Below are 141,521 nucleotides of genomic sequence, written 5' to 3'. Positions count from 1 at the left end.
GAATATTTCAGAGGGCTTCTGTGTCTTGTGAATTTATATGTTACACTACAGGTCGGCAAAGAAAAAAAGTTAAAAAAAAAGCTTTCATGGTTTGCTGACAGGAAAACAACGGAAACATTTTGAAGAAATCCCTTTTGCATTTAAGTGGTGTAAAAGTGAAGTAGAAACACAAAGTCTCCCTAGATTAGGCATTAGCAGAAGACAGCTAGATATGTGACTTCACCATGGTGATGGTGTGGATCAGGAGGGCGTACCAATCAGTGGCTGAGATTTTGTACATGATCTCCTTTAAAACAACACAAATTTAATAACCTTATATATTTGTGTCCTCTTACTTTTTCATTCTTAATTTCTCTTTAACTGCCTATTTCTAACCTATTTAATGTAACTTTTTTTTTACAGTTTAACTGTTGAATTCTTTATTTTTAAAAGCTGCTCTAACATTTTTTTTTCTTTTAATCAGGGAAGTCATTTTTTAGCAGACCCATGTAGTTACTGACGTGTTTGTAATTCTGGAAAGTAAGGTGAGAGGAAGGCATAACAACCCCCCCCTACTGGCAGCACCACTGAACTACAAACCTCAGCCCTAGGAGTAAATAGCCTGGAGAATTCTGGTCTTGCAGCCAGAGAATACGAAGGCCCATAGTCTTGGGGTTGACTCTGGAACAAAGGTTGGAGATAAAAGGGAAAGACTTGACTGTGGCCTAACCAACTGTGAAGACTGTTGTATGTATTGTATAAGAATCTGCCTGCAATGCAGGAGACACGGGTTCAATTCCTGGATCAGGAAGATGCCCTGGAGAAGGAAATGGCTATCCACTCTAGTATTCTTGCCTGGAGCATTCCATGGACAGAGAAGCCTGGTGGGACTGTAGTCCATGGGGTCACAAAGAGTCAGACATGACTGAGCCACTATTATATTGTGTATATGTATATTAGCATCCCTCCATTCCCTTTTTGACTGCAGTCACGCTGTTCAAGCCGGGTTGACATCTCTTACCTTTCATAGCTCCAGTGTGGGCCATGACTGGGCCAGACCAGTGATGCAATTTCAGCCCCTGTGCACAGTGGTTGGACCAATAAGTGATTGCCTTGGCTGGTCTAATCAAAGGTGAGGGGCAGGATACCATTATTTCAAGATTAGGAGAAATAAGCTTTTCTTCTTCCACTGGTTGTGAAAAGAGAAAACATATATTGTCTGGCTCATGTTGACAGCCATCTTGCAACTACCAGGGAAGCCAGACTTAGTTTAAGTTCCTGTCTCAAAAAGTTAGAACAGAAAGATGAAAGGTGGAAACAGAATTAAATGGATTTCAATGATTCTGTTGAACCACTTGGTCAAGGCTTCTTGGAACTCAACCTGTCCCTGATAGGTTGACTTTTAAGCAGATTCCTTTAATTGTTTATACTATTTGACTTAGAATTTCTTTTACTTGAAGTAATATAGAAGCCTCTATAAATCTACTGCCCAAACTTTCCCTGCCCCCAAAAGGGCAAAAGATTGATCCTAGAAGCAGAGGCAGCACTGAATGTCCAGTTGGTGAGTGACGGGGCCCAGCTATAGGACAGATTGCAAGTTGCTGAGCAAGACACTAAACAGCTAAAGAGCAGAGGGGCCATGTCTGGAAACCATGAAAGAGGGAGTCCTCGGTGTTTGGAGGGGGCAGGAAGGAGTTCTCGGAAAGCCTGACTGGCACCAGAGAAGACCTGGCTGTAGTCTTTGGAAAGCAGACAAATGGAGGTTGCCTAGGCTTCCCTCTCCATCCTCCAGAACCCCCAGCCCACTACAGAGACTAGGAAAACTCTGAGTCAGTTTTATGGGGGCAGATATATCAAAGCTCCAGCCCATCAACTCCATCCTGTCCATCCTAGCAGAACGCCAAAGACAGGTGAACTCAAGAATTGATAGGCAGAAAAGGTGGACGAGGGACGTGACATCACTGGGTCACCTTAGGGAGGGGGAGTAACCGTGTGATACTCTTCTCTTCAACCCTCATTGCTACCGCCTCAGGAAGCATCCTTGATCCTGGCTCACGGGGAATGCTGCCGAGGCTTTTTCGTAATGTGGGACTTGGCAAAACAGGGGATGCCCTTCAACTCTTCTTCTGCCTCGCACAGTATTTCTCACCCTGTCTTCATTCTGCTCCAAGCCCTCTCCTTCCAGAATCGCCGTGATTTTGCGCAAACAGAGATGTTCTCAGGGTTAGGTGATCTAGGCTCTGAATCCCAGTTCTGCCCTGTACTAGGTCTGTGACCTTGGTTAGTCACTTGCCCTCTCAGGATGCCAACTTCTTCATTGAAAGAAAAGCTCAGGGCGGGGTGAGGGGGAGAAGAGCACAATCAAAGGCATGTTGTGGGTTTGCATATTCCGGAAGTGAAGAGTTTGGATCTGACTGACCTGCCCAGCTTTTCCTGGAAACATCATCAATAATCCTGAAGTAAATACATCTTTGCTTCCAAATTACTGTCGTGTTTCTGAGTGACATGAATGTTTTCTCGGTGCAAAGTCTGTGTGTGCACAGCGTGCTTCTCCAGATTAGTGTTCACCATGACTTTTTATCATATTTCTGTTTCAGCCATCCTGAAAGATAATTGTTTCTTCCCGCTGTCACTCAGCGACCTTAATAACTGTTATACATACCACACAGTCTCTAATTTAGATCAGACTATGGGAAGATCCCATGGAGAAGGAAATCCATTCCAGTACTCTTGCCTGGAAAATTCCATGGACTGAGGAGCCTGATAGGCTACAGTCCATGGGGTCACAAAGAGTCAGACAAGACTGAGCGACTTCACATTCACATTCATTTCAAATACAGCATTCAAGTTTGGTGAAAATTCGTCCACTTAGATTTGAATTTTGTAGTATCTCTTAAGAGACAGAACGTTAATTGCAATTTTAAAGATAGAAAATATGGCTGGACACGTTATTCCAGGTAAAAAAGCATGTTTAGAGTGTTTCAAACAGGGCTCAGTTTGGAAACCATTGAAAAATCAATAGCTTGGAGCCCTTGAGGAGGCTTCTTAATAACCCAGTTCTAATTTTTTCCCTCCAAGAGTGTTACTGATGCAAAGGGCTAACTCCCACCTCCATAGAGATTTCCCAAAGGGGAAGAGCAGAGAGCCATCCTCAGTCCAGAACTTTTTAGAGAAAACAGAGTGTGAGTGGGTGATAATGTCTACACTGCTTCCTTGGCCTGAGCTCTAGGCATTTCTGAGGGTCACCATCTCACGGAACCGAGAGCTCAGTGGTGCAGTGAAGTGCAGCGGGGGAGGTCAGTACAGCCCCAGGGAAGCTTTCCTGGGTTTGTTTTGAACATGTTGTTGAGGACGGTGCTCTTCACGCACCTCTCAGTGGCTCCTTAATGAAGACCCATAGGAGAGGATTTGCTTAGGACTCAGCATCAGGGCGGGTGCTCTGCCTGAACACCTCGTTTGTTTCTGCTATGTAGACGTGGTGAATCATCTTATTCTGTTGCCCTTTTCACATTGTTGGCTACAGACCTTGAGCCAAGATTATATGGAATGTGTAGGAGTACATGGGATCCATTTGTGCACCAACTCCAGTCCTGTATCCATCTTTCAGTTTGCTCTCTTTACCCTCTCTTTTGTATTTCCTAATTTAAAAAAATGTTTCAGTATGAAATTTCCAAATGTACTCTAGAGTAGAGAGAATAGTATAATAAGCTTCCACATATCTATCCCCCAGACTAAAGTGATCAGCAGCAACAATATCCACCCCCCAGACTAAAGTTATCAAGGTTTTGCCACGTTTGCATTATTGGTTCCTTTTTCTTTCGGTTCATGCTTGGAGAATTTTGAAGCAAGTCCCAAGGACCTTGTCATTTCGAGCTTACGTACTTCAGTACGTATCTCTGAAAATTTTGGACAGGTTCTTAAAAATACACAATGACATATGAAGTGAAGTGAAAGTCGCTCAGTCATGTCTGACTCTTTGTGACCCCATGGACTATACAGTCCATGGAATTCTCCCAGGCCAGAATACTGGAGTGGGTAGCTTTTCCCTTCTTCAGGGGATCCCAAGCCAGAGATTGAACTTAGGTCTCCTACACTGCAGGTGGATTCTTTACCAGCTGAGCCTCCAGGGAAGTCCGCAATAACATATGACACCCAACAAAATTAAGAATTTCTGATTAGAGTAGAGGCCTGATTAGATTCAGATTTAGTTTTCTGACATGAATATTTCATGATTAGTATTGTACAATTCTTCCAGCATTATATCAAGAGGCACATAACACCTGGTTGTATTTCTTTTCATGATTGATTCACCTTATCCTATTTTTTTCCCTGAGGGGGAAGAATTTTATTTGGTTATTTACTATTCCATTTATTTTTACTGTATGCAAATAATTATCTCTCATCTTTAGATCAAAGGTGTGCAGGCTCAGTTGCTCAGCCGTGTCCAACTCTCTGTAACCCCATGGACAGGCTCCTCTGCCCGTGGGATTTTCCAGGTAAGAATACTGGAGCAAGTTGCCATTTCCTACTCCAGGGGATCTTCCCGACCCAGGGATTGAATCTGGTGTCCTGAATTTCCTGCATTGGCAAGCGGATTCTTTACCACTGCACCACCAGATCAAAGCTAGCAATCTCTATATATAGTTCTGCCCCTTGATTTTTTTCTTTTCTTCTCTTTTTAAGTCAAGAGTATATCCTGGAGACTATAATAGTCTATAGAGACAATCCTTATTCTTTTGTTCAGCTCCATAGTTCTCCATTTGGTGAGTGTTGCATATTTATTCATCTAGTGCCCTACTGGTAAGCATTTAGGTTGTTTTTAATCTTTAGATACTAAAAATAACATTGCAACCAATAACTTTTGGTGTATATCATTTTATATTTTTGCCGGTATACATTAGGCCAAGATTTCTAAACTTGGGATTGCTGAATTGAAGGGAAATGCATGTATTATTTTGTTATATATTTTGGGTGTTTTAAGATATAGAAAATATTGTCATATTTTGTGCATATTTGAATGCTGTTTTAAACTTTTTTCTAAGAAACTTGGGGCATGATTTAATTTTTATTTTCATTATTATAATAATGCTTTTTGATGCAACAAATAAATTTATGATTGTATGTATATCTATCATCTATAGGCATAATTTTCTGTTGTGAAAATTAATATTAACCAGGGATTATCCATATACTTCCCTCTCCCCCCAGTCCACCAAAGCCAGCACCTTCATTGCCAGGTCAACCTTTTCTATTTCCCATCCTTTGTACTCTAAACTTCTCATTGCCAGTACAGTTCCCAGATTTTATGACAGAGAGAAATGACCTAGGGAGAAAAATAGAGGACTGGGAGATGAGAAAACTGAGGCTACAGAGGCTGGAGACAGGCAATGTGGTGGAAAGATGGGAACAGTAAATGAGAGGTGCTAGGGGACACAGGAGGTGAAGAAGGGGAGGGGAACATGTGAAATGCTGCTGCTGCTTCTAAGTCACTTCAGTCGTGTCCGACTCTGTGACTGCATAGACGGTAGCCCACCAGGCCCCCCCGTCCCTGGGATTCTCCAGGCAAGAACACTGGAGTGGGTTGCCATCTCCTTCTCCAATGCATGAAACTGAAAAGTGAAAGTGAAGTCGCTCAGTCGTGTCTGACCTTCAGCGACCCCATGGACTGCAGCCCACCAGGCTCCTCCATCCATGGGATTTTCCAGGCAAGAGTACTGGAGTGGGGTGCCATTGCCTTCTCCGAAATGTTGCTAAGTTGGTGAATTTGATCACTTTGTCTCATTTTGGAAAAGCAAGTAAATAAAAGTCTTCTGTAACTACTTCTTTGGTTTTCATAATATGCATCTTGAACACAGTGCCATGAAGACATGAAACTTTATGGACTATAACTTCGTCTTCATAATGTAAGTGCCTAATGTGTTTTCAGATAATACCAGATTGAGATTTAAGTTGGCTGTGAGCATGCAATCAGTTATGTGTGAATTAATATATATGTACCGACTATGTACTAACTGAAACCCATCCACATACTTGGGTGAACCGCATGCAATGTAGGTATGTCTCTTTCTAGTTATGAGCAGACCTAGAAAGCAAGGCTGGGTCCTCCCAGATACCATGCGTCCACTTACATCCTAGTGCTTGAATCCAGGTCTTCTGGAATGAAACTGTGTGAATCCCTGGCAAAGTTTCCAAAAAAGAAGAAAAAATATATCAATAGAAAATAAAGCTTGACTCTAAGCACAGCCAGCATATTAACTAAACAGGATAGGCCAAGTTGTCAAGATGTTGGCAAGTGTGGCTGTCCCATAAGAAACTCCTGCAGTCAGGTTTCCATGATCAGTGCCCGAGGAGCGGCCACATCTGTCCTGCACAGGATTCTTTCATGGGAAACGCACCTTCTGGGCCTGTCCCTGGTGACCTTGAGGGCTGATTGGAACCCATTCCCCAAGGGTAGCATTCTTATAATGCTCTACTTAGTTGATCTCTATCTGTGGAAGACCTGGGGCCTGAATTCTTTTTCCAGAGAGTTTAATTTCTAAACTTCCCTTTGCAGCAACCTGGGGAAGTCACATACCTGTGACTGCTTTAGCCTCTTTCCTTGCCCCAGGCTTCATTTGGGAACCTTGGGTTGATTCTGCCTTCCTTCTGCTCAGAGTTTCTCTCTGGATTATTGTCCTGATACACATTGGTAAATTGACAATGAGGCGCCTCTTTTTCTGCCCACCACTAGTTTAAGCTCGACGTTTTAAAAGTAAATGCAAAGTTTCCATATACTTAACTAATTTACGCTCACGAACATTCTGTGAGGTTATTATCCTGGCCCCTACCATGACCCCCCAAATCAGCCAAATGAGGCTATAGGCTTTAGAGGATATAAATTCTTTCAAAATTACACTCATAGTAAGTGGCAGAGCTGTGGGTTTCAGTCCTGTTTGTTTGACTATAAAGTGCATGCTCGAAACCACCATGATTCCTGCCAACTCCTCCCAGGGTAGACTATGACCTTGGCCTTCAAACGGCCACTCTGCTGTTTTTCTTCATGTCAGTCCACCCTTTGTGCTGCTAGCCAACTGTCCCTTTTCAAACATGGCTGTCTAAGGCAGCACCAGTCTAACCATCCTTAATATGCCATCTCCCTCCTTCCCGCCAAAATCTGCAAAAGCACACAAAGGATACAATTGCAAAAACATTGCAAATTAAGGATGGTGATGGACTATTTGCTAGTGTCTGAGAAATATTCCCACTAAGTGAGATGTGGGGGGGCTTACTTTGACCTGTGACACAGAGCAGCAGGACTGGCCATGATGATGCTACAAAGCAGATCTGACGTCCCCTCCCTGAGGTCCTGTCTCCAGGCCATAGCAACCATTCATCTCTAAGCTGTCACATCTACTGGACAGCAGTTCCCTGGGTGGAGGGAGAATGGATGAAGTGTCTGTGTTAGTTTCTTCCTGGCACAAAATCTAGAGCCTTGGGGGCAGTGCCTTCAGAGGCTTTGTTTCCTGAGACAGCACTGCCCTGCCTCTCCCTCCCTTTCTTGTGCCAAGAGAAGTAATAGATGGGCATAGGGTCGCTTGGGAAGGAGGCCAGGAGATTTCAGTGGGGGCGGTGGGAGGGTGATTTAACATGTTTTGTTGAGGGAGGCACTCAGGAGAGCCAGTAAGGGTTAGGTTTCTATGTTACTTTGAAGAAAGGAAAAGAAAAAGATTTTAGAGGAATATGCTATGGTAAACAAGAGATGGATAAGTGAAAAAAACATTTAGGACATGTTACTTTGTGTTACACAATATAATTCACTACCTGGCAACTCTCTGAGTAATGTCAATAAAAATATAAATTATTTTTCATTGCCTCTTTTCAGTTGTGCTTCTTTTGGTTGTAGCGCTGTGTAATGAATAATTGTATGGTGGTCCAAAGTTACCTTCCCTTCTCAGTCAGACAAATGGACAGTGGAAGAATCAAAAGATTCCTTCTTAGTCAGAATGGGTCACTCCTGATGCCTAATTTTCTACAGGACAATCACCTCCCTCCTGCGTGTGACCTGAATGAGGGGAACTCAGGCAGGCAGTAGGTAAAGAGGGTATCCATACCAACAACTTTCTGGAAAACACTGAGCCTTCATGGACCTCCTTTCAAATCAGAGCAAAGAGAAAAACAAGCCTCAAATAAAGCCAAATAAAAATAAAAACACAGTTCAAGTGGAATCTACAAAACAATTAAGCCACAAAAAAGCATAGTAATACTCTATAGTTGCAAACGAAGTACAAATTTAAAAGAAGTTACTATAGGAAACAAAAGCTTGCTTTAGAGTAATCTGCTTTCCCTTATTTCCTCTCCAACTTCCTTTTCTTTCTTCCTGTGACTCCCTTGATTCTCATAATCTTTCACTGTTCCATATTCTTTTTCTTCCCTTCCTCCCTGTCCATATGACCTCTCTTTCTTCCTCCCTCTCTAATTTTTCCTATTTTCCCATTATCCTTTTAAGTTTCCATAGTCCTTTCTAAGGATGACAAGGTGGACATCTTTAAATCTTCCCCCCATTCTCTATCCTGTGTCATGGGGGTGGGGGAGCATATGGGATTTGAAGTCCCAGGTCGTCTCAGCCCCTGAGACACCTGGGGTTGGAGAGGAATCTCTCTTCTTGTGGTTGCCTCCTTTTCAGAGTTTAAGTTCATGTCTTACATCAGATTCCCTTGGCTCTATGTTCACTTGTTGAGGCTTGTTAGGGAAAGCAAGCTGCACCAGGTGTGTGTGGCAGTAGTGATGCCCTACGTAGAGTCCAAGGGTGCCTTGGATTGAGTTTCCTGGAAACAAGCTCAGAGATGGAGAGTGGTGTGCAGAGTTTATTGGGAACTGCTCTTGGGAGTTGTACCTGTAGGGAGGTGAGGAAGGCAGGATGGGATAGATAAGAAAGGAACATGCAATATGGTTGCAACTGAGCAGTAGTCTATCCTTTGTGGGGCTCTGGCAGTAAGATGGTCCTTTAGAGTTGTCTCGAATTAGGTTGAAGGGGCAGGACTTTGAATCCTTGAATCAGCCAGTCATTGCCCTTTGGAAGCCTACTGTGAAGGGCGATTCCCAATGAGCCATCAGCAGTCCCAGTATTCCTAGGTGAGGGATGCCTGGGGCATCGGCAGAGAGGAAGGCATCTAGGTGGAGAGCTGGAGTGATATCTTGGGGATGGGTATAATATATATTCACCCATCCAATATACTTCTGCAGTCAGAGTGATGAATGAGATGTAGGGTAATCAGACAGATTTGGCCTTTCATACAAGGTACAAAAAGATAATGACCAAACTAATAAAGGAGCAAGAAAAAGCCTACAAAAGGGACATATCATCTTTGGGGGATGATGCAAGAAGGGTCCCGGGGGAGGTAGCATTGAATTGGGCCTGAGAAAAAGGCCAGATTTTGATAGGTAGAGATGAGGGGTAGGTAGCAAGAATGTAGGCAGAGAGTTATCTGGAAGAACTTCAGGTCTTTGCAGGTCTTCAAGTCCCAGATTATTGTGAATAACGAGGATCCAATTTCTCAAAGATAATGTCCTTTAAAGACACTTTGGATAAAGCATAGAATGGATAGAATGGAATAGAAGAGAAGCCTGACAGACCTTGCCCTGGAGGTGTTTTCATATATCAATACTTCAAATATGGCAGGAAGATGCAGATGTTTCCCAAACGCTTCTAGCATCTTTTATTTAATAGAAGTTTATTCACAGAGCCATTTCTGAGGCTTGTGTCTTGAAGTGAGTGTTAGGAAAGTTCCAAGGGTCATAACTGCAGGTGCTTTTAAGTATCTGAACGGTGACTGGAAGTGGGGGGAATGGATATCATTTACTTAATGTGAATTCACAAGGCAAACCTAAGATCACTAATGGATGAAATAGGAAAACAGATGGTTCACTGCATTGAAAGAAAGAGTTTAAAGGAAGACGGTGTTTTTTCAGAATTAGGTAGGTTTTGAAGTAATGAGTTGACTATAGGAGGAGATATTCAAGAAGTTGGAAAAAATATTAGAGAGAAGATTCTTTCTTTGGAATTGGCAGTTGACCTAAATAAACTTTAAAGCCTATTCCAGCTCAGAGGGGCTTCCCAGGTGGTGCAGTGGTAAAGAATCCACCTGCCAGCACAAGAGACATAAGAGATGTGGTGTGGGTTTGAGCCCTGGGTTGGGAAGATTCCCTAGAGAAGGAAATGGCAACCCACTTCACTATTCTTGCCTGGGAAATGTCATGGACAGAGGAGCCTGGTGGGCTGCAGTGCATGGAGTTGCAAAGAGTCAGACACAACTGAGCAACTGATGCCAGACAGAGATGCCAGCTCAGAGATGATATAAGAATGACAAACATTTATTTAACATTTGCTATATATCAAATACTAAGCCATTAAATTAAAAGATGCTTACTCCTTGGAAGAAAAGTTATGACCAACCTAGATAGCATATTCAAAAGCAGACACATTACTTTGCCAACAAAAGTCCATCTAGTCAAGGCTATGGTTTTTCCAGTAGTCATGTATGGATGTGAGAGTTGGACTGTGAAGAAGGCTGAGTGCCGAAGAATTGATGTTTTTGAATAGTGGTGTTGGAGAAGACTCTTGAGAGTCCCTTGGACTGCAAGGAGATCCAACCAGTCCATTCTGAAGGAGATCAGCCCTGGGATTTCTTTGGAAGGAATGATGCTAAAGCTGAAACTCCAGTACTTTGGCCACCTCATGCAGAGTTGACTCATTGGAAAAGACTTTGATGCTGGGAGGGATTGGGGGCAGGAGGAGAAGGGGACGACAGAGGATGAGATGGCTGGATGACATCACTGACTCGATGGACGTGAGTCTGAGTGAACTCCGGGAGTTGGTGATGGACAGGGAGGCCTGGCGTGCTGCGATTCATGGGGTCTCAAAGAGTTGGACATGACTGAGCGACTAAACTGAACTGAACTGAAATACATTCCAAGCACTCTGAATATATTACCTAATTTAATCCTCACAAGTTCATAAAGTGGGCACTATTGTTCATTTTATATATAGGAAATTGAAACTAGAGAGATCTAAACAAGTCATTTAGCCAATTGTCACATAACTAGGAAGAGGTAATGCCAAGATTTGAATGCAGAAGGCTGACTCTAGAATCTACTTTTCAAGTCTGAGCCTGTGGCATCATTGACTACCCCACATCAGTAGGAAAAGCCCAGGAATAACAGTGATAGACTCTGATGAGTTAGTAAATGTCCCCTCCGCTCAGTGAGTTACTTAACTCAGTCATCTATAAAGCGTCCACAAATAATGGTACCTAGGGGACATATCACTGCCACTTCCCTGAGGCAGGAATAAGATAATCAAGCCTTTGACAGTCTCTAAGTGATGGATGTTACTCAGCAAGTGGAGAATAAGTTTGCAGATGCGTTTCTTTGCTTCTCTTGCAAGTTTAGAGGGGGACCGAGAATATATGACCCAGTTGTCCTATCTGAGTGGAGGTCCTTGTGGGCAGGAAGTATAGCCATACTTCTTAAGGCCCAGCGTATTTCTTGGGGCCTCGCCTCTTATGAGTCAGTCTGGGTTCCCAGACAAAGCACTGAGCCTGGGTAGTTCTGGCAGACACAAAGCTACCCTTAAGGGGCTTGTGAACTATTAGAATTGCTGTCACAGTCATAACTCACTCATACTCAAGATAACATCGCAAGTGTAACAGAGGCATCAGAAAAGAGTTTGCAGTGGCTTAGAAGACAAAGGGCGTTTTCTCACAGGGCAGAGTGGGGAAACTTCCCAGCGCAACTCATTCATTGAACTTTCTTTGATGTTATGCCTTGCACATCATTGAGTTAAGCTGGAGGAGGAACTTGTTCTCAGAGAGCTCAGCTTTTCTTGGAGAAGACGGATTATCCTGCCATCACCCAGCACAGTGGTCAAGAGAGTGGGCACTGCCATCAGATTTCAAATCCCTCCTTCACCACCTGCTGACAAGTGACCCATGGCAAGATGCTGAACCATTTCAAGGCTTGAGTCATCCATGAAAAGCAGAAAACCAGGAGCTTACTTTATAGGGTTGATATGACAGTGAAACATGAGCCTTTAGCAGGGTGCCTGCTTGGCATATAGTAAGTGCTCAGTAAATGCTAGCAATCTTTGCAAATATGGCAGTGTGGAATATGTGGGCTGCTTCGGAGAACAAATGCGCTCCCTCCCCTTCCACCGTATAGGGGAAGAAGCATACCAGGCTGGGTAAACTGGTGCTCTATGAAAATGGCAACAAGGCATGTCAGGTAGAAGAAACAGAAAGAACGAGAGAGGAGGTGGATTCCAGGTCCTGTTCTGGAGAAAGAAGCATCGGCAAGGTGGGCTGAGAAGGGCTGATGTGGTGGGAGCTGTGCTTGGGGAATTAGACTGAGAGCAGGTAATGGGAGAACTTGAGTCCCATGGGGACTTATTTCCACACTTGTACATCCATCCTCCTTTGCAGACTCTGCTGAGTTTACGTGGAATCAGAAAAGACCTGGAGGATACACTGATTCAGGTAAAGACAGAATCTTGGATTATCTGGATGTGAGGGTAGTTATTTCATAACTTTGGCCATTTAAAAATCTGAGGAGTTGTCGAAATAATCACCAGTTCTTATTTATTCAGAAAATATTTCATGAAGAAAACTAAGGGCATAGCATCATTCATTGGGAAAATAGAAAGTAGCTCCTTATGTTTCTGAGTATCTAAGTAGCTTTTTTAAAACTATTTTTTTACTGAAGGATAATTGCTTTACAGAATTTTGTTGTTTTTTGTCAAACTTCAACATGAATCAGCCCTAGGTACACATATATCCCCTTCCTTTGAACCTGCCTCCCATCTCCCTCCCCATCCCACCCCTCTAGGTTGATGCAGAGCCTGTGTTTGAGTTTCCTGAGCCATACTGAAAATTCCCATTGGCTATCTATTTTACATACGGTAATGTGTTTCAACCTTACTCTTAACATACATCTCACCCTCTCCTCCCCCTCCCCATGTCCATAAGTCTATTCTCTATGTCTGTTTCTCCATTGCTGCCCTGTAAATAAATTCTTCAGTACCATTCTCTAGATTCTGTACATTTGCATTAGAATACAATATTTATCTTTCTCTTTCTGACTTACTTCACTCTGTATAATAGGTTCTAGGTTCATCCACCTTATTAAAATTGACTCAGGTGAGTTCCTTTTTATGACTGAGTTATAGTCCACTGTGTATATGGACCATGGCTTCGTTGTCCGTTCATCTGTCAATGGACAGCTGGGTTGCTTCCATGTTCTAGCTATTGTAAATAGTGCTGCAATGAACAATGGGATACATGTGTCTTTTCCTATTTTGGTTTCCTCAGGGTATATGCCTGGGCTTCCCTAGTGGCTCAGATGGTAAAGCGTCTGTCTGCAATGCAGGAGACCCAGGTTTGATCCCTGGGTTGGGGAGATCCCCTGGAGAAGGAAATGGCAGCTCACTCCAGTATTCTTGCCTGGAAAATCCCATGGACCGCAGAGCCTGGTAGGTTACAGTCCATGGGGTCGCAAAGAGTCGGACACTACTGAGTGACTTCACTTTCACTTTCACTTTAGGGTATATGCCTAGGAGTGGGATTGCTGGGTCATATGGTGGTTTTATTCCTAGTTTTTAAAGGAATCTCCATACCATCTTCCAAAGTGGCTGCATCAACGTTCCCACCAACAGTGCAAGAGCATTCCCTTTTCTCCACACCCTCTCCAGCATTTATTGTTAGTAGACTTTTTGATGATGGCCATTCTGACTGATGTGAGGTGATATATCATCGTAGTTTTGATTCACATTTCTCTAATAATGAGTGATGTTGAGCATCTTTTCATGTGTTTGTTAGCCATCTGTATGTTTTCTTTGGAAAAATGTCTGTTTAGGTCTTTTTCCCACTTTTTGATTGGATTGTTTGTTTTTCTGGTATTGAGTTGTATGAGCCGCTTGTGTATTTTGGAAATTAATCCTTTGTCAGTTGTTTCATTTGCTATTATTTTCTCCCATTCTGGAGAAGGAAATGGTAACCCACTCCAGTATTCTTGCCTGGAGAATCCCAAGGATGGAGAAGCTTGGTGGGCTACAGTCCACGGGTCACAAAGAGTTGGACACAACTGAGCGACTTCACTTTCACTTTCACTTTCTCCCATTCTGAGGGTTGTCTTTTCACATTGCTTATAGTTTCCTTTGCTGTGCAAAAGCTTCTAAGTTTAATCAGGTCCCACTTGTTTACTTTTGTTTTTATTTCCATTACTCTAGGAGCTGGGTCATAGAGGATCTTGCTTTGATTTATGTCCTCGAGTGTTCTGCCTATGTTTTTCTCTAAGAGTTTTATAGTTTTTGGTCTTATATTTGGTCTTTAATTCATTTTGAGTTTATCTTTGTGTGTGGAAGTGTTCTAATTTCATTCTTTTACATGTAGCTGTCAAGTTTTCCCAGCACTATTTATTGAAGAGGCTGTCTTTGCTCCATTGTATATTCTTGCCTCCTTTGTCAAAAAGAAGGTACCCATGCATGGGTTTATTTCTTGGCTTTCTATGTTGTTCCATTGGTCTATGATTCTGTTTTGGTGCCAGTACCACACTGTCTTGATGGCTGTAGCTTTGTAGTATAATCTGAAGTCAGGAAGGTTCATTTCTCCAGCTCCATTCTTCTTTTTCAAGACTCCTTTGGCTATTCAAGGTCTTTTGTGTTTCCATATGAATTGTGAAATTTCCTGTTCTAGTTCTGAGAAAAATGCCATGGGTAATTTGATAGGGATCGCATTGACTCTGTAGATTGCATTTGGTAGTATAGTCATTTTCACAATATGGATTCTTCCTACCCAGGAACATGGAATATCTCTCCATCTGTTTATGTCATCTTTGATTTCTTTCATTAGGGTCTTATACTTTTCTGTGTACAGTTCTTTTGTCTGCTTAGGTAAGTTTATTCCTAGATATTTAATTCTTTTTGTTGCAATGGTGAATGGGATTGATTCCTTAATTTCTCTTTCTGATTTTTCATTGTTAGTATATAGAAATGCAAGTGATTTCTGTGTATTGATTTTGTATCCTGCAACTTTGCCAAATTCACTGATTAGCTCTAGTAATTTTCTGCTACTATTTTTAGGGTTTTCTATGTACAGTATCATGTCATCTGCAAACAGTGAGAGCTTTACTTCTTCTTTTCCAATCTAGATTCCTTTTCTTTCTTTTTCTTCTCTGACTGCTGTAGCTAGGACTTCCAGAACTATGTTGAATAATAGTGGTGAAAGTGGACACCCTTGTATTGTCCCTGATCTTAGGGGGAATGCTTTTAGTTTTTCACCATTGAGAAAAATGTTTGGTGTAAGCTTATCATATATGGCCTTTACTATGTTGAGGTAGGTTCCTTCTATGCCCATTTTTTGAAGAGTTTTAATCATAAAAACTGAATTTTGGGTGCTGAATTTTGTCAAAGTCTTTTTCTGCATCTATTGAGATTATCATATGGTTTTTATTTTTCAATTTGCTAATATGGTATATCACATTGATTGATTTGCATATATTGAAGAATCCTTGCATCCCTGGAATAAACCCAACTTGGGATCATGGTGTGTGAGCTTTTGTTGAATTCTGTTTGCTAAAATTTTGTTGAGGATTTTTGCATCTATGTTCATCAGTGATATTGGCCTACAGTTTTCTTTTTTTGTGTTGTCTTTGTCTGGTTTTGGTATCAGGGTGATGGTGGCCTCATAGAATGAGTTTGGAAGTGTTCCTTCCTCTGGAATTTTTTGAAAGAGTTTTAGAAGGATAGGCATTAGCTCTTCTCTAATTGTTTGATAGAATTCTCCTGTGAAGCCATCTGGTTCTGGGCTTTTGTTTTTTGGGAGATTTTTGATCACAGCTTCAATTTTAGTGCTTGTAATTGGGTGATTCATAATTTCTATTTCTTCCTGGTTCAGTCTTGGAAGATTGAACTTTTCTAAGAATCTGTTCATTTCTTTGAGGTTATCAATTTTATTGCCATATAGTTGTTCATAATAGTCTCTTATAACCCTTCGTATTTCTGTATTGTCTGTTGCAACCTCTCCTTTTTCATTTCTAATTTTGTTGATTTAATTCTTCTTTTTTCTTTGATGAGTCTGGCTCAAGGTTTGTCAATTTTGTTTATCTTTTCAAAGAACCAGCATTTACTTTTATTAATCTTTACTGTTATTTCTTTCATTTCTTTTTCAATTATTTCTGCTCTGATCTTTATGATTTCTTTCCTTCTACTAATTTTTTTTTTGTTCTTTTTCCAGTTTTTTTTACATTTCCAGTAACCTAAAGTTGTCTATTCGATGTTTTTCTTGTTTCTTGAGGTAGGATTGCATTGTTATAAACTTCCCTCTTAGAACTGCTTTTGCTGCATCCCATAGGTTTTGAGTTGTTGTGTTTTCATTGTCATTTGTTTCTAGAAATTTTTTAATTTCACCTTTTGATTTCTTCAGTAACCTGTTGGCTATTTAAAAACGTATTGTTTAATCTCCATGTGTTTGCGTTTTTTACTTTTTTTTTTTTTTGTAATTGATATCTAGTTTCATAGCATTGTGGTCAGAGAAGACGCTTGATATGATTTCAGTTTTCTTAAATTTACTGAGGTTTGATTTGTGACCCAAGATGTGGTCTATCCTGGGGAATGTTCCATGTGCACTGGAGAAGAAGGTGTATTCTTCTGTATTTGGATAGAATGTCCTGAAGATGTTAATGAGATCCATCTCCTCTAATATATCATTTAAGACTTGTGTTTCCTTCTTAATTTTCTGTTTTAATGATCTTTCCACTGGTGTGAGTGGGGTGTTAAAGTCTCCTACTATTATTGTGCTACTGTCAATTTCCCCTTTTATGTCTGTTAGTGTTTGTCTTACGTATTGAGGTGCTCCTATGTGGGGTGCATCAGTTCAGTTCAGTTACTCAGTCATGTCCAACTCTTTCTGACCCCATGAATTGCAGCACACCAGGCCTCCCTGTCCATCACCAACTCCCGGAGTTCACTCAGACTCACGTCCATCGAGTCGTAATGATGCCATCCAGCCATCTCATCCTCGGTCGTCCCTTTCTCCTCCTGCCCCCAATCCCTCCCAGCATCAGAGTTTTTTCCAATGAGTCAACTCTTCGCATGAGATGGCCAAAGTACTGGAGTTTCAGCTTTAGCATCATTCCCTCCAAAGAAATCCCAGGGCTGATCTCCTGTGATGCTGGCCTGTGGGGAGACAAAGGCTATGGTGATGGCTCCACCCCCTAAGCATGACTCAGCATATCACCTTGCTTCCATGGCTGCCTGGCTTTCCTCCACAGGCATTTCCCACCACAACCTCCTCCCTCACATCCCCTCAATCCATCTCTCCACAGTCAACAGCAGCCCTCACCTTGGGATTGCTCCACAATGCCTAAACTCCAACTCCCAGCCACTGCACCTTCCCGGGGACCTGCATCCCTGTCTGGGGTATGTATGGCTGAGGCAAGGACTATTTGATTCTCATTCCATTTAGGCTGCCACAGATCAGCTCTTTCACCCTCAGCCTTAAATGTTTCTCCTCTGACTCAGACAATTGCCCCGATGTAGGGATCAGACCCCTGCTTCAGTTCCCCCACCTGCCGAGGGCAGGTCCAGTCCTACTAACACTCCTGTTTTTCCCCCTAGCTCCTTCATCCTACTGAGTTTTGCATGGGGCTATATATTCTTTTCCACTCATCAGGTATTCCTGTCCACTCTTGGCTGGTGTTCTGCATGCACTTATGTGTCTGAAGGTGTATTCCTGAAGTATCTGTGGACAGAGATGTACTCCACATTTACCTACTCCTCTGCCATCTTATTCTCCTAGGTGGGGTTCGAAGAGAGAAATCCTATCTTTGCCAGAGCTTTAGGTGTTTCATATAACTGTGGGCCCATAAATTGTTAGGAAAAAGAAGAAACTTACAGCTCTGCATCAAAGGATTAGGAAGTTTGTTCTCTCTGCGTGGCTGAGAAGTTTTTCACCTAGCAGGACGGGGTAGGGGGTGGGGATGGGGACAAATGTCCCCATAAAATAGAGTGCAAGCTGCAATCTGCGTTTGGCTGTAACCCAGGAGTAACATCAGAAACAGGTGAGAATGACCACTTTAACTCACTGGGCCCGTCGTACTAAAGTAGGGAATAATTCTGAAAAGAAGGTAGAAAGTGAGGAAGATATGAATCAAGACCGAAATCAAGACAATGAGGACATTGGAGACTCTAAGGATATCCGCCTCACCCTTATGGAAGAAATATTGCTTCTGGGACTAAAAGATAAAGAGGGTTACACATCTTTCTGGAATGACTACATATCATCTGGGCTGCAAGGCGGCCATCCTGATGGAGTTGGCCATGCGAGGTCGAATCTATCTAGAACCCCCAACCATGTGTAAGAAGCGACTACTAGACAGAAAGGTACTGCTAAAGTCAGACAGCCCAACGGGTGATGTTTTACTGGATGAAACTCTCAAACACATCAAAGCAACTGAACCCACAGAAACTGTCCAAACGTGGATAGAGCTACTCGTCGGTGAGACCTGGAACCCTTTCAAATTACAGTACCAGCTGAGAAATGTAAGAGAGAGAATTGCAAAGAACCTAGTAGAGAAGGGTATTCTAACCACTGAGAAGCAGAATTTCCTCCTATTTGACTTAACTACTCACCCGGTGACCAATACAACAGAGAAGCAACGACTAGTGACAAAACTTCAAGACAGTGTCCTAGAGCGGTGGGTAAATGACCCTCAGCGCATGGACAAGTGAACACTAGCACTGCTGGTGCTAGCCCACTCCTCCGATGTGCTAGAGAGTGTCTTCTCCTCTCTGACAGGTGACAAGTGTATGGCGATGAGTCGAGTCAAGGACCTAGTCGAACTGGACCCTGAGGTATAGGGGACAAAGCACAGTGGCACAGAGATGATCTGGGCTGTGCTGGCAGCCTTCAGTAAATGGTAAGCCAGCTGTTGCATTTCTCCTTTTCCATTGCTGGCCAGTGACTATCAGAGACACCATCACCGAGTTTTGTGTGATGAGATGTTTTCCATCTTTTTTTTTTTTTCCCCTCTTGAATCAAAGTTGTTATTTGGGGAAAGCAACTTCAGGGCTTCTCCATAGACCTTGTCTCTTATAAGCAGGCTTTATATCTCCCTATACTTCCACTCCAGGGGTGAATAAATTGGGTGAACCAGCACTCATCCAGTAAACATTTTCTCTCATTTCTTGGCTCACTTCCATCCAGTGTGCTTTTGGATTATCAGGAATATTTCAGTGAGATTTGGATTTCTCTAGCCATAGAATGTGAATGAGATGTAGAGCAAACCATTTATCTCATTTTTTAAAGTTTGTTTTCTGTCTTAAATATATGTTTTCAGCCTATCTCTCAGGCTCTGCTAAGTAATGTAGCTTATTGAAGTAGCCATCTCTTTGAATAAGGGGCAATGGAAATAAAACTGATTTTTGGAGCAAAAAAAAAAAAAAAAAAGGAAGAAGAAGAAGAAGAAGAAACTTACAGATATGTGGTACAATTCTACAATTCTATTAACCTTAGGGTCACATAAATGTAGGACCAGAGAGGTCAGCTTCTCTGGGTAACACAGCAAGTCAGTGACAGAATGGAGACCACCCCCCCTCAGTTTTTCTTGCTCTCATTCATTCCACAATTCTTTCTCCTTCTCTCTCTCCTTGTAGTTTTTTAGAGTTTATATATGTAGATATGTACTGAATATCATATTATATATAAAATGCAGGGGTATGCGGCACCATATAGTCAGACAAGAGGCCAGTTGCTTCCAGAAGCAGGTGAGGTGTCCCAGATGTTAAAATGCAATTCAGTCAAACAATGGCAAAGAGTCCAAAGAAAATAGTCAAGGCAACACTTAGATTGAAATGGCTATGTATGCCAAAATCCTTCTCAGTCAGGCACAAGTGGTCTGGGCGATGCCTGGGTCATTATAACCCATGAGCTCACTCTGGGGCAGACTTGGCTAGTTCTGGGCGGGTATGTTAATCTGTTTGAGCCTTTTAGACTTGTTCCCCATGGGCATTCAGATAAGGGGCTGAGAGAGGGATAACTTAGGAGTTTTGGATTAACAGATACACACTACTATATATAAAGTGCATAAACAACAAGGACCTATGTATAGCACAGGGAACTATATCGATATCCTGTAATAATCTATGGTGGAAAAGAATCTGAAAAATTACAGCTATATGTGTATAACTGAATCACTTTGCTGTACAGCTGAAACTAACATGACATTGTAAATCAATGGTACTTCAATTTTAAAAAGAGGCGGAGTTCATTTTCTATCTCCTTCACTCTGGCTCTGTGATTGCTTTGACCAACAGAATATGATAGGAATGATATTCTGGGATTTCTGACCCTAGACTTAAGAGCCCTGGCAGCTTCCATTTCCTTCCTCTTGGAATGCTCCTTCCTGGAAACCATCCACCATGCAACGAGGAAGCCTAAGTAGCTGAGGAATGCCATAACAGTGAATAAGGAATTCTGAAAGTCCACAAATGCCAGAGCATTATGAAGAAGGAAGAGAACCTATATCCATAGTACTTGTTTATTTCAGTTAAAAACAAAGCTCTACCTATTTTCATTTCCCTGATGGAAATGGTCAAGTATAATCAAACTGCCACCAGGTGGTTAGCTGGTTCCCCACGAGATTGTGCCCCCAGTGAAGGGTTCAGTGTTGATCTCTGCTCTTGTCATTTGGACACTCAGCAGTGAGCCTAGAGAATACCTTATTTGCCACTATGATATTCTGCATAGCATTGCTTGGGTTCATGCTCACGGAATTAATTTGTCTTACTATATCTCCCGTCACTGTAAAGCAACTGACCTGAATGAACAGTGGCAGGCCTTTGGAAGACTCAGTTATAGAGCCATCTAGGTAACCTTGCAGGGCTTTCCTGTGGCTCAGATGGTAAAGAATCCGGCTGCAACGCAGGAGAGCTGAGCTTGATACCAGGGTGGGGAATATCCCCTGGAGAAGGGAATGACAACCTACTCCAGTATTCTTGCCTGAGAAATTCCAAGGACAGAGGAGCCTGGTGGGCTACAATACATGGGGTCACTAGGACTTGGATACAACTGAGCGACTAACACACAGCTGACCTTGCAGGACTGGGGTATTATTCTCCAGGATGTGGCATATACTCTGAATTAGCAACCAAGGTTTAGTGCCGTTTTCCTCAGCCTCAAGTATTAAGAGGTGGAAAAGCTCTCTCAAAATTACCTCTGATGGTACACTAGTGATTTTAGTTGAGTTCAGTTCAGTTGCTTAGTTGTGTCCGACTCTTTGTGACCCCGTGGACTGCAGCACACGAGGCCTCCCTGTCCATCACCAACTCCTGGAGTTTACTCAAACTCATGTCCATTGAGTCAGTGATGCCATCCAACCATCTCATCCTCTGTCGTCCCCTTCTCCTCCCTCCTTCAATCTTCCCCAGCATCAGGGTCTTTTCCAGTGAGCCAGTTCTTCACATCTGGTGGCCAAAATATTGGAGTTTCAGCTTTGGTGTCAGTCCTTGCAAGAATATTCAGGACTGATTTCATTTAGGATGGAGTGGTTGGATCTCCTTGTAATCCAAGGGACTCTCAAGGGTCTTCTCCAATACCATAGTTCAAAAGCATCAATTCTTTGGTGCTCAGCTTTCTTTATAGTCCAGCTCTCACATCCATACATGACTCCTGGAAAAACCATACCTTTGACCTTTATTGGCAAAGTAATGTCTCTGCTTTTTAATGCGCTCTCTAGGTTGGTCATAACTTTTCTTCCAAGGAGTAAGCATCTTTTAATTTCATGGCTGCAGTCACCATCTACAGTGATTTTGGAGCCCCAAAACTAAGTCTGTCACTGTTTCCCCATCTATTTTCCATGAAGTGATGCAACCAGATGCCATGACCTTAGCTTTCTGAATGTTGAGCTTCAAGCCAACTTTTTCACTCTCTTCTTTCACTTTCATCAAGAGGCTCTTTAGTTCTTCTTCATTTTCTGCCATAAAGGTGGTGTCATCTGCATATCTGAGGTGATTGGTATTTCTCTGGGCAATCTTGATTCCAGCTTGTGCTTCTTCCAGCCCAGCGTTTCTCATGATGTACTCTGCATATAAGTTAAATAAGCATAGGTTAAATATACAGCCTTGACGCACTCCTTTCCCTATTTGGAACCAGTCTATTGTTCCATGTCCAGTTCTAACTGTTGCTCCCTGACCTGCATACAGGTTTCTCAAGAGGCAGGTCAGGTAGTCTGGTATTCCCATTTCTCTCAGAATTTTCCACAGTTTGTCTTGATTCACACAGTCAAAGACTTTGGCATAGTCAATAAAGCAGAAATAAATGTTTTTCTGGAACTCTCTTGCAATTTGATCTCTGGCTTATCTGCCTTTTCTAAAACCAGCCTGAACATCTGGAAGTTCATGGTTCATGTACTGCTGAAGCCTGGCTTGGAGAATTTTAAGCATTACTTTACTAGCACGTGAGATGAGTGCAATTGTGTGGTAGTGTGAGCATTCTTTGGCATTGCCTTTCTTTGGGACTGGAATGAAAACTGACCTTTCCAGTCCTGTGGCCACTCTTGAGTTTCCAAATTTTCTGACATATTGGGTGCAGCACTTTCACAGCATCATCTTTAAGGATTTGAAATAGCTCAGCTGGAATTCCATCACCTCCACTAGCTTTGTTCATAGCGATGCTTCCTAAGGCTCACTTAACTTTGCATTCCAGGATGTTTGGCTCTAGATGAATGACCATACAATCATGATTATCTGGATTGTGAAGATCTTTTTTGTATAGTTCTTCTGTGTATTTTTGCCACCTCTTCTTAATATATTTTGCTTCTGTTAGGTCCATACCATTTCTGTCCTTTATTGTGCCCATCTTTGCATGAAATATTCTGTTGGTATCTCTAATTTTCTTGAAGAGATCTCTAGTCTTTCCCATTCTATTGTTTTCCTCTATTTCTTTGTATTGATGGCTGAGGAAGGCTTTCTTATCTCTCCTTACTAGTCTTTGAAACTCTATATTCAGATGCTTATATCTTTCCTTTTCTCCTTTGCTTTTCACTTCTCTTCTTTTCACAGCTATTTGTAAGGCCTCCTCAGACAACCATTTTACCTTTTTGCATTTCTTTTTCTTGGGAATGGTCTTGATCCCTATCTCCTGTACAATGTCATGAACCTCCGTCCATAATTCATCAGGCACTCTATCAGATCTAGTCCCTTAAATCTATTTCTCACTTCCACTGTATAATTGTAAGGGATTTGATTTAGGTCATACCTGAATGGTCTAGTGGTTTTCCCCACTTTCTTCAATTTAAGTCTGAATTTGGCAATAAGGAGTTCATGATCTGAGCCACCATCAGCTCCCAGTCTTGTTTTTGCTGACTGTATAGACCTTCTCCATCTTTGGCTGCAAAGAATATAATCAATCTGATTTCGGTGTTGGCTATCTGGTGATGTCCATGTGTAGAGTCTTCTCTCGTGTTGTTGGTAGAGGGTGTTTGCTATGACCAGTGCGTTCTTTTGGCAAAAGTCTATTAGCTTTTTCCCTGCTTCATTCTGTACGCCAAGGCCAAATTTGCCTGTTACTCCAGGTATTTGTTGACTTCCTACTTTTGCATTCCAGTTCCCTATAATGAAAAGGGCATCTTTTTTGGGTGTTAGTTCTAGAAGGTCTTGTAGGTTTTCATAGAATCGTTCAACTTCAGCTTCTTTAGCATTACTGGTTGGGGCACAGACTTGGATTGCTGCGATATTGAATGGTTTGCCTTGGAAATGAACAGAGATCATTCGGTTGTTTTTGAGATTTTAGTTATTGATTAGTTAGTGATTTTAGGTAGTTAGAATATTTTTTGTTTATTTTTGGTTTACTCTTTGCTTCCTATCCACCACAACTTTGGACTCTGCTGGTTCAGAGGTCTTGGTTTCCAAGGGAGGAATGTTTCCATCAAGGAAGAAATAAATGGTTTAATTAGGTGGAAGTTGAGATTACCACCTGGGCTCTTTATACCAGCAAATCAACAGATCATGGAGGGGCTTACTATTTGGGTTCAGAAAAGGTAGGTCATTTTAGGAAGGACAGTTCTTTGTTGTGGAAATGTCAGGTGTGTTTAGATCCTTGGTTTCCAGGCACTGTGTGCCAACAGAAACATCTAGTCATTAATCCAACCAGCAAACATACCCTCCTCCTTCCCAAATGCCCTTTAGGGATATGGAATTGTTCATGGCTGAGAATCACTTGTCATTAGTATGTTATTTTAAGAGCAAGGATGTTTATTTTTATAACATTTTGATAAGCAATAATAGAATAATAAACTTCAGGAAGTATTTCTTATTGAGCCAAATACCAAATTAGAGACATGGTTTTCTTCTTTCTTTTTCCCCCACTGCCACACTATTTTCTACTTGGGGATTTAGCTTTAAACTATTTAATGGATTTAAATTGTGATCACAAACTTTAAGAAACTGGTCAAGGTGATGCCATTGGCTTTAAAGACATCTGTATTTGAGACAGGCTGGGACAAGGGCCCCTTTGCTGCAGTGCTTGCAGCTGGACAAACACACCCTCAAGCAAAAAAAAAAAAAAGAAAAAAGAAACTATAAGGGGATAAAAACAACTGCAGGCATGTGCAGTTGGGGCAAATTATGAACATCAGGATATGAAAAGACCAAAAGCCCACTGCCACTTCAGACGGGTTCAAAGCAAAAGCAAGGTACTGTGCATGCCTCTTGCCCTTAGTACAAGGGTGAAACTACCTAAGCTACCTCTCTGGCACAACCCCTGGACCCACCCCTACCCTCACCCCATACAAAGAACTAGCTCACTGTTCCCTTCAGGGAATGAGCAAGAGAACCTGTTACTTGTTTCCATCCCTTCCTGCTGCAGCACAAGTCCCAGCAAAGACTTGCCTGAATTTTCCCTCTGGCCTCTTATCAATTTGTATTGATTAGAGTCCAAGAATCCTGATTGCTAAAAGACTGGCAGTCTCTAAATTGTGGATTTCATGGCATCCGAGTTCATTTGATAGACAGCAAGTTGCAATACCATAGGGTTATTTGTCTTGATAGAAATATTATTATATTAAAGAAAAGATTCTCTTATAGAGAAGGATGTATTACATAGATCTCCACAATAGTAAGCTCAGGTTCTAAATTAAACTTAATTTGTGCCAATGGGAATTGCATCAGCTGGTTACACACACACACGTATGGACATACGCGCATGCACACACACACACACAAACACACACACAACTCTGGTGATTCTTACCTTCTGTGTTCTTGTCTTTCATCATAATGTTTATTGTAGCAACAACTGCAAAATACTTCTAGAGAATTTGTTCCTGGTATCAGGTGATACACTTCGGTTTCACAACGAGTTCACAGAAGCTTCTCTCAGCTTCACATACTTCCTGGAAATATCCTCAGTTTCCACTCTCTCCTTGGCCTGTGGCTGCAATGTAAGACAGTTCCCATCACACCTCTGAGGCTGGTTAGTGAATTTATGTACTTCTCTGGGTATCAACTGCCTTAACTCAGAGACAAAAACACTGACTTAAAGGATAAAAGTTTAATGAGCCTAAAAATCCTTTCCAGCATGAATGTTCAGTGGCTCTGACTTAATTTCTGTCTTTCTTATTATGTCCTGTACAAAGCTAGGGATTGACACCTCCCCAGAGATCTTTAACTATGTAGCAGCCCCCAAAGAGACAGACCCTGGCCCCAGGCACTACCTCCAATGCCTCATGAGAAGCATCTTTCTTCCATCCAATGGCCTCAAGCCTACATCTTGCCCTCCAAGGATTCAGGTTTCTAAGTATAAAGCTCTGTGAATTCATATGTGGCTATAGTCAGAGGGGACCTGAGCCTTGCCCTGTATTCTCATTCTCCACTGAACAGATGAACTAACTGAGGCTAAGAGAAGTGACTTGACCATGGTCACAAAGTAAGCCAGTAAAAGGGCTGAGGATATATGTTGGTATCTCCACCTTCCACTTCAGTGTTCTCTCCACTGAACCTGGGTTGCTGCTGCTGCTGTTGCTAAGTCACTTCAGTCGTGTCTGACTCTGTGTGATCCCATAGATGGCAGCCCACCAGGCTCTGCCATCCCCGGGATTCTCCAGGCAAGAACACTGGAGTGGGTTGCCATTTCCTTCTCCAAAGCATGACAGTGAAAAGTGAAAGTGAAGTCGCTCAATTGTGTCCAACTCTTTGCGACCCCATGGACTGCAGCCTACCAGGCTCTTCCGCCCATTGGATTTTCCAGGCAAGAGTATGGGAGTGGGGTGCCATTGCCTTCTCCGCTGAACCTGGGTGCCTCTCATCAAATGACTATGGCATCACAGGAATGGTGAAGCTGCTGATATTATCTCTGTAAAGAGATTATTATTAAGATGAAATAAATTAATACATATACAGTACTTAGGAAAATGCCTGATACCTCACTTAAGTTCTACATAGTGATTGCTGTTGTTATGCAAGTTAAAAATGTATTCACATAAAATATCCACACACATTTTGAAATGATATATATAAATATATTAGGATACCCAAGAGGATATAAGAGCATTCCAAAAAAAAAAAAAAAACCCAAACACCCAGGCAAGTAATTTCAGAGCTCCTGTTTTTAATCACCAGAGACCCTGCTTCGTTATTATCCCACTGCCTATCTGAATAAACTGAGGCTAAAATAAAGGATGCCAAAGCATCAAGCATTCATGCAAAGGCAGGAGAATCACTTGGAAGACAGTCTCGGGTATCAGATAGGAGATTTAGGTCCTTCTTTTTCATCCCCAAGCTTCAGAATCTGTAGGCTGTCTACAAGTTATACTGTTGAAAGAGCCTGCTCATGTTCTAGCCACATCAAGCTTCTACAGGGAGTAGAGCCACAAGTGTGTTTTCCAACTGTAGGAAGCATCATCTCTCATGCCTGAAATGCAGGCCCATGAGCTTCAGCAATAAGCTTTATTCAAATAGGAAGTGAGTGTAATTGTGAAATGTTGGAAAAAATTAATGCCCCCCAAAAGAGGGTTTCCTAAATAAATTATGCTCAGCCATATAACAGCATATAGGCAGGTTCCGAGATGGAATAATATTAATGATGTGTGTGTGTATATATGCATACACACGCACACACACATCTATATATACTTGTACATGTACAGAAGAATAACAGGCAGGGTGTGCACATCAGAATATTAACAGTGACTATCTTGAGCATGGGTATTAGGAAGAATCTTATCTTTGCCTTGTTTGATCTACATTTTCCATTTTTTCTATAAAAAACCTGTATGACTTTTATAAAGGAAAATGTATTAAAGATTAGCCAAAGAGGCACCAATAGTAAAGGCTGATTTCCCCATGGGTATTATGTTCCTCTTCTATAATCAAGTTGAAGATTATCTTTTCTGCGTCTGCCAGGCTGATGCAACTGTCCCACCTTTGTGCACAGGTGGCTGCTCTTCTACATGGCTGTCACAGAAGCACAACAGATCCTGTTGTGCTCTGGTTACTGAGTACATACCCAGTTATAACTGTCTGGCATACACAGAGCCTGGCACATGGGTATGTTTGACAAACGAATTGATGGGTTGGTACAGACTCAGTAGCTTGGATTTGGCCAGGAGTTCTGCCATTTATATGCTAGGTGAGTCCCAGTCTCCTGATCTGTATAGTGGCAATAATATTTGTGGGTCAAGAGACCTCCAATTGTTTTTGTAAATGGCCAAGTGTTGGTTGCAAGACAGGTGAGGGTGCAGAGAAAGGGTTTATTATTATTGCTGCATCTATTAACAGGTCTGCCTCTTCCCATCCCTTATTTCTCTTCAGCTCCCAAAGGCATCATGGTTACCACAGCAGCCAGATGCTGATGATACCTCCAGGGACAGCAAGGTAAAGCTGAGCCATTTCCCAGGTCCTCGCCTCTGCATGCCCTTGGCAGGCCAGAGTGAGATTGTCTGAAGCTCACTCTCCTTTCAGGCCCCCCACCCTGTCTAAGGTCGCTTAGATTCACAAACTCTGCCTCCGCAGCCTCAGTTTGGGGCCCTGAAACACCCCTTCAGAGACTCCCTCCTTCTCAACCTCTGTCTCTTGGCTCCCTGCCTGGTTGCCGTGGAAACAGGTTCCACTGCGGACAAAGGAGGGAGCTGGATCCCACTTCCTCCCGGTCCTACTGATGAGGATTTTTAGACCGTGGAGACTGCGCTGCCCTACCCTGCACCTGCCCTCACTCCCCGTGTTCTCACTCAAGTGGAGCTTGCCCTCCCTCGCCCCTGACGAGACTATGTGTAAAAGTGTGACCACAGGTGAATGGAAGAAAATCTTCTACGAGAAGATGGAGGAGGCAAAGCCAGCGGATAGCTGGGACCTCATCATAGATCCCAACCTCAAGCACAACGTGCTAGCTCCAGGCTGGAAGCAGTACCTGGAGTTGCATGCTTCGGGCAGGTGAGTAGCCCAGGAAACAGGCTCTGCAGGCAGCCCCGGGGACACCTTTCCAGAAGAGACAGAAACGTGGAGAACCCATGTGCTAAGGGTCAGCTTTGCTGTGAGGCCACTGTAGACTGGGAGGCAGAGGAAGAGGAGCTAACTGGGAGCTGGGGCATGTGGGTTCGACCCCAGTTCTTCCACTGAGCACCTGGTAACGTTCCCTCTCTGAGTCATAGCTCTAAGTGCTTATATTTTATCTATTTTTATATTTAATAACCTCTTTGATAGCTCAGTTTTAAAGAATCCACCTGCAATGCAGGAGACTCCGGTTTGATTCCTGGATTGGGAAGATTCACTGGAGAAGGGATAGGCTACCTACCCCAGTATTCTTGGGCTTCCCTTGTGGCTCAGCTGGTAAAGACTCTGCCTGCAATTCAGGAGACCTGGGTTTGATCCCTGGGTTGGGAAGATCCCCTGGAAAAACAAAAAGCTACCCACTCCAGTATTCTGGCCTAGAGAATTCCATGGACTGTATAGTCCAGGGGGTCACAAAGAGTTGGAGGACATGACTGAGTGACTTTCACTTTAAATCTCCTAAAAAGGTTGAAAGCCAAGAGAAGGGGAGCGTGCTTGTGGGTCAAGAGATCTGTGTTCTGGTCCTGGACCAATTCAGTTTCAGTCTATTTAATTCAGCTTGACTTAATATAAACTACTGAACACATGAAGCATGTTGGAAACTAGCTCTATTCTTCATGGCCTTTGAACAGTCCAGTTGCCTTCTTGGACCTCTTTCCCCACTTGGTGGAAGAAAGGGTTAGCATAGATCCTTGTTCCTCAGGGAACAGTAGTATCAGCACCACTTGGAACTTGTTAAAGATGCAGACTCTTGGGTTCCATTCTAGACCTACTGAATCAGAACCTGCATTTCAACAAGGTTCCTAGGTGATTCGTACTTACAATAATGTCCAAGATGACTTTCCAGCACTCTTGTCCGTGGGTGGATTATGTAAAGACTTGCCTCTGGGACACAAGGTTTGGAGGCTGAGTGGTGCCGCCTGGGGATCAGAAGCAAGGCCTTCCTTTCTATGTTCCCTGGTTCAAGGCACTCAATTTAATTCAAGAAACATCTACTGGGCACCTGTTACGTGTTGGGTACCAGCTCTGCCTCTAACTCACTGTGTGTTCCGCTTTCTTACTCTCTGTGCCTCAGAGTAAAACAAAGGGCTAACTAGGTGACTCCTAAGGTCTCTCTAGTTCTGACATTTTCCATTCCAAGTTTTGTAGTTTTGTTTCAGAGAGGGGAAACAGTCCCCAAAGGATGTGAGTAAAAGAAAATAGATAAATGAAAATGTGGAACCCCTTGCCCAGCTGACAGGACAGATGCAAAAGGACTGGACGCTTGTTGACAGGGCCCAGGAGCTGCTCAGGGCCCAGGGCTTGTGGGGCTGAGGGAGGAGGGCTGGTGTCTCCTCCGGACCCAGCTGATGGCCTGAGAGCCCCAGCTGGCTCCAGTTAGCTCACTCTGGGTGTAGATTGCCTCCATATCCAGGACTTCAGGCACATTAATCTTGGCACTGGCCCAGAGGCTAAGAAGCGATAACGGTGTCCTTTTCTCTTGATTTGGGTCTAGCCACAGTCAGTGTGGACAGGTAAGAGTGTGTGGATGGATTTTGCGTTTTCTAGGTGATGTGGGCCATCCCTGCTATCAGACTCAAAGGATATTTGAACAGGAAGAGCTCCTTTCGTGCAACGTGCACGTTTTACATGTGAGGAAAGCTGCCCAGAGCCACTCTCCTAGAGGCAAGGCCCTTGGGCATTGAGATGGAGGGCACTGAGGCTTCTGCAGGGCACAGAGAAGGGCCCCGAGATGGCTGAGCACTGCTGGATGCCAAGCGCATCCTGAGGCTCGGGCTCTGGTCCTAGCAGAGCACACAAGGGGGCGGGCTGGGCAGCCACCTGGGGAAAGCTAATCAACTCAGGGAGCCATAAACACACCGCCTCCACCTCCCAGCTCTGCCTCCTGCCCCACACCTCCTCCCTGCAGTCTGTTTCCACCGTCTCCACTCTGTCCTCTCCTCTCGCCTCTCCTCGTCCCCGCAGGTTCCACTGTTCCTGGTGCTGGCACACCTGGCAGTCGCCCCACGTGGTCATCCTCTTCCACATGTACCTGGACCGCGCCCAGCGGGCGGGCTCGGTGCGCATGCGCGTCTTCAAGCAGCTGTGCTATGAGTGCGGCACGGCGCGGCTGGACGAGTCGAGCATGCTGGAGGAGAACATAGAGTGCCTGGTGGACAACCTCATCACCAGCCTGCGTGAGCAGTGCTACGGGGAGCGCGGCGGCCAGTACCGCATCCACGTGGCCAGCCGCCAAGACACCCGGAGGCACCGAGGCGAGTTCTGCGAGGCCTGCCAGGAGGGCATCGTGCACTGGAAGCCCAGCGAGAAGCTGCTGGAGGAGGAGGCGACCACCTACACCTTCTCCAGGGCACCCAGCCCCACCAAGCCACAGGCCGAGGAGGGTTCTGGCTGCAATTTCTTCTCCATCCCCTGGTGCTTGTTTTGGGCCACGGTCCTGCTGCTAATCATCTACCTGCAATTCTCCTTCCGCAGCTCCGTCTAAGATTCCCTTGCTGGGCCCAGGGAGAGGCTGGGGCCCCAAGGCCCGAGGGGCCAGCCAGCTGGTGGGAGGGGGTGAGGAGAGGCCTGGGTTGGGAGTGGGGTTAAGTTCTAGCGCTGGTGCCACCACTGACTCCACAGGGACCCTGCACAAATCACCCAGCTTTTCCATCTATAAAATTAAGGGTTTGGGTTTAATCATCGGCTTTTTGAAGTGAGACCCAGGGCCCCAGTGCTCTGCATGGTGCCTTAGGGACTTCTTGCATTTGGAAGGGAGACTGAGGGAGTGGCTTTCCCACCCTGGTCCTACCTCCCATCCCCAACTCCTACCTCCTCCTCTTGCTTTAATCAGAGCAGCTCCATGTTAGATGGGGTTTTATTTAAGAGTTTTGGATGGAAAAAGGTCCAACTGGTTTTAAAAAGTTTGAAAGTTACAGGACTAGGTGATCTTAAAGGGCCTTTCCACAGTGATGCGCTCACCCTTGCCTCCTGGTTCACCCTACCCCTACCCCTCATTATCACCCACATCGGGGAGCGGCGGCCTTAAATTAGCCTCTGCCTATTGTATGGAGAAGGCAGTGGCACCCCACTCCAGTACTCCTGCCTGGAAAATCCCATGGACGGAGGAGCCTGGAAGGCTGCAGTCCATGGGGTCGCTAGGAGTCCGATATGATTGAGTGACTTCACTTTCACTTTTCACTTTCATGCATTGGAGAAGGAAATGGCAACCCACTCCAGTGTTCCTGCCAGGAGAATCCCAGGGACAGGGGAGCCTGGTAGGCTGCTGTCTATGGGGTCGCACAGAGTCGGACACGAGTGAAGTGAAGTAGCAGGAGCAGCAGCAGTGTATGAGTCTCTTCCAGAGCTCTGTCTCCACACACACAGCAGAGGTTCCTCTCAAAGAGACAGAGAGGTGGGGGCACTAAGCTGCCCTTTTCTCCTGGGTATGTCAGGGTCACACTTCCAGTTTCCAGCTTCCCTCCATTCAGGGAAGACATGGTGGTTGGGTGGAGCCCCATAGCACTTGGCTTCCCACCCACTGCATATGAACCATCAGAGAATTTAGCAGGGGTTTAGAAGGTAGAGTGTTAGAAGTAAAGCACAAAATTCCTAGGAAACAAATCAGCATGTCTCCATTATAGTGAAGAGTCTGCAAAGTTCAGGGACCAAGTCCGACTGATTCTCAGTGGTTCTTCTGATGGTCAGAATACAGGAAAAGAGACCTGGCTTCCTGGGCTGTTTGTTGAGGGACTTTCCCATACTGGCCAGGTTTGGTTCCTCTCACCAAAGATCAGCAGTGCACCCAGAACTACAGGGTTGGGGGTTCATTAGTAAGAAAGGGAGCATTAAAGATGCAAAAGGTTTTGCCCATAGAGAAGTGCATGGGTAGGTGCAAGAATCCTGATAGCTTTCAAATGGGATGCAATATGGTTTGGAGAGGGAGGAAAGATGATTTCTGAAAGTAGGGGTATAGAATAAGGTATGGGGGGAGGGAGAAAGCAAGAAGCAGGATGCTACCTTCATTTCTGATGGTCCTCATTCACCTCACTTTTGTTAATAACTGACTCCTTCTTCCCTCACCACTCCCTTTTCTAAGGGAAAGTCGCTACCATCTGTAGTGGTGGAAGGAGGAGGGCCATTTATATATAGGCAGGGTACTTTAATAAACATGAGATTGCTTCAATCAGGCTTCATAGTCATTATTGTGTGCTTGAGATTCACTGGTGTCCTTGATCTGTAATAGGCTTTTGGACACCCTGATCCCCTCTCTCCCCTTTCGGGGGCCCTCACATAAACTTGATCTGGCTCCAGCTTCCAGGTCAGGGCCAATTATGTACATAGTCAGGAGGGGTGCAGGCAGCCCTTGGCCAGTCATTCAGGGGACTCAGCATAAGATCAGTCTTATTCTTGGCCTTGCTCTGATACTAATAACTGTCTGGTGACTTCCTCTGCTTCACGTACACAGTATTCTTTCCTTTATCCAGGAAGCATACCTGAGCACCTTCTGTCTGGCAAGGCCTGATGCAGTGGCCACTAAGGGGTGGGCTCTGTCTCTCAGAGATCTCTGCTTACAGCAGATGTTCTCAACCTTAGCTGTAGTTTAGAAATCCTGGAGAGCTTTTAGAGAAATGTCAGCACTCAGCCACTACCTCAGACCCATAGAATCAGACTTTCTGGGTGGCACTTGAGCATCTGAATTAGAATCAGACCCCCAGGTGACCCACCTGAGTTGCCTGGGGTAATGCCGCCAACCTGAGGAATATGTTTTCTTCTGTACCCAGACTAATGATTATAAGCCCTGAGATCTTCCTTGATGACCTCCCTGGATTCTTTAGGATTTGGGCACAGTTTCCCTACTTACTACCCCTCCCTGCTGGGGACTTGACCCTCCCTCAAACCTCCCTGCTCCTGCCTGTCCACCTGTGACCATGGCTTTATCTTTCTCTGAGACTCTCCATTTTTTAAGCTCTGTCACCCTTGCCAGATACTTGTCAAACTTTGTTGCAGTTATTTAATACTGGTCTATAACTGTGAGCGACTTCACTTTCACTTATCCCTTTCCTGCATTGGAGAAGGAAATGGCGACCCACTCCAGTGTTCTTGCCTGGAGAATCCCAGGGACCGGGGAGCCTGGTGGGCTGCCAGCTATGGGGTCACACAGAGTCAGACACGACTGAAGTGACTTAGCATCAGCAGCAGCATAGCTATACTCCCTGCTAGAGCATGATCAAAGTTACCCCCGATCCCACTGTCAGGGAGTGGCAGAACAAGGAGTCCCTCTCTCACCTGGCTTTAGCCCAGAACTCTTTGCTAAAGCATTAGGCTTCTTACTGCTCTGTATGAATATGTCTGCAATCTATGAACGCCTCCTCTGTCTCCCTTACTGTCCCTTATACTTGCTAGGCTTGCTCACAGCTTAGCCCTTGTCTTAGCAAAGACTTCTCAGGGACAGTTCTTTCTTTGCACACATGGCCACGTGCCACATGATGAACTTGCTAGATGTACCCTAGGCGTTATAAATAAATACCTCAGGGGTGTTTCAGGATCCCAGGCCTCTCCCAGTGGAGGTTCTGTGCATTTGTCTTGATGTTCAAGCCAGGAGGAGACCTGTAGGCACTGAATTGGGATTGGAGAGACTGCAATCCTTGGTTAGGGTCAGCAAGAAGAGCTGCCTTGATCACTTCCTTCAAACTCAGCAGGCCAGGGGATCAGCTCACTCTTCTTGGGGCTCAAGAGTCCTACGGCTCTTGAGGGGGCTCCAGAAGATCACCAACTAAGGAAAACTTCCAACATTAGTAAGTCCATAGGCCATCAGAGCTATAAGACACATTAGAGGTGTTGTGATTAAGTGCCCTTATTTTATGGAGAAGAAACTGAAGCCTAGAGAAAGCACCAAAGTTATAGTGTGGAGTAAGGCAAGATCATGAAATCTGAGGAAGAAACACTTAAGTCCTGGTTCTGCTACTTACTAGCTGTATTGTTGTTCACTTGCTAAGTCTTGTCTGACACCACGGACTGCAGTATTCCAGGCTTCCCTGTCCTTCACTATCTCCTGGAGTTTGCTCAAACTCATGTCATTGAGTCAATGATGCCATCCAACCATCTCATCCTCTGTTGCCCCCTTCTCCTCCTGCATCAGGGTCTTTTCCAGTGAGTCGGCTCTTCACATCAGGTGGTCAAAGTATTGGAGCTTCAGCTTCAGCATCAGTCTTTCCATTGAATATTCAGGGTTGATTTCCTTTAAGATTTACAAATTTGATCCCCTTGTTGTCCTAGGGACTCTCAAGAGTTTTCTCCAGCAGCACAGTTAGAAGGTATCAATTCTTCAGTGCTCAGCCTTTGTACTTGACATAGCCTTGGGCCAATTAGTTAAGCTCCTTGAGCCCCATTTTCCTCCTCATCAAAATGGGAATAATAGATTTGCTGTGGATGTCTATTATAAGGAATAAATAATACATTATCTATGGCATTCCAGATTCAAAGCCCATGTTCATTCTCTTCTTGCTGATGAGACTAAACAGTCATCCTTATTTCTCTTCTTTCCCTTTCAGCTGGCAGCCTCCCCTTTGAGTCTTCAAGGGCTCTTCCTCTCTGTGATTTCGGTTATGTTGCTAAATAATTTAGGAAAACAAGGGTTAACTTCCCAGCCCAAGAGTTAGAAACTGGTTTATTTTAATATATGTAGTGTCATTTCTTTTCTTCTCCTCATATATCTCTCAAAGCAACGACTTCGTTTTTCCAGCAGCATGGTAGACCTCATTCTTCAAAGACAGCTATTAAAACAGTCTCCCCAAACAGAAAACATCAGTGATTTCTGGGCTCCGTTCCCATTGGCTGAAATGCCAAGAAGGAATTTAGTTCTTTTCCAAGTCCCATTCTGGTTCTCCGTAGGACTCCCAGTTAAGAAACTTCCTTTGGGAGCATTTTCGGCATTGCGTGGGTACTGCTGCATGCATCCGGGGAATGAAAGCTGCCTGTTTTATGGCTTTGTTGTGACAGCGCCTTGGAGGGTGGGTGGTGGTATAGAAAGCTCATTGACCTGAGAGCCAGAAGCCTGGGTTTCAGCCCTGGCTTAGCCCTTATCTAGGCATCTAGGCTGCTGACCTTGGGTGACCTAGTCCTTTCTCCTCCCTGGCTCTCAGTTTCCTCACTTATCAAGCGAAGAGGTAAGGTGATCTGAAGAGTCCCTGCTAGCTCTGACATCACTCAAAAACTTCTGCTTGGCCTTGTTTTGTCCTCAGGCATTTGGGATGGTGCCCTGACTCTGATCCCTCTGATAGGTCATCTAGTTGTTACACCAAGATTTCCGTCTGCTTAGGTCAGCTTGGAGTTGGACCTTCTTATCTGAATGCCCATAGCATCTTCCTTTCCTTTCTGGCAGCAAACTGTTATATGTCTTACTCTGACTCAACATCTCTTTAAAGGTATTCACATTTTGAAAGGTAGTTACTTTGAAAGGTGTCACCTTATACAAATACTTGTGTGCTGGTGATGAAATTTCAGCCTGAGTCTTATTCTCTCTCTTCTAAAATAAGCCCCCAAATTTTTCTTCACTTCCATCTTATTAGGCCTATAATTTTATTTTGAGGACATAATAAGATACTCAGTATTTTCAAGATTCATTCACTCAATGAATGTTTGTTGAGTATATATTATGTGCCAGTCCTTCTAGGTGCTGGGATACACAGAAGAGCAAAGTGACTAAACCACTGACTTTATGGGGAGTAGAGGAACGAGACCGAAAACAGTGTAAGCAGGCTGTGTGGAGCACTAGTGTAAGGACTAAGGAGAAGAATAAAGTAGGCAAGGGGGACAGGAAGGGCAGGAGACAGAGTGACAGTTTTAGATTAGGTAGCTAGGGAAGGTCTCACTAAGAGGTGACATTCGGAAAAAAAAAAGATGAAGAAACTGTAAGGGGAAGGGGAAGGGCATATGAAGGCCCAGAGGTAGGAGCAGCCTGGAATGCTGAACCATGAGGAGGCCAATGTGGCTGGAATGCAGTTCAGGCTTAGTAGCCATTACTAGGTGGGAATGGGATGATGGATTCAGAGCACAGAATCCATATAGGTCATTATCAGGACATCTGTTTTTTACTTAAACAAGATAAGATACCACTGGAGGGTTTGAACAGTGGGGTGATGTAATTCAGTTTACTGTCACTGTGTTGAGAATGACCACAGAGGAATAACAATGAAAAAGGAAAGATTAGCCAGGAGGCTGGTGCAACAATCCAGCAAAGAGGGGATAGTGGCCTGTTCCAGGGTGGGGGCCTGTAACAGTGTGGCAGCAACTGCGATTGAGTCTGGCTATATTTTAAGGTAGAGCTGAGAGGGTTTGTTGGTGACTCAGATGGGGGATCTAAGAGAAAGGGGAGTCAAAGACACCCTAAGATTTTGGGCCAGGTCATCTGGATCTGGAAGAGTAGAGTTACTGCTTTCTGAGACGGGGAAGGCTGTGTGAGGAACAGATGTGGGGGCCATATCAAGAGATTGACTGTGGACACATGAAGGTTGAGATGCTAAAGGCATCCTGTTGGATATTGAACACAAGAAACGCCAAGGCAGGTGAATATTCATACCTATGGTTCCGACGCAATGACCAAGCTAGAGATACAAGTAAAGTCATTAGCATTTCCACCATATTAAATGTCATGAGATTAGATGAGATCCCTGAGGGAGTGAGAGCTGAGAGTACAGAAAGGAGGCCCAGAGACTGATTCCCGGGCCTGTCTGAGTATAGCAGCTGGAAAGAAGGAGACACCCTCGGGGACTGTGGAAACTGAACAGTGAGCGTGAACCACTTGAGTTTTCGGAACTATCAGGCGGCAGAGCTGGCTCTAGCCCGAGTCTTCAGGGTCAGGGTCCAGGGCTCTTCCCATGAGTCTAAAGTGCCTTCTTTCCCAATGGCACCAGCTTACTCCTTGGATTGGAATCCTGCCCACGTCCTCTGCGTGGGGTGTGTTGTTTCAGCAGGTTTGAGCTGGACGTGGATTTGTGTCTCTGTTTTTTTCTTTTTATTAAAAGCATTTCATAATGTTGAAATGCACTGAAATAAAAAGACATAATGGGAGGCCTAGATTGCCAACATGGATTTGGGCCTTGGGCATACAAACTCAGACCAAAGGGAGTTGTTGTTGGAAAGATTCCATTGTCTGGGATCCTGTCAACAGGTCTGGGCCACATGTGAGTGTTTAGTGGGCCTGGGTTAAATAAGCCAGATAATCCCAGAAGATGGGCAAGATGGAATAGTGGCATAGGATGAACAGTTCAGGGGGAGGTGAGACTCCGCACAGTAGGTCAGCATTTCTGAGACCCCAGGCCTGCACTGCATCTATGCTGTGCCTTTTGTATCCCTGGGGCTTGTTCTGTTTGGTGCTGGTCCATTGGCATTTTACTTTGCAGAGTCTACCCCTGGGACTGGAGGATATTAGAGGAAGAGCTCTGTTCCCACCCACACTAATCCGTTCATCATTCTGCACGCTCGTCCTGGGCACAGGCCCAGCTTGACACATCTTCCCCTTGTCATAACACTGTTTTGTCCTAACTCCCCTTCCTCACAGGGGCCTCCTGTGGAGCCTTTGCCTAAATATCGGCAGGGTTCTGGCTCTTTTTCCTGTGATCAGAGGCTCATTGCTGAGAACTGAGCCTGTGTTTTTGCATACAGAAAACATTTTCCTTATCTTCTTGAAAAAAGGTCAGCACATACCAGACACAGGAGGGGGTCACAAAGGCCCTGTTTGTCTCTCTCTCTCAAGTTCAGAGAACGCCCTGGCTTTCTTTCTGGAGACCGCACTGATGCTGGAGGGTCACAGAAAGTCCAGGGACCTGAAACAATGACTGCCTTTGGGTTTTGGCCTCTGCTGTTTCCCCTCTGTGCTCTCTGCTTATTCACTCTCACACGTGAACAGAAGTTTGAACCTCTCTAAAGAGGCTCCTCAGGGCCCCTGGAAGCAGGTTCCTCTCCTCCCTCTCCTCGGCCTGCCCTTGTTCAGGATCAGGGGGTCCCTCGCCTGTTGTTCGGAAGCCATATTGAGTCTCTATCTTTAGGTTCTTCTCCCTCAGTTTACTCTTTGCAGTAAAGCTTGATTTTGAAAGATATAGCCGATCATGTCTCTCCTTGGTCTAAAATCCTCAGATTCCCAAAACCACACTGAGCATCCCAGTCAGGACTGCCTGAAGGTGTTCTTTTCTCTCCTGATTTCTCTGGCTCTCCAGGGACAATGGGCCGCTCAGTTTTCCCCGAACATTCACTACCCTTTCATCTCCCTGCTTTTTCACATACTGTTGTCCGGGGCTGGGATGCTTTCTTCTTCAGTTTGCAAAGTAAACGAACACGGTTCTTTCCAGGAAAGCACTAGAGCAGAATGTCTTAGTGATGGTGCTGCTGCTGAGTTAGAGCAGTTCTGGATCTAGGGCCAGAGCAGGAGGGTGTCTGCCTCACCTCTGCTTCCCACCGGATGTGTGACCTGAGTCAAAGACCCAAGCTTGCGAAATACTCCAAAGTGTTATTATCTCCCATAGAACTATTTATATTAATCTAATTAAGTTTCCAATTTTTTTTCCCTGTATGTTAATTCATCTGATCGCACAACCCTCAGACAAGGGTAGGGCAAAGATTTTTCTGCCAGTTTGTAGATGGGTAAATTAAGTGAATAAGGAAGTCAACCAATGCTTGGATTACAACCTAAGTCTTTTGATTTCAAGACTCACTCTAGACCCAGATTGGCTACTGTTTCTGCTGCAAGAGGGGTACAGATTTTCCTTCCCTGATTCTTCCTTACTTTTACTTGAAGGACTTCTTGGTGGTGCTGATTCTTTGATTCTGTCACCTGGTAATGAGTTTAATTCATGGCAGAAGGAAAGTACGTACTCCAATTCAGAATAGGCTACTCATCAACCTGGTGCCATAGTCTCTGAACCAAACAATTGAACACAGGATCCAAAAAAAAAAAAAGTTTTTTCTATTCTAGATGTGGATGAATCAAAAAATGTAACTTGGATATTGAAAGAGTGTCTTCCTGGAATATTTTGATAACTTACAGGAACAAAAGAACAAGGGATTTCATCAGAACTGACCTGAGAAGCCTAAGATGTGCTTTGGTGTCAATGATTTGATTTTCCCATCATAATCTCTCTCTCTCTTCATGGTACACGGATCCTAATTGGATACAGAGAACTGTTGATACATGACAATGCAACTCACCAGAACCACCAGTCCATGAAAAACATACAAGCCAAATAGGATGCTTTGCCTCAATACAGATGTTTATTGGAACAAATGTGCAGTTACAGCTACACATGTTGTAGACCGACAGTTTCTGTTTCTAAAGAAATTGGGCATGATCACTATTGCTAATAACAACATTCCGTGGCACAGAATCATAGCTTTAGATATACTAACTATTCTCTGGGAGGTGAATTGTGGTTGCATAGAAGAGAGACCTCTTTAAGGGACAGTCATTTTGAAGTTGAAATTGGCTATATTTGGAGGTAGCTAGTGTCACATGTTTAGATATGCTCAAGAATGAGGTCATAGAGTTAGACAGCATGGTCCTAACAGACCCTCCAACCCTCTGCTTCTATAACCCTGTGAGACATTTGGGTTTCTTGGACCTTAGCAGCAGTGCAGGGGCTGGTATATCTAGTAAATGGTCATAGATCAAGGGTAAGGTAAAGTCCAGCAGCAATAATCTAGATATCCCTTAGATAAGGATGAAGTTGCAATTGGAATAAACAAGATAAACTGGTCCAGCCAGAAATTGGCATTCGTACACAAATCTTGAGGCTGCTTCAAGTCCCAGAACTGCCTGGATTTAAGGAGAAAAGTTCTTCTGGATACTAACTCTGATTCCAGAGTCCAAGCACTGGTCTGCTGGACATGTCATTTTTATGAGAGAAGAATGGACATGTGCTCTTGTTGTTGTGTCTAGAAGACCTCCTTTTGTCTTACCTGTAGGAATGCCCACCTTCTTCAAGGTGCAGCTCCAACACTGTCTCCTCTGAGATGCTTTCCTGGTGTCCCCTCCTCCAATGCTCGCATACAGGAATGGCCTTTCTTTCACATCTGTGCTGTTCTGACACATAGCACACAGTAGGGTTCATTCTGTCATGGTGGATACTCGCGTAGGTGTCAGTTCTTCGTGCAGGAGCTCCTGGAAAGTATGAATCATGTTCCCTTCATCATGGTGGTGCCCATAGCAGTCGTGACAGCCTGACGCAGGGGGGCACTCAGGCAGTGCTGTGAAATGAGCAGGCCTGATGTTTGGAACGCTTTGGGGTTGTTCCAAAACTTTGCATTGTGATTCTTCTTTGGTGTCTAAAATAGAGCTCCAGTTTTCTTGACAAATGTCTGGTGGGACTGAGTATGAAGGCCGCCTTCTGTGCACAGAACAAACAGCAGGGCACAGAGAGGTAGAACGACCTGCTCAGAGAATCCAAAACAGGCTGCAGGTTGCTGTCCCTGAGTGGTCAGCCTAGGGCTTAGTGTTCGTAAGTTCTCATTCCTCAGTATCTTCTTTCAGCAAGAGACCTTGAATGACTCCGGCAGCTGCAGTGCAGGTCAAGAACTGAAATCTCCCATGAAGACCAACTTTGGAACAGAATTGAAGACAGAACAGAAGACAGGACTTGGAGCTTCTGATCCCTTGAAGGGCTCACATCTCAGAGTTCTGGAGGGGAGGAGGACCCTGGAATCTTCCTGAGAGAGAAGGTGGCTCCTGAAGGGAAGAGGCATTCTGCTTGGGAAGATTTTATGACCCTGCAGGGCTGGGGTGTTCTGGCTGAGGAACAGAGGTGAGGAACCAGGGGAACGGTGCTTGGGGTCAGCTGTGGACACAGGGAGGGAGAGTACAGGGGCCTGAGTCTGGCCTCCCAGGGCCTACCTCACGCCAGTTTCCCAGGAAGAAAAGGAGGTGGGCACCTAGAGCAGAGGCTCTGTTTAGGAATAAGAACAGGCCCCTAGGCTTGCACTCTGCCTGGGCTACCTCCTGGGGAGCCAGAGTGTGGTGCACGGGGTGGGTGTTGCAGCAGCAGCAAGATTTGGTCTGCATCAAAGCTCTACTGGGTTCTGAGGCTCAAGTGGTAAAGAATCCGCCTGCAATGCAAGAGACCCAGGTTCATTTCCTGGGTCAGGAAGATCCCCTGGAGAAGGGAATGGCTACCCACTCCAGTATGCTTGTCTGGAACATCCTATAGACAGAGAAGCCAGGCGGCTACAGCCCATGGGGTCACAACGAGTTGGACATGACTGAGTGACTAACACTTTCACTACAAAGCTCTACGGGCCTTTTTGACCTTTTGGTAATTTTGGCTTTAACTCAGCTCATCAAGGAGAAATGTCTTTGTTGGATCGTTGACTGTCAGAGCTGGGAGGGTCTTTGTTGGGATGAGGGGAAGGGACTTGCATAGAGTCACAGGGAGCTGGGGCAGAGCTGGTTCCCAGTCTCCCGTCTCTCTGTCTCTGCTTCTCTCAGGCACTCTCACAGTTTGGTATCCAGCTCAGTCATAAGTGCATCGTGATGGGACCTGATGAGAGACTCAGATTGTCTCTTTTACCTTTCCATGGAGAGGGGTGCGAGCTGGGGTTGGGGAATGCATGGCAGCAAAGAAGCATAGAGCGTTTGGGGGCAGGCGAAGGCGATGGTCAAGGTTGAGGGGACAGGTACACACTTGATCAACCCTAAGGCCCAGCCAGGATTTATAAGGAAACGCAGTGTGCCTGAACACACTGGCCTTCCACTAAGTCACATTTATTGAGCACTTAGTTTATACCTGCACTGTGCTAAGTGCTATAAAATAAATTTGATCTTCATTATACTTTTCTGAGGAGGTAAGGAAGGCCATTTCCATCACTGGGATGAAGAAACTGAGGCTCAAAGAGGTGAAGTCACCTGTCCAGTGTTGCAAAGCTAGTAGGCGATACAACCTGGGTTCTGATCACTCTGCTACTCTGTTTCTTTAAGGAGAGTGAGAAGATGGCTGAGATGCCCCCTTAATTGGTCAGTAATAGGTGGGCTGAATGGGGTGTGCGTAGGGTCAGGGACGTCTGGCATCAGATAATTATCCTCTGCTGCTGACTGACCATGGGCAGGTGAGGCAGAGGGTGAGGAACTGAACTCAATTGCTCATGCCGGTGACCCTCCGGATCCAGTCCTTGTTGTAGAAGATGTATGAATACACTCCGTAGCGGTCCTTCTTTCCGCAGTCCACGCCCCAGGATACTGTGCCCACCAGGTACCACTGGCCTCTCTTTGTATCCAGCGTCACCATGGGCCCTCCAGAGTCACCCGCACAGGCGTCCCTGCCCCCTAGAGGAAGAAGTGATGCGGATTAAGTGTCCCCTTCCCTAGACCCAAAGCCAGAGGACCCTCCTTCTCCCTACAACTGACGTGTAGTTCAGAGAATTTGACACCAGGGGGCGCAGCAGACCGTTGGACTTAAAACCTGGGCTCAGGGATGTCGGGCCTCCTCCTACCTCCGGGATTTTAGAAAGCGTAGGTTCAGGACTATTGGTTACACAGGGGGAAACCTGGGCTGGGAGAAAGGAAGTATGGAAATCCCTTACGTAGCACACTTTTCTCTGATGTAACTTCTCCAGTGGAATCTTTCCTCTCCTGATCTTCCTCCCCGTCCCCTGCCTCGTTCCTCCCCTTCCTGTTCAACCTGCCAGCTCCAAGGTCTGCAGGGCGCCCTTTGCTGGGCTTGGTGCCCCTCCCTGGCTGGTGGCACCCTGCCGTAGGCAGGCTTCTTGACTCACCTTCCTTCTCCCCAGCACAGATCATGTCTCTGGTGACCTTTTTCTTCAGTGGAGCATAGGCCTCCCGACAGATGTGGTAGTCAACAATTGGGATTTCGATCTGGAACACAAGACCGTTGTCAGTCCCCAACCCTGGCTGAGCCCCGCTCTTCTGACACCCCATCCCCCTCTCTGTCTCCTTCCTGGAGGAGCCTGGGTCTGCCTTGGGCTTCGCCTCAGAAACTGCCCTCTGGTATAGGTGCTGAATGCAGAACCAGGAGGTCTGTGTCCTGGTACAGTCTTAGTCATGAACTTGCTGTGTGACCTTGCACATGCCATTTGCCCCCTCTGGGCCTCAGTTTTCTCATCTGTCAAATGGAGATAATACTGCTTAGCATATGCATTATTTCAAACACATCGGCATATGCAAAACCTATGGGCAGTCTTCTTTTCCCCACCCTTAACATTACTGGTTGTGGGATGTGGGACATGTAGCCTTCACTGTTTTTTCAGGTTTCTGAGACTCTGTTTCCTCATCTGAAAAATGGGAATCGTAATATTTGACATACTAATTACATGGAGTTGTTACGAAAAGAGGGGTTGAACGAGCAGATGCTCTGTAAACTACAAACACTGCTTACGCAGCAGGTGGTGTAGGCTTCCCAGGTGGCGCGGTAGTGAGGAATCTGTCCGCCAACGCAGGAGGCGCAAGAGATGCAGTTTCAATCTCTGGGTTGGGAAGATTCTCTGGAGTAGGAAATGGCAACCAGCTCCAGTGTTCTTGCCTAGAAAATTCCATGGACAGTGGAGCCCGTGGGGATCACAAAAAGTCAGACGGGCACACACTTGCATAGAGGTTCGTGAGACTCACCTTGCAGCAAGCTTCACTTGTGTTCTCCCTCGCCATGGTTTGAGTTTCCGTACACTCAATGTTGCACATATCTATCTTATATAGCTCAGAACATGGTCGCTACTCAGGAAATGTTATTTTGAATTGAGGTGATACATTGATACATAAAGGTAAGGTATTGCATTTATTAGTGCCCTTGATTCAGCTTGGGGGTAAATGTTGGAGTGGGTGTCTAGAATAAAAGAGGAATCGCAAGAGTCTCATTCAGCCAAACCAAGAACTGAATGAGTCACATCTCCCACAAAGCACAAGTCCTGTCGGCCGTGCTGGGAGGGTACCAGAGGTATCCACATCCCTTTGGCGCATGGCCTTCCCAGAGAGGTGGGGGAGGGGAAGCCAGGCAGGGTGGTATAAGCACCCGTCTTCAGCAAACCATCAAGTGTCTGACTAACCTCTACCCACCACTCATACATCGCTTAATTGCACCTCCTCTGCCTTTCTGCACTCCCAAGACAAAGTCAGAGTCCTGGTTATACATTCTGAAGCATGCTGCACCTCTTCCTCATTCCAATGATCACATTGATGAATACTTTCTGTCTGTCCCTATAAGCCAAGAAGACAAGGGGCCAGATCTGTCCTCTTATCCCCCTGCATATTTAGTAGTTAATACAATACAAAGTCGTTAATACAACGTCAGCCGTGTCTGACTCTGCGACCCCATGGACTGCAGCCCGCCAGGCTCTTCTGTCCATGGAATTCTCCAGGGTTGCCATTTCCTTCTTCAGGGGATCATCCCAACCCAGGGATCAAGCCCACGTCTGTTATGTCTCCTGCATTGGCAGGTGAGCTCTTTACCACTAGTGCCCCCTGGGAAGAGGCACTGAATAAACACTCAAGAGTGAATGATTGAAGGGGTAAATGGTTGTTGCAAACCCCAAATTTAAAGCGTGTCAAAATAATGTGCATTGAATGGTTTAGAAACTAGCCGTGGCTCTCGTAGAACCTGGTAATGTCCAAGCCAGACAGCTCTTGGAGGACATCTAGCGTTGCTGGTGACTTTGCAGCTTGAGAAACTACACTGCAGTCTAGAGGCAACATGACTTAAGATCACCCAGTAGGTTACTAGGGGCTGGGACTTGGAAGTGTGGCTCCTTACTCCTGGTTCAGTGTTCTTTTTTGAAATGACGAGAAATGTAAACTTCCAAATGCCGCAGTCAAGTTCATCGCTGCAAGGACTGTGGCTCTCAGGGCCCATCCCTTGACCCATTCTTGGTTACGACTATGTGAGTCTTCCTGATGTATACTGATGGATCACCTTGTAGGCTGTCCAAGCCTGCTGGTTTTCTGGAAGAATTTCCATCAGTTGAGCTTTTAATAAGCTACAGAAGCACTGAACAATGTTTACAGACTAGAGTCTTATTACATGTAGAACAAACAGATCAAACTAGTTGGGATTCAGTCTCACTTAGCTTTGAGGGTGAGTCTGGTCCCTTCGTACCTGTCTCACTCATCCCCAGTCCAAACCTCCAAACCCCTGAGAGACACTGGGGCTCAGAAACGTCCAAGGTGGGGCACAAGTGTCACCCTCTGAAGGGTATATATTGAACTTCACCTCCATCAGGGTCTCTGGGAACCTTTGCAAGAACTGCTTCCCCCAACCACTGACGATGACCACGGCCCCTGGGGGAGAGAAGACACAGTGAGAGTGGAGAGGCTGTCTGCGGGCCTTTGGAGGGTGGCACTTTGCAGCCCCCTCATTCCCTGCATGTGGAGGAAGCACTGAGTTTTCCCCCTGAGAAAATGCCAGCACAGTGGGGAGGAAGACTTGGGCTGGAGCTTCCCTGAGAGAGCAGTTTGGGCATTTGTCTCTATGAGATGTTAGCTGGTTTATGTGTTTAGTTGTCTGTTCTCTCCCACTCCTAAATAGCTTGGAACCTCAGCTCCGTGAGGGCAGTAAGCTCATCTGCCTTATTCACGGCTGTGTCCTTATGCCTACAGCAGGGCTGACACAGAGTAGATGCTCAATCAGTAACTGGATAAATACAGAGTCCAGCCTAGCCCGCCACAGGATGTGCTCCCTCCCCTTCTGAGCCTTAGTTTTCTCATCCATAAAACGAAGAGGTCGGACTCGGTACCTCTAAAACCCCTCCCAGCTCTGATGTTCTAGAAGTCTGTAAGGCTGGCAAATCTTGAGGCAATGTGAAAATGGGCTGGGCACTGATAGAGCACTTAGATGTTTCATCATCTGAAAAGAGCCTGGATACTGAAAACAGCTCTGGGCCTTAAGTTGGAAGATCTGAATTCCAGCCTCAGATCTACTTCTTACAAGCTGAACCTTAGGTAAAGCACTTCCCTTTGCCAAGCCTCAGTTTTCTCATCTGGAAAGTGGGACTACAATACTACTTCACAAAGCTTTTATAAGTAGCACATAAATTAATTAATGTAAATCAAGTGCTACATGGCAGGCACATGGTATCTGATACATCAGATCCATACCTGGGCCTTTCCTATGGGCTCACTTCCCCTCAATACTTCTAATATTCCATCCAGCCATTAAAAAAAAAAACAAAACTTTGTTGAACTAAAGAAGGTTAGCTGTGAATTTAGAACAAGATGAAACAAAAACCGACTTCCCCGAGTTGGACTCTCACTCTGTGCTGAATATGTTTGATTATTATTTCACTTAAACATCACAACCACCCATGGGGTATTATTTCTAGTGTAAAGGGAAGGGGCTTGAAGTTAGGCAACTTCTTCAAGGTTGTCCAGCTAGGAGATGGCAGCATGGAGAGTTGAGCCTGTGTTAGCGATTAAGTTATTGTCTCTCAGCTCCAGAAGTACCCTTTTATACTCTGCTTTGTGATGCTGTGAATGAGACTCTAGATTGGCAGATCCATTTTGTCAGGAACATTCCTGAAAGTGGGGGACACTTCCAGGAAGCCTTGCTATTCCGGATGGCGTTACCCTAGAGATGGTTCCTCACCCCACCAGTGGCGGCTGCTTCCCCCGCACCATCGGCACAGGGCCTCTTCTGCAGAGTCTGAGTTCCTACTTCACGGAGCCTCTGTCTAAGCTTCCAGGTTCTGTAACTCCAACCTCTTCCCTTTGTTCCTCCAGTCCCAGGAGGGGTAGTTCCTCCCTGCAAGTGTTCTCCGTCTGACCTCAGCATCCCGCTTTACTTCTCCAGCCCTCCAACACTCTATATTAAATTCTTTTTGTTACAGTAACTAGTCTGGTTTCTGTTTTCCTATCTGGACCCTGACTGATACATGCTTGAAATACAGACCAAGCCTGCCTGCTTTTGTGTACCACCGTGAAACCTGTTTTGACTTAGCTGTTTTAGGGAAGGCGCCTGAGGAATCAGGCAGACACAGTCAGCTGACTCAGCTGGCACTGAAGCCTCACCAGCACTGGAGTAAAAGCCTCCATGGAGGCTCTGCCAAGGTGGAATCACAGGTGGGTGCCGTACCTTCCTCCGGTGGCCCCTGGGGTAGACAGATGGGCATCACAAAGTCATTTAGCACCGGGCCCCTCGACAGCTCCAGCAGAGCGACGTCATTCTCGTACGTGTTGGGGTTATACAGGGGATGGAAGAAGACTTGCTTGACACTAAGACTCTGTTCATTCTCATCTGACTGGGTCCTCCGAAGCTTGCCTGGGCAAGAAGAAGGCATGTGAGGCATGAGGGCAGCAGAAGCTTGGAGGATAAAGTCACAGCTTGTTCCCTGTCAGCCCCTGTCCCATACAGCCCATGTTTCCAGCCTTAACTCTTACAGTGCCTTTCACTTACCTGTTTTAAGCCATCCCTCCCCATTTGGCTTTCCCCACATATTGTCCTGGGCTTGAACCTCTGTCTTTCTTCATAATCTGATCTGATCCCATCACCTTGTAGTTAATACTCATTCCAGGGCCCATTACCATATGTCTGAACCATAATCACCCTTCTGTACCCAGGTAATGTGTTGCCTCCTCCATGAAACCTCGGAGATTCTTGAGTTAGATGCTACAGTTAGGAATCTCTTCCCTATGAACTCCCCCTGTTTCTCTCCTACAGAGCTTACTGCTTATTGCATTTTATTAGAGGGCTTTGTGCTCATATTTTATTCCTTTATTAGACTATACATCCTTGTGGGCAGGAACTTGTGTCTTTAGATCTGACATAGTGTCAGGACATAAATATGCAGTGACCTGAACTCCATCAGCCAGTTTACAAAGGAGACAGGAAGCTTGGATTGTTTGTGTATGAATCACTTGAAACCACGGATTTATAGAACCCCGAGACATCTTTGGAAGTTATCCAGATGGGAGTCTTTATTATAAAATCTAAGGCCTCACCTTCAGTGATCTGCTTATGGTCCTAACATCCGAGAATCACTGCCTTGGGCTTAGACTGTGATCCAGAACTTGGGCAGGTCCCTGGACTCCAGTCCTGGCTTGTCCTTCCATTCCTAGACTCCCTCCCTAATGACTGAGTGAGTAGATACACCCCATCCCCAGAACCACAGCTGGATTCAGGAATCAGCTTGGCCCATACTCACCCATGATGATTTTGAAGGCAGAGGGGCTGAGCAAGTCCAAATCGTGAAGAGTTACGTCCTCTGCATCCGGCACTTCATGGAGACAGTGAGCCGCAGTCACAATCCATTTGGAGCCTGAGAACAGAATTGTGAACACACACTGTCCTCATGGCCCCACCTTGCGTCCCACTACCTCAAGCTGAGGGTTTTCAGACCCCTCTCCATGGCACCCCTCTCCCTTGCATTTCACAGCCCCAGGTCGGAAACTCATTGATCTTAATCTGAAGATGCGGAGTTGAACCTGTGATTTCATCTACTTCCCCAACCTAGGACAACACTGAACATTTTAAAAATGATTCCAGGTCTCCCTTAAATGCATGGCGTTGGCAAGCTCCAGACAGCCCAAGGTGTCCATAGTCTTGCTCACGCGTTGCCCCTTGGGCCTTGTTGCTCAAGGTGTGGTCCCTGAACTAGTGGCATCAGCCTCACCTGGGAGCTTCTTGGAAATGCAGACTCTCAGGCCCCCACACAGGTCTACTGAATCAGAATCTGTACTCAGTAGTAAAATCTGAGAATCTTAAAAAAACTTCAAGTAATCTCTAGGCGTACTAAAGTTTGAAAAGTATTGTTGTACATGATTCTTGAGTACACATTTATAATAGAATCATGTGGGGAATTAAACACAAACAAAGAAATCCTCCCCAAACAATGTCTGGGCTTCAGCCAGACCATCTACGTCGTGGAGTGAGGCCCAGGTACAAACACACTTTAAAAGTGCCCCCAAAGTTCAGCTGTCACGAAGGCTGGGAACCACTGCTCTGACCCAAACCTCTCATTTTATAGATATGGATTCTGAGGCCCGAGGGGAGCGGGGACGCCTAGGGCAGCTCTGCAGGTGGGTGGCAGGACCAGGGCTGACCGTGGGTCTCCTGATGATGAGCCTAGCACAGCTCTTGTATCTTGGCTCTTTTTTCCCTTGCTGGACACATTCCTGCTCTTTGCTTAATATAGGATCAGGGCTTGGTTCATCCCTAAGGTGAATCAGGTGACAAACCCATAAATAGCTGAGCCCAGAGACATACTGGGATGAGCCAAACAGAAAGAAAGGTACCAGGGCTTTGGAGTGTGGGCATCAAAGCAGAGTTCAGAGTTGCGGGCAGAGGTCCCTCTCTGTGCAGGTCCCTGGCCCTCTCAGGAGCAGCCATGTGCTCTGGCTACTGGCTTCGGGATAGTGCCCTATACAGGCCATCCTCTTTCCCCTGGTGGTATTTTTGATCCCTGTCTACAGCCAGGGGCTCCTGGCTAATTTTCCAAGTGGATAAAGTGGAATGAGATACCCAGATTAGGAAGCCTGCCATGGAACAGGGCTGGGGAGAGCAATGATGAGACCAAGACATAGCTTCATCTCCCAGCTCTGCAGATAGGGAGTCCCTGAGTCAGGACCCCTCTGCACAGGCTTCATGGTGGGCACTGAATGGGCAGGTTCCCTCTGTCTGTCCCTCAGCTTCTCTGTTTCTTACGCCTTCTCCTGCCTTTCCTTCCCTCTACAAAACTAGACAACAGGAGGAGAGAGACTCTAGGTGAGAAGGGCTATGGGCAAGGCTGAGGATATCTTGCAGAGCTCTTGTAGCTTGGCTGAGGGTAGAGAGGTGGGAACAAACATGCAGTAGACGCAGTGAGCCCTGAACATCATTGAAGTGAAACACCTAAGGCTTCCGAAAAGGAATCTAACCCTAAGCCATGGGCACTTAATCCATCTCTTTTACACAGAACACATTCTAACAAATCAGCAGTGTTTTTGCTCTCTTCCACTCTCCCTGTCTGCTCCTCCCCTCTTTGTTATTTTCTGATGCTTTCCCCTGCTTTTCTCCTTTCATGATTCTCTATCTCTCATTTCCTGCTCTACCAGTTTCTCTTTCTCTGTTTGTACTTGTTTCCTTTCGTTTCGCCCTGCATCTCCCTTCGCTCCCCTCTCTAGGTCTCTGACATGCCCTCTTTCTCTATTTCTGTCTCTGTCCTTCTGACCCCTCTCATTTTTGGTTCTCTCCCCTGCCTGCTCCCCACTGGGCTCCCCTTTAACCTGTGCTCACTCACTGTGACCCTTTGAGAGGCTCCATAGAGTGAGAGTTCCTGTCTTTGTGTTTGTGGGAATATAAGGATCAGCCCCTCTGGGTTACGTTTCACACATCCCAGATGAGCAGGCTGCAGCCTCACCAGTGCCTGCACCTCCCCGCAGGGGTCTCTTGTCAGGGAGCTGTCCTCTCCTGCACCCTGGAGGAGAGGGTGGGTCAGGGTGAGGCGAGGCCAGCAACCCTAGAGCTGCCCAAGCAGAGGCGGACCCCTCCATGCCTTCCTCCTCTGTGATGGGGTCAGAGGGACTCTGGATTGCTATTAATTTTTATTATGATGTCAGAGCTGGGATGGACCTTAGCTCATCTGGGCTGAACTGTGATAGGAAGAGCCATGAATCATTTCTTTCCTGCCTTTGCTGCCACTCCCAACCATGTTCAGTCTATTACAAAAGTCTGACAGTTCCCTTTTCCAATGGCTTTGACCCTGAATCTGCTTGTTTCCATCCCTCGTCCCCTATTCTTATTCTGAGGCTAATGACTTCGCTCCTCATTACTGCAATCTAGCCACCTCACTGGACTCTTGGCTTCCAGATTAACCCTTCTTTCAATCCATGTTGTCTCGGGAGGGGACTTTTAAGAACATGATTATAAACCTGGAGTAGCATTTAAGATACATCTTGATTCCCAAGCATTGCACTCAGAGCTTTGTGAGTCTCCCTTCTTTGACTCCTCTAGGGTGGGTTTCCTGGCTCCCCTTGGCCCAGGGCACCGGCACACCCTGACTTTGAGCTGCATGGAAGTTCTTTGTGTTGTAGTCCATGTTTAAGGCGCTGACTCCCTGACCCTTCTCAGTGCCAGAAAGTGACCAGGGCTCAGGAAGTGTTGCCTGAAGGAGCCAGCTGGAGCAGAGCAAGTGTCTCCTCGCTCCAGCTAAGGGCTCTTTCCACCACATTGTGCTTCTGGGCCCTGCTGCTAGAGTGGAAGCTTCTCAGTGAAGAAACCTTGTCAGTCTCCAAGAAGAGGGCCAGGTCCCTTTCCTCTACCCCACCCTCTAATCCCGGATCCCCCACCCCTTCCACCTCTCCTTACCTAGAAGGGAGCCCCCACAGAAGGGCTGCCCATTCAGGTGTGACAGCATGGCAATCCAGGGGGTGGTGCCCTTCTGGGCGGGGCGTCCATTGATGATCCTGGCCAACAGATTCCGGGAGAACTTGGGGATCCCACACACTGCAGCCAAGGGAAGGAGGACAGGTCACACTCTGGGCTCCACCTTGCCCTTTGCAAAAGCTGCTAGCTCATCACCCTCTATTAGGAATATCTGTTATTTTTGATCTCCCAGCATCCTTGCCCCTTTCAGTAATAGCACCCGAAGTTCCCTCTGGGGTCCTGTCTTCCCCCATTTCTTGTCCCTTTAGACTGAGTTGCAACGATCTTCCCTCTGGTTCTAGGGGCAGGAATGTGACCATGACTTGACTAATGAAAGCCTCTAATACTCTGGTCACAGTGATCTCAGAGATGGGAATGTAACCCTGGACAGGCCGACAAAAGCCTGCCTTGGGAGTTTTGCTAGAAGGTCCTTCTCAGTGGGGGTTGCTAGACTACAGACTATAAGCCCAGACCTGCCAACTGTCACGTTATGGAAAGTTTGTAGAAAAAGTTTCAACAAACACAAAGGCCACAAGAAACCATCCTCCTTTGTATCTACTCCCTCTCTAAACATCTCTTCAGAACTGATTCTGGGCTCTGGATCCCCTCACTTCCAAACTCTTGGGGACCTGGTTTTGAGGATTCATGCCCTTCTCCTCTATCTTGCATTTCTACTTTCTTTATGCCTTCAAAACATGATCAAGACTTTTCATGCTAAAAACTGAATTTTCCGCTTTCTCAGCTTCTCATTCATTCCATAGTCTCTCCCTGTCCTTTCTTCCATAGTCAAGCTTCTGGAAAGAAAATTGACACTCAGTATCCACATCCTTCCCTGTCCTTCGGAGGTGGACTCAAAAGAACAAAGTACCATGGTTCGCACAAACTTGGACATGAAGTGGCCATGTGACAATCTGATAGATTTGTAATCATACTTGGAGACAGAATGGCTCCAGATCCATAACTGGAACTTCAGTGGTGATATTTACATGTATAGGAGGACACTCTTTCTGAAATTTTCTCTCATGTATTCTTCATCTCTAAGAATTCTCCTCACCTTGTAGCTGCCCACTGTTAAAGCTGGAGCATCTGTTGTTTTAGGTGAGGCTAGATACAGCTTTGACTCAAGAAAGAGCAAAACAGAAACCAAAGTCTGAAAATACAAACTCATTTGAAGAGCCAGACAAGAAGAGGTTTGTATTGATTGGTTTCAAGGAAGCAAAACCTGGAGAACTGGGCAAAGACGTTCCAGAGAGGCTGCCTCAGGAAAGAGATAAAAAACCTAGGAGAAGCTGGAGAGAGAAAGAGAGAAGCAGGGAGACAGTGGGAGGGAGAGGTAGGGAGAGAGCGAGGAAGAGAAAAGTGGGAAAGAAAGAAGAGGCTATTGAGGAGGAAGGGGAGGAGGGTTAGGGACATGGAGCATAAAGGAAGGGGGAGGAAGGGCTAGGGACTTAAACATGAGCATGGGTCTGTTCCCTGGATCCTCTTCCAGACTTGGTGGTAGTTGATGGTCCCGGTGCCTAGGAACACCCAGCCTGCACGTGTCCTCTGGACTGTCCCGACTCATTTGCATTGTTGATCACCTTTTTCTTCTTGATACTTTCTCTCCTTGGCTTCTGAAGGTCTTTTCTTTCTGTGTTTCTGATTTCCCTTTTCTATCTCTTTCTTGGGGTTTTTCTTTTTCTCTCCATGCAATCCATGCTGGTGTTTCCCTTCTTTAGTCCTCAGCCCCCTCGTCTTTTCTTTTCCTTTCCAGTGGATGATGCCACTTCTTCCCATGCCATCACACCACTTAGACCCTGGTGAATCAGTGTCTCTAATCTGCCTTCTCCTCTGGACTCCTTTCTACATCTCCAACTGGATTGCTCATAAACTCCTCAAATATAGCATAGCAAAACCAAGTCCTGGTCTCCATCCTTCACCAGCCATCTCCCCTTTGTCTGACATCCCCAGATGTCTGTTAATGCCTGCACACTTGTTGCCTCCCTTTTCTTCAGCCACCATCTTTAATCAGCCACTGGTAAAAAAAAAAATCACCAGGAGAAGCAGAGTAATGTCGCAGTGTGCTCTTCATGCAACCCCATGACACTTCAGTGTCTCAATACATCAACAATATAAATCCAAAAACCTAGAGGATGTGATGGAACACAAGACTGATAATCCCTGAAACCAGCTGCATATAAAGTGTAAGGTATAATGTAGGATTCTTTTAGTTCTCAGTAGTATAAAAAGCATGACTGTTTCAATATGATACGAACCCCAAACACAAACTATGAGTGAATGACATGGGAGCCCTCACTAACATATTAGCTTGTGTTCCACCACATCTCCTGTCTGCACTATTTCACGCAATGCCTCTGCACCAAGCTCTACTTGAATGCTTTCAGACTCCACCCCCACATCTGCAGTGTCACGCCCTTCCTTGGTCTGGTGTTTGCACCACCTCTCTCCAGAATGGTTGCAGTGACTTCCCTATCACTCTCTCTAGGTTGGTATCTCCCTCCACCCCCTCCACTTTCCACAGCCTGCTGCCCACACTCAGCCTACTGATTCAGAACCTCCCATGGGTGAGACCTAGGAACCTGCATTCCTAATAAACACAAGTGATTCTGATATGCCCCAAATTAGGCAGTCACTGGCTACAGGACTAACACAAGTATGACATTCAAGACTGTCCACTCTCCCCTACACCCTCTGTTCCCATCCACTCGGGGCACACTTTTCTACCTGAACTTTGTCTCCTCTGCCCTGCCCTCCCATCTCCCAAGTGTATTCTTTGTAACCTCTTTGAAAAGTTACCCAGACCCCTTTCAGCTGTGTGAACCTCCCCCTCTCCCCCTCCTTAAATTCCCATAATACTATGATCTCCACTCCTCTCATGACATTGAACTCCCCTTGCCTGCGTGAGACTTGGGTGCACAGGATCTTGCTTCCTATGCTTATCTGGGCACTTTGAACTCAAGGACTTAAATAGCAGGCACTTCTATGATGGAAGAGGTAGCCTTTTAGAGGGCACATGTCCATAACCAACTCCATTTCTCGTCACCCTTTCTTGGATAATGTCCAGGTGACAAAAACTGTACCCTTTCCACGGTGAGAGAGATTGTGGCTTAATGAAGGGTCAGATTTTCTTCAAAAGGTCAAAACGAACAAACATCAGCAATAACCAAACCCCCAAACAAAGGCTGTTGGTCATCCACAGAGGATTTATTTCCATTTTGGTCCCCTGATGGAGGAAACATCGCAGAGGCACCTTACAGAGGAGTGAAGCTTGTGATATAAATATACAAAGTATAGCATCCTCTACACGCACCGCTCACAGACACAGGAGTGTGCTGTCAGGACCCAACTGGAAAAGCAGATGCTCCCCAACTGCTCTCTTGGAATCCTTCTCAAGGCTTCTGTCTCTGCTGGGGAGTCCCCAGGAGAGCAAACCCCAGGGAGGAGGACAGTCAGGCTGGGGATAGCCAGGGAGAGGTTGCTGGCATTGGAAGCAGTGAACGCTGGAGCTGGAAGGACCCTGAGGGGGATCCGACGCTTTCCTTTTACAAATGGGGAAACTGAGGCCCAGGGAGGGAAAGCAATTTGTCAAAAGTTACAAGCCAGTCTGAGGGCAGAGCTGCGGCTTGAACCCAGGACTCTGGGCTCTCTGTCTCCTCTTACTGCCTTTCTTGGGCAAGACCCTGCTTCTCTTGACTTGGCTCCTGGAAGCTGGAGGAGTAGATCTCTCAGAACATTCATGCGAGGTGGGCTCTCTGTAGAGCTCAGACTGCAGGCATGCTGTGGGGGGAAGGGGGTCTGGTGGGAGGAGGTCGCTCGTATAATCCCCCCTTCTTCCATTTCCCTGCCCAGAGGCACAGCAGCATGGTGTGAGCCTTCTCTTTCTCCAAGCAATCGGGTTGAGTCTCCACATCTAGGGCTGGGGCTCGGGTAGCCCTTTCAGGCGACACATTTCAAGACCGGAAGCTTGCTTCGTGCTTTTCTGGAGAGTCAGCTGTGGATGTACCCAGACAAGTGTTCTGCATTGATGATAGGAATTTAATGGGGTTGGAAAGCTTCCATTGCTCTTCTCCTCCCCCTGGTCATCACAGAGTTTCCCAGCTTTCTCTTTGTCCTTTGAGAATCCTTTAACAGGGTACAGAAGGGATAAGGCTTGGACTGTAAGAAGCTTTGGGGAGAGAAAACCCAGGGATGAAAGTAATACATGGCCTTATATTTAGAGAGAGAGACCTCTGGGTTGTCATCCCTGTCTCCTCAAATCTGAGGGCTTTTCTGCTAGAAAAGGGTCTAGACCCAGAGGGCAGAGTAGGGAAAATATATGGACTCAGCTCTAGGCAAGGAAACATTTTCTCACAGTCAGGTCCAAGCTCAGTCACACCAGCGGTGGGGCCACTGGATCTGATGAACAACTAGGAGTGAATGAGACCCTTGGGTTGGGCATTCCAGAAGAGGAGTCTGGGCACTGGCCTGAGTCTAGCTCCCTCCCCGTCCTGCGGGAGAGTGAGGCCCAGAGAGGGAAAGGGACTTGCCCCAGGGCCAGGGACCCAGGTTTCCTATGTAGGGCCTTTTCCTGTACACACTGCTGCCTCTCAGGGAGCCAGGAGCCATCTTGGGAGGGTGGGAACAGAGTGTCCATGCCTTGGTCTTGTGAGTAACAGAGGAGTGTGTTGTCATTAGTGGGGTGTGGTGCAGTCTTGCCTGGGCTGGGCAGGGCAGTTGGCGGGCAGGAGTGTGGCACTCACCGCTCCACCTGCAGCTCGCCCAGGCCCTGCGGGGAGCCCATCTGCTCCCACACCCAGTCCACATAGTTGGAGACTTTGGTGTAGACCCCATACACCTGCTTGCTGCCACATTCTTCAGGGCCTCCCCAGGACACCAGGCCTTGGGCCACCCAGCGCTGGCTGGCGTCGTCGAGGATGACAAAGGCGCCACCGCTGTCTCCTAGGCACGTGTCCTTGCCGCCTTCATAGTAGCCGGCACAGAACATGTTCTCGGTGACGCTGTAGTTGCCCGACCGGGACTCGTAGCTGGTCTTGCATTCGGCGTGGGGCACCACGGGTAGCTTGACATACTGCAGGACGTCCGACAAGGTCCGCGTGCCGCTGCCAATGATCTCGTCCACCGTCACGTTTGGGTTGGAGATGCCCCAGCCGGCTACCAGCCCCAGCACGTGGGGTGCCGGGCCTGCGGGCTCGGGCGGCGGCAGGCAGATGGGGAGGATGTGGGGCCCCAGGGGCACGGGCTCCCGCAGCTGCACCAGGGCGATGTCATGGTTGTAACTCTGGATGTTGAAGTCCGGGTGCAGCACCACTCGGGCCGCTGAGCTATTGACAGCCCCGGATTTGTCCCGCACGTCGTGCAGGCCCAGGTGGACGGTGACGTGTTCCTTGGAGACCGGTGTCACTGTGTTGTCTCTGCGCTGGGAGCGCAGCACGTGGGCGGCCGTGAGGATCCAGGACTCGGAGAGCAGGGCCCCGCTCCCGAACCACTTGTCATTGGGCACCCTCGAGGTGTCCTCCACCACAATCAGGGCCTGCCACGGGAAGAGGCCGGGCTCGGCGTTGCGGCCTCCAATGATCCGCTTGACCAGGTTTGGCAGCGAGCGCGAGGGCTGACCGCACACTGTAAGGAGAAGGAGGGGGCGGAAGGAGAAAAGGAGACTGGTCAGGTCAGCCAGATGCAAAGAGCCTCTTAAAGAAATGCACATCTCACCCACTGTAGATTATGCCACCGTGGACCCTGGCCTACGTCTGGGGGCCATGCTGGCCTGGGAAAGCTCTGAATGGGGTCATTTTTGGCCTAAGTATTTCTAGCCTGGCTCCTCTGTAGTCTGACACTTCTGTAGCCAGGACCCTCTATGGACCAGACCAGGTTACTTGTGGGCCTTCACCATCCTGAACCCTTCCAGCCAAGACCACCTGTGGTCTGGATCATCTTTAACCAGGGCTATCTCTAGCAGCAGTCCCCTTTGCCCCTTTCTTCTCTAGAAAAAGCATCTCAGAACCCAGATGTGGTCCATGCTATGGGCACTTGGAAAACTTCTGAAAACCACAGGTCAATGGCTTTGAGAGACAGATTAAAAGACTGTCTATCAGGTCACAGCAAACACTGGAGTGGAAAACAAGACACTTGGGGTCTTGATCTGGCTTTTCTCCCCTCTGTCCTGTGTGACTCTGGTAAGTAAATTTCCTTCGCTGGATTTCACTTTTTGATCTGCTAGATGAGACTGTTGGTCAAAATGATCTTCAAGGATCCTTTAAATTACAAATTCCTTTGATTTTTATTTCATTTGCCCTGGCCACTCTCACTTTATAGGTGAATAAAACTGTCCAGAGGGTAAGTGACTGACCCAAGGTCACATTGCTGTTAAGCTGGGTAGCAGGGGCTTAACTAGATTCTAAGACAAATGTCTTATCCTGTATTCCACAATGCCTCATTACATATGAAGAGCATGGTCTCATGCCCTGTAGCCTTTTCTTCTCTGGCCTTTGGGACACATGCTGTGAAGGGATGGCCAGGGCATCCAAGCTTAGAGAAAGGTGGCACAATCTACAAGCAATGATGCATGGGCTCTGCTCTGAGCCATCCACCATTGCACCCAGGAACCCAGTAGTACCTTCAGGGGAAGAAGAAAGGTCTGATCAAACTTCGTTCCACCGAGCTGTACCCCGAGCATGCACATGCACCACCAGTCTCCTGCAGCCAAACGCCTTCGGCCCATGAGCAGAGGGTCTTCAGTACCAGCCCCCTGCTGGCTAAGAACAAGCTCACAAGGGCCCCTCCCAGCAGAGTGCTTAGGTCTGGTAGGTAAGCCTGGTGTGAGCACTGACCTCCTCTTGGTTGCAAATTGCCAGGGCTACACCCCTTGGCCCTGGATACTTTCAGTAATCCTTTAAAGACCAAGGAGCATTTGAGTTGTCTTGGCAACTTTGAGAGGTCAGGCTTCCAGCAACCTAATGCTTTTCAGATGCTCTTCTTCCGGATGTTTTATGTGAGTCTAAGGCACCCTGCTGTTCACCCCAGGCCAGATGTGAGCTGGGTTTTGCTAATTGGCTGTGGCCAAGCCTTTCAGAGTTGAAGGCCAGAATCCTAATTATAAGCAGCAGCCTACAGAGTCATTTCTCAAGGCTGGTCTGTGACTAGCCCTGTGCAGCAGCTTATTGAGTGCTGCAAGGCCCGCATCTGATGAGGGACATGCCTGTGGCTCAATCCATGGTCAGAACAAAGCCAGCACTGAACGGTGCCTTTTTCCAACCAAGGTGCCAGTGGCATGCCCCAGGTCACAGAATGTCTCCAAGCTGGGGAAGCTTGGAGAACGGCTAATTTACTGACGGCGAAATTGAGGTTCAGGGAATGCAAGAGACATATTCAAAGTCATTAGTGACAGAGCCAGGAGTAGAGCCTGTTTCTTTGGATTCTAGCTTCATTTTTTCCACTGAAGTCTTTTTTTCTTCTTTATATGCTCTTGTTTCAAGATGTTGAATGATGCCACAAGCCTTCGAGAGCGCTCATTGAAATGGGGCCATTCTTTTTATCTGCTACCATTCTCCATCCAGTCTTTCCTGGGACAGAAGACTTGACTCGAAATACTAGAGCTTCAGCTGTGCTGAAATAAGATTTGGGCTCTAGAAGACTGGAGGTACTGAGGGAGGGCCCTAAAAACAAAATTGAGATATTCTGGAATCCTGGGTTCCTGAGGATGGCAGAGTCAAGAGTGGCTCAGCATTGCTTGTGCTGACATCGAAAGTCTTGAGTCCACCTTCCAGTTTTGCCTCTAACTTTTCACAGGTAACCTTGGTTAAGTCATTATACCCTCTTGGTCCTTCGTTCTCTCAGTGTAAAATAAGAGGAAAATATTTGCTTAATAGTTTCCTTGGAAAGGTGGATATTATGATGCCAGTTGAAATGGCTTTCTCTGTTCTGGCTTGTCTCTGCATTCAATCTCAGTGTTTTAGAAGAGAATTTGGAGTTTTCTGGCCTGGTCCAATGATACACCATGTTCTGCTCAAGACTAGGTGTTACCAGAATTTAAAGACTCATATCCAACATGCTTTGTATGAATCTAGAGGGTGATGACCATCGAGAGTCATAGAGTGTCATGGATCACCTGATTCTGCTCCCTCACTTCTGAGGTATGAAATCCTAGCCCCGAAGAGGTCAGATGACTTACCAAAGATGGAGATCAGGAAAAGGCAACACCAGGACTAGAAGCTGGGCCCTTGACTCCCAGCATAGTGCCTCACCCACTTCTGGACATCACAACAGGACTGCCCGGGATGGAACCCACCTACACTGCCATAGTATTAGCAGTGCACATAGTATTAGCAGAATGGGGATTTGATCTCAAGTTTGCCACAGCTGTACCATTCCCCATTTTCTCCAAGGCTTCCCTGGCTGTGGCCCTTAGGTGTGCTCCTGGCTAAGCCTGCCTGAGATGATGGGGGCCAGCAGAGTGTGGATGGGTTGACCTTTTCCTTCTTCCAGATCCTCATGAATTCTTTGAATTCTTGCTTAGATTGAAAGCACTCTTAAGTGAAGTCTTCCTCACTGCTCTTCCAACCCATCCTCATTGCTCTGCTCCCAGACAACCACATGTAGGAATGTCTTCCTTCTCTGAGATCTTGTAGCCGTCATGATGGCCAAAGCTGATGCCCAAATGCTAAAACTTTCTTCAGGTCTGGTAGACGGCTCCATAGCCTTTCCATTTTAATGCCTAAATCTAGAAATCTACTGAGTGACTATTGAAGGTTACTAAAATGTACCATTCAAATAATATACTATCTCAGTTTACCCAACACTCTAATTCAGTAAAATATGAATGCCACTCAACCCTGAACCATATGGCAAAGCAACTGCTGTTCGACCAGATGATGAAATCAACACTGCTTCTCTTGAATGATTATATCTTTCAATCACTATTGATTGAATCACTATTCTTATTTATTTTTGAAGTGTAAATTTCTGCGTTGTGAATATTTAATTTTTGGAGGGTTGTTTATTTAACCCTAGAGTGTGCATCTAGGGCTATAATATTCTAAGTCAATTTGAATATGTGCATTCATCATTATGATGATGTAAACCATTCATCTGTTTAATACCGATGCAAATATCCATAGAATAGCCCCCAAATCTATATGCACAGGGAGACTTCCTGTTACCACAAAACTCTTTGTTCATTTTAAAGTAGGGTCAGTAAGTAAGCTTAGGGGAGACAGCAGTCACTAAGACTCGAGCATACTGCTTTTTGGAAGAATTTGTTCCTATGTCCTATAGTTATTTAGTGCTTGTCTGATTTCCACCTCCTCTACCCCCTGGTGGCTTAGACAGTAAAGCGTCTGCCTACAATGTGGGAAACCTGGGTTCGATCCCTGGGTGGGGAAGATCCCCTGGAGAAGGAAATGGCAACCCACTCCAATATTCTTGCCTGGAAAATCCCATGGACGGAGGAGGCTGGTTGGCTACCGTCCTTGGGGTCGGGAAGAGTCGGACATGACCAAGTGACTTCACTTCACTACCACACAGTGAGTGCTTGAGGAGCAGGTGCCCACTTTCTCACTTTTCCTGGTGCACAGCTGATACAAATACCAACTGTGTGAGATGAGAAGCCTGGCAGGAAGAGAGCAGAATGGCAGAGAGAGGAGGCAAGAAGTGTCCTGTTGTGATAGAACAGGTTGAACATAGAGGCTGGTTTGTTCGAGAAGATGTGAGACTAGGCTTTTCTGACCTTTGACCATCTAAAGATGTCTCTTCAAAAGCAATCAAAGCATCATGCCCCCTACCCCTTACCCCATTAACAGCCAGAGCACCCGTGGACCCAGTGCCTTGCATGGGACCTTGAGGCAGAGAACTTGAGAGCGAGGTACCTGGCAGGCAGGTGGGCTGGCTTCTCCCCAGGACTTCATTCATCCAGATTCCTTGGGCAGAACAGGTATATACACCTGGGTGAGGGAAAAAAGGTTGAAGAAAAAGGAGAATGTGGTTGATTCTTAGCACATGGAAAATAGATCTGAGCTCTTAGCTCCTCCACTGCGAATCACTGCAAGTCTTCCAAAGAGTCTTTCTGATGCTGTTCTCTCTGAGCCAGTCTGGTCTGCAACTTGAAGCGTCTTTCTAAAATGGGCATCTGATCTGGTCCTGTCTCGGCTCAAAATCGCAATAGCTCCCCATTGGCCTCTAAAATAAATGGCATGCTCTTCAGTATGGTGTCTCAGCCTCTGAGCAATCTAACTCCTGCCTGTGGGGGCCCCACCCAGACCCTGGAGGGCACTTCTCATTAGTCACACAGCTCTGGGCGGCTCACTTGCCCTGCCCCTGCTTCCCCACTTAATAAACCCTTTCATAAACCACAGTCGTGCCCACCATCTCATGAGGCTTACACTAGTCCTGTGCGCTCTGTGAGCTCTGCCACGATTCCTCTTCAAAAGAGAGGACTTGGAGGCTCTGGGAAATTCGGAGCATTTTCTTGGTTCTCGTCTGCGGTGGAGGCAGAACTGATTGGCCTTCACATCTTTTTGAGGGTTCCTTCATTGCGGGGGGCTGTGAGTGTGTCTGTGTGGGTATGTCCTATAGGTCCCAGCAGTATGTCATGCTGCTGGGGTGTCATGAAGCTTAACTCTCGGGGTGCAGGCCTGAGGCAGGGAGAGGTGAGGCATGTCTCCAAGGGTTTCTCCTCCCAGTTCCTCTCAAAGGATGGCCAGCAGACTGGCTGTCCATCACCCTGAGCCCAAAGTGTGACGAGGGAGTGGGCTGGGAAAGCACGCAAGGCTCACCTGTGGTATTGTGTAGCATCTTGTAGTAGGGCCTCTGGCAGGAATATCTGATCTCAGACTTGTATGTGGTGAGGTTGTTCCTGGTGGAGAAGGTGACCACTCCGTTTTCCAGCTCTGCTGGGGCTCCACAGTCCGCAACTGAGAGGGAAGAGAGCAGACCCCTCAGTGCCCTTTCCCCTACTTCTTGGGGCAACTTCGTGGGTCTGTCTCATATGATGTGCAGGTTGCCTCCAGAGAGCAATGTTACAGCCTACCATTTGGGGCTCTCTCCCATCTGTGATAGTCCCGCTGTGCGGTCAGCTCACCTAGTCTGGTGTCAATTCCAGGGCAGGGGCTGGTCTGCTGAGATTCAAGCAGATCCTAGACTTTTCCCTACCAGGGCCCTCTCCTTGACTTCCAGTACTATTGTGCAATCCTCTTATCCTCTTTTGTCCAAATATGAAACCCGTGGCTCAGTGAGAAAATTCTGGCTCATATAAACTAAAGAACCTTCACTTCTTCCAGCCCCAACCACATGCTGAGTAAGAGCAGTTACTGTGTTCACTTTGAAGCTTGGCATTTAAGAAAAAACAAAAACAAACAAAAACTCAACTTCTGCATGCCTGCACAGCCCCACCCTGCTGGCTCCCCACAGGCACAGAAGGCAGGATGGGGGCAGCTAGGATGAACCAAACTTTCATCGTCACCTGCACATTTTCTCTGGTTGTGGGTGGCTGCTCCTGGGGGGCTGGCTGAAGGACAAGACCAAAGATACCTGCTCCTCAGAGGTGGTCTTAGGAGAACTTGCCAGACCAGGCAAGTCTTGGGAGTTGCCAGCATGAGTCTGCCAGGAGCCAGGACAGGGGCTGCAGAGCCAATCTGTCAATATCTCTTCAAGGGCCTTGTTATGGGGTGATGCTCGTTTCTAAGGAAATCATAATCTTAGGTCAAATAGCCTCTGTCAGAACTGAAGAATGCCAGGGGCTCAGAACTTCCCGGGGGGAATGGAATCTGAAGTTAGGCAATCTAGAACATCATCTTTACTTACAGATGAGCCAGAGAGGAGACTTGACTGGTCTAAGGTCACACAGTAATCAGAGAACTAGACCTGATCTTAAACTCAGTGCTTTTTTAAAGTAAACCAGACGGACAGTTATTAGAATCTGTTTTCTAGTAAAAATGGCCTATAATCAATATTCTGGTAAGGCTGGACATTAGCTGTCTGATGTCAGAGGATCACATTCTAAAGCCAGTTTCCTTCCTCCTGAATTTTACCTGCTCACCTTGGAAAACAGAAACAGGGGCAATTTGCCCATGAGATGCTACTCAGAAATTGTGATTTTTAATTTTAGAATTCCAAATTTATCTTTTTTATTGAATAGAGTGTTATCTAGCTTAAAACATAGTTGATCTTAAGGGCCTCCAGCATGGAGGAGAGGGATGAAGGATGGGAGTAAATGCAGGTAGGTACCTCCTATCCACAAGAAAGGCAAACACACCCAGAGAACTGGTTAGTGGTGTTTCCCAGCCTCCAATCCCCTTGGATGAATCGCTACCATTTATTTTGATCGCCCAAAAGTAGAGATACTCTTCTATTCTGGGGGGGCGGGGGTGGGGGAAGTGTGTAAGGGTCAGCACTACGACAGCAAGAGGCAATAATATTTACTATCTAAAACTGTAAACAATTTTACAAGTATTTTCCTGATGAGTCTCAAAGCAGCTTTTTCTTCCTTTTTTTTAGGAAGTATCATTGATTAGTGTCTGGATCTTTGTATGAGCCTTGTCTCCCTTAACTTAGGTCTAGCAGTTTATTTTGCCCAAATTATCTTCAAAACCTAGTATCTAGTATTCGGTTCAGTTCAGTTCAGTCGCTCAGTTGTGTCCGACTCTTTGCAACCCCATGAATCGCAGCACGCCAGGCCTCCCTGTCTATCACCAACTCCTGGAGTTTACTCAGACTCACTTCCATGAAGTCAGTGATGCCATCTAGCCATCTCATCCCTTTCTCCTCCTGCCCCCAATCCCTCCCAGCATCAGAGTCTTTTCCAATGAGTCAACTCTTTGCATGAGGTGGCCAAAGTACTGGAGCTTCAGCTTTAGTATCATTCCTTCCAAAGGACACCCAGGACTGATCTCCTTCAGAATGGACTGGTTGGATCTCCTTGCAGTCCAAGGGACTCTTAAGAGTCTTCTCCAACACCACAGTTCAAAAGCATTAATTCTTCAGTGCTCAGCCTTCTTCACAGTCCAACTCTCACATCCATACATGACCACTGGAAAAACCATAGCCTTGGCTAGATGGACCTTAGTCGGCAAAGTAATATCTCTGCTTTTGAATATGCTATCTAGGTTGGTCATAACTTTTCTTCCAAGGTGGAGCAATTCCAGGGCTGGTCTTAGACATGGCTAGGTGTTCAAGCCCCTGAGAGCCTGTACGTGTCCAGCACTAGCAGAGACTGTCTGGACTGAGGGCCTGCTTTCACTTCCCTCCAGAGAAGTCACTTGGCTCACTGATGAAGCTGCTATTACAGCCACACAGAGGGTGTGACAAATAGTGGAAAACAGAGGATCACTGCAGCTTGGATATAGTGAGTGGGAAAGAGGTGCACCTTCTCTCCAGGTCTACTGTGGTAGGCAAATTACTGTATCTCCTTGGGACATGGAGACAAATTCCCTTAGCAAGACCATTGGAGCTCTGCCTGACACAATCCAAGATGCTAGATCAGGCCTGTCTCAGTCTATCTTCTTTGCTTGAGGAAGGGTCTTGACGTCTTCTCTAAAGCGCACCTGGTCACTTCCACACCCTGGAATCAAAATACACTTCCTCCCTCCATTCCCTCGGCCTCCCTTTCTCCTGCGTCTCTGCGTCACGCTCTGCTACCCACACCCTATCTTCACTCTCACTCTTGCTGTCATTTATTTCCCTTCAGACATGTTCTTCTTGAGCCTCCATCCTGAAGATGCTTTGACACAGTCTAGGGGCATCCTAGGCAACCACACACAATTGGCTCACCTGGCCCTCAAGATCCGGAAATGCCCAGCCCCACCCACCCAGACCCCAGCCCCATCTTCATCCCTCCCGTGGTGCCCTTGTGCTCCAGTTTCAAGGACCCCTCACTGCGCTGCTGCTTTCCCACTCAGGGAAACCCTGTGGTTCATGCTCTGCCCACCCTTCGGCCTTGATCAAACATTGCTGCTTCTTGAAAGTATTTTCTCATTCTTTTAATTGGATACAGCTGCTTCCACATTTTTCTTTGCACAGCCCTTTATTCTTCACCCTCTGGTGCATGTATCTTTTGTTTACTGGGATTATAAATATTTGGGTTCATATCATATCTTCCGCCTAAATGATGATCCCCTCTATCACACTGAGTGCAAGGCCTGTTATCCTTTGTACTGTTAAAAATATTGATTCAACTAATGATTATTTTTAGTGAATGCCCCAGCTCCACTCTCAGGGGCACCCTTGATCTAGAATGGCACTTCAGTCTCTGGACCTTTCTTTGGCCAACTTTGTAGGATTCTGCCCTCATCAAGAGGCCGTTCAATCAGTGAATAAACTAATAAGCAGACACAGTGTAATGCAAGGGTTCTTTGATATGTCTACCTAGATTTTGTTCAGGCTGAAGCAGAGACTCCCAACCTCTGCAGCCCCTTCTTCATCATTGTTTATAACCCAGTGATGTCCCATGACTCCAAAGCTGAACACTGCTGTTTTCAAGTCTGATGCCTATCTTTTGAAAAACTTTAATTAGGAAGTTTTCAGAAATGCAAACTTTGTAAGCCCCAGAGGAAAGATCTTCTGGTGATGGGATTTTAGCCCCATTTTAGGTACAGGTGGAAGAGAAACTTTTGGGTGTGAGACTAGATCTAGGTTTCCTAAAAACCCACATTATACAAGTTATTGTTAACTTCACCTACTCAGGGTTGTTAAGAAAGTAGCAACAGGTACAAATATTAAAGTCACAAAGTGACTCCGGCTCATTTAACCTTGAGATGTGAAGTAGAAATCAGGGCTCACGTTGACCTGGTCCTCCTAAGCATTTGAATATAAATTAAATCAAGTGTCTCTAGAATCAAAGCCATTTTTCCTTTCACAAGAGTATAGTCCACATAGAAGTGCTAAAAAAGAAATCCCCCATTGTCTTTTCATTATTTTCCAGCATAATGTTTAAATGATGGGTGAACTCTCAGAAGGAGAGTTGTTCTCATACATGAGGCAGTTTCAACTGCTTGGGCCTCTGTTGCCTTGTTCAGCATCCATTCTAACCCGCACTGAAATGGGAAATGGAGTGTTGGGAGGATGGGGAGGGATGGAGGAGCCCTGGGACCCGGGGTCTGGTGAGTGGTCCGTTCCTGGATGTCTGCACAGTGTGGGTTCCCAGCATTCACTCTGCCACTTGCTCTGACTCAGGTTCGCTTTCCACATCCATTTCCGTTTCTGCCACCATGATGAAGATCAAAGAGGGGTTAGGCGGTGCAGAGAAAGGAAGCAGAGAGAAGGGAGAGAGAAAAAGAAGAGAAAGAAAAATTAGCAAGCAAAGCAGAAATGGTTTATGCAGGAAATACAGAAATTGCTCCGCCAGAATTGATTAAGAATGCACAGTGCAGGTACAGTCAGTGTGAAGGGATTGTAGGATGTGTACCATTCTGAGAACTCGCACAGTCATAAGTCCTGGCTCGCGGCAATGATAACATTCTGCTCCCTGAGCAAGCTTTGCATTCATCTGTTCCAAACCCTTATTTGACAGATGGCATCAGAGCAGAGCAAGACTTGTTTGGAGTCACCGCAGCAGGCGGAGGCAGGGCCAGGACCACAACCCATAATTCCCACTTCCTGTTCCCATGCAAGTCTCCTTCACTGCACACATACACTTCCTGTCTGTCTCAACCCCTTTCCCTGGGGACTCTCAACTTCTCAGTCCTTTTTGCCTTTGCATCTCTCCTAGGACCTGGCACATGCCTGGAACAAAAGTGCTCCATAAATACCTACTCAGTGAACAAGCAGAGATGCCGGTGTGTCTGAGAACCGGTGTGTGGGAGAACCAGGCCATATTAGGAAGGAAACAATTCCTCTTTTCCTGATACTTTTGTATATTAGTATGTCACATAAAAGTACCATCAATCACATGAGTTGTCCTGCTCTACCAACACTTCTGTTACCATAAAAAGTGTGTGTCTCACTAGGGAAAAAAAAATTATTACCAAAATTTCCAAAAGTGTGAAAGAGAGACCAAAACCTCTTCTTATAAAGGGTGTTGGATGGGGGAGATGACCAAGCTTTTGTTGAGTTTTTGCTTATTCCTGGTGCACCTTAGGTATCATGTGTACATTAACTCAGTTGTTGTGCTCAGTCATGTCTGTCTGACTCCTTTTGACCCCGTGGACTGTTGCCTGCCAGGCTCCTCTTTTCCATGGGATTTTCCAGGCAAGAATACTGGAGTGGGTTGCCATTTCCTCCTCCAGGAGAACTTCCCGACCCAGGGATTGAACCCAAATCTCAATTAGTCCTCAGAACAATCAACAATGCTGGAAACAGGCCAAATGAGGATGAGCCAATGGTTCAGGCATGCTGAACTGGTGGAGTCTGAATTGGAATCTAAAACTTTCTGTCTCCAAAGCAACATCCTGTCCTTTCTACCCCTTGTCCTCCGATTCCTTCAGAATGCTCCCTTGCCTTGTCCTGCAGAGTGCTTCACAAAGGCCTCAGTCACAGCACCACACAGGAGCCACCTGCTGGAGGCGGTGGCACACGTGTCTGCTGGCATTTGAGTTCCTTAACGTCTGGACCTTGTCTTTTCCGTCTGAATTCCCTATGGACTTCTGCATAGGCAACCAGTAAACGTCTGTTGAAACTTTTTGTTGGAGTCAAAAAATGCCCCTCTTTCCTACACTGGTCTCTGACTCCAGCCACAATGTCCTATTAAAAAGAAAATTTAAAACAAGCACTTTCCACTCCAAAATTATGCCTGGGATTTGCTTCAAGGGAGCCCCACCCTGAGAGTGTCCCCTTGGGAATGCATCTGTCTGCTTAATGGACCAGAGTCATTTAGGACAAGGGAAGGGAATAGCACTTCAAAGTTTATATAGGCTCATGAATTGGGGCTGGGGCTGGCTGGGGACCCACTCTACTTCTTGACGTCTCACCTCTCCATTCAAAAATAAATCCTACTCCCCTCCTTCCCTTCTCTTTTACTTTCTGTCACTATGCCTCCTCCCATCACTTTTGCCACAGATGTCCTCTAAAACTGTGGTCCTTACAAGTCTTGCATTAAAATCACCTGGGTAGCGGGAGAGGGCATGGCTGCTGTCAGTTTGTATTTTTACAAAACTTACTGGAGGATTTATATGGATCACATTATTTCAGAACCACTAGAATATATTCTAGAATATTAAGGCTAGTCCAAACCTCTTTATAGCTGAGGTGAAGGATCTTATCCATGATCACAGCATGGGTTAGAAGCAGAGCCAAGGCAAGAACTCTGGGTTCCAAGAACCCATGCAGAGCTGAATCCCCTGCTTCGTGCAGGTCCACTGTGCTGACCTCACCACCCTGCCTTCACAGCTGTCCCAGGAGACAGCGGATACAGCTGATGGCCACATAAATACTGTCAAGGTCACCAGCGCCAAAATAGTGTCCTATATTAGCAAATGCCAGAGCTAGTTTCAAATGTGGAGACAAACTATTCCTCTAGCAAATTTGGCAACCTGTCTGCAGGCAGAGGTAAAATTAGTATTTAGAAAGCAAACTGAGATTCACAAGCAGTGTCTTTTGAAATCCTAACACCTTACTGCTGAAAGGAACATTTGAGAGTTTTTCATCTAACTGCACTGTGTCTGTAAAATTCCTGCCCCATCCCTCTCAGGGTGCACTTGCCAGGCTCCCCCCACCCCGTGTGGGCTCTGCTCACATCCCCCCAGTGCTGGGGGGCTCATGACCCTTATAACCAGCCAACAGTGTGTTCTTACTTTTACAAGTGGGAAGCTTGTTACTCCACGTCCCATCCTTCAGACACTCCATCTGGAATGTGTCCATCTCCACATTATCCTAGGAAGAAGCATGAAGAAGCAGAGGAAAGGAGAGGGGGTGGGTTGGTGACTGTTTCCCAGTGTAACCAGCTCACCCTCCAGAGCTGGCTGTTCTCCGCTGGGCTTTCCTAACGGGGGCCTCCGAGGGCTTGAAGTCAAGGGGAGGACAGACACTGAGTTCATGTCGCCTGTTTCTACTCTGGAGAGACACCTAGTGCCAGGGCATGGCTCGGAGGTTGTTGGTTGGGGGCTGGGCAGCTGTCTCGAAGGGACACCTGTGCTGGTGATGCCTTCTTCAGAGCCGTGGCTCTCAAACCTCACTCAGTGAGCATCAGTGTCCCAGGCCCCCTCCCAGAGTTTCTGAATCAGTGGCTCTGGCCTGGGGACCAAGCCCTTGCATTTCTAACTAGTGATGTGCTGGTGTGGTGGGGACCCCACTTGTGTTATCATTCCATGAGAGCAGCGGTCCACTAGCTTGGCTTACGCTGGACTCACCTGGGCACCTTAACAGACAAAATGATCACAGGCCCTGCCCTAGAGATTCTGTTTTAATTGATCTCAGGTGGGGCCTGGGAGGTGGTTTTGTTAAGTTAACCAGAGGATTCCTAGGAGAACCACTGTTTCAGAGAATGAGCAATGCTCCCCTGCCACGTTTAAAAACTCAGCTTCTGTCCCAGAGCTACCCGGTAAGCCTGATGAACTTTGTTAAGGCTGTTTGTACTGACTGTCGGGCTGAATGGATATTTCGCTTGGACTTTTGTACCACCTTCAGAAGGGAGAGTCTGGGACACATGCTTTGAATTTTCAGAAGGCTGGAATTTTTGGCGCATTGTGGGAAAGCTCGGAAATACCATGGTGGGACCAGGACAAGCTCTGGAAGCCCATCTGCCTTGGGAAGCTCTGGGGAATTTCTCTAGCCTGGAGACCCACCCCACCCCTGGCAGGACCCTGTACCTTCAGCACTTTGTAGCCTGTGTCACAGCTGATGAGCACCTGGTCTTTGAAGGAATATATGGTTTGCAAGGGTTCGATTTTCCCATGGACAGGAGGCTGCAGCTTGGGGCACTCATTCCCTGGTGGGGAGCAATGAAAGGAGTAGGTGAGAAAACAAAGGAAAGTGTGGGCATGAGAAGCCTTTCCCTAGAATTCAAGGCCTGATGGAGGTGGAAAAACACACGTGAAAACTGCACCCCAGGGTATCAGGGCCTAGACCTACCAGGCCCTGAAGAAGGCTTACTTTGGACGCTTGAGCAGGTCACTTTCCAACTTGGACCTTTATTTCCTCATCTGTAAAATGAGGTGGTTTGCCAGATGATCTCATCAAAACTCAGGGTAGGAAAAGGCATCAAACATCTGAGCATAACTCTTGCCTGATGTCTCCTTCCCACCTTCCGCAGTAGACCTGTGGGACATTTCTACAGGGATAGGGAGCTCAGTACCTATCAGTGTGTGCCTTCCATACTAGACTCCTCCGATGAGAGGAACACAATCTTCATATTCAGCTGGAATTTACACCCTTGAAATTTTTACTCAGTGGGAGTCGTTGGCTCTTTCGGGCCACTCACGATGACCCCTCTTTCTTCCCAGGATCTTTCTTCACAGTGCTAGAGAGAGACTGTGATTTGCACTTCAAAAGGCTGTATTGGATAGAATCCCTATGCCTGACGTATTTCCTGGATAAACTCTCCCTAATTAATATCCTCTTCCTGCCTCTTCCCACAAGCAGGCACTGAAGCTGGTCATGAGCCAAGGCCAGGATATAGCATCTTTGCACTGTGTTAGTCATACCCAGCTGTGGTCCTTCCACTGCCCCTCTTCCTCCAGTTACTGTACGCCCCTTGGGTCAAGTAACTCCAGCAGGGTTTGGACCAGGACCGGGTGCCTCGAGGGACTGAGCGATGAGGCCTGTGGGCTTTGTCACTCTGGGTGCACAAGGAGGCAAACCACCATGATGAAACATTTTGTGCTAGAGGCTTATACTCAAATTTCTGCCCCAGACTTTGGAAGGCCTGTGGCTGGAAGGATCCTCTTCAGGCCCAGTCAATCACAGTGTGAAGTTCTGGAAGCTGTTTTCTTTTTTGAAAATTATAGTTAAAAAAAAAATTATTTATTTTATTAGAGGCTTTACAATGTCGTATTGATTCCTGTTGTACAACAAAGTGAATCAGCTATATGTATCCATTTATCCCCTCCCTCCACCCCCCTCCCCGATCCTGTCTGTCTAGGTCACCACAGAGAACCGAGTTGAGCTTCCTCTGCTTTATAGCAGGTTGCCACGAACTATCTATTTTAGATAAGGTAGTACAGATATGTCAATCCCAATTTCCCAATTTGTTCCACCCTCCCCTTTCCCCCACCCCGTGTTTGCACATCTACTCTCTTATGTCAGCATCTCTATTCCTGCCCTGGAAAGAGTTCCTCTGTACTGTTTTTCCTAGGGCATATACTCTGAGAAAACCATAATTCAAAATGAAATGTGTACCCCAGTGTTCACTGCAGCACTATTTACAATAGCCAGGACATGGAAGCAACCTAGATGTCCATCAGCAGATGAATGGAGAAAGATGTGATACATATATACAATGGAATATTACTCAGCCATAAAAGGAACGAAATTTGGTCATTTGTGGAGATGTGGATGGGCCTAAAATCTGTCATACAGACTGAAGTAAGTCCGAAAGAGAGAAACAAGTATCATATACTAATGTATATATGTTTTTTGTTTTTAAGGATCTCCCCACATGATTCTGAAGTGCAGCCAGTTTTGAAAACGTCTTATCCAAACCCACCATCATTGCTGCCCTTCACCCCGTTTATAGATGAGAAGCTAGTCAGCAGAGGGAATCTGCCTTGGTCCCAAGCTGCTCAGTGGCAGGGCTGGGAGTCTTGCCACATCCCCAGAGGAGCCCCAGGCCAGCACCCCCTCACACTCCCTGGCTGCTACGCCATGAGGACTGAGCATGGAAGCCAGGTGTGACCCAGGAGAGGAGAAGCTGTGTTACCTGTCGCCCTGTATGACAGCCTCCAGCCCCGGTTCTCCCCTGAGTTGTCACTGCGAAACAGGATCTGGATGCTGTGGCTCTGGGTATTGATGGGTTCTGGGGCTTTCTCTCCACAGAAGGGCCCCAGAACTTTTGGACCAGCTTTAATCTGTGAGGGGCGAGATAGGAAAAAAGCAGGGTCACACCTGAGTGACAGTGACTGCTTCTGGGATCATCTCTACTCTGCACTCAGGGTTTTCTGGAAGCTTCCATGTGAGTCCATGGTGTTCACTTATATTCTTAGTGGGCATTACCATTCACCAAAGGGTTCCATCTCCACTCTCCCATTCACAGATTACAATGACAAGGCAGGCTGATTTTCCTCTCCTCAGAGATGAACATATTATGATTCAGAGAGGGGCAGAGCCCTGTCCAGGTATACAGGACAGAAAAGGCCCCTGCTTGCAAAGACCCTGCAGTCTAGTCAGGGCAGACTAATAGATAATAAAAAAAAAATAATTACCAGCTGTAGTAAGTATCACAAAAAATAATCAGGGTGATATATAATATAAATGTATGCTATATGTTTATAATTTAGTAACATCTATGTAGTCTATATAATTTTCATCATTAATATAATAGATATTGTTTAGTTGCTAAGTCATGTCCAACTCTTTTGTGAGCCCATGGACTGCAGCCCACCAGGCTCCTCTGTCCATGGAATTTTCCAGGCAAGAGTACTGGAGTGGGTTGCCATTTCCTTCTCCAGGGGATCTTCCTACCCAGGGATTGAACCCCTGTCTCCTGTGTGTGTCTCCTGCATTGCAGGTGGGTTCTTTACCTCTGTACCACCAGCGAAGCTTCAGTATAATAGATAGTTAGGGAAGGCCTCTTTGTGGAGGTAACATTGGATTTGAAATATGTAGGATGAGTAGGAGGAGCTTGTCATTTGGAGAGGAGGGGAGAATACTTTCCAGGTGGGGAAAACAATGTATAGAGGCCAAAAGTGGGAAAGAGCCTGGTAAGTATCAAGAGCAGGAAGGAAGCCAGAGAGGCTGGAGGAGAGGGAATGCCATGGCTTGAGGATGGGAAGGCAGCCCCAGGCCATACCGTGTTGAGGAATTCATGTTTATTCCAAGTACAATCTTGATGTAACCTGGCTTTTATAAAATTTACCCTGGATGCTAGAAGAGAACATACCATACAGAGGAAGAGTGGATGCCAGAAAACCCTCCAGGTAGCTTTGCAGCTGACCAGAGAGAGCAGGGCTTGGACTCAGGTAGAGGCAGCGGAGATGGAGAGAAGGAAGAGGCACTCTGGGCTGGTCCAGATTTCCAGCCCCCAGGCCTGCGTCCTGCCTCTGCTTTAACTCTTTCTCCTTCCTCCTCTGAGGACCAGCACATCTTAACCCTCATTTGATGACTTCTATAATCCTGAGTATATCTTCATCTTGTCACCCTTACTGTGGTGAGGGGGACAGTGAAACCCCTAGAGTTGCCTGCCTAATGATAAGCTCATAGCATGGCACCTGGGATATAATGTATGGTGGACAGAGTTCTGGGCCTCCCTTGCGGCTCAGATGGGAAAGATTCTGTCTGCAGTGTGGGAGACCCGGGTTCCATCCCTGGGTTGGAAAGGTCCCCTGGAGGAGGAAACCCACTCCAGTACTCTTGCCTGGAAAATTCCATGGATAGAGGAGCCTGATGGACTACAGTCCATGGGTCATAAAGAGTCAGACATTTTTTGACTAAATGACTAACATACACAGACAGAGTTCTAAGCTGGTCCCCATGATCTTCACCCTGGTGTCACTTCATGATGACATTATGTTACCTGCCAGAAGGGGTTTTGCAGGTGGGGTCAGGGAAGTTCTCTAGACTGGGTCCAATCAAGGTGGTAGATGTTATTTTAAATAATTACGTTTTAGGAAGCCACTGGCTTGGCCCCCTATCCTGGAAGAAGGTAGAGAATGTCAGTTTTCCCAATTCAGCCAAGATTTGTCAGTATCCCCAGCGCATATAGCCCCTGCTAGCTTACCTTGATGTAGTCATAGGGGCAGGACACCTCAGGATGGTCCTCAATGTCAAAAATGTCCTCAAACTGCAGGCTGATCATGAAGCCCTCCTCTAGCTCGATGGTGTAGAGGCATTCGGAGCTCTTGGGGTAAGGGCTGGGGAAGTCGGGGCTGGTGATCACGCCAGTCCGCTGGGTGAAGATGTTGTCACTGCACTCCACTGTGGGAAGCAGATGGGAGCAAAGTGGTACACCACACGCAAGGCCACGGCATCCCCTTTCTTATCTGCGATGGTACAATTTTCCCAGTGGTTCTGAGAGGCAAGTTGGGGAAGGAGTCACTATCCCCATTTTACAGAGGGGGAAACTGAAGTTCAGTGAGGGGAAGAGATTTACTCAAGGTCACACAACCAAGCAATCTGCAGGGTTCAGACTCGAAGGCAGTGAGTGTGATATGCCTTTTTGTCCAATTCTCCGATCTTGGTGTGGGGCTTGAGGGGTCTCAGATGGAAGGTTTTGAGATGTGTGGTCAGGAAGAGGATCTTCTCCTCTTTTGTGCTGCTCTCCCCTCAGCCCAGGACTCCATGAGATCTCTGCTCAAAGCCGTCCTTGATCCTTCATTAACACAGGACCCTCACACATACCCTCGCTTTCTGGACCCTGGCCTTGCTTTGTTTCTCTTCATGCTGTTGACCACTGCTTGCATTGTGAAACGTATTTCTCGGTGGACTTTCCTGCCCCCACAAGTTCCCTGAGCTCAGGGAGTTTGCCCTGTTCCCCATCACAGTTGCAACCCAGCAACCAGTGTCTTGGATCCTGGCCATGGCTTAACCCTGCAAAGGTCCTGTTATATGCCATTGAACCATCGTCCTTGGATCTGGCATGTCAGTTCTTTCTGGTCATTTGTAAATGAGAAAACTGTGGCCCAGAAAGGGGGCATAGCTGACCCTAAAGTCCCTCGGTTACAAGCTACAGAACAAGGTTTAGAGTGGTCTCTGAATTTGTGTGCTTTAACTTTCTATCCCAAGCATTCTCATGGGGATGACATTGCTCCCAGAGGGGCCAAAAGTGGTTCTTAGAGAGGGGAAGTTGTTACTTTTTTCATGCATAACACACAGGCAGACATATAGTGCATAAACATATATAAGGGTATTTGTGGCATTAAATTTCGAGTCAATTAGGAAGAGAATGTTTAAAAAGGCTCTTGGGGGGCAGAAGCAAAAATGAAAAACAGGATTCATAAACATTGCTCAGTCTTAGCCCCTCTGTGCTCAGTACGTGGTAGATACTCAATAAATATGTACTGAATGAAAACCATGGAAAATACAACCCTCTTCAAGAAAACCCATGTATATGCCTGCTTTATATGGATGGGTTTTATTCAGAAGTAGAAGTTTTTGAAGAAGAAAGGAAAAGAAATCCTGTTTCTAGCAAGCCCTCCTCCAATGCTCCCTCACTCAGCTTCCAAGTGGTCTTTTAGGACCCAGATCCTTACCCTGCAGTCATACTGATCTACTGGCAATTCCCCAAATATTCTGAATCCTGTCATGCTTCTGAATGTTTGCAGAAGCTATTCTCTCTGCCTGTCATGCCCTCCTTTTCCTTGTTCCTTTTCCTTCATCAAGGGCATCATCTCTGGGAAGTGCTTGTTCACTTGGTGCCGACTCAGGTCTGACGGAGCCACACTCACACTTTATTTACAACACTTACGACATTGTATCATTTGCCTGTGTGGCTGTTACCCGCTAGCCAGGAGGTCCTCGTGGAAATGTCTTCGTCCTCCTATTTCTCCCTCCCCGCCTCAGCCTGGATACCATGGCAGAGAAGGCACGTGGATGAGAGGGGAAAGCAAAGGGAGCAAGAAGGAAAGGGATGTTTTCTTGCTGTCTTACCTTTGTCTCTCTCTCTCCCCTTCTCTCGCTTGCACTGGGGTTCTCTCTATCACAATATAAAAGTGAGAGGCCAGGGAAGAGCAGAAAAAAAGGAGCGGGTGGGTAAAACCTAGTTCAGGGTTCAGAACTGGGAAACCTGGGTTTTCCCTTGCCTGGGCTTGTTACTTACAGGAGGAGAGGAAATAGGGGCTAAAGAGCAGAAAGCCCTGCTCCCCAGGAAGAAAGATGGCCTAGAGGCCAGGGCTTCTCAAATGCAGTTCTCTGAGAATCTGAACCCCACTTCCAGGCTGGTGGGCATTTCAGCATCTTTATCCCTGCGGTCTGATTGCACTTTTAATTGTTCCTGCTGCCTGTTCATCCTTCCTCTGAGCCTCCCCTCATCGTACTGGAAAATATGACTCCTAACAGGGATGCACAGAATCAGCGCTGGGCCCCACCTCGGCACGTCCTGTTGTCTGTGTGGAGAATGTAGCCGAAGCGACAGGAGCAGTAGTAGCCGCCGATGTAGTTATGGCAGTGGTGGTCACAGGACAGCTCCTCGTCCTCCCGCTCTGTGCACTCATCCACATCTGTAGGGCAGGTAGAGCCTCTCACAACCAATTCAAGTGTGATGGTGAAGAGAACAGCCGACATTTACAGAGCACTCAGTGGAGCCACTCACTGTGTTGAGAGATACCTGCATTCTCTCATTTAAGCCTCACCTGAGCCAACCCACTCCAGTGTCCTTACCTGGAGAACCCTAGGGACAGTGGAGCCTGGTGGGCTGCCATCTATGGGGTCGCACAGAGTCGGACACGACTGAAGCGACTTAGCAGCAGCAGCAGCAGCAAGCCTCCAATTACAAATGAGGAAACTTGCCCAAGGTCACAGAAAACCTGGTCAGACCTGGGCAACCTGACTCCTGGTGGTGCCACTGCTCTCTAACAGCTGTGATGACAGCAAGCAGGATGGTTATGACCCCCTTTTACAGATGAAGAAACAGACTTAGAGCCATGAAGGAACTTACTCCAAGTCACACAGACAGGAAGTGGAGTCCTCATTCAAATCAAGGTGGGCTGGCTCTAAAATCTGGGTTTTTAACCTCTCCTCTTTCTAAGTCTCTAAGGTGGGTCAAGCCCTATCTTAGGCGTTGGAAATATAAAGATAAAAAGATGTATGTTTTCGACCTGATTTGAACACATATTTCTTCCCAGAAGATACAGGAATGGCCGAGAAGCTTACATCTGAAAAGACACTCAGCATCACTGGGTGCCAGGAAAATGCAAACTAAAACCATAATGAAGTACCGCTGCATGTCCTCTGGAATGGTTAATTTTTTTTTTTTTAATTGATGACACCAAATGTTGGTGAGGATATAGAACAGCCAGAACTCTCATACATTGGTAGAGGGATACAAAATGGTGCAAACACTGGAAAAAGACTATACGACAATTTCTTATAGAACTAAACATACACCTACACTACGATTAAGCAACTTTGCCCCTAGATATTAACATATATCCCACAGAAGTGAAACATTTGTGAAATATATGAAAACATATGTTTACAAAATGGCTTGTACAGAAAGGTTTGTGGAAATTTTATTAATGATATCCAAAAAATGGATAGAACCCAGGTGTCTGTCAATAGGAGAATGAGTAAATAGGTTGTAGTATATTTATATAATGGAAAATTACTCTGCCAGGAAAAGAAATAGTTACTAATGAATTGGAACAACATTAATGAAAATCAAAAACTTTGTGCTGAGTAAAATATTTCTCATCTCCAAAATATAATCTGTATGTGTTCATTTATATGAAGTTTTGCAAGAGGCAAAACTAATCTATTGCGGTGGAAAAAATCAGGACTGTTGTGGTGACCTCTAAAGAGGTCGGAGTGTGGTGTAATTGGAAAGGAGCATAAAGGAACTTTAGGGGTTAATGGTAAAGCTCAACATCTTGTTAGGGACTTAGTTATGTACAAATAAAAATTTTTCAAAGCTTAACAAATGTACTTAAGATTTATGCATTTCATTGAATATATAGATTTTACACGGAAAGAAAAAATTGTGAATAGCTGTTGAACTCTAGATAAACAATATGCATGCTAAAATATTTAGGAAGAAGAGTACTGATGTCTGCAATTTATTTTGAAATGTGTCAAAAAAGATGAACTGATGGATAGAGGATAGATAGATGGATAGATGTGCAATAGACCAAATGCAGTAAGACATTAATGGTAGAATTTACGCAGTAGGCGTTCATTTTAAAGAAGAGAACACAAGACACTTTTAATTTTGAGAGAGAAAGGGAGATGTGAGGATGAGTCACCCACTTCTCCAACTTACCCACAGCCACGTAGTGGGCATCAAATCCTGTGAATCGCTCTTCATCGGAGAAATCTGACCGGAAAGTGATGGACATAAAGGAGCCGGGGGAGAGAACCACTTCCTGGCCTGGGGTTTGTTCTGTGTCCGTGGTCTCCCTGCCACAGAAGGTTGCCAACACCTGGTCTTCAGTTTCTACCTTTAGGGTCAAAAAGAAAGGGAACAAGATGTGCAACTTCCCCAATTAGCTTCACTGCTGGTCTCAAGGAGAAAAGACAGAGGAGCTGCCCACAAGTGGGCCAGGCAGCCTGGGAAGCCCAAAGAAAGAGGCTTAGGAGTTCTGGAGTTTGAGGAAAGACTCATTACAGGTTAAGCCAATGTGTCTGTCCTCTTCCCGTTTCATTCATTTTGTTTAGGTCCATCAGAAGTAGCTTCATATTAGTCCTGTTGGCAACAAAATGCCCTGAGGTGAGGTGAAGTCACTCAGTCGTGTCCAACTCTTTGCAACCCCTTGGACTGTAACCTACTAGGCTTCTCCATCCATGGGATTCTCCAGGCAAGAATACTAGAGTGGATTGCCATTTCCTTCTCCAGGGGATCTTCCCAACCCAGGGATCAAACCCGGTTCTCCTGCATTGGAGGCAGACACTTTAACCTCTGAGCCACCAGGGAATGCCTTATTTGTTAAAAAAAAATTCAATGTTAAAATAAATTTTCATATTTAATAAAACAGAAGAGTTAGATTTCACAGATGGATTCTAGATACAACAGGAACTTACATTTCCAGGAAAAGAAACTTTATACACAATATAAGTCATTCATTGAGAATTCAGTATGTGCCAACCACGGAACAAAGTGTGGGATGGGGATGATGGGAGATGAGTAAGCCATTGAGCTGTGCACGCGGAAGGGCTTCCCAGGTCTCTCAGTAGTAAAGAACCCACCTGGCAATGCAGGAGACACAGGACACTTGGGTTCAATCCCTGGGTCAGGAGGATTCCCTGGAGTAGGAAATGGCAACCCACTCCAGTATTCTTTCCTGAAAAATTCCATGGACAGAGGAGCCTGGCAGGCTATAGTTCATGGGGTCACAAAAAGTTGGACACAGCTAAGCAACTGAGCACGCACATGCCCGTAGGGAAGCAGTGTTCAGATGGCGGAAAACAGACAGAGCTATCATACAGTGTGACAAGTGTCTTGTGAAGAATGTACTCAGAAGGAGGCAAAAGATCCCCACTGGAATATAAGCTATGGGAAGGTGAGAGTTTTCGTTAATTAATTACTTTTTTATTGGTATATTTGAGCTTTATTTTTAAAATGATACATTATCTATATCAGAATTGGAATTAAAAAAAATGTAACTTGTAAATAAACACCGTAAATAAACCATGTGTTTAGTTACAATGTGGTAGTTTCAGGTGTAAAGTGATTCAGTTACACACACACACATATTCTTTTTCAGATTCTTTTCTTTACAGTTATATCTTCAGTGCATAGAATAGGACCTAGAATATAGCAGTTATCCAATAAATATTTGTCAGCCAGAACTAAAAGTGCAAGACCTATTCTGAGAACAATGAGAAGCCAGAAATTCTGTGGTGATTGTAGGAAAAGATATATTTGGAGCGATAGGTTGAAACTAGATTATTATCGACCTTGAATCACATAACAAGTGACTTGAAATCCCATGGACAGAGGAGCCTAGTGGGCTACAGTCCATGGGATTGCAAAAGAGTCAGGCATGGCTTGGTGACTAAACAACAAAAAGGGAAGTCACGTAATCAGAACTGTGTTTAATAGGTAGTCTTACTAATATAGAAACTATTGGAATCACCCCAAAATAGTTGCATTTTTTTTAAGACTCAGCTGCAAAATTGCCTATTTGCTAAAGAATTCCCTATTTTGCAAGAGCCAGCAGCCCTGGGTAGATTCAGAAACCCAAGGAGAGATTCTAAACTGGTTGTCTACAGCAAATTTTGTGTGTTTGGTTAGGGAAGCAGTGTTGTAGCTGGCTGGTATGTTTATATGACTACCATACTTTGCTCACCTACCATTCTATCATTTATACCTATCTTGATCCTTTTAAGGAAGCATTTCTATCCGCATCCTCCAGCTTGATGTTTTAGCCAAGATGCATGAGAAAAATCTGACCAAGAATGATGTCTGCTGCCTTTCAAAATCTTTAAAGCATAGGTCTCAAAACCTGCCTATCTCTAGTAGCTTCTAATGAATTGTTTCGTTCATTAGCTTAGTGTGTCAGAAGTATCTTGACATTTGACACTTCTGTTTTGAAACTAATGATTTATTTATTTAAAATAAGTGGGAGCTTTAAAGGAAAACAATTTGCCCTGGCAACAAAACACAAGGACAATTAATCACTAACTTTGGGAATTGAAGTGTAAACAGAAGATGAGATCATGGCTTTGCTATGTTTTCCTCTTCTCTGCAGATACTAGCCAAACTCACACCAGCCTTATTGCTGTAGAGTGTTCCAATCTGCACACAGCTGAAATGTCACTTTCTTGAACATCTCAGCTGCTTTGTTGTTTTGATGATCTGAGTTTTCCAGGTAGCTGAAGTTTTACCTATGATTTTTTTAAAAGCTGGGGTGTTTGTGAGTGTAATGCTCTTCAAAGCACTTTATTCAAATCCCTGCTTTCTCAGGTAAAATATACTAATCCTTCTTGGTGATCCAAGGACAGTGTTATGAACATCAAGTTTCTTGTGTATATTGGGGTTTGTAATGTTGCTTGCCCTGCATTGAAAGCCCCCAGACTATAAAGCCTTTGCAAATCTTATGTCTTCTTTATGTAGATAGGGTTTTCATTACTGTTTTAAAATCAGGTAGAAATTCATTAAGCTGCTATCATTAGAATATAATGAGAATAAGACTAAATACATAAAGAATGAGGGTCTGGGAGGAGGCTTCTTCGATGAGTAACCACATGACCTGGAGTGCACTATCTTGGTGACCTCTGCATTAGAGCGAAATGTATGGACCTGGCTGTTAGAGGTCCGGACCCCTACTTCTGACTCCACCAAAAAGTGGTATATGGCTGACTCCTGTAGCGCTCAGTTATCCACCTGGTAAACTAGGGGTTTGAACAAGCTGAGTTCTACTTTCTCTTCCAGTCCTGACAACCTAGTATTCTAACAAGGCATTATATCCATACATTAAATAAACCAACTAGAGCAGGGGTCCCCAACCTCTGGATCTTAATGCCTGATGCTCTGAGGTGGAGATGATATAATAATAATAGAAAAAATTGCATAATAAATGTAATGCACTTGAATCATCCTGAAACCATCTTCCACCCCCGGTCTGTGGAAAGATTATCTTCCACAGAACCAGTCCCTGGTGTCAAAAAAGTTGGGATTCATTGAACTTGAGAATGGTGAGGAGGAGTTTCAACACAGACATTGCCTCCTACTTAAGAACTTGAACTTGTTCGTGGTCTATACCATGTGCTCTAGAAGCAATTACTAATGAAGAGTCAAGCCTTGAGCATCAGCACTTCTAGACACGGCAGCCTCATTCCTCATTTGTTATCCCCGAGGTCGCCAAGGTTCTGTAGTACCTGTAGCATGAGACTTTCAAGTGAAACCAACCAGAGGTCTTTTGGATCAGGGAGAGACCTAATGAAGGTCTATGATAAACAGCCTCCCTTCTTGTAACTTCCAGGCTTAAGGATACCTAAGTTTATGATGGCAGATAAACAATCTTCACCTGCAGAGCCTCACTATTAAAGAGGACAGGTAAGCATCCCCCAGCTGAGACTCATGGGAAAACCTGAGTCTGATAGACCTTTAGAAGCAGGGAAGAGAAGGCCCCAGGGCCCTGGGAATTCAGCCTGCAGCTCCAAATAGAGCCTGGAGTGAGGGACCTTTAAGCTGTTTCAATCCCCTCCTTCTAAAGGAAACTGAGGTCCAGAGAAGGGCAGTGACTCGCTCAAGAGTAGAGAGATAACCACGAGCATTTCCTGATACCAGATTTGCTTTTGGAACAGTTCTGACCCTGGAGAAAGAAGCCCACCGATCCAGAGAGTGCAAGGCAAATGACACAGGCACTTTGCCAAACAACTTTTTGGCTCAAGGGCCTCTTGAAACTTATCTGGCGTGCATGGACTGTCTCCCAGAGAGGATGTGGCTCAGTGACAGCTCTGGTCGTAACCTAAACAGAGGGGTCACTGGCCCTACTTAATATTTGCAGCCCTTGCTATGACTGTAAAATTCTACAAAACCCATTGACTTCTGAGTACAGATGGAGGATTGAGCCCTGGCTTCTGTTTGGACTGCCCCTGTGCTAGGATCATTATATTAACATGATGGGGGGAAATACCTTATCAAATGAAAACAAAAAATTCATAATAGTAGAAAACCATTTGGCTGGGGATCACAGACTCTTTTTTTTTTTCTACTTATTATGGGCAGCCATGTCCTTTCAGCCGTGTCCTATTGTGATTTTCGGCACCAACATATGGATGCATGTCCTCAATTTGCTTTCTTTCATCTCAACAAATATTTATATACCAAGTTCTGTCCTCATTATAACATGAAGGATGCCAAAAACTACTAATTTGTTGCATGTGCTTAATAAGCAAGCCCCCTGCCTCTGGGAATATAAAATTTAGTAGGAGAATAAGTACTCACATGTGTCTGTGTTAGGGAATTACCAGATTATAGTTATTGCAATGAAAGCTAGGAAGTCCCTGGGGTTATAAGATGGGAAAATATTGCATCCAGCTTAGGGGAATCAGAAAACAGGAAAAAGAGAATGGTCTCTGAGCTGGGACCAAAAGGTGAGTAGGACATAGGCAGGTAGAAATCATAGGTGGAGGGCTGGGAAGGGGGCAGAAGGGAGGACATCTAGGTAGAGGGAGTAGCGAAATTCTGAGGGCATTTGGAGTCTAGGCTGCCCCTCCCTACCTACCACTACCTGATATAGGAAAGGGGTTCTGTTGAGGACAAGGGGCAGGAAGGAGGAGAAACCAGAGTCTGCTTTCTATGAGCTGTCTCCCTTAGCAGAAACAGCACAAACCTCCTAGGCAAAGCTAAGGCAGGGCAGCAGAAAACTTGGTGAACTTTCTGTAAGAGGACAGCTGTGGCTTCGTTCCACGTGTCCATAAAGTGATCCCATCAGAGACTATCAATGCATTGACATCCATCCAGAGACAAACTTGAAGCCGAGATGATTGCAGTGAATCAATCAAAGCCATTATCTAGTGAGTGGTGGCTTCAGGTTCACACTGCAGCTTTCTGATTCCCCAATCAGTGATGTCTCCTGATCCTTGAAGACACAAGGGGAGCAAAAATGACTGTCCACTACTATGTGATATCCCTTAAACGTGGAATCTAAAAAATAATATGAATTGATGAATATAACAAAAAAGAAACAGACTTGCAGATACAGAGAACTAACCAGTGGGTACCAGTAAGGGAGAGGGGAGGGTGGGGACAAGATAGGAGTAGGGGATTAAGAGGAAGGAGCTTTTATGTATAAATAAGTAAGCTACAAGCACACATTTTACAACACAGGGAATATAGCTAATGTTTAATGACAACTATAAGTGAAATTTAACTTTTAAAAGTTGTGAATCACCATGTTGTACCCCTGTAACTTACATAATAATGTATAAAGAAGGTTGAATGCCAAAGGATTGATGCTTTTGAACCATGGTGTTGGAGAAGACTCTTGAGAGTCCTTTGAACTGCAAGAGATCAAACTAGTTAACCCTAAAGGAAATCAACTGTAAATATTCATTGGAAGGACTGATGCTGAAGCTGAAGCTCCAATACTTTGGCCACCTGATGTGAAGAGCCAATTCATTGGAAAAGACCCTGATGCTGGGAAAGATTGAAAGAAGGAGGAGAACAGGGTGACAGAGGATGAGGTGGTTGGAAGGCATCACCCATGCAATGGACATGAGTTTGAGCAAGCTCCAGGAGATGGTGAAGGACAGGGAGGCCTGGCGTGCTGCAGTTTTTGGGGTCGCAAAGAGTTGGACACGAGTGAGCGACTGAACTACAACTGTATATCAACTCTACCTCATTTTCTTTTTTTTCAAAAAGGCTGTGATGTAAGTCCAAATACCTCAGAGATTTGCTGGTCAATGTTCCCAAGCTACATCCTTGAGCCCCTTTGACATCTTCTCTGGGCCCTTGAAGAGCTATTCAGGCTTAATTTAGGCAGATATTCAGAGAGTGTGCTGATTGCCTTCAGAGGTCACATGGCTCCACTGACACCTTAATTTCAGACTTCTGGCCTCCAGAACTGTGACAGAAGAAATCGCTATATATTTGTTTATTATTAAATGGATAAACCACTAGGTTAATGGTAATGTATTATGACAGCCCTACAAATTGAAAATGGTCTGTAAATAGGTTTTTCCTCATTTGTAAAATAGTGAAAATAATAGTATTTTAAATCAGAGGACTTGGTGAACATATATGTAAACTATGAAGATAGTTATCTGAAATATAGTCAGCACTTAGTAAATCAGAGGGAAAAACAAGAGCACTAAGATTGAGCCTGGAGAAGGCAATGGCACCCCACTCCAGTACTCTTGCCTGGAAAATCCCACGGATGGAAGAGCCTGGTAGGCTGCAGTCCATGGGGTCGCTGAGGGTTGGACACAACTGAGCAACTTCACTTTCACTTTTCACTTTCACGCATTGGAGAAGGAAATGGCAACCCACTCCAGTGTTCTTGCCTGGAGAATCCCAGGGATGGGGGAGCCTGGTGGGCTGCCGTCTATGGGGTCGCACAGAGTCGGACACGACTGAAGTGACTTAGCAGCAAGATTGAGCCAACTGAGGTGACATCTTTCTGGACTCCCAGATGAGTGGAGTGTGGGTAATTTCACACATTTGAAGAAGAATTAAGAGATTGAAACCATTCCTGGAGGCCTTGTTTTCTGGTTCCACTCCTTCATTCCTAACCTCGCTGGAGCCAGCAACACAGACCTCTCTTTTTATGAGGTCCCAGATCACAGGTTAATGGGGTGGGAAGGGAACCGAGGGAGCCCTCGCCACACGGCCTCCTCATCTGACAGGTGGCACCTTAGGTCTCTTTAACTCTGCATTTTATAAGCTTCCTAAAGGTCCTGGGAGGTGGGTGACATGGTGAAGATATTTTCCTAATTTTATATGAGCGGACCAGAGTAATTTAAAGGATCTCTGACAGCTTTCACCCACAAGAGAATAATATTAAGTCCAGAAACCTTCCCCTTACTTTCCTGGGTTTCAAAGGATTTCTCTAGGTGTGTGAATTTAGGCCAGTGTTTCAGTGACAGCTCTGGACCCCGAACTCCTGATTCCAGGGACTGGGCCAGGGGCAACAGCCCAATGTTACTACTTTACTCAGCTGCCCAAACTGCAGTTAAAGATCATGAAAGTGAAAGTGAAAGTCACTCAGTCATGTCCGACTCTTTGTGAGCCCATGAGCTATACAGTTCATGGAATTCTCCAGGCTGGAATACTGGGGTGGATAACCTTTCCTTTCTCCAGGGGATCTTCCCAATCCAGGGATCAAACCCAGGTCTCCCGTACTACAGGCAGATTCTTTCCCAGCTGAGCCACCAGGGAAGCCCAAAGACCATGAGAAGGAGCAAATTAAAAGTACCAGATGCTAGACAAGAACCTGGGACTAAAAAAAAAAAAAAAAGGAGATGTGTATATGTGTTGCATTTCAGAAGTTCTTGAAAGCCACATAAGTAAAAAGCGCACAGCTGGTGTGGTTAAGACTCAAGTTGGCCATATTTGAGAGGGGCTGTAGGTTGTTGCTTCAGTCTTGACTGAGTAATTTGGCTATAAAATAATAATGATAATAATAATTAAAGTACTACTAGTAGTGCATGCTTAGTCCCTTAGTTGTGTCCATCTCTTCGCAACTTTGTGGACTGTAGCCCAGCAGGTTCCTCTGCCTATGGGATTATCCCAGCAAGAATACTGGAGTGGGTTACCATTTCCTCCTCCAGAGGATTCTCCTGACCCGGGGATCAAACCCACATCTCCTATGTCTCCTGCTTTTCTAGGCAGATTCTTTACCTGCTGAGCTATTGGGGAAGCCCACTAGCAGTAATAGTGGTAGTAGGAATAGAAATAATCCACCCCCACTTTCCATGTGGAATTTCCAGTTGACAGGGCATTTTCAACCATCTTTAGGTAGTCTTGTAGTGAATGCACTTCAGGTAGACAGCAGTTTCCGAACCAGATCGGTGACATGAATCTCCGAGTTCACATAGCCTGGGAGTAGCCAGCCTAAGACAAAACCTAAATGTCCTGACATGAGTCAGCCCTGGTTCAATAACTGGAATCACAAGACCATAGCAGATCAGAGATAGAAAGGATATTAAAGGCTATCTTTTTCTTCTCTTAGATGAGGAAACTGAGCTCAAAGAAGTAAAGTACCTGGTTGAAAGTCACATGGCCACATAATGGTGAAGCCACTGTCAAGGCCCAGCTCTATGGAGAGTCCCAGTAAAGTGTTTGTATATATTTGTTAGTTCAAGTAAGAACCTCTTAACTGAGCTGGGGGAATGCCCTAACCCTAGCAAGGTATGTACTGTGCACATACAAATACTGGACATCAATACTGGACGCCACTAACAGTGTGAGGGCCTAGACCCGCTGGCAGGTCCTTGGAATCCAGGAATTCCACTGCTACCAGGAAAGATTGTCCATTTGCCAGGAGGGCCCTGGGCAGAAAAGGAGATGGTCTCCAGGCAGCAGAGCATGGGGAGAAGAAAGAGCTGGCTAAGGAGGAGTAACCTCCAGCGTGGGAAGCAGGCATCCCGCAGGTGGGAAACTGGTGGTGCCCGGCATCTCAGTGTGGCAGGGCTGGGGGTGTGGGATGAAGCGTCTGGGAGTCATGGCTGGGAAGGGGGGCCAGGAAGGACTTTACCTTCATTGGCCTAGACTCTCCACACACGGCTTCTGTGACTTCAGAGACAGGCCTATTCACATGCAAATCTCCTTTGGGACTGGGAGGCTGAGCCCCAAGTGGTTCAGGGGCAGGAAAATAGCCTGGGGACAGGCAAAAACAAAGCCTTGTTGTGTTCTTCTGTGGCAGAGGCAGCCTGGCTCCAAGTCAGTCGCAGTCAGCACTGGGGTGAAAGCAGTGATTAAATAAGTGCCTAGCAGAGAGAAGGGATCTGCCGCGGGCCAGCGTCGCCAGGCACTTTCCAGGAATGTGTGAGCTGGTGTGTCCCTCTAATATCGCCTGGGACTCTGCCCTGCACTGTCTGAAAGTGCATCCTCAAATCTTCGCAGGGAAAATTTTAAGGTCCCTGGAATAGGGACCTAATGACCTGGGTTCTGGCCACCACCCTACCACTCATATGTGTTATTTCAACTTCTCCCCAGCATGTGCCCTGGAGCTGGCTTGTATCAACCTATAGGGACCAGCTGTCACTTCTCAGGGATTTTTGCTATGCTTTTGTTAGACACAGCCATTATGAAAGATTCAGTTTTATAAACTTACAGTTAAATAAATAATATTAAAAAGAAATAAATTATGTAAAAACTCATCACCTCCTAACAACTCTAAAATTTTACCATTATCTCTGCAGTTGAGTTTACTAACTTCTAGAATATTGGAGTGATGAAGAGCGGGCTCCTGTCTGCCCTCCTAGTCCACCCCCAGTCCAGATCCAGTTGCTGATTATGATAAGCACTCTACTGGGTTCCGGCTCAGTTTTCACAAGCATACTAGGTGGAACTTCCTTCTATCCTCTAAGAGTCAGGAGGTCAAATGACACATGGGCAGAAAAGCAGCTAGTAAAGTCTGTCATTGCCTGTGAGCATTCAGCAGGGCCTTTATTTCCCAGGCCCCGTGGCAATCCAGCTCCCATCTATAGCTCTGTCTTCATCTTCTACCCCTCTCCCTTGTGCTCCAGCCACGCAACCTTCCTTGAAAGTGAAAGTCACTCAGTTGTGTCCAACTCTCTGCAAGCCCATGGACTATATAGTCCATGGAATTCTCCAGGCCAGAATACTGGAGTGGGTAGCCTTTCCTTTCTCCAGGGGATCTTCCCAACCCAGGGATTGAACCCAGGTCTCCCACATTGCAGGAGGATTCTTTACCAGCTGAGCCACAAGGGAAGCCCAAGAATCCTGGAGTGGGTAGCCTATTCCTTCTCCAGTGGATCTTCCTGACTCAGGAATCGAACTGGGGTCTCCTGCATTGCAGGCAGATTCTTTACCAACTGAGATATCGGGGAAGCCAGCCTTCCTTGCCATTCTTCAAATACACTAGACATTTTCCCTTTAAAGTCTTGGCTGTTCTCTGGTTGAGAGCTTTTCCCCGAAAGCCACATGGCCGACTTCCTCCGTCTCTTCATCTTTGCTCAAATGTCACCCTTTCATCTAGGACTGCCTTGACCAACACATTTCAATCGTAACACCCACACTTCTTTACCCTGCTCTATTTCATTTCTTTGCCTATTACCTTACTGGTGGTGGTGGTGGTTTAATTGCTAATTAAGGTCCAACTCTTCCTGACCCCATGGACTATAGCCTACCAGGCTCCTCTGTCCGTGGAATTTCCCAGGCAAGAATATTAGAGTTGGGTTGCCATTTCCTTTTCCATATCTTACTACTCATTATATAATTAGCTTTGAATTTTGTTTAGTGTTTATTGTCTGTTCCCCCCAGTGTAATGTAAGCAGTGCCAATAAACTTTTCTGTCTTAATTACTGCTATACTCCAAGTGCTAGTAAATGGTAGGCATTCAATGAAGATTTATTGAATAAATGAATACTTCCCATTCCCTTCTTCTTGTATGAGCACACCAAAGTAAATTCACGCTCTGCTTTATACTAAGGTGTGTCTGAGAGCAGCCTGTGTACACTTACGCCCACAGATTTGCACACCAGGGCACTCCAGAGCATTCCACCTCACTCTTGTGCACAGTCTCTGCCTCAGAGCTGGGACCGTCCTCCTGTTTTTCATCACTCCTAAGGCTGTGCTGCTTGCATCTCCTGCATAGAATAAGCCTTTATCACACTGTTTCTGAAGCTCATTTTCACTTCTTGATTGTTCTGAATCAACTAGAATGGATTTGGGAACTAGGTATCTCTGGAGTGGAGGAATTCCACTAGGGAATACCATTGAAATTCATGAGAAACATTTGCTCATTCTTCTTTTCCTTCAGAAGCAAGGCTTCCTGTCTACTCCCAGAGAATGAGCAGAGCTGCATCATAGTTGAAGGTCGAGGGCATGTTCAGAGTAAACACAGAGCACTGTACAGAAATTAGGAGCTGGGGGTCAGAGGACTCAGTCTTGGAGCAGGGCCATGGGAGGGACTTATCTCAATTATGCAGCAGGATGCAGACTGACCCAGTGAGGCTTGGGAAAGGAGAATCAGGACTGGAAGGACTGGGAGAGGCGAGCCAGTCCAATTTCCTCATTGAGCAGATGGAGAAACTGAGGCTGAGAACAGACAGGTGACTTGCCAATGTCTCAGCAGGAGTCAGTGGCTCACCTGTAAACCAGAGCCCTTTCCTTTATGCTCACCACCAGGAGACCCATGCTTTTTCCTGTTCTGCCCCCCACTACAAGAAACAAACACAGACACAGGCCCTGAGCTCATGAGGCTGACAGTCCATGCAATGACCTTGAGTTTACTATTAGAGCTTGTGTACCGCAAACAGATAAATCAAACACTTTCCATCCTTCATAGCACAGACTCCATTTCCTCTTATTTTTATAAAATATTTTTTTCCTCACAAAGTCAGGATAAGAGAAAAAATTCTTTAACAAAGTTATGACCAACCTAGATAGCATATTCAAAAGCAGAGACGTTACTTTGCCGACTAAGGTCCGTCTAGTCAAGGCTATGGTTTTTCCTGTGGTCATGTATGGATGTGAGAGTTGGACTGTGAAGGCTGAGTGCTGAAGAATTGATGCTTTTGAACTGTGGTGTTGGAGAAGACTCTTGAGAGTCCCTTGGACTGCAAGGAGATCCAACCAGTCCATTCTGAAGGAGATCAGCCCTGGGATTTCTTTGGAAGGAATGATGCTAAAGCTAAAACTCCAGTACTTTGGCCACCTCATGCGAAGAGTTGACCAATTGGAAAAGACTCTGATGCTGGGAGGGATTGGGGGCAGGAGAAGGGGACGACAGAGGATGAGATGGCTGGATGGCACCACTGACTCGATGGACGTGAGTCTGAGTGAACTCCGGGAGTTGGTGATGGACAGGGAGGCCTGGTGTGCTGTGATTCATGGGGTCTCAAAGAGTCGGACATGACTGAGTGACTGAACTGAACTGAGACAACACAGGGGCCCTCAAGGTCCCACAGTTTTACACAATTTTACTAAATTTCTCGTATAACTTAGGAAGCATATACAAAATCCTGATACTCCGTTCAGGATAAAACCTGTTCTGAGAAGGGCCAAACAGAGAGACTCAATCTTAACTTGGGAGTAAGAAGACCAGGGATTGAGACCTGGTTTTGCTATAAAGTCCTAGACGAATACACTTAAGCTCTTGATGCTCAGCATCCTTTCCTGTAAATTAGGCGTAATAATTCTGACTCTACCTAGTCCATGAGCATCGAAGAAGGTAACAGATTAGAAAGTGCTGTGAAATGAAAATATCTCCTGCCGTAACAATAAACAGGAAATATCATAGCCATTGTTGATTTCTGGCCTCCGAATGTGAATGAGGGCTCCCAAAACTGGCATCCAACAGATGCTGTCAACCCTCTACCATGATTGCTAAGGAGCTGGGGGAATGCAAGAAGCAGCCATCTGCCACTCTTTAAGGTGAACAACAAAACAGGGTTTGTGCTGCCCCCACCCCACACACCACCCCCCCCCCCACCACCAGAGCAGAGGTGCATAGGAAGGGAACGAATTCACTGAGCCCAGAAGCTTGTATCTTCCCAGACACAGAACACTAAATTCCTTAGCTTGAAATCTGATCTTTGATGTTCAGATTGTCTGCTCCGTTTGTTGCAAACCAGTATATAGTTGGACTCCCCCTCTGTCCTCCTTGGAACAGTTTTCTCAGAGCTACTGGGGCTTGGAGTCCTAAACATTCCCACCAAAGAAAACAGCTCTCTACTTTCAGGTTGTAACTATATTTTTTAGTTGACATTGCCATACACTTGTGTCACTACAAGGTGAACACACAACAGAAATAAACAGCCTCTTGCATTTAATCAGTCCATTTAAAGTACTTTCCCATAATTGAGAAACTCAGTGACTTGAGCAAGGTCATAGGCAACCAGTTAGTGTTAGAGGAGATGAGGAAGCTGACACTCACTGAGCATCCAGTAATATCAGCTGGCGCTTCAGTACTCACACCCTTGCCATCATCACCACTGAAATAATACTTACTGAGCTCATTCCATAGGCACTGGACACATGCAGATGCAGCATTTGCCTCACTTGGCATTCACAATAATAAGCCCAGGAGACAGGCATTATTGTTATCCCTATTTTTCCATAAGTAGTGGAGATAGGACCTGACTCTAGGTCTAGACCCTGATCTCCAAACCATTGAAAATGTTTGCCTTTTCACAGTATTGATTCCACTCACAGCTATCATTTCACTTATTCCTCATATAACCTTCGAGGAAGGTACTGTATTACTGTCTTTTTTTTTTTTTTTTTTTTTTTTGGTATAATCACAAAACCAATGCTTAGGGAGATCAAGGCATTTAGGGAATTGTTAAATAGAAATTGTTAAATTCCTATTTATCCTTCAAGACTTATCTCAAACATCAACCATTTCCAAAGCCTTTTTTGAACCTCCAGAAATGACCACTTTACAGCATATATACTGCCTCACACTTGTGTTCCTCTTCCCAGCTTTAGCTTATTAATTATATACTTGTCTCATGATATACTATTGTGAGTTCCTGTAGGGCAGGTACTGTTTTACTCATCTTCATGGGCCCCGTCCTTGGTGCAGTGTCCAACTTACAGTAGGATTTCAGTAGAATTCTTGGACTTCATTCCATAGACAGTGGGGAGCCATTGAAAGGTTTTGAGGATGGCACAATCAAAGCATGTTTAAGAACATCTCTCTGGACACGTGTACCGGCAGATCGGACGGGGAGAGACTGACCGCTGGCAGACATTTAGGAGGCTATTATAATAAACTAGTTGAGAACAACAAGAATTGGAACTAAGGGGCTAAAGTGAAGAGAATGGGAAAAAAATGTTGAAAATATCAAGAATATAAGATTAAGAGGAGAAAAAATGGTGTTACATCATAAGAGCATTTAACAGTTGCCAGTTAAGTTGTATGCATTCAACAGGAGAAGGAAAAAGAGAGAAAGAGAATGAAAGCCAAATGTGGGTTTTTAATCTCCTTTTCCAATGAACAGATGCCATGAAGTGAACTTGAAAATAGGATGTGTGAATCTGCTGTTCCCTTGGTGGTTCCGATTTCTGAGTACCTTTTGCAGTAAGTATAGCTCCAGGGCTCCTTTCTCAGCACAAATCAGTTACTTCACCTGATGCTCAATTAAAGGAACCATAATTGGTTGCATTTCTGAAAAAAAGTCTCTTCTGGACATTCTAAAAGACAGTGCCCTAGTGTATTTAAGAGATTAAGTTTGATTATAGACAACACTTGCCTTCAGTTCAGTTCAGTCACTCAGTTGTGCCCGACTCTTGGCGACCCCATGAACTGCAGCATGCCAGGCCTCTCTGTCCATCACCAAGTCCAGGAGCTTACCCAAACTCATGTCCATTGAGTCAGTGATGCCATCCAACCATCTCATCCTCTGTCATCCCCTTCTCCTCCTGCCCTCAATCTTTCCTGGCATCAGGGTCTTTTCAAATGAGTCAGCTCTTCGCATTAGATGGCCAAAGTATTGGAGTTTCAGTTTCAGCATCAGTCCTTCCAATGAATCATTCAGGACTGATTTCCTTTAGGATGGACTGGTTGGATCTCCTTGCTGTCCAAGGGACTCTCAAGAGTCTTCTCCAACACCACAGTTCAAAAGCATCAATTCTTCAGCGCTCAACTTTCTTTATAGTCCAACTCTCACATCCATACAACACTTGCATTACATTACACTTCAAAGCCTAAGCATCTATATGATGGGGGATTTCACTGTGACTTAATATTTTTAAAGGAAAAAAGACTGAATGTTTTGAGATATAAATTCTGGTCCCAGTGTGACCTTGGCCCAAGAATTGCCCTTCCCTGGGCTTCAGCGTGATGATCATGAAGTTGAACCATGATTCCTGGGGTCTTTGATACATAGAATATCAGGGCTAGATGAGCCTTAGAGACCATGTGGCTCAACTCCCTGTTTGTGAGAGAGGAATCCCTTGCCCAGGGTCTCTTAGTTATAGAGAATGGCCACAAGAATCCAGGCCTTCTGTTGCCTGGCCAATGTCTGTGCTCTGCCCCTCGCCTGCGGCATTAACCAGATGTGACTCCTACGCCTGTCTGTGCACTGCAGGAGTCCATCCATTGCAGCCGCATTCCAAGGAGGCAAATACTGTCGTGCAGATGCTCATGAGCCTTGAAGACCAAGGACTGCAGGAGATTAGTCTGGAGAGGAATTTTCATAAAGTGTGAGTATCTGGACCACAGCCTTGGGGTCCTGCTCTTCTTCAAGCTGCTGATGTGCAGTGTCAGCAATTTCATCATCATGACCCTGATGGACCAGGATGGGAAGGGCATTCTGTGGAACTGTGGCTGGGCAGAAAGGATTCCTGTGAACTGGAGGGTCCTTTAAACCCACTCCCAGGCCTGCCAGGGGAATTCAGTCACAGAGTGAAAGATCTTCAGGACAGGAGTATTATTTCACTGGAAGGAAATGTGTGATATGCAAAGTTCCTTGGGGAAAAAAAAAAAAGCACTAGAATGATATATTTACAAGTTCTCTTTAAATGACGTGTCACTAAGGCAACTCCAGCAGACTATGGTCTCTTCCCGGAGTGCTGGAACTTGGAGAAGTGGCTGTTGTACCATATTATTACTATTTTCTGCCAGTATCCTACCTACGATAATGAGGATTTAGTGAGGTCGTCTGGAAAGCCCTGGAAAAGAGACTTAAGATCAAAAGTCTGGAATTTTAGGGACCTTAGGGATCATCTCATCTCACTCCTCACGGAACAAAAGAAAGAACAGAATTTTGTGAAGGGATATTGACTTATCTAAGGGTGATAAAGCCAGCATGCTCATGCTTCATTCAGACGAGAAAGGAAGAGCCTCTTTCTCATTCATAGCCAGAAAACCCACATATCCTGGGGGTAAAGGGTTAGGAAGAGTATGCAATTTGAAAAATTCAGTGGGTTTCAACTATATGTGGAAGACTTCTGGGTTTGAAATTTCTGGGTTCTCAGATGGAAATACTAGTCTTGTACCTGAATTGAGAACTTAGGGAGTATTTAAGCTGTAATTGGGGCTTCCCAGTTGGGCTTGCCTGATAGTTCAATTGGTAAAGAATCCACCTGCAATGCAGGAGACCCTGGTTCAGTTCCTGAGTCGGGAAGATCCACTGGAGAAGGGATGAGCTACCCACTCTAGTATTCTTGGAGTTCCCCTTGTGGCTCAGCTGGTAAAGAATCTACTCACAATACGGGAGACCTGAGTCTAATCCCTGGGTTGGAAAGCTCCCCTGGAGAAGGGAAAGGCTACCCACTCCAGTATTCTGGCCTGGAGAATTCCATGGACTGTATAGCTGATGAGGTCTCAAAGAGTCAGACACGACTGAGCGACCTTCGCTTTCACTTTCAGGTAGCGCTAGTCATAGAGAACCTGCCTGCTAGTGCAGGAGATGTAAGAGACAAGGGTTCAATCCCTGAGTTGGGAAGATCCCTTAGAGGAGGGCAGGGCAACCCACTCCAGTATTCTTGCCTGGGAAATCCCATGGACAGAAGTGCCTGGAGAGCTACAATCCATAGAGTTGCAAAGAGTCTGATACAACTGAAGCAATCTAGCATGTGCCCACGCATGCACACAAACTGTAATTCCTACAAGCTGTGACCTTCAGGGGGACCAAGGAGACTAAATGACCAGAGTGAGCTTCTGAGCCACCTTCAGCCCCAACAGCCCCACTTCTGTTTCCTGAATCAGGACTACTAGAAGATTTCTAAGGAGAAAAACGTCCACTGGGGAGAAAGTATTTGAAAAACAATAACAACAATGTGGGTCTAAGTGGGTCTCCAGTGGCCCTCTGCAGTCTGACATCCCATAAGTTCTTGAGTCTAGGAGGGGAACTGTGCCAGGGGTGTGTGAGCAAGGGCACTGGGCCTGTCTCCACGTGAGCATCAGTTGACAGCCGATCAGGGTGCAGTGTCCTGTGAAGAAAGGCCTACTCAGGCCCCATGGCTGCTAAAACCTCTGAAGAGGGGCCAGTGATGGTGCTGGACAGCATTCTGGAAGGAAGTGAGCTGTGCAAGCCCGAGGAAAGAAATACCTCTCTGTCCAATATGTTAATCTCTTCTTTTAAAGAAATTGGGAAACTGTCGGGCACTTCAGATAGGTGGCTCAAACTCTGTGTTGTCTCACCTAGACTGATTCTTTGCTATGCTCAGAGGTCTAATTTTGGAGCAGAGAGTGCTAAAAGATTGTCTTGTCCACTCCAGATCATTTGGGAGTTAGTGGCAGTTCTGGGGCCAGGACAGGAAGTTCCCAAACTCCAGGCAAGGACCCAGAGCATGCTGCCCTTCCAGAGGGCCTTAGTCCCATCTCCTTGAATTTTCAGGAAGGTGCCATATCACCCTGGATAGAAATCATCAATTAATCTCCAAAATATTCTCCAGCCAGAAAAGCCAAGCTTTGGGTCTAAATGTACTCCAGTGTCCCTAAGTCAGGGTCAGAAGAGGTCTTCATATTCTACTGTGGCCCTTGAAAAGTACAGTGTGTGTGTGTGTTTTCATTACAAAATAGCCAATGTCAAATCCTTAATCTATCTTGTCAGGAGAATCCACTTATTTGGGAGCAAAGGAATGGGTTACGTCCTCTAGTGTGTGTTTATCATCTTGGTGATGGAGTCCTGGGCCGTGCTGTGCCTAGTCACTGACTTGTGTTCTACTCTTTGCGACCCCATGGACTATAGGCCACCAGGCTCCTCTGTCCATGGGGATTCTCCAGGCAAGAATACTGGAATGTGTTGCCATGCCCTCCTCCAGGGGGTTTTCCCAATCCAGAGATCGAACCCAGGCCTCCTGTACTAAAGGCAGATTCTTTACCAGCTGAGCCACCAGGAAAGCCCCAAAGGTGTCCTAACAAGGTCAGACTTGACCTCTGTCTCAATAAGGGGAAAACTTGTTAGAAAAAAAAAATTGCAAATGAATTGAGAGTGAATTCTTGCAGTGGAGGGATGGGAAATAATGAAAAAAAGTCATTGTCACAGCTAAAGAAAAAAAAATTGCCATTTCTGTGATCTTGAGGCCTCAACTACTAATAAAGGCAAATGTTTCCACTGGCAAAATTTCTAGATGTTTGACATGTTTGAAAGTAGATAAAAAGCAGTTAGGAAGTTCACATCTAGCCTTGTCTAAATCAATGGAATTTACTCTCGTATTAAGCCAATGTTTGGTCATTTTCCTTCTGCTAAGTTCGCTCTCCAACCTAAATATCAGGGAATACAATGGTGGTAGCCAGCATTAGCTAGGGGAATGGGCTGGGGGATTCTGCTAACCAAATGCCCCTTACCCATAGTACATCTGGGATCCTGGAGTTTGGTTCTTCCAGAGGCTAGATTATATCTTAGAAGACATAACTATCCTGTTTGTTAGAAATTTCAGTTTACTATGATGAACACTTAGGGCCTTGGTGAATATTCCCTGTTTGATCCTTGTGACTCTGAGAAGTTGGTTCCATTTGTAATGGATTTATAGAAGCTGTATTCGGTCTAGATTACCAAGCCACATCATCTCTGAGAGCAGATAGTTTCAACATTTCTCATTCTTTCTCTGTCAATCTTTTATCATCATTACTCTTTTCCACCTGGTGCAATGGCTCTTTTTTCTAGGATCAGCTCTTTTGCTAATGGACTAGATTTCTGGGTCCTTAAATTCTCACAGTTCCTAGCACAGGACGTTCAAAGACGGGCAGCAGCACAGAGAGAGCAGTGGTTCTCACATGTGGAGTTTTTGCTCCTCTGGGGCTATTGATAACTGCTGGAGGCATTTTTGATTGTCACAACTGGAATGCAAGTGCTATTGACATCCAGTAAGTAAAGCCAGGGATGCTGCTAAAATCCTATAATTTGCAGAATAGCTTTCTTCGGCAAATACTTATCTGGCTCAAAATGTCAATAGTGCTAAAATTGAAAAACTGCACCTTGGAGGACCAATTTTAGAAAGTTTTTAGTCACAGAAAACTTGCTTTAAATGGGATACTTGATGCATATCCAACATATGTAATCAGCAGCACTCACCATTCAAAATGAGTTAATCAGGGTAGGAGTTCACAGCCCCAGTTACCAGGCTTCCCCAGCCCCCACCCCAGTGCTCTTGTCAGCCTCTGCAGTATCCTAGGGCTCAGTGGAGTACAGCTTGTGAGCAGTTTGGCAGAGCCAAAAGAAAGAAGTATTGAAAGTCATAAGACATGGATTTGGAATCTTGATCCATCATTTACTAGCTGTACAATCTTGGGTGAGTTGCTTCACCTTCTTGGGGTTGTGTCTTTGCCTGTAAATGGGATAGTAATACCTATCTCATAGGATTGTTTTAAAGGTTGAATGAGATTATAAGTGTAAGCATCTTGCCAACTCACTTCTTTGCTGGGGAAGTGAGCAAAGTGGTATTAACATCCTGGTTAATACCAGGTTAATTCTTACTGAATTGTGGCTGTACAAAAATGAAACTATACTAATACCAAAAATATAGGAAGTCTATGCTCAGTTCAGTTCAATTCAGTTCAGTCGCTCAGTCGTGTCCGACTCTTTGTGACCCCATGAATCGCAGCACGCCAGGCCTCCCTGTCCATCACCAACTCCCGGAGTTCACTCAGACTCGTGTCCATAGAGTCAGTGATGCCATCCAGCCATCTCATCCTGGGTCGTCCCCTTCTTCTCCTGCCCCCAATCCCTCCCAGCATCAAAGTCTTTTCCAATGAGTCAACTCTTCGCATGAGGTGGCCAAAGTTCTGGAGTTTCAGCTTTAGTGGTTTAATAAGAGCTTCTTCCAGGAAGCCAGAGAGAGGTTATAAGTAGGTTCTTAGGTCTTCACCTCTTTTTGAACCAGATACAACTGTAATATATGTCATCTCTCAGAAGTACTTTGACCTTTTTTAGCTCCACTTTTAAGAGAGAACAGCTTCATATCTATGGCATTGCTGTGGGTACTTTCTAAATTCTGAGAAATTGTTTGATGCTGTAATCATTTCCTGCTCCTCTTCCCTTTGTCTTTTATATCCATCGTCACTTCCATCTTCTGTTGCCTATACTCTTTGTTGATAAAATCTAAACTCTTTAGCATTACATTGAAAGCCCTTCAGGATCTCACTCCAATCAACCTTCCAACCTCACCTCTTATTTCCCCTGTGACATACTCTATACTTCTCATTATCTTGATCATTACCTAGAGAACTGGACAATGCTTTCTAATGCCTCAGCTTTGGATATAATGATAGCTTACTCTGGAGTCTCTTTAGCTTGTTGAACTAAAGGTGACATTGGAGCAGAGGTTAGCAGAAATGTTAGACTTTGAGAACAGAAAGGAAAAGGGAAGGCTGTATTTGAGTAACACTTTGCCAATTTCATCTTCCCTTAAGATCTTTTCTAGGTCTTCCTACTCAACCTGCTCCTAGTGTACCACCCGCAACCTTCATTTATCATGCTATGATATTGTATGTCTCCCTCACTGGACTGCCAGCCTGGGGGGCAAACACAGCATCTAATTCATCTAGGTTCTCTAACTCCCAGCAGATCCTCCAGTAGAGAACCTGCCACGGTAAGGGAATGTCAGATCTCACCTTCACATAGTCGTATTCACAAAGGTAGGAAGATTCCAAGTTGAAGTGCATGAAGTAAAGCTTGATTCGAAATCCCTCGGGGACAGTGATATTCCAAGTCACCTCTGAATCACTTGGATAGGCGTCCGGATAGCCAGGAGACTGGATCTGGCCAAACATATTGTTCAGCTCCACAATGTGGGCTGAGGCCTTCAGCAAGGAGAAGCACAGCGCATGAGAGAGAAGGAGCCACCTGAAAGACAGGGATGGATTCACGCACACTCAGATAGCGGTACTTGCCGTTTAACTAAATCAACAGCCGGGAGGCCAAGTTCACAGCATACCACTGACCTGCTGTAATTATTTTTCCCTTATGGGCCTTGCTTATCCACTGTATAATACTGAAGGACAGTAACTTGATTTCTAAGGTTACTCCCAGTTGTGCTCTTTTAAAGATTCAATAATAGTATTAAGCTTTCCCAGAAAATATCATATTTGGGACTCTGAGACATATTGCTATTTGGTTTAAAATATAAATTTCATAGTTAAGTAAAAGCTGATATAATTTCTTCAGCTCAGCTTATTTTAAGAATCATAAACTCTTGATTCAGTTTCCTAAAAAGTAAGTAATAGTAAGATGGAAATATTGAGATAAGGCTTGTACTCAATGATGGGATCTGCAGTACCTTAAACAAATTAAACAAAATTAATCAAGAAATATAAAATTTTGAATTAAGAAGAAATTACCAAAACAAGTTGTTTTCCCCCCTCTTTGACAAGTGTTCTTATAAAAGGATAAAAAACTTACAATCTATTTCCAGTTGTAGGAATCCAAGATATTAGACTGTTAAGAGTCGCATAAGGGGCATGGGAAATTCAACTAAAACTTACAGAACACACCCAAGTGGCTGATGCAATAGAGGCAGAATGTCCAAGGCTTGCCAAAAACCTAATGGTCAATGTACAGTACAACCAAGGCATCCAATAGACTGTTCCCCTGCAAGACTCAAAGACCTTGAACTCAAACATCTCAAACATCAATTTCTCCCCTAAATCTTATGCTGATTCCTATGTTTTGGAAACCCTTCTGTTTCTCCTCAGTCAATTAATTTAAATGTTCTTATCCGGACTATTGCTACTGAATCCTAACTGATTTCCTTGGCCCCCATTTCATACCATTTAGCAATCTTCTGCCAAATTTGATTTTCTAAAACACAGACGTGTCCATGTGGCTTCACTGTGCCTGCAGGGCAAAGCATCTGCTACTGGGCTGGCTGATGAGCCCTTTTTGATCTAGCGCTGATTTGCTTCATCTCATACCAGCCTGAGGCAGATCATTCTGGAAGCATGCCACACCCATCCAGGCCTCAACTCCATCACACATGCCCCACTCATTCCTCACCTGGTCATCTCATTTATCCTCCACCTTCCAGCTCAAAGCTTCCCAGGATACCATGGAATATCCTTCACTCCAGATTGCAGCTCCCTGTACATGCTTCCAATTAGAGCAATGCTTTAGGCACAGCCCTGAAGTTAGGTGTATTTGGGTTCAAATCCCGGTTCACTTCCTTACTGGCTGTGAAATCTTGGGGAATTAGTCTCTGAATTCAGGTTTCCTCAAATGTAAAGTGAAGATTATAGTCTTTAATTTACACAGCTCACATGAATATTAAGGATGATGTATGTAAAGGGCCCAATATAAAGCCTGGTATATAATAGATGATGAATGAATGAATGAGGTAAAGCACGAATGTGGGGCCAGAGCGCTATTAATATATAGTCTAAAAAGTAAGTTCTGGGGAATTATACCAGCATTTTAACATTAATAGTTAGAATTTGGCTAATTGGAAAGTTGTTTCTCCCAATCTACCCCTCCCTGCTCAGTAAAAAGATGCATATATGTGTCTACATGCATATATATGAATTTTTGAGTGTATAAACACAATGAGATAACCACAATGAAATTATCTATCTGTTTTATATAATATTTACATAAAAGGTAAATACATAACTGCAAAAAGGCCTAGAAGGGTATCACTGGGGTATTAACGGAGAAGGCAATGGCAATCCACTCCATTACTCTTGCCTGGAAAATCCCATAGACAGAGGAGCCTGGTAGGCTGTAGTCTGTGGGGTCGCGAAGAGTTGGACACGACTGAGTGACTTCACTTTCACTTTTCACTTCCATGCATTGGAGAAGGAAATGGCAACCTGCTTCAGTGTTCTTGCCTGGAGAATCCCAGGGATGGGGGAGCCTGGTGGGCTGCCGTCTCTGGGGTCGCACAGAGTCGCACACGACTGAAGCGACTTAGCAGCAGCAGGGGTATTAACAGTGGTTATCTCTGAAGTGGTAATATAAAATTACACTCAATAAAAATGAGTGCTTTCAATTTTACTTTTGTGTATGTAAAATGTTCAAATGTGTCTAGAAGGACCTTGTGCTATTTTTTCAATTAAGAAAAATAGAGGTAAATTTTTTCCCAAGGCCCCTACAATAGCAATACATGAGATGCAACTAAGGAAACAAAATGTTTTCATCCAATTGCCAGGGTCAATATTTTTATAAGCCAATCTGTGGAGGAAGGGCCTCTAAGGCAGAGAGAAAGGCAAGCTTGGTTTCAAGCTCTCTGATGAAGTAGTAGGAAAGGTAAGTTTGAAAACTCTGGCTTGCAGGGGTCAGGCAGCCCTACTTTGAAATGAGGAAATGTACTGATATTTCCAACCTGCGCTTGAAATTCTGGTTAAGTGCCTCTTGAGCAGGGGAGGGCACTAGTCTTGGGTTGGAAGAGCAGGATTCCAGTCCAGACTTTTACTTCATTCATCTAACCCATCTTGGGGAAGTCATGTAAGGTCTCCCTCTCAACTTCTTCATTCATTAAGTGTCATAGTAATGACACCCCCCGAGGCTGCTGTCACAGTAAAGGAGGATTGGAGAGTAAGTACTTTGTCAACTGTCCAGCCCTAGTTAAACATTAGTTACTATTACCCCATCAGGCTGCTTCCCGAAAAGCAGGGGTTAGGAATGAGCTTTGGTTCCCGACTGGACTTCCCTGAAATAGCAACAGATTATGCAAGGCTGAAAGGTCAGCTTTCTCCACTTCTGCTTTTTTCACGCCACGTGGAGTAGACCCTGAGCTTCCTGCTGCTAGTTCTGTCATGGGCTGGCCCAGGTGGATGGCTCCATCTATCCTCAGAGGCCTCAGACCACGTGTAGTAGGCAACTGGTCAGCGTAGGAGGAAGGCCTGTGAAGCACTCTGTTCTATTTTGTTTGCATTTCAAAACAGTTTCAAACATATGAAACAAATCTCTCTTTTCACATAATAAGCCTGAGCATATGCTCACTTGCTTGCTTGCGGGGCTGCAAATCAAAGAATGTAAGTGGCGGCTTCCATTTCCCATCACGCTCTCTGAGTGTTTTTGGCTTCTTATCCACCAGGCACCGGCTGTACAAATTCTGACACCTGCTATCTATTCTCCGACTAATCAAAAAGTTTAGTTACGTTTGCTTGAAATGTCACAAGTAATATATAAAGCCGGGATTTCATAAGCCCTACTGTAGGCGCAGGCTCTGAGGAATGCATAAAAAATGCCGGCATATAGCCATGGTTGTGGAACGAGTAGCACTTTCTATCCTTTCCATTCACTCCTCACTTTAGCCTACGCAACACCAAGACTGTTTTGGGATAGAAGAGTTGAAAAGGCTTGTGCAGATCTCTTTGACACTCTTGCTTGACAGAGGACAAAAAGGATACCCCAAGAGGTGACATGTCACGTCCAATGCCATATGGTGAGTTAGCTTCCACAGAAAACAGCAATAACAAAAGCTCACAGAGGAAGCTGGGTCCATGCCCATATCATGCCCAGGCATCTGGCCAAAGCAATTAATCCTGTGAAAAATAATTTTAAAAACCCATAGCTTTATGTGAAAATTAAAAAAAAATTCTAATACAAAAGTATTTAGTTTAATTGGTCAGATTTTAGTTTAATTGGTCTGGAGTGAGGCCTGGTCATTGGCATTTTTTAAAAAGTACTATAAATTGTTCTAATGTGCAGCTAGGGTTGAGAGCTGCTGATGTACAATAATACACTTGGTTGAGAGTCTGGCACAATATTATAGAAAGAAGTCCTAAACTTGGAGCCCAAAGATCCAAATTTGGGTCTGGGCTTTTTCAAGATCATCTGTGTGGCTTTGGGCAAGTTGCTTAACTCTTTTATCCTCTTGTCTCCATAAACCCTTACCTCATCCAAAATCTGAAGACCAGATGCAAACAGTGACTATACAAGTGCTTTGCAAACTCTGAAGTATTGTGTCTGTATGAGGCAAGACCTTTTAGAGACTTCTGCTGCTGCTGCTGCTAAGTTGCTTCAGTCGTGTCTGACTCTGTGTGACCCCATAGACGGCAGCCCATCAGGCTCCCCTGTCCCTGGGATTCTCCAGGCAAGAACACTGGAGTGGGTTGCCATTTCCTTAGAGACTTCTAGTGGAGCACTTTTCCAGGAGAAGTTTTGCTATTGAACAACTGAATTCAATTCAGCCAGTATTGATCGTATGCAATGAAATGATTGTATGTATGAAACATTATGCTAGGTACGAGGCATACAAAGGTGAACAAGCCACAGAGCCTATTCCTTAAGGAACATCCAGTCTTGGAGGAGGTGGTGAACATTTCAGCATGATAATATTAAGAGAGATAACTTCCAAGGACAGAGAAAGCACAAAGGGTAAGATGCTGACTCTGGGGAAGCTGAGCAGGGAAGAGGAGGTGATGTTTGAGCAAGCTTGAATGATCAAGTCTTGTAGAACAGCGGTCCCCAACCCGTGGGCTGGCCAAGGACTGGTACCAGTCTGCTGCCTGTTAGGAACCGGGCTGTGCAGCTGGAGGTGAGCAGTGGACCAGTGAGCAAAGCTTCATCTGTCACTCCCTGTAGCCTGCATTACTGCCTGAACCCCTCTCTCCTTCCTCCATCTCTGGAAAATTTTCTTACATGAAACCGGTCCCTGGTACCAAAAAGACTGGGGACCACTGCTCTAGAAATAGGGGAAATAAGAGAGTTGAGGGATGAGCAAATGCCAAGACAGAACTGATCATCGGCCCTATAGTTTGGTATGGCTGGGGTCCTGGGTGGCGGGGTGAAGACTTGAATAGTGGACAGATGAGTCAAATTGTCATTCCATGTAGATGGGCATAAATCTCATCTCTTTCAGGAGAAAGGAAAATGGAGTTAGACAGCAGATTTAACATTACAATGGATTTAAAAAGAACAGAGTGATTGGATTAACCTTAAAGAGCTGGTTATCTCTCTAAACCACAGGTAATCTGAGTTCAAAGAGTTAACACAGCCTGAAGCCCCTCATTGGCCCCAGACCCTGAAAAGTTGCTAGGTGACTACAGAAGAGAAACAAATAGAAACCCCTTTCCAACTGAGAGTAAAATTAACGGGAAAAGAGGTGTTCAGAGACTTAACACGTCTCTGGAGTGTTCGTTTTTTCTTTTTTGTATTTTTAACAGTATTAGCACTTATAAGTAGTAGAAATAATTATGGTGGCTGGATTTTGACACTTAGAGAGGAAAACTTACAAGAAATGTCTGGTAACAAGCAGCTAGTAACTAAATATAGGCTGAGACATTGGAAATATTGAAGAGCTTGGAAACAATTGCAATTTAAAATCTTAGGTTCAGAATCAGGAAGACTTTTTTTTAAATTTGAAATATCCCTTTAAGAGTCATTTGGTGCAATTCATAGCCTGATTCATGCTACTGGTGGCCTCTGATTTCAGTGAGAAATGCAGAAATTTATAGGGGACTGTAAAATGTGGACAGGTTTTTGCTTTTTTAAACTGAGGTTTAAACTAGCAAACTTCTGAAGGTTTAAGAAGCCACAGAGCTGAGCAATGGGAATCTGGTTTCTTTTCCGGTCAGAACAAATAAACACACAAACACATATTTAACTCACAGAGTGTTGGAAGAGAGAAACCAGTGCTCTTTTTAAAGGAGGAAAACAAAAACTCAACCTTGTAGGCAACAGGAGAAAAGTCACATTGGCCGGCAGGCAGCACCCTGCGTTGGCAGAGGAGAAATCTGAGCTCCAGCGGCACCGGAGGCATTTGAACACAGCCACAGCCTCCCGTTTCAAGTTGCAAGTCTCTGGAGTCCCAGGCAAGGCCCCAGCCTGGCTCCCTTCTCAGAGCCCCGAGAACTGATGAAGAGCCCCTGCACCAACCATAGGACACGCAGGTGAGTCTGCCCAGAGACAAGGTCAGACCTTCCAGAGCTACTTGGCATCTGGTCCCTGAAAGCTGCCGCCCCCCTCCGCCCACCCCATGCCCACTTCTGCCCTGGCACTCACCTCATTTTCCTGCCTTGAGTGCTCCTGGCTGCCTGGTCCCCTTGGCCTGACTCGTCTGCGAGCTCGTCCCCAGTGTGGTATCAGCCTTATCTTTGTTCTGAGGTCCCTGTGTGACTCTGGAATTGGCTGGCATTCTCCATTCAGGTCACGCCTTCCCCTGCCTGCAACAGATCCCCTCTCCCCCTCTCTCCCTCTGCCTTCTCTCTCTCTCTCCTCTGACTTGCTCTTACACACACTCAGAGGGACCTGACAGAACAGAATCCGTCTTCTTCCTTACAAGATCTCCTCCTCCAGTTCCCTCCTTCATCCTGTACGGCTGCTTCCAGCTCCCGGGAGAGAATCGCTGAGCAGCTAGAATAGGTATTTGTATCACCGTGCGTGTGTGTGTGTGTGTGTGTGTGTGTGTGTGTGTGTGTGTGTGTGTGTGTGTGTAGATAGTGGAGAGGGACAACGTCAGCTCTCCCCAGTCTCCCTTGCCAGATGGCTATAATTCTCTGCTCGTCTTCAGGACACTGGCAAAAGGACATCAATTAAGCAAGGACAATACTAAGAAGGCAAATCTAGTATCCTACATTAGGCAAGAAAAAAGATCCAAATCCCAAAGCTTGTCTGTCTACAAACAACCACAGGCTTTTTGGTGAACCGAGCAGCTGGCCGCGCTTGTGAGCTAGCAGCCAGTCCTTCACTTGGCTAGTTGTTTCTCACCACTTGAAAGTGAGGCTTGAGCTTTTTACCAACTCAGACTGTGCAGGGGCCTGTTACCGCCCAGGGAGGACCCACCACAGTCAAAAAGCCTCACACCCCATGGGTGTGAAGAGACCTGGGCCTGTGTACATGGCTAGACCCAGGGACTGTGAAGAAAAGCAGCACCAGATCTCAGCCTAGCTGAAGAAGGAGATCTCCTTTCTCCACAACAATGACCACCAGTCCTGAACAAGGAGAGGGATGTCTGGTTAAAAACAGTACAGTTCACTGAGAACCTTTCCTGTGTTAGGCACAGGGCCAGGTGTAAATGTCATCTCAATTATTTCCACAAACTTGAGAGGGTCACACTATCATACCCATTTTACAGGCAAGAAAACTGAGGCAAGAGAGGTCCATAACTTGCCTAGATTATCCAGCTTCTTATTACGCCTACTGCTGTCACAGCTAATAGCTAACATTTACTGAGCACTGTGTGTCAGGTACTGTTCTAGTAATGGGTTAACTGCTTTTGATTGTCTTTACATTTTGCAGAGCTGAGTAGTAATATTATTTCCGCTTCCAGATGAAGAAACTGCTCAGAGAGTTTAAGTAAGTTACCCAAGATCACATAGCTAGAAAGTGATGGGGAAAAATCTGAGCTGGTATCCACTATGTTGTGCTGCTTCTTATAAACATATTATAAACATATTATAGTGCATATGGCATTACAGATACATACCACAGTCACAGAGAAACTCAATTTGAGGCATTTTTTGAAAAAGAGCAATTAGACTCAGTCAGAGTTAGCTATAATCTTTCCTTTCTATTCAAGCAAACCATGTACTTTGGACTCAATAACATCTCTGATCCTATTTCCTCATCTGGAAAATGGGGTCTGCTATGAGACTTAAAGGAAATTATTCTTACGCTTTTTTAGCTGTTCAGTGTACTCAAGAAACGGCTCCCACCCATTCCAAGCAAGATGGCAAACGTGTATTCTCCACACTCTGATAACACTGCTTTGGCACATTTTGGGGAACAGTGCCTTGAATCTTGCTGAAGTTCTCCTTGTTCCATTTTTTCTTCAGTTTCTCTGTTTTATCACCTTTAAAGGTCAACTTCACTAAGCTGGGCATTATTAAGAAGCCATGTTTGATATTGTGGGTACAAGTATATGCGATGAGGAAATGTTTGAACCTAGGCACTGTTTTTGCAAAATACTGCTTTCTGATTTAGGCAAGAGAAAAAAAAAAAAAACCTTTAAAAGTCCCATTAAGAAGACTTACAGGCTCCTCCGACATCAAATAACTCTCACCAACATTTTAATGATTTAAGTGTAAATGAATCAGAAACACATGGGCTGCATTTCTTTTGGAATAGACAAGCATTTTAAAACCACGAGAGGAAGAACTTGGCACAAAGCACCCTGCGCCATGCAGAGGGCCCTGCCCACTAAAGACGTTCCTCCATTAGTGCTGCAGATGAGCTGGCCCTCTCCTAATTTAGGGCATATCCAGGGAAATGCAGTCATTTGTTCTGGGCAGAGAGGGGAGAGTTTGGGAGGGAAAGCCATCAGCTTCTCCTTGTAAAGTGTCACAGAGCCACTGAGCCTCCCAGAATAATTTCCTGACTATGTTTTTTTTAAGGCTGCCAACGCTCAATGGGAGGCATTTGAAATATGTTCTGAGCCAAAGTTCTGCCAATATACAGCAGAGCTGATATGTGCTTCCTTGGGAGTTAGCCAAGGCTCAGATGGAATCTGCATGAAAACTCTGTGGCTTGGGACTGATCTGGCCTGGATTCAGGGCAGTTTCCCATTGTGTGGGGCTGCACTGGTGATACCGTCCTGATCTTTTGATAAGAACGTCCTGGAGCAACATGAATAAATCACGAAGAATGGGAGGAATGGAAAAGACAGTGGTCTAGGAATAGACTCAAACATGGGTAACTCATGTGTGACCTTGGGCAAGTCACCTACTTTCTCTGCTGCAGGAGGGGAAGGAGGGACATCCGTTTTCTCTACTGTAAACTCAGGGGATAGGAGTCCACTGGGAGCACGAAGCACATATAAATGTGAGTGTGAGGACTATGGAATGAAATTGCAGTAGGGGTGGCGAGGTGAATTGCTAATAATCTGTTAAAAGTCAAAAAGCCCAGAGTGGCCTTCTAATCTTGACACTTGCTTTTATCTGTGGTTATAATATTACATACTCAGGATTCAATCACAGGTATTCAGAAAGATAATTTCTAAGAAGATTCAACTTGTTTTAAAAAATGTTGATGAAAAAGTGAACATACTTACATATAGGAAACTAACGGTATGTCAGTTAGAATCATAAAAGTGTAGAATGACGGATGTTGGCTCAACATCCCGTTCATACTAAGGGAAACGGATCAGAAACCTACTACTAACAGAGTAAATACTACAGCATTCCTACAGCTAGAATAGGGCTTTGTTTACATGTTCTACCAAAGTGTTTATTATATACAACTCTTGAGCACAGACTTTCTGGAATTCCATGAATGCACTGGAAAAAGTAAAATATTTGGACAAAAAGTTTTTATTGGCCAAATGTGAAATCCAGGCTTTCTATAGAATATCTAAAAACTGATAAATGGCCCCAAAGATTACACCTTAGAATTAAATTTTGGGTTATTCAATAAACTGACAGAATGCTGGAAACCCTGACTTTAGAAACTATCAGGTCATCAGAAAAATATAGGAAATTAAAAAAATAACAATGCCTGAGCTTCGTCTCAGAAGATTCAGATTCAATGAATCTTGGGAGGGGCTCTTGAATCTATAATTTTAAAAGCTCCCATGCACAAGTGTCCCATTTTGGGTACATATAATTGTGTGTCATAACTAATGACATCTTAGATTTGATGTAGTATTCTTAGCATCTGCCAGATACCTTCACGTACATCATTACATGTAATGTTGACATGTGTTTCCAGATGAGGTTCAGAGAGACTAAGTATGCCAACAAGAGGACGATCAACATCTAGAGCCTTGGACTCCTGACCCCAAGTCCAGCCCTCCTTCTCCTCATCTGTAGACCCCTGATTCTGTCCGTGGATTTTGAGCATTCATGAGCCATGCTGTCCTGTGACTGCAAGATTTTAGGGGAGGGAAAAATAATTTATATGCAAAAAATAAACTAGGCTCCTCCAAAATTCATGGGCTGAATTGTGCTCCTCCAAAATTCATATGCTGAAGCCTTAACCCCCAGGATCTCAGAATTTGTTTGGAGATAGGATCTTTAAAGAGGTGATTAAACTGGAGGTTGCTAGGGTGGGCTGCAATCCAGTATGACTGGTGTCCTTATAAGAGGAGGAGATTAAGATACAGACAACACAGAGGAAAGATGGGGTGAAGAGACAGCCATCGGTGAGCCAAGGAGAGAGGTCTCAGAAGAACAACCTTGATCTTGAACTTCCTTAAAATACCTGCCAACACCGTGAGCTTGAACTTCTAGTCTCCCAAACTGTGAGAAAATATATTTTTGCCATTTAAGCTACCTAGTCTCTGATCCTTTGCCATGGCAGCTCTGGCAGACTAATGCAGACTGTTAATAGAAGTTCTCCCAAAGCGTAAGTAAGCCCATACTGCCATAGTGTCAAGCTAAGTTCAAGCACCACATACATGGAATTAACAAATACTGAGTCAGTTAAGGTTTTGTTTGGTAGGTGATAAGAGAAGCCTTGACTAGTGCTGAAACAGAGTTTATTTTCCTTGTGTAGCAAGAAGTGAGGCAGAAGGTGGGTCTGGGGACATTTTCTTTTTTTCTTTTTTTTTCTCTTCTGTCAGTCCTAGGAGGGGTGATGTGTCCTAGGGTTATGTACGTGAAACATAGACCATCTGTTATGGGCTGAATTATTTCCTCCCCAAATTCATATATTGAAGCCTTAACTCCCAGTATCTTAAAATATGAACATATTTGAAGACAGGAGCTTTAAAGAAGTGATTAAGGTAAAATAGGGCTGGATGGGCCTAATCTAATTATTAATGTAAGAAGAAGAGTTTAGGATGCAGACAACACAGACAGCGGGGAGACCATGAGGGAGCGCAGTAAGAAGGCAGCCATCTGCAAGCCAAGGAAAAGGCTCTCAAAAGAGACTAAAGCTGCCAACACCCTGATCTTAGACTTCTGGCCTCTAGAACCGTGAGAAAGTTAATGTCTTTTACTTGAGTGACCCAGTCTGTGGTATTTCGGTGTAGCAGCCCTAGGAAGCTAATACACCATCTATACTTGCCTCACCTTTGCTCACCTAAATATGTTTGATACAAATTATGGTTGCTGTTCACTCATATTAGGTCTCCCCTCCCCCAGAAGTTCCTCAAATGCTAATACCACATGGATCAAGAAGATACAACCATCAGACAGGATTAATTAGGCCTTAAGAATTCCCTGGTGGCTCAGAGGTTAAAGTGTCTGCCTGGAATGCGGGAGACCCGCGTTCGATCCCTGGGTCAGGAAGATCCCCTGGAGAAGGAAATGGCAACCCACTCCAGTACTTTTGCCTGGAGAATCCCATGGAAGGAGGAGCCTGGTGTGCTACAGTCCATGGGGTCGCAAAGAGTTGGACATGACTTAAGAAGCAAATGAACAGGAGGGGTCAGACCTTGTGAAAGGTCAGGGGATTCAGGATTATCACCTCCCTAACTCTCCAGTGCTATTTCATGACCATTACTTTTCCAAACTCCTTCTAAATTCCCCTGCATTTCTATCATTCTGGCACATTCTACTCATCTCTACTACTGTCATCTTCCAATTTCTTTATCCTATCCTCTGTTCCTTTCATTGATAACTTAGGCATGTGACACTATGCTCACCTCTCCTTCCCCATTCCTCCTGACATCCTGAGTGACAGTGGCCTCTCATTGCTTGATCTAGTTTAATGATGATTTCTTCCATTTTACCATAGCCATCTACTCTTACTTATAGCCATATCTATGTCTGAAATCTTACCCTGTGATACCCCATTCCCTAACCACTGTCTCCCATCTTTGTAAGTCTGACTTCTTCAATAACCCTAGAATTCAACCTCATCAGGATAGCTAGCCCTCTAACACCATTCCATTTCCAGTCTATCAGATTCTCTTGGCTTTATATCTTTTCTGAATTCCACAACTAATCACCATCACTCCTTAGTGGATTCTTCTTCTTCTTCTTCTTCTTTTTTTTTTAACCAGTTTCTTGACTCTCTTCTTACTTCAGAGGAATGATTCTTCATATTTCTGGTAAATCAGTGAGAGTCTAATGAAAGCCAGATTCCCTTTCTTTGGAATATCCCCAACTGCTACTGCTGCTAAGTCACTTCAGTCGTGTCCGACTCCTAGTGACCCCATGGACTGCAGCCTACCAGGCTCCTCCATCCATGGGATTTTCCAGGCAAGAGTACTGGAGTGGATTGCCATTGCCTTCTCCGGGAATATCCCCAACAAGACCACATAATTCATTCCCTCACTCCTTCAGTTCTTTTTAAAAACGTCGCGTTATTAGTGAGGCCCTTCCTGACCACTCTACTCTATTGCTTCTATTCTCACCCCCATTTGCTCTCCCTGTATCCTGCTTCATTTGTCTTTGCGGCACTAGCCACCAGCTAAGATGGTGTTTATTTTAAGTTTTTATTGGTTTGTTGCTTATTCTCCACCCCAGTAGAATAACACTGTCTACAAATGGACAAGTATTTTTGTATTTTTTTGTTTACTGCTCTATTTCCAGTACCAAGAATAATGCCCTTGGCTTGCACAAAATAGGACCTTAATAAACATCTGTGGAATGAGTTTTCTTCCAAGAAACATTTAATAGGCACTATTCTTCAAATTTGGGATATAATTTCAGGGGCTTGATGGCTCTCCTAAAACCATGAAGTTCAGAAGCTCAATTGTAACCAGGCTTCTCAAATATTTCTCATACATCCCAATATAGTTTTAAAAATCGTTACATACTGATCACTAGAAAATCTACTACTTCTTCAGCCTAAATGTCTTTCCATAGTTCCTCATGCTCACATCAAATGTCTATTCTCACCTCCACCGCAAGGTTCCATTAGGCACAAGTCATTTTCTATATCCAACTTGCTCATTCTCTCATATGAACAATGTTCATGAACTACTAGCCAATCAGAAATTCAAGCCAGATATTTGAGTGTTATCACTGACTTATTTTTCCTTTTCTTCTCATCTGTCATTGATCAATAACTCCTATTGTATACATATAAGTATCTTTAATCCATCATTATGCCTAACATCCATTCCCCATTGCCCTTGCACTAGTGGAATGATTCATTAGTTTTCATTGGATTATTTCAATAACTTCTCATTGGCTTCTTTACCTTTAGTACCACTCTTATAAGTATACAAGTCTCACTAATTCTCTCCCTTTGCTAGACCTTTCAGATCCTTCCTTTTCCTAGAGAATAAAATAAAAATACCTTAGAATAGCCTTTGAGCCTTAAAGCCTAATGCTGCTATGAAACTGAAGTAGCCTGCAGTGCTGAGCCAACATGTGGAGGACAGCTGCCTGGAGAATGGCCTGAATCCACAGCAGACTTTGCTTAAGCTAGAAAGAAACTGTTGTGTGAAGCCACTGAGCTCTTGGTATTGTTTGTTATTGTAGATAATTTAGCCTATTCTGACTGACACTATACTCTTATATGGGTTTACTCTTTCACCTCTGTATTTTCCCCCAGAACCAGCACACCTACACATAGCACTTAATGTCTAGAACTGGTACCAAACTAGTTTCATGTTCCAGATTTTGTCATGCTCTCTCATGTCTGTAGGCACTTACATACTTGGTTCTGTTTGTCTTTAATGCTATTTTCTTCCTCATTTGTCTACAGAACTTCCTCTTATTTATCATTTGAAATCTTTCTTAAACATCAGCTTCTCTGGAAAATTTTCCCCAATCAGTCAACATGGAAGTAAACACTACCTTTCTTCCTAACACTTAAACTTTAAATTATACGTTAAATTGCATGTGTCAAATTTCAGAGCAATTTTTTTGTTGACTTGTGTCATTCTTTCATCACAATAATTTGAGGGTCTGAACAATATCGTTTGTACTTTCAACTCAGTAAATGCTTATTGAATGCATAATGTCTAAATAAATTTTTAGAAAGATATCAGGACAGGTAAACATATAATTAAATCTATAGTTATAAATTATAATGACTGCTACACAGAAAGAGAACTATGAGAGAGGCTAATAGAAGGGCTTAATTTATGCAGAGTGGTCAGCAAAGTCATGGTGAACTGTTATTTAAAATCAGTAGGATGAGTATAAGTTTGCTAGTGAAGAGCCAGTGATTTCTCAACGACGGACTACCCTACTTGGACATCACACGTGTGGAAACTCCCCATTTTTATAACCCAGTTCATAGAAATAATAAAGATATAGAAATGTGAACAGCTGCACTCAGAATCAAGAAGAGGAATGACCTGTGGATGAGGAAGTGGGAAAGTCCATAAAAGGAAGGCGACAGATGAGAAGTTATGGCAGTGAGTTTCCCACAGTGGGAACCCATCCTAACCACGTGGGATATCTTCATAGTCCTGCTGGGGCTGACAAGACTGTATGTGAAGTACTGGGAAAGGAGAAAGAATCACCAACACAGAAAAATTGCCAAGCAAGAGTCAACAAATATTTTTCAAAGCCTGTACATGGAAAAGTGATACTAAACTCAATAAGAAAAGAATTTCATGGAAGGAAATAGAGTTAATAGAACCACAAGAACAGGATTTTATAACAACTGTCTCTAGAAAGTTAAAGGAGGGGATATCATCTATGAGACACGGAAAAAGATTTGAAACAAGAACAGGTTGAAATGCAAAAAAGAAGCAACTGGACAATTAATGAAATGAAAGTAACAATTTTGCATTTATTAAATGTTTATTGAAATTAAAAAATAAGATGCAATTGTAAGTATAAATAGCTGAATGGCTACAAATGAAAAATTAATTAATGATTTGAAAAATCAAGCTAAAGAATTCTCTCAGATAAAGAGATCAGAAGTATAGCAAAAAATACAGGGATATAGATTCTGAAGTTCTTCAGTTCAGTTCAGTTCAGTCGCTCGGTTGTGTCCGACTCTTTGTGACCCCATGAATCGCAGCACGCCAGACCTCCCTGTCCATCAGCACCTCCCGGAGTTCACTCAGATTCACGTCCATCGAGTCAGTGGTGCCATCCAGCCATCTCATCCTCTGTCGTCCCCTTCTCCTGCCCCCAATCCAGAGTCTTCCAATGAGTCAACTCTTCGCATGAGGTGGCCAAAGTACTGGAGCTTCAGCTTTAGCATTATTCCTTCCACAGAAATCCCAGGGTCGACCTCCTTCAGAATGGACTGGTTGGATCTCCTTGCAGTCCAAGGGACTCTCAAGAGTCTTCTCCAACACCACAGTTCAAAAGCATCAATTCTTTGGTGCTCAGCCGTCTTCACAGTCCAACTCTCACATCCATACATGACCACTGGAGAAACCATAGCCTTGACTAGACGGACCTTAGTCGGCAAAATAATGTCTCTGCTTTTGAATATGCTATCTAGGTTGTCATAATTTTCCTTCCAAGGAGTAAGCGTCTTTTAATTTCATGGCTGCAGTCACCATCTGCAGTGATTTTGGAGCCCAGGAAAATAAAGTCTGACACTGTTTCCAATGTTTCCCCATCTATTTGCCATGAAGTGATGGGACTGGATACCATGATCTTCGTTTTCTGAATGTTGAGCTTTAAGCCAACTTTTTCACTCTCCTCTTTTACTTTCATCAAGAGGCTTTTGAGTTCCTCTTCACTTTCTGCCATAAGGGTGGTGTCATCTGCATATCTGAGGTGATTGATATTTCTCTGGGCAATCTTGATTCCAGCTTGTGTTTCTTCCAGCCCAGCGTTTCTCATGATGTACTCTGCATATAAGTTAAATAAGCAGGGTGACAGTATACAGCCTTGACGTACTCCTTTTCTTATTTGGAACCAGTCTGTTGTTCCATGTCCAGTTCTAACTGTTGCTTGCTGACCTGCATACAGATTTCTCAAGAGGCAGGTCAGGTGGTCTGGTATTCCCATCTCTTTCAGAATTTTCCACAGTTTATTGTGATCCACACAGTCAAAGGCTTTGGCATAGTCAATAAAGCAGAAATAGATGTTTTTCTGAAACTCCCTTGCTTTTTCCATGATCCAGTGGATGTTGGCAATTTGATCTCTGGTTCCTCTGCCTTTTCTAAAACCAGCTTGGACATCAGGGAGTTCACGTTTCACGTATTACTGAAGCCTGGCATGGAGAATTTTGAGCATTACTTTACTAGCATGTGAGATGAGTGCAATTGTGTGGTAGTTTGAGCATTCTTTTGCATTGCCTTTGGCAGCAGCTGTGCTTTGCTGGAGGAGCCGTGAAGAGATACCCCACGCCCAAGGTAAGAGAAACCCAAGTAAGATGGTAGGTGTTGCAAGAGGGCATCAGAGGGCAGACACACTGAAACCATACTCACAGAAAACTAGTCAATCTGAAGTTCTTACATATGTCTAATAGAATTTTCTTTAAAGATGAAATAAAGAGGGGGAATGTGAAATAATCTTTGATGATATATTGGCCTTAATTTTCCCAGAATTGAGAAAAGACAAGAATTCTCAGACTGAAAAGATCTACCAAGGCCCAAGTGAGATATTTACATAAAATTAGACCTAGATTCCTTGTCATGAAAGGTCAATGTATTAAGAATAAAATTAGAATCTTAAAATTACCAATTTTTAAGAGAAAAAAATGAAATTAGATTATCATTCAGACATTTTCACCAACCACATGGAAACAAAAGGGAAATAGAGAATATCCAAATGTGAAAAAATAAAATACCTTTAAATTTATCATTTTTTACTAAGGATTATGTAAGTGAAGCTGAAATAATGAAGACATTTTCAGACTCTAAAAAGCCTACCATTTGCAGGCCCTTTCAGAAAGAGTTACTGCAGGATGTTGGAGCTGGTTAGCGTTGGTGAAATTGTAGAGAAATAGTGACTGAACTGAACTGAACTGAAGCACACTAGAACGTTGGTGTCTCAGATGGTAAAGAATCCACCTGCAGTGTAGAAGACCTGGGTTCGATCCCTGGTTTGGGCAGATTCCCTGGAGAAGGAAATGGCAACCCTCTCCAGTATTCTTGCCTGGAGAATTCCATGGACTGTATAGTCCATGGGATTGCAAAGAGCTGGACATGACTGAGCGATTAACACTTTCAACACTTTCAGGTACATGCGTATCATGCTTGTCAGAACATAAAGTGGCCTGGCTACTTGGAATAGCAATCTGGGGATATTAACAAAATAAAAATAGGCATATCCTACAAACCAATAATCTTACCTCAAGATATCTGTCTCAGAGAAACTTTCATTTGCGAACATATTTATTGTAGCATTATTTGTCAAGGTGAAAAATGGGCTTTAGTGGAATAATAGCTAAATACAATACAGTCATACTATGGAACACAAAACAACAATAAGAAGGGATGTGAAAGATCTATTGATATATGCATCAACCTGGATTTATCTCTAAGATTTACTGTTGAGTGAAATGGGCAGGTTGAAGAATGGTATGTGCATTAGGATACTATTTATTTAATGAAAAAGCAATAGGTTCAACATGAAATACACATTTTGCTCATATCATAGATATTTTGTATATATTTTCCATATATAACTGACGAAAGTGGAAGGAAATAAATCACAAATAACTAGTTACTTGTGTGGAGGATGTGGTGAGAGGCTTTATTCATATTTATAATAAACAAAACTTTTAGTGACTGATCAAGTCTGTTTAAGCAGGGAATTTTAAGGGTGAAGGAGAACTCTGGGTATTGTGAGGAAAATGTATTTGGAGGCCAGTTTGGAGCCTATTGCAGTACTTAGGACCATTCAGCACTCTGGGCATAGAGCCTGGGGCCCATGAAAATGTTTTAATTTCTTTTAAAATCGGAATTAAAAAATAAAATGATAATGGATATATAATAAAGAATCCAGTTATCTTTGTAGCAATGCAACATTAAAATATAACATTTGCTTATTTATTTTTATTTTTATGAATAAAGCCCAGATTAGGAGAGAGAATGCCTGGATGGATCGGACTGGTGGTGGCGAATATGGAACCCAGAGGATAAAGACAAAATAAATTTTGTCTTTCAGAAAAGCCTGAACCTGGCCGTAAACTGAGAGTGAGAAATTGAGGGAGAGGAAGACAGCAAAGACAACTCCCAGGATTCTGACTCAAGATTGTGTTGTTGCCACTTACTGAGATGGGGGAAGAGAAGTAGGGGGTGAGTGGGGGTCAGGGTGTAAGGGGCCTTGCACGCCGCACTAGATGCAGAAAATCTACTAGGCAGGCTGGGGATTTTCTCAACTCTGGATAAATGAGAGAATCACGTGGGAAGCTTGAAAAATTCAAATTTCTGCCACAGCTCCCAGACTTGATCCCATCCAAAATCTTGAAAGGGTTGAGGAACGCTGACATTTTAGGCCACAGAAAGGCAAGATTTTTAAACAGAGAATGACATGATCAGATAGCGTTTTGTTTTGTTTTTAAATTCATATTTGATAGCAGTAGTGAGTTCGAAAGAGATTGGAGGATAATCAGGAACTACAATACCTAACAAATCCAGGCTGCCTGATTCTTAGCCACTCCCAGGCTAGGAAGAATTTAATGGAACTAAAGCTGTTTGGAAAAGAGCTGAAAAGACCTCCTGGCCAGACCCAGCCCAGGGCACAGCTTGGCTGAAGCCCAGGGGCATTTGGAGCACATAGGCCTTGGGGCCATCAGCATTCTCTGGCAGTGCTAATTTAAATGTTCTGTTGCCACAAAACAGTGAACCTGAACCATAATGACTTTTTAAAAGCAGGATTTTAAGACCAAAGTGAAGTGAAGTGAAGTCGCTCAGTCGTGTCCGACTCTTTGCGACCCCATGAACTGTAGCCCACCAGGCTCCTCCGTCCGTGGGATTCTCCAGGCAAGAATACTGGAGTGGGTTGCTATTTCCTTCTCCAAAAGTATTTCACAAAAAAAAGCATTGCAAGAAAGCTGGCCATCCCTCAGATAATGATTTTCAAATGGTGGGCTTCAAAATATTTTCGGGCCCCAGATGAAGGGACTGAAGCAGGAAGGGTCACATAGCTCTATGTGTGTCTTTATCCATATAGGACTGTCAACAAGTATGACTCTTCTGAAGACATGCCAGCAGACCCTGATAGTTGAGCAGAACATGACACTCAATGCTGCACTCATCAGGACAGTGAGGGTATTTGGGTAAGCTGTGGTAACTCTCTGGGCCTGAGTTGTTTCGTTTTCCCCACAAGATGGGAGAAATGAAAGCACTTTTTTTTACATCTTGTTTCAAAGAAACAGTTGTTCTTAAAGTCTTTTAAATGAGTAATACCTTTGGGATTCTACGGAAAGTTGACCTTTTCTGAAGAAAAATATAAAATTTTCCTGTATCTAGATATTTATAAGACTGGTGATTAATCCTTGGTGAAGTGAAAGTGAAATTCACTTAGTGGTGTCCGACTCTTAAGGAATTTTCCAGGCCAGAATACTGGAGTGGGAAGCCTATCCTTTACTCCAGTGGGTCTTCCCAACCCAGGAATCAAACCTGGGTCTCCTGCATTGCAGGCAGATTCTTTACCAACTGAGCTATGAGGGAAGCCCAGCTTTGGTAATGTTTATAAATTGCCTGCAAAGCTCCTGGCCCTTAGTGGAGATTCAACCAATAGTAATTGTTATTAATATAATTAGAAAGTAAGAGTAAGGACCATGATAGATATACAAAGAAAGTGGCCTTCAGGATGGGCCTGAAAAGATGAGTAGGATTTCAACAGGCTGAAAGAAAAACAAGAGCTACAGTAATGGCAAAAAATGGAAGACTCAATGATGAAGGGATTACGCAGAATGAGCAATACTACTGAGACTTAGCTCCGTTCCAGGTGTGATATGCATTATTTACTTCAACCTCCACAATGAGATATTGTTAGAGAGCAGGAAACAGAGAAAAGGAAATGTTCTTACTCAGAATTACCCACTCAACTTTGCTCCTGCTTCCTTAGCAAATAATTGGTTATCTTTCTGTCACTACAGGTTCATTTGCACTTTCTAGAGATTTAAGCCAATGGAATCATATAGCATATACTCATTTTTGTCTGGCTTCTCTCACTTAGCATAATTATTTTGAGATTCCCTCATGTTGTTACAGACGTAATTAGTTCATATGTCATGATTTGGTTATTCATCTGTTCATGGACACCTGGATTATTACTAGGTTTCAGCTATTACAAATAAAGCTTCTATGAACATTCATGTATGTGTCTTTATTTGGAAAGATGCTTCCATTTTTATTTGGTCCATCTCTAGAAATGGAATGGCTAGATCAGATTGTAGGTATATGTCTAATGTTTTAATACACTACCAAACACTTCTCCAAAGTGGTTGTACAATTTTACATTACCACCAATAATGAATGAACATTTCAGTTGTGCCATACTTGTGCCCAAACTTGATAAGTTTGATTTTTGAAAAACTTTAACCATTATCATATATATGTAGAGGTATCTCATTGGATTTTAATTTGCATTCCCCTAATGATTAATGATTTTGAGCATTTTTAAGTGTTTTCATTCATGTATCATTTTTGGTAAATTGTTCAAACCTTTTGCCTGTTTTTAAGGTTTTTTTTCTAATTATTAATTTATTTATATATGAGTCCACTGTATATGGGACTTCCTAGGTGGCACTAGTGGTAAAGAATTTGCCTGCCAATGCAGGAGACACAAGAGCCTTGGGTTTGCTCCCTGTGTCAGGAAGATCCCCTGGAGGAGGAAATGGCAACACACCCCAGTATTCTTGCCTGGAGAATCCCATGGACAGAGGAGCCTGGCTGGCTACAGTCCATGGGGTCATAAAGAGTCCGACATGATGAAGAGTCTAAGCACACTGCTGTATATCATGCATAATTTGCAAGTATTTCTCCCTCATCCACGGCTTGTCTTTTCATTACTTTAATGTTTTTTTGCAGAGGGAAAGTTTTTAATTTTGATGAAGTACAAGATCAATATATTTTCTTCTATAGATCATGCTTTTGGTGTTGTATCAAGAAAATCTTTGCTTAACCCAAGTATTCACAATAATAAAATACGATATACTGGGGGTTTAAACAACAGACATTCATTTTTGACATTTATTTTTCAGTTTTGGAGGCTGGGAAGCCAAAAAGCAAGGTGCCACAGATTGGGTTTCTGGTGAGAGCCCTTTTCCTGGTTTGCAGACTGCCTTCTTGTGGTGTCCTCACATGGGAGAGGGAAAGGGTGTCTTTTCTTATAAGGACACTAATCTAATCATGGGCACCACCCTCATGATCTCTTCCAACCTTAATTACTTCCCAGTTTCCACCTCCAAACTATCTCGTTGAGGGACAGGGCTTCAATATACGAATTTAGAGGGGTACAAATATTCAGTCTATAACACCAAGGTCACAATAGTTTTTCCTGTATTTTCTTTTTTCATTCTCTGTATTTCCTTCTAAAATTTTTAGACTTAGATTCACATTAGGTCTATGATACTATGATTTACATTTCGGTCTATGATCCATATGGAGCTGATTTTTGTATATGGCAAAGATTTGGATTGAAGCTCATTTTTTAGCATATAGATATCCGATTGTTTCAGCATCACTTGTTAAAAGGACTATACTTTCTCCACTGATTTGCTTTTACACCTTTGTCAGTTGTCCTTAAGTGTGAATTTGTATCTGGTTTCTCAATCTGTTCTGTTCATCTATTTGTGGATCTTTATGCCAGTACCACATTGTCTTAATTACTGCAGCTTTAGAAAAATCTAGAAATATGTAGTGTTAGCTCTCCTGCATTGTTCTTTTTCCAAGTTGTTTTAGAAAGAGTTTGTTAATTCCTACCAGAAAGCCTGCTGTGATTTTGATTGGAATTTTGTTGAATCTATACATCAGTTTAGGGAAGAATTGGCATTTTAAGAATAATTAAGTATTCATATTAAGAACATTCAGTATTCTTAAGTGAATACCGTATATCTCTTCACTTATAAAGTTCTTTAAAATTTCTCTCAGTAATGATTTGTTGTTTTTAGTGAGTAGTTCTTAGCTACCTATTGTCATATTTTTCTCTAGGTCTTTCATAAATTTTGATTTCATTGCATATGACATTTTTATCTTTATTTCTGGTTGCTCATTGCTAATATAGAAATATAAGTGATTTCTTTCGGTCTTCTGCAATCTTACTGAATTTACATTTTAGTTGTAATAACTTTTTTAAAGATCCCATCAGATTTTTTACATAGATGATCATATCATCAAAAGAATAAAGACAGTTTTACTTCTTTTCTTTTCCTTGCTTTGTTGCACTGGCTGGAACCAAAAGTGTAATATTGCATAGAAGTGGAAACTGAACATAAAAGTTTTATTCTAGGTCTTATGGAGAAAGCATTCAGTCTTTGCCATTACGTTATTTGCTAACTGTAGGATTTTTGTAGTTGTCCTTTATCAGATTGAGGAAGTTCCTATCTATTCTTAATTTGCTGAGAATTTATACCAGGAATGGCTGTTGGGTTTTAGCAATTATTTTTTTCTGCCTTTATTTATTTATTTATTTTGGCCATGCCACACAGCTTGTGGGATCTCAGTTCCCCGACCAGGTAGTGGAAGCACAGAGTCCTAACCACTGGACCTCCAGGGAATTCCATTTTCTACTTTTATTGACATAATCATATGATTTTTCATTTGTTAATATTTAAAATGTCAGTGTTAAAAATTTACCACTTTAAAAATATGGTAAATTACATTGATTTATTTTCTCGACTTTTCCAGAAAGTTAATCTTGCATTAACTCTACTTGGTTATGATATATTAATCTTTTTGTATATTGTTGAATTCAATTTTATAAAATTTTGTCAATAATTTTTTTATATATGGTTTTGAGGCATATTGGTATGAAGTTTTCTTATAACATTTTAATGTGATTTTGGTATCAGGAAAACACTGGCTTCAAAAGAATGAGTTGAGAAGCATTCACTTCTCTTCAGTTTTCTGGAAGAGTTTGTATAGGATTGGCATTCTTTCTTTCTTAAGCATTTCTTAATACAGTGAAGTTATATAGGCTTGAGTTTCCCCCCTTCTTCTCTGTGGGGAGATAATTTTAGCTACAAATTCCATTTATTTAACAGATAAAAGGTTGTACAAGTTATCTGTTTCATCTTGAGTAAATTTTTGTGTTTTTTGAGGAATTTGTACATTTTATCTATGCTGTTTTTTTTAAATTTATTTTTAATTGGAAGTTAATTACTTTCCACTATTGTGTTGGTTTCTGCTTAATGGCATAACATTGTTTATCGTAGTATTGCTTTATTGTACTTTTACTACTTATAAAATCTTTAGTAATGTCACCTCTTTTATTCCTGAATTTGGTAATTTGTATCTTCTCTCTTTTTGTGCTGATCAGTTTTGATAGAAGTTTGTCAACTTTATTACCTCCTCGAAGAGGCTGCTCTTGATTTCATTGATTTTTTTCCCCCAACATATCTCTATTGCATATTTTTAATGGATTTATCCTCCAGTTCTTTAAAGTTGTGTATCTGGAAAGGTCTTTGCCCTTCTCTTGTTTTAAAAAGATATTCTCATGGAGGCAAAAGCGTCTGTATTATTTTGAGTGCAAAGAAAGGCATAATTAAAATGACAGTGTGCATATATCAAGCACTTAGGTTATGCCAACAATCTTCTGAGTTAAACATCATTATTATTTGCATTATACAGACTTGGAGACTGAGGCTCAGAACAATTTAAGTTTTCCAGTGTTATATACCCAACAAGCAACAAAGCGACATTCACACGACTCCAGAGTCTCTAATCTTAACAACAAGATAGAAAAGATTCTGCTGTCTATCAAGAAAATAGAGGACATATGAGTATACACTCCAGGAAATGCCTCATGCTTATAGTCCTGAGAAAAAAACTTAAGTCACTTGAGAGTCATTCCAGACTTTTTCCAGGACAATGGTCTTAGCAGGAAACTCCTGGGACCCTGTGAAACCATACAGCTCCCCAGAGACACTTACAGAGAACACAACCAACAAAACTCCAGGACATAGCTTACTGATCAAAGCCACCCAAAGTCATTCCCAGAGCCTGAGAAATGGCTCCATAAAATTAGCAGCTGGGGGATGGAATGGGTGTTGGTTCTAAGAGGGCATTTCCCTATGGATGGCTGCACACACTCAGATGAAAAGACAGCCTTGCTGTTACTGTTGGGTGGGGCAGCATGTTCTTTTTTCAAATGTTCTGTGGAAATTGCATGGACAAAACAAAGAACACTGGGTCTGCACACAGTGAATGGATGGATTCAGATCTAAGAACCTGAGCATCCCATGTTGCTTGCCTGGGCCTGTTTCCTCATCTATAACAAAAAGACATGAGTGGTCATTCAGTGTACCATTTGGTGCTACAAAAGTGAGAAGGATAATTGTTGTTGTTAATATATTTCTGAACGTTTCAGGATTCTGCATGGAGATAAAATGAAAACATTTTATATCATACACTGAAAACTGAAATATACCAAAAAAGCTGCACCAAGTTAGGATTTGGAACAGAAATTGTTTACAAAATAGGCAATGCTACTGGGCATGTTTTGGTCTTCAATTAAATTCTTTTTAAACTCTGGCTCCATGGTGTAATGGTTTTGGAATTAGTAATAATAAAACATTAGTTACACTGGTGAGTAATGGTTTTATTTAAAACAAGATGAAATGTTAACCTGGTGATGCCCAGAACCAAACGTTAAGGCCTCTAAGTTAATGTCAGAGGCCAGCAGTGGGGTCATCGCTACTAGGTGGAGGGCTGAGATATACACAGCACAGCTAACTGCATCTCACCTCATTGTTTCACCTTGCTGTTTATCTGTGTCTTAACATCCTTTTGGAAGCACTCAATATTGACTTTTTTTTTTTTTTTTTTTAACACTGGCAGAGACACTGGGACTCAGAAAAATTGATTGGGTCAAAGTCTCATGGCTTGTAGGGGTGCAGAGCCCAAGAGGTTGTGATGTGCAGGGAGCAGGATCCGATATCAGGTGTCAGTTGGGGCGAGTGTCTGTGTAACTGAGGAGCATCCACTATGTGAGATGGGGATAATACCTACTTCAGGTGCTTACTCAGGGCCTGACGCTTACTTAAGTACTAAATAAAAGTTAGCTATTCTTCTTCATCTCCCACCTCACTTTTCATTGCAGCACATGCGGGTCTTGGCAAACACAAGCACGGCCACAGGCAAGCTCCCACTTCCGTAGTCCTCCACCTACCAAGAACGTGCCCCCAACAAACCAGTCTGGAATGGACTCCATTCCACTCCCCTCCCAGCTTGTGAGTCTTGGGCTTTGGAGGTCCTCCCCCAGGGCTCCTTTCCCTCTCTCTGCCAGGGAGAATATCAGAACTTCAGCCTGTGGCTATCCTCACCTGATTCTGGTGACTTCCCAGGGGTGGGAGTGAGGGCAGAGGGGCTGGGGGGCAGTGCTTCATTTCAAATGGGAAGGGAGAAGGAAAAGGAAAGTTTAGAGTGACCTTATCTTGTGGGCTGGTCCCTGCTCTGATCTCTATCAGACTCCCTCCCATCTGTCCACATCTCTTTCTCCTCTTTGGCCCCAGGCCTCAGGGCCAAGCTCCCTGGTAAATCTGCAATTTTTTTTTTTTTTTCCTGGAACATGGGGCCTGTAGCCATCTTCTGGGTTTGCAGAGAACCCAGCAGTAGTATTATCTGAGGACTTGCTGAAGACCCACATTCCCTGAAGGCACCAGGCCTCAGTTCAGTTCGGTTCAATTCAGTCGTTCAGTCATGTCCGACTCTTTGCGACTCCATGAATCGCAGCACTCCAGGCCTCCCTGTCCATCATCAACTCCCGTAGTTTACTCAAACTCATGTCCATAGAGTCAGTGATGCCATCCAGCCATCTCATCCTCTGTCATTGCCTCCTTCTCCTGCCCCCAATCCCTCCCAGCAACAGGGTCTTTTCCAATGAGTCAACTCTTTGCATGAGGTAGTCAAATTATTGGAGTTTCAGCTTAAGCATCAGTCCTTCCAGTGAACACCAAGGACTGATCTACATTAGGATGGATTGGTTGGATCTCCTTGCAGTCCAAGGAACTCTCAAGAGTCTTCTCCAACACCACAGTTCAAAAGCATCAGTTCTTCAGCGCTCAGCCTTCTTCACAGTCCAACTCTCACGTCCATACATGACCATTGGAAAAACCATAGCCTTGACTAGATGGACCTTTGTTGGCAAAGTAATGTCTCTGCCTTTGAATATGCTATCTAGGTTGATCATAACTCCCCTTCCAAGGAGTAAGCATCTTTTAATTTCATGTCTGCGATCACCATCTGCAGTGATTTTGTTCAGTTAAGTTCAGTTCAGTTCAGTCACTTAGTCGTGTCCGACTCTTTGTGACCCCATGAATCGAAGCACGCCAGGCCTCCCTGTCCATCACCAACTCCCAAAATAAAGACTGACACTGTTTCCACTTTTTCCCCATCTATTTTGCCATGAAGTGATGGAACCAGATGCCATGATCTTAATTATCTGAATGTTGAGCTTTAAGCCAACTTTTTCACTCTCCTCTTTCACTTTCATCAAGAGGCTTTTTAGTTCCTCTTCACTTTCTGCCATAAGGGTGGTGTCATCTGCATATCTGAGGTTATTGATATCTCTCCTAGAAATCTTGATTCCAGCTTGTGCTTCTCCCAGTCCAGCGTTTCTCATGATGTACTCTGCATATATTAAATAAGCAGGGTGACAATATGCACCCTTGACGTACTCCTCTTCCTATTTGGAACTAGTCTGTTGTTCCATGTCCAGTTCTAACTGTTGCTTCCTGACCCGCATATAGGTTTCTCAAGAGGTAGGTCAGGTGGTCTGGTATTCCCATCTCTTTCAGAATTTTCCACAGTTTATTGTGATCCACACAGTCAAAGGCTTTGGCTTAGTCAATAAAGCAGAAAGAGATGTTTTTGTGGAACTCTCTTGCTTTTTCGATGATCCAGAGGATGTTGGCAATTTGATCTCTGGTTCCTCTGCCTTTTCTAAAACCAGCTTGAACATCAGGGAGTTCATGGTTCACATATTGCTGAAGCCTGGCTTGGAGAATTTTGAGCATTACTTTACTAGCACGTGAGATAAGTGCAATTGTTAGGTAGTTTGAGCGTTCTTTAGCATTGCCTTTCTTTGGGATTGGAATGAAACGGATATTTTCCAGTCCTGTGGCCACTGCTGAGTTTTCCAAATTTGCTGGCATATTGAGTGCAGCACTTTCACAGCATCATCTTTCAGCAGTTGAAATAGCTCAACTAGAATTCCATCACCTCTGCTAACTGTTCGTAGTGATGCTTTCTAAGGCTCACTTGACTTCACATGCCAGGATGTCTGGCTCTAGGTGAGTGATCACACCATCGTGATTATCTGGGTCATGAAGATCTTTTTTGTATAGTTATTCTGTGTATTCTTGCCACCTCTTTTTAATATCTTCTGCTTCTATTAGGTCCATACCATTTCTGTCCTTTATCAAGCCCATCTTTGCATGAAATGTTCCCTTGGTATCTCTAATTTTCTTGAAGAGATCTCTAGTCTTTCCCATTCTGTTGTTTTCCTCTATTTCTTTGCATTGATCACTGAGGAAGGCTTTCTTATCTCTTCTTGCTATTCTTTGGAACTCTGTATTCAGATGCTTGTATCTTTCCTTTTCCCCTTTGCTTTTTGCTTCTCTTTTTTTCCCAGCTATTTGTAAGGCCTCCCCAGGCAGCCATTTTGCTTTTTTGCATTTGTTTTCCATGGGGATGGTCTTGATCCCTGTCTCCTGTACAATGTCATGAACCTCAGTCCATAGTTCATCAGGCACTCTGTCTATCAGATCTAGTCCCTTAAATGTATTTCTCACTTCCACTGTATAATTGTAAGGGATTTGATTTAGATCATACCTGAATGGTCTAGTGATATTCCCTGCTGCTGCTGCTACTGCTAAATCACTTCAGTCATGTCCGACTCTGTGACCTCATAGACAGGAGCCCACCAGGCTCCTCTGTCCCTGGGCTTCTCCAGGCAAAAACACTGGAGTGGGTTGCCATTTCCTTCTCCAATGCATGAAAGTGAAAAGAGAAAGTGAAATCATTCAGTCGTGTCCAACTCTTAGCAACCCCATGGATTACAGCCTACCAAGCTCCTCCATCCATGGGATCTTTCCAGGCAAGAGTACTTGAGTGGGGTGCCACTGCCTTCTCCAGTGATTTTCCCTACTTCCTTCAATTTAAGTCTGAATTTGACAATAAGGAGTTCATGATCTGAGCCACAGTCAGCTCCCAGTCTTGTTTTTGCTGACTGTATAGAGCTTCGCCATCTTCGGCTGCAAAGAATATAATCAATCTGATTTTGATGTTGACCATCTGGTGATGCCCATGTGTAGAGTCTTCTCTTGTGTTGTTGGTAGAGGGTGTTTGCTATGACCAGTGTGTTCTCTTGGCAAAGCTCTATTAGACTTGGCCCTTCATTCCGTACTCCAAGGCCAAATTTGCCTGTTACTCCAGTGTTTCTTGACTTCCTGCTTTTGCATTCCAGTCCCCTATAATGAAAAGGACATCTTTTTTGGGTGTTGGTTCTAAAAGGTCTTGTAGATCTTCATAGAACCGTTCAACTTCAGCTTCTTCAGCATTACTGGTTGGGGTATAGGCTTGGATTACCGTGATATTGAATGGTTTGCCTTGGAAATGAACAGAGATCAGAGAACTCTAGGGGCGGGGCCCAGCGGTCTGTGTTATAAGAAGCTCCCAGGTAATTCCAAGGCAGCAAAAGTGTGAAAATTACTGTTCTAGGGAAATGAGGCAAAAGGAAGCTGAGGACCTGACTATTCAGCTCTGCTTCCCAAGCACAGTCAGAACCTCCCTAATTGTGGTTAAAGAGGATAAATTTCTCAAGTCTCTTCTGAGTAGATAAAGAAGACAGGATATAAAAAGAAATAAGAAAGGAAAGACTTTTCTCAGCAGGAAAAACAGGTATCTGATTTTCCTGGATCCTCTATTGCTTCTCCAGAGACCACCCATGCCTTCCAACAAAAATCTCTGGGTCTAAGCTTCTGCAGGTGCCATCCAAAGGGACACATGTAGCAAAGGAGCAGTGGCAGCATTCCAAGAACTTAAAAGTTCATGAAACCTTGGGAGGAATCTAAGAGCTCAGCCACCCAGTTCTTCATCTGATGCTTCAGTTTCTATCAACCTCTGAAGGGAACTCACTCCCGTTCAAAAGCCTAGAGTTCTAAAAAAGTTCTTTCACTGGATACTAGAACAGGGCTGTGCCTTCTTGCTCACTCTGATATTCTTACTCCCCCTGCTCCCACAGGGCTCAATAAGTGCTAGCTGAATGAATGGATGGATGAATGAACTAATGAGCAGGCATTCTGCCCAGTTTATGTGCTTAGAATCACAGTCTTCCTATGAAGGAGGGTGGCAGCAGTGTGCCTGGGACACTGCTTCTGTGACCCACCTTGCTGAGGGTAGGAGCCCTTTGAACTTGAGATGGATGGGAGAGCTCCAGACTAAGAGGTCCCTGGCATGGGGAGACGACTCTTTCAAGTGTTCTGAGTGTCAGGGCCCAGTGGCAGCTTTCCTTCATTGGCAATGACTTATTACATTCCTGAATAAGTGAAGGGAAATTCAATCCATATGTTCTGGAGTTATTTGCACAATACTCAGCAAGATGCTGCCGTTGTGTAAGAGCCATTTGACGTCGGTGGCATGACTTTCTTCTTTCTGTTCTGAGAAGAGTCCCTGAAGAAAAGCCAATTCTACTGTCCCCGAAGAGGGAGGGGCAGGAGCACAGGGGGCAAGTCATCTAGGGCCATCCTGCAGGCAACTCAGCACTTAAGGAGACTGGCAAGTCTCAGAGAGGAGGCCGAGGACAGGGAGACTCCTGCCCAGCTGTACGCCTACGTGGGCTCAGCCAGCTGCTGCCAGAACAGCCTCAGTGGAGGGTGGGGTGAAAACAGCTTAAGGAGTTGCTGAAGAACAGGGAGGAAAAGCCGACGCATTGGGAAGATGGGGGCATCAGGAAGAGCACCTGGATTGCATTCCGGGGTAACTTTAGGTAAGTCGCTTCCTCCCTTCCAGCCTCAGTTTCCCCTTTTGCAAAGTGTGTGGCTATACTCATGTTCCACCATCCTTACGCATCCCGATAGACTATTCTAGGACCCTTTTTTGTGTGTCTTGCTATGAATATTATCTGGAAATGCCTGGATAATATTTTTACCACAATCCTTATTAAGAAATACATTTCCCAGAGTTACTTAGTATACGTAACTGAAACAAAGTTTTCACAAATCAGTGCTTACCCTTCCTGCAAGCACTGACATGTTGATCAATGGAAAGCAGAGAGACTCCAGAAATAAACCTACACATTTACGGTCAAGTGATTTCCAACCAAGGTGCCAAGGCAATTCAATGAATAAGAACAGCTTTTTTAGGTGGTGGTGGTGGCACAATTGACTATCCATATTCAAAAATACATACATACATATATGCATATGTATATATGCATATGTACTTCACATGAGCACACAAGTGAATTAAAAATGGATCCTAGATTGAAATGTTAAGGGTTAAAAGTAAGTAGTGAACTATGCACATACATTAACCGCAAGGATGAACCCTCATGAACATTATGTGAAGTGAAAGAAGACAAACATGAAAACTAAATACTTTGTGTTTCCACTTACATGACATTTCTAGAAAAGGCAAAACCTTAGAGACAGAGGCAGATCATAGGTTTTCTTGGGCTGTAGGGCTCTGTGTGGGAAATTTGTGGAGTGACAGCAGTATTCTAAAACTGTGATGAATGTTATTCAGCCCTGTAAATGAGCTAAAACTCATCCAATTGTACACTGAAATGGGTGAACTTTACAATATATACATTATAACTCAAAGAGATATGACAACTAATAAAATTAAACCCAAAGGATAAAGATGATACATGATTTATTCAATTGTGTTTTTTGGGGGGGCGTGATGAATTAGTTCTGGACCACCTCTTATTGCCTTATTAGTCTCTCTTCATATCATCCACAGCATCATTGCACATAAATATACTACTCATGAATACTAGTCATTTGAAAAAGATTAGCTATAGAGTGATTAGGTTTATACTGAACACTAAAACTTTTTTAAGGAGTTTATAAGCCTGAGCAAGTCTTCTAACATTATGCTACACCAACAAATGCCATTCAGTTCAGTTCAGTTCAGTCACTCGGTGGTGTCTGATTCTTTGTGACCCCATGGACTGTAGCACGACAGGCTTCCTTGTCCATCACTAACTCCCGGAGCTTGCTCAAACTCACATCCATCGAGTCGGTGATGCCATCCAGCCATCTCATCCTCTGTTGCCCCCTTCTCCTCTTGCCTTCGATCTTTCCCAGCATCAGGGTCTTATCCAATGAGTCAGTTTTTCGCATCAGGTGGCCAAAGTATTGGAGCTTCAGTTTCAGCATCAGTCCTTCCAATGAACATTCAGGCTTGATTTCCTTTAGGATTGGCTAGATTTGATGTAGACCATAATTAGCCATAGTTTCAGGTATGTAATTTGTCATACTTCCCAAAGGCATAATCTGATAGCTCTGGATACTTGCAAAACACAAGGGAAAAAGTTCTGTTTCTCCTTAGTAGCTTAGTGTGGCAACCAGACACCTCCAAACATTTCCTAATCAGTTCAGTGGCTTCCAAACCTAAGGGATCATGAGAATGATTCATGGAGAGCCTCCCATCCCACTCCCAAGACCCAGGCCATCAGAGCATCCGAGGGGTGGAGATTTAGGATTCTTTCCTGGCTCCAGTGTTCTTGCCTGGAGAATCCCAGGGACGGCGGAGCCTGGTGGGCTGCTGTCTATGGGGTCGCAGAGTTGGACACGACTGAAGTGACTTAGCAGCAGCAGCAGCAGCAGCCTTAGAAGTACTTCCTAGGTGATCAGGGAGACTTGTGAGTTTCATTTGGTGAGATCAGTGTGATTAGATTTGAGACAGAACACAATAAACTAGTTTCCAGTTACAGTTAAAAGATAAAAGTTTGCAAATGAATGACTTAAATATAAAGCAAAGTATAGATTAAGTTGTCTCAACAATCACACCACCCACTCTTTCTCACTTTCATTCCTTTAGAAAGGGATGGAGTAACAGTCTTAAGCTAGAATTCTGCAAATTCCTGGATCCTACATTGATAATCTCAAATTCTTAGCTTTTAAAAGCTTCATATCCTTTTCAGTTAAATGGAGAATATCATCAATTATTAGTTTTTAAAAATAGTTGGCTGCCATTAGGTCAAGTTGCACTTTTGCACTTTTCAGAAGCTAATTTTTAAACCAAGTGCAGAATTTACATTTGCATGGTCAAAGTCAGTTTTTAGGTCTTCATTTGAGACTCAACATTTTTTAACTCTTAATACAGTTATTTAATGAACTCTCTATTTCTCCCAGATTTATTTTTCAACTCAAATTTTGACAAGGCAAGTTTACATATTTACACTATTTGTTTTCTTTTGTCCCTTACTTTAGTCAACCTGCAGACCTATTTGCATTCACGCTTTTCCTCTTATCGTCTGCCTCAGGAAAGGAGGGTCCTGTCTCTGGGGGCTCAGGATGGCTCCCCAATCCTGCCTGCCCTCTGGGAACCCCACCTCTCTCTCCTGGACCCTCTGCTCTGATGTCAGCCCACGTGTCCTCCAGCGCATGGAAAAATATCCCAGTCTTTCCCATCTAAAACCAAAATGCTTCCACACCATCAGTCCCTTCCCACCCAGCTTCCATTCCCCTTCTCATTTTCTTTCAAGTCAAGCTTCCAGAAAGAAAATCCCCTGAGTATTGGTGCTTCTCTCCTGCAGGGACTTCCTACCCTCTGTTGTCTGGCTTTTGTCCCCACTGTTCAATAAACCACTGCTGGATAGAGTCAGTAATGACTGCGTAGTTGTCCAAATCCCATCAACCCATTGTCTATTCATACCTAATTTAACTTTCCTGTTGAGTTTGTTTTGAGGAATAGTCTCTCCTTTTTTTCTTTTTTTGTATGCATGACTGGTCCTTATTTTATTTTTTAAATTAATTTTTTAATTGGAGGAAAATTGCTTTACAGTGTTATGTTGGTTTCTGCCACACAACAAAGCAAATCAGCCATAACTATACATATATCACCTCCCTCTTGAGCCTCCCTCCCTTCCCCTCATTCCTTCCCTCTAGGTCATCGTAGAGCACCAGGTTGGGCTGCTTTACACAGATGCCACTTTATTTGTTCCACTCTTTCCTTCCCCTACCGTGTCGACAAGTCCCTTGCCTCTATTTGGGAAGGAATAGTCTCTCCTCCGTAAAGCAGTCTTCCTTCCATTTCTCAGGCGCTGCTTCTCCCTTCCACTTCCTGTTACCAAATTGTTTTCCGTCCACCACCAGCTTCACTGCCCACCCCCTGCATGTTGCCTGCTGTCCTCTGCTCTCTCCTCTTCTCATTCTCCTCTGTGATGTCTCAAGTGTGCCCTCAAGTCATATGTATCAGAAACACCCAAAGGGTTTGCTGCTTGCTGAAAGTGCGCATGCACAGACCTGCTGAATCAGAATCTCTGCAGGGGACCTGGGAATCTGCATTCAAGCTGGCTCTCCTGGGAATTCGAAAGCATGATGAAGTGTGAGAACAACCAGCTCTATGGACTTCCACTGGGCCACACTTTTTAATCCAGTGTTTCCTGACTCATCGACCGCATTGCTCTCCAGTCCCCATCTCATTGTTCTCCTTAAAGTCTTGCATGGCCTTCTCTCCCCTGGAAACTGAGGCTAAGCTCCCAGACCCTGGCATTAAGGCCTTTGTCATTTGGCCCTGGTGCAGTTCTTGGGTTAGGCTTCTTCTCCCCACAACTCTTGAGAGTTCTCCATACCCTAGATGTGCCCTTAACACACCTACCTGTTCCACCTCTGGGCCTGGTTGTTCTGCCGCTCTCCACCAAGGTTCCCCTGAATTCACCTTCAAGTCCGAGAAACTTCCCTGAACATTCTTCACCGAAACTACCCTGAGCCTGACAGCCGTACCACGTTCTCTTTTTGCCCTTCGGGCACCCAGGTGTAAGCAGCCCCCAACTCAGTATTGTCCTGGCTGGGCCTCCTACCCTCTGGAGCTCTTCACAAGGGGACCCACACCTGCTCTCTCCAGGACCCCAGAAACATGGGGTTCCATAGCAGAGAACAGGAAGACAGTGGCTGTGGTGAGAGGTGTGGTGAAGATGCTCCTGGTTCAGACACAGACGGTGCTGCCCATCTGGTGAGCAAGGTGACATGCGGCTTCTCTCATCAGTTTATATCCGCTGGGCTCTAGGCTGTGAACCGTCTCTGCTGTCACAGGTTTCTTGTTGAGTGAAGGACACGGGAAAGTCAATGGAGAGACCCTGGGTAGAGAGAATCTGTTATAGAGGGAAGTGTGGGGAGCTGTGGGGGTGTGGAGGGGTGCAACCAGACCGGACCTTGTTTCCAGATGGAAAGTGCCTGTCCTAGGAAAAGGGCAAAAAGGTAGGAAAGATTAAACACAAAATACGGCACAGGGTGTGAAAGAGCTCCTGAAGGACAGCAAGAAGGCTTAAGCCTCAGTCTGGGCTCTGCCACTGATAAGATGTGTGACACGTGCTTATACAATTCCTGAGCTGCAACTTCATGCAAGTAAAGGGAGGAGTTTATACTGGGTTCAGTTCTGAAACCCTTGAAAAGATCTGAGACTGAACTTGATACAAATACATGTTTTAAAAAGGTGCATAATTAGCATTAGCCACCAGATGGCAGGAGAGGATCTCTTTTTTTCACAAACTTGGGTCTTGCCTCTACCACTGAAATCTGGTTTGGGGGCTGTCCATTAGAATTGGGCCTGATGGACGTCACCAGCTCCAGATGTGGCTTCCATGTAAGAGGCTCTTCTGAGATATATGAGCAGCATATAAATGCCTCACTTTGGGGGAACTTGTCATTAACTGTCTCTAAATACAGCCTTTTGAAAAGCAGCCCCTGATACCTGCTGGAGGTCGTCCTAGCATTGCTGTTGCAGCTCTGGTTCTGACAACATGGGCCAGACACTGGAGGGAGATGTTTTGTTCAGGTCCTAGTGGGACAATCAGCCCACACCTCAGTCTCTGTGGGGCCAGGTATTGATCACCTGGGCAATGGAAAGTGCCAAGAAATGGTTGGGATATTTTGCTAGAGACCTATATCCCATTCCTGGGCCTTTGAGCAAAGGTGGGAAGTCGAGGAGGTAACTCCAGATTCTCAGTGGCTGGATTGAACTCAGAGACCTCTGTGAGGATGCTGTCCTCCAGAACACTCATGTTGCTGCTGCTGCTAAGTTTCTTCAGTCGTGTCTGACTCTGTGCGACCCCATAGACGGCAGCCCACCAGGCTCCCCCATCCCTGGAATTCTCCAGGCAAGAACACTGGAGTGGGTTGCCATTGCCTTCTCTGAGAACACTCACGACAAACATGTTATTTCAGCAGCTTCTCAGACCTTGTTTCTAGGGACCCAGGCTGTGAACCACTCAGAATTCTCAGCCTTAAGAACCTAAGGTCATGTATTCACTCTCAGTAATCAGCTATGCTGGGCTTCCTAGATGGCTCAGTGGCAACGAATCTGCCTGACAATGCAGGAGATGCGGAAGACACGAGTTTGATCCCTGAGTTGAGATGATCCCTGAAGGAGGAAATGGCAACCCATTTCTGTATTCTTGCCTGGAAAATCCCATGGACAGAGAAGCCTGGCTGTCTCCAGTCCATGGGGTCACAAAGAGTGGGACACAACTTTCCAGCTGAGCATGGGCAGGCATGCACATTGCGTTCTGATTTGTGGTTAGACTAAACTCTAGGTTATTTTCCCTAGAGAATAAATAGAAGGAGTGGTGAATCCTGAGCCTTACTATGGCTAATAGCTAAAAACTAAATAGTGGACCATGAAGCATCAGTTAGATAAAACTATGGTGTGTTTGGATGTGGGTTTCCTACGAGCACTTGAGCCCTACAGAAAGGCTGTATTCTGGAGCTCTGCTCCAGGGGATGCTGAAGAGCTGCACATGTTTCCAGCCAGTGTCTGCCTACTGGAACACACTTTGTTCTGCACAGGGAGGGCATGGAGCTTTTTGTCAGCTATATGCCCACATCTCTGCCATGAATTTTCTTTGAATATTTTTCTCTGTGCTGGAAAACCTTTGCTGCCCGTTCTGTGCACTAGATGGCTATTACACATACTCATGGCTTTAGGGTTCTTTGCTTCCTTAGACTAGTGACCTAGAAGCATCAAGGGACCAAATGACTAGCAATGACCTTAGGTTAGGAGGCTCTGCCTGGTCCTGGCTCTGCCATTTATTAACTGTGAGTCTCTAGACCTTAAATCTAGAATAGGGATAATGATTCCCTTTTGTGGTCCCCCGGGTTCAGTTATTGGACAAACATGCACTGACGGCCTATTATGCACCACTCCCTGCTTCCCTGGTGGCTCAGAGGTTAAAGCATCTGCCCACAATGCGGGGGACCTGGGTTCGATCCCTGGGTCAGGAAGATCCCCTGGAGAAGGAAATGGCAACCCACTCCAGTATTCTTGCCTGGAGAATCCCGTGGATGGAGGCGTCCTAGTAGGCTACAGTCCACGGGAACGCAAAGAGTCGGACACGACTGAGCGACTTCACTTTCACTTTCACTTTCCTGCTCCAAACACCATGGGTACACTGAATGAAACAGACATGGTTCTTTTTCCTGATGAAGCTGACAGTCCAGGCTAGTTTGAGAATCAAAACCAGAAAACATCTGAATACCTTCTGTTAACTATGAAGTGCTCTGCTGACATGCAATCTTTCTGCTGGTTTTGTTTGAATGGTTTTGCAGGCTATTGTGGCAGGAGATAGGGTTCCAAACAGACACAGACTCAGGGCTCCAAAGAACACAAATATGAGGAACTTCTCTCCTAGCAGAGTTGATGGACTCAGTCCTGCTAGGTGGGAAATTGTAACTGGTCTGACCATGCCCATCCTCTTTTCTTTTTTTGAAATCTTTCTTCTGGAAGATAAGAGCATGGGACTGGTGATACCAAGCAGGACCCTCTGGGGCTCCTGGGAAAAAAAGGCTTTCTGTGTCCCTCATTTCTTTGATAACAGGTAATAGGCTTCATTCACCCTGATGCTAGTGGTAAAGAATCCATCTGCCAATGCTGGAGACATAGAGATGCAGGTTTGATCCCTGGGTGGGAAGATCCCCCTGGAGAAGGAAATGACAACCCACTCCAGTATTCTTGCCTGAAGAATCCCACGGACAAAGGAGCCTGGCGGGCTGCCGTCTATGGGGTCACAAGGAGTTGGACACGACTGAAGCAACTTAGCATGCACACACCCTCCATGATCTTCCCTGAGTTTCAACAGGCAGATTCAAGCAGTTGTTAATTAGGGAAGGGAGGGGATGTGAAACCAGGGAGAAACAAACAGTCAAGAGAAACAGTGGAGCATCCCTGGGGCAAGGTCCTGGTTCCCCATTAAGGGATACATACAACAATATCTGTGAGCTATTTTGCAGATACTGAAACACCAACCAGGTGGGAGAAGTTAACAGTGACAGGATGCTGACCATAAACCTGTAGACCCCAGACCAGCTGGAACCAGAAGGTCGATGATGTTGATTGACTTCCATTTACCTCATCACCAACCAATCAGAATAATACCCATGAGCTGATCATGCCCTCTTCGAACCATTCCTATAAAGCTTCACTGTGAAGAGCTTAAGCTACTCCATCTTGTCTAATAGGAGAACTCCATTTTTTAAAGTTCTAGGAAAGAGACTTTGAAAATCCTCTGACCTCACCCCACCACCCATGAGCCAATCAGACCTCGGACCAAAATCTCCTGACCTTACGTTCAGGAATTTGTGGTTTGCCTAGGTAATAAGAACCAATCAGAAATCAAAACACAACCCTTCGAAAGAGGGTGACCAATCAGATGTCCTCCAGTCTGAAAATCCCCTTTTACACGAATATACCCTATGTAAGCAATGTAACCCCAAACTCGGGGCTCCTCCCCATAGCAGCTGAGTCGGTAACGGTGAGAGCCCCAGCTTGAGCTTGGTAATAAAGACTCTCTTGCTTTTGCATCGGACATCGGCTCCTAGGTGGTCATTGGGAGATTTCGCGACTTGGGCATACCAACTGCTCTCTCCAAGGGGGACACAATTTTGAGGGCATTGGCCCACTGTGGCCCCCTTTGCTTGGTGAAGCAATAAAGCTATTCTTTTCTGTTTCACCCAAAACTCTGTCCCTGAGATTTAATTCAGTGTTGAAGTACAAAGGCTAGATTCAATTTTACTGGGGACTTCACTATTCAAACAAAACACAAAGTTCTCCCCTGAGATTTGGGCAGACACACACAAGACCTGTGCGCTGCTGGCCAGGGAAGCGCCCCAGGACACGCCGAGTCTCCTGAACCCCGTGCTCTTCCTCACGGCGTCCTGAGCCCCCCAGGCCATCCTGAGACACCCAGCTGCCGGTTTCTGCCTGGCCTTACTGCTTCATGTGATCCCAGATTTCCAAGTCGTAGGCTACCTACACAAAGTAACCTAATGTTCGTGATGGGGAGCTGGGAGACCCTTGGTCCTCGTCTCCACTCTTTTCCCCTTTTTGTCTCCAACAAGGCCCATCCCCTGGGTCAGGCTCTGTCTGGGTGAGACACGGTCATTGAACAGATTGACATTGTGTAGCTGCAGAAATCCAACAGCCCAGAGGACACTGGATCAGAAAATGAGGCTGGTCCCTACCCCAAGTGCTTAGAAATGTAAAATACAGCCCTCCCCCCTCCCTGTACTCCTCTCAGTCATTTGAATACTCACTCCTCTCACTGGGTGGACTTTAGATCAACACTGACATAACACCATACAGAAAAATAAACTCAAAATGTATTAAAGACTTAAATGTAAAGCCAGACACTATAAAGCTTTTAGCAGTACATAGGCAGTACACTCCTTGACATAAGTCACAGCAAGATACTCTATGACCCTCCTCTTTGAGCAACAGAAATAAAAACAAACAAACAGAAAAAAACAAATGGGACCTAATTAAATTGAAAAGCTTTTGCATAGCAAAGGAAACTATAAGCAAGGTGAAAAAACAACCCTCAGAATGGGAGAAAATAACAGCAAATGAAACAACTGACAAAGGATTAATCTCCCAAAATACACAAGCAGCTCTTGCAGCTCAATCCCAGAAAAATAAGCAACCCAATCAAAAAGTGGGCAGAAGACCTAAATAGACATTTTTCCAGAAGACATACAGTTGGCTAATAACATGAAAAGATGCTCAACATTGCTTATTATTAGAGAAATGCAAATCAAAATTATAATAAGGTATCACCTCACACCAGTCAGAATGGCCATCATCAAAAAAATTTACAATCAATAAATGCTGGAAAGGGTGTGGAGAAAAGGGAACCTTCCTGCATTGTTGGTGGGAATGTAAGTTGATACAGCCACTATGGAGAATAGTATGGAGATTCCTTTAAAAACTAAGAGTAAAACTACCATATGACCCAATAATCCCTATACCAGGCATATACCTTGAGGAAACCAGAATTGAAAAAGACACATGTACCCTAAAGTTCATTGCAGCACTATTTACAATAGCTAGGAAGTGGAAGAAACCTAGATGCCCATCAACAGATAAATGGATAAAGAAGTTGCAGTAAATATATACAATGGAATATTACTCAGCCATTGAAAGGAATGCATTTGAGTCGGTTCTAATGAGGTAGATGAACCCAGAGCTTATTAGACTGAATGGGTTAACTCAGAAAGAGAATATTGTGTATTAACACATAGAAGTGGAGTCTAGAAAGGTGGTGCTGGTGAAGCTGTTTGCAGGGCAGCGATGGAATGCAGACACAGAGGACAGACTTGTAGAAACAGTGAGGGACGGAGAGGGCGGGCAGATAGAGGGAGGAGCACTGGAACATGTATATTGCCATATGCAAAGCAGGATAACCCAACAGACGGAAACTTGCTGTATGATGCAGGAGCCTTAAACTCGGTGTTCTGTGACTACCTAGAGGGGTGGGATGGGCTGGGAGGCGGGAGAGAGGTTCAAGAGGGAGGGGGCATATGTATGCCTATGATTGATTCATATTGATATATGGCAGAAACCAACACAAAATTGTAAAGCAACTATCCTCCAATTACAAATAAATAAATAAACAAATCAACGCAGAGCTTTCAGACAAAACCTGCATGTTGAGGGTCAGAGTTCCCTCAGGAAGCACTGTGAGTGTATGGACATCTTTAAAGTTGCATTTTAATTAAACAGTCTGTTAGACTTAAGCTATTCTATTTTGTGCAAGTTATTCAGAAAATTAGTTTTCCTGGACAGAGTATAAAAAGGAAGCAAGGAAAGCAGGAATTAATTATTAGGAATTCTGAGGACAAACCCTTCTCTCTCAAAAACTCTTCTCTGCTTTATAGAAGGCGTATGTGCAATGTTTGTGTACAAAACAGTTTTATTTAATACAACTCTTCCTCTGTCCTGCCCTCATATACATCTCCTCAAAACCAAGAGTGTCCTGTGGGTCATGTGAGGTGCTGTGAGGGCTCCCACTCTCTGGGGCTCAGCCTTAAAACCATGCTGTCTTTGTGACCCCTCTCTTCCTCTTATGCCACAGATCCAACCAGTCAGGAAATCCTATTGACTCTATTTTCAAAGTGTATCTGGAATCCAACCATGTCTTACTTCTCTTACTGTGATCTGAGATTTCAGTAGGATTAGTGCAATAGCCTCCTAATTGCTTTCCCTACTTTCCCCATACACTCTATTTAAAAAATTATACCCAGGGTGGTCCTGTAAAACCTAAGTCGCATTAAATCAGTTCCCTTGCAAACCCTTCTATCAAAATAAAGTTACAAACCATTTGCATGCTCTACTGATCATGGGAATGTCTGACAGGCTCAACAGAATCTATGTGTCCTTTGTTCAGTAGTATTAACTACTACCAGCTCTTGGGTCTGGACCTAATTCCCCTAAAGTCTCTTAAAGACTGAAAACTCCTGGAAATGAGGTAACAGCAGAAATAGGCTGAGATTTCTTTGAGGTTATTAATTTTTACTTCTCTCTAGCTAAATTGGGCCTGAAGCTCTCCTGAAGAGCACAGAGCAGTGATTCAAGCAGAGCCCTGCCAGGGTAGGTCCAAGGGACCCATCCAAGTCTGGCACAAGGGAGCAATCAGAGGAGAACCGAGAGAGCCCATGCAAAGTCACTTGGAAATAAACGAGCCTTGGATAAGCATCTATAACTGGCAGATTTCCTCCCTTTACCCAGGATCTTTCTTTCAAGGGGAAATCTGCCAGCCTGAGATCTTCCTGCCACAAAATCTGATTTGAATATGGATGATGCATAATATCATTAAGCATGTATTTTGTGCCACACAGTATTCTAGATACTTTATGTTCATCCATTCATTTATTCACTCATTCAACAAATATTTACTGGATATTTAATAAATTTACATATAAATCAGAAAAATACCCCCCACCCCTGCCTTCCAGAACCTACATCCTAGTACAGGGAGACAGAATTTATATGATAACCATAAAGTGAAAGTGAAGTCGCTCAGTCATCTCCGACTCTTTGCGACCCCATAGACTGTAGCCTAGCAGGCTCCTCCCTCCATGAGATTCTCCAGGCAAGAGTGCTGGAGTGGGTTGCCATT

General features: G+C 44.6%; 2 protein-coding genes, 1 long non-coding RNA gene and 1 pseudogene across 5 annotated transcripts; 3 read left to right on the top strand and 1 right to left on the bottom strand.

The window, feature by feature from the left end:
- On the top strand, positions 18,058 to 18,928 carry LOC102179137 (annotated as a pseudogene).
- RTP1 (receptor transporter protein 1) lies at positions 28,158 to 31,616 on the top strand. The gene is made up of 2 exons (XM_005675144.3): positions 28,158 to 28,429; positions 30,512 to 31,616. The coding sequence occupies exons 1-2, from the start codon at positions 28,158 to 28,160 to the stop codon at positions 31,029 to 31,031; spliced, it is 792 nt and encodes a 263-aa protein (XP_005675201.2). The 3' UTR covers positions 31,032 to 31,616.
- MASP1 (mannan binding lectin serine peptidase 1) lies at positions 41,705 to 106,641 on the bottom strand. Of its 3 annotated transcripts, XM_005675142.3 has the most exons (16): positions 106,039 to 106,641; positions 99,711 to 99,942; positions 78,833 to 79,010; positions 76,944 to 77,075; positions 74,639 to 74,835; positions 72,623 to 72,770; positions 70,575 to 70,693; positions 69,561 to 69,639; positions 62,613 to 62,750; positions 61,707 to 61,781; positions 51,790 to 51,927; positions 48,650 to 48,763; positions 47,581 to 47,766; positions 45,724 to 45,791; positions 43,283 to 43,382; positions 41,705 to 42,833 (listed from the first exon to the last, which is right to left on the bottom strand). In XM_005675142.3, the coding sequence occupies exons 1-16, from the start codon at positions 106,041 to 106,043 to the stop codon at positions 42,643 to 42,645; spliced, it is 2,100 nt and encodes a 699-aa protein (XP_005675199.1). In that variant the 5' UTR covers positions 106,044 to 106,641; the 3' UTR covers positions 41,705 to 42,642. The 3 variants fall into 3 exon arrangements, with proteins under 3 accessions (XP_005675199.1, XP_005675198.1, XP_005675200.1); XM_005675141.3 differs by lacking the exons at positions 41,705 to 42,833; positions 43,283 to 43,382; positions 45,724 to 45,791; ... (1 more) ...; positions 48,650 to 48,763; positions 51,790 to 51,927 and adding an exon at positions 55,030 to 57,465 and having other exon boundaries at positions 106,039 to 106,630; XM_005675143.3 differs by lacking the exons at positions 41,705 to 42,833; positions 43,283 to 43,382; positions 45,724 to 45,791; ... (3 more) ...; positions 61,707 to 61,781; positions 62,613 to 62,750 and adding an exon at positions 66,319 to 67,032 and having other exon boundaries at positions 106,039 to 106,441.
- LOC102171192 lies at positions 106,327 to 119,288 on the top strand. Its single transcript, XR_001917938.1, has 3 exons — positions 106,327 to 106,398; positions 117,900 to 118,030; positions 118,908 to 119,288. It is a non-coding gene; the product is annotated as an uncharacterized LOC102171192 (long non-coding RNA).

This window comes from Capra hircus, chromosome 1 (genome assembly GCF_001704415.2).
Source record: "Capra hircus breed San Clemente chromosome 1, ASM170441v1, whole genome shotgun sequence".
NCBI lineage: Eukaryota > Metazoa > Chordata > Mammalia > Artiodactyla > Bovidae > Capra > Capra hircus.
This window is presented reverse-complemented; position numbering and strand designations above follow the sequence as displayed.

Bases quoted from the DNA above. Each gene is read 5' to 3' on its own strand.
- RTP1 (XM_005675144.3), top strand. From the start codon at position 28,158: ATGAGGATTTTTAGACCGTGGAGACTGCGCTGCCCTACCCTGCACCTG. The intron at 28,430-30,511 runs GTGAGTAGCCCA...TCGTCCCCGCAG, and splicing joins GAGTTGCATGCTTCGGGCAG to GTTCCACTGTTCCTGGTGCT.
- MASP1 (XM_005675141.3), bottom strand. The intron at 70,694-72,622 runs GTAACACAGCTT...GCTCCCCACCAG, and splicing joins GCTGTCATACAGGGCGACAG to GGAATGAGTGCCCCAAGCTG. The intron at 61,782-62,612 runs GTGAGCCTTGCG...TCCCTCACCCAG, and splicing joins GATGCTACACAATACCACAG to GTGTATATACCTGTTCTGCC.